The 131,052-nt window shown below is 47.3% G+C and overlaps 2 protein-coding genes across 2 annotated transcripts; both read right to left on the bottom strand.

Moving 5' to 3' along the window:
- Window positions 1-15,830: 15,830 nt before the first annotated feature.
- LOC126526929 (uncharacterized) lies at window positions 15,831-37,366 on the bottom strand. The gene is made up of 4 exons (XM_055068360.2): window positions 37,285-37,366; window positions 31,896-32,066; window positions 28,794-29,106; window positions 15,831-16,002 (listed from the first exon to the last, which is right to left on the bottom strand). The coding sequence occupies exons 2-4, from the start codon at window positions 31,963-31,965 to the stop codon at window positions 15,852-15,854; spliced, it is 534 nt and encodes a 177-aa protein (XP_054924335.1). The 5' UTR covers window positions 31,966-32,066; window positions 37,285-37,366; the 3' UTR covers window positions 15,831-15,851.
- Window positions 37,367-55,533: 18,167 nt separating this feature from the next.
- On the bottom strand, window positions 55,534-117,830 carry LOC126526930 (transforming growth factor-beta-induced protein ig-h3-like). Its single transcript, XM_050174636.3, has 11 exons — window positions 117,586-117,830; window positions 95,321-95,464; window positions 87,471-87,599; window positions 79,607-79,704; window positions 78,762-78,916; window positions 75,968-76,123; window positions 65,758-66,049; window positions 60,444-60,793; window positions 57,533-57,802; window positions 56,686-56,920; window positions 55,534-55,985 (listed from the first exon to the last, which is right to left on the bottom strand). The coding sequence occupies exons 1-11, from the start codon at window positions 117,813-117,815 to the stop codon at window positions 55,723-55,725; spliced, it is 2,322 nt and encodes a 773-aa protein (XP_050030593.1). The 5' UTR covers window positions 117,816-117,830; the 3' UTR covers window positions 55,534-55,722.
- Window positions 117,831-131,052: the final 13,222 nt, after the last annotated feature.

Raw genomic sequence — 131,052 nt, forward strand, 5'->3', positions numbered from 1 at the left:
CATATATGCCGCGAACGAGCGCTTTCGATGCACTTTATTTTTCGTCGGAAAAATGATATTTTCCTGGGCTATAGGCTTACCATTTCGCACTTTTTCGGGGAAAATTATTCTGTGCCTAATCGTTTATTTATCGCGTTAAACGGCATCAGCGCAAGCCCGGCGGCTTATATATGCCGAGAACGAGCGCTTTCGCTGCACTTTATTTTTCGTCGGAAAAATGATATTTTCCTGGGCTATAGGCTTACCATTTTTCCAATTTTTCGGGGAAAATTATTCCGCGCCTAATCGTTTATCTATCGCGTTAAACAGCATCAGCGCAAGCCCGGCGACTCATATATGCCGCGAACGAGCGCTTTCGCTGCACTTTATTTTTCGTCGGAAAAATGATATTTTCCTGGGCTATAGGCTTACCATTTTTCCAATTTTTCGGGGAAAATTATTCCGCGCCTAATCGTTTATCTATCGCGTCAACAGCATCAGCGCAAGCCCGGCGACTCATATATGCCGCGAACGAGCGCTTTCGCTGCACTTTATTTTTCGTCGGAAAAATGATATTTTCCTGGGCTATAGGCTTACCATTTTTCCAATTTTTCGGGGAAAATTATTCCGCGCCTAATCGTTTATCTATCGCGTTAAACAGCATCAGCGCAAGCCCGGCGACTCATATATGCCGCGAACGAGCGCTTTCGATGCACTTTATTTTTCGTCGGAAAAATGATATTTTCCTGGGCTATAGGCTTACCATTTTTCCAATTTTTCGGGGAAAATTATTCGGCGCCTAATCGTTTATCTATCGCGTTAAACAGCATCAGCGCAAGCCCGGCGACTCATATATGCCGCGAACGAGCGCTTTCGATGCACTTTATTTTTCGTCGGGAAAATGATATTTTCCTAGGCTATAGGCTTACCATTTTTCCAATTTTTCGGGGAAAATTATTCCGCGCCTAATCGTTTATCTATCGCGTTAAACAGCATCAGCGCAAGCACGGCGACTCATATATGCCGCGAACGAGCGCTTTCGATGCACTTTATTTTTCGTCGGAAAAATGATACTTTCCTGGGCTATAGGCTTACCATTTTTCCAATTTTTCGGGGAAAATTATTCCGCGCCTAATCGTTTATCTATCGCGTTAAACAGCATCAGCGCAAGCCCGGCGACTCATATATGCCGCGAACGAGCGCTTTCGCTGCACTTTATTTTTCGTCGGAAAAATGATATTTTCCTGGGCTATAGGCTAACCATTTTTCCAATTTTTCGGGGAAAATTATTCCGCGCCTAATCGTTTATCTATCGCGTTAAACAGCATCAGCGCAAGCCCGGCGACTCATATATGCCGCGAACGAGCGCTTTCGATGCACTTTATTTTTCGTCGGAAAAATGATATTTTCCTAGGCTATAGGCTTACCATTTTTCCAATTTTTCGGGGAAAATTATTCCGCGCCTAATCGTTTATCTATCGCGTTAAACAGCATCAGCGCAAGCCCGGCGACTCATATATGTCGCGAACGAGCGCTTTCGATGCACTTTATTTTTCGTCGGAAAAATGATATTTTCCTGGGCTATAGGCTTACCATTTCGCACTTTTTCGGGGAAAATTATTCTGTGCCTAATCGTTTATTTATCGCGTTAAACGGCATCAGCGCAAGCCCGGCGGCTTATATATGCCGAGAACGAGCGCTTTCGCTGCACTTTATTTTTCGTCGGAAAAATGATATTTTCCTAGGCTATAGGCTTACCATTTTTCCAATTTTTCGGGGAAAATTATTCCGCGCCTAATCGTTTATCTATCGCGTTAAACAGCATCAGCGCAAGCCCGGCGACTCATATATGCCGCGAACGAGCGCTTTCGATGCACTTTATTTTTCGTCGGAAAAATGATATTTTCCTGGGCTATAGGCTTACCATTTCGCACTTTTTCGGGGAAAATTATTCCGCGCCTAATCGTTTATCTATCGCGTTAAACAGCATCAGCGCAAGCCCGGCGACTCATATATGCCGCGAACGAGCGCTTTCGCTGCACTTTATTTTTCGTCGGAAAAATGATATTTTCCTGGGCTATAGGCTTACCATTTTTCCAATTTTTCGGGGAAAATTATTCCGCGCCTAATCGTTTATCTATCGCGTTAAACAGCATCAGCGCAAGCCCGGCGACTCATATATGCCGCGAACGAGCGCTTTCGATGCACTTTATTTTTCGTCGGAAAAATGATATTTTCCTGGGCTATAGGCTTACCATTTTTCCAATTTTTCGGGGAAAATTATTCCGCGCCTAATCGTTTATCTATCGCGTTAAACGGCATCAGTGCAAGCCCGGCGGCTTATATATGCCGAGAACGAGCGCTTTCGCTGCACTTTATTTTTCGTCGGAAAAATGATATTTTCCTGGGCTATAGGCTTACCATTTTTCCAATTTTTCGGGGAAAATTATTCCGCGCCTAATCGTTTATCTATCGCGTTAAACAGCATCAGCGCAAGCCCGGCGACTCATATATGCCGCGAACGAGCGCTTTCGCTGCACTTTATTTTTCGTCGGAAAAATGATATTTTCCTGGGCTATAGGCTTACCATTTCGCACTTTTTCGGGGAAAATTATTCCGCGCCTAATCGTTTATCTATCGCGTTAAACGGCATCAGCGCAAGCCCGGCGGCTTATATATGCCGAGAACGAGCGCTTTCGCTGCACTTTATTTTTCGTCGGAAAAATGATATTTTCCTGGGCTATAGGCTTACCATTTCGCACTTTTTCGGGGAAAATTATTCCGCGCCTAATCGTTTATCTATCGCGTTAAACGGCATCAGCGCAAGCCCGGCGGCTTATATATGCCGAGAACGAGCGCTTTCGCTGCACTTTATTTTTCGTCGGAAAAATGATATTTTCCTGGGCTATAGGCTTACCATTTCGCACTTTTTCGGGGAAAATTATTCCGCGCCTAATCGTTTATCTATCGCGTTAAACGGCATCAGCGCAAGCCCGGCGGCTTATATATGCCGAGAACGAGCGCTTTCGCTGCACTTTATTTTTCGTCGGAAAAATGATATTTTCCTGGGCTATAGGCTTACCATTTCGCACTTTTTCGGGGAAAATTATTCCGCGCCTAATCGTTTATCTATCGCGTTAAACGGCATCAGCGCAAGCCCGGCGGCTTATATATGCCGAGAACGAGCGCTTTCGATGCACTTTATTTTTCGTCGGAAAAATGATATTTTCCTGGGCTATATAGGCTTACCATTTTTCCAATTTTTCGGGGAAAATTATTCCGCGCCTAATCGTTTATCTATCGCGTTAAACGGCATCAGTGCAAGCCCGGCGGCTTATATATGCCGAGAACGAGCGCTTTCGCTGCACTTTATTTTTCGTCGGAAAAATGATATTTTCCTGGGCTATAGGCTTACCATTTCGCACTTTTTCGGGGAAAATTATTCCGCGCCTAATCGTTTATCTATCGCGTTAAACGGCATCAGCGCAAGCCCGGCGGCTTATATATGCCGAGAACGAGCGCTTTCGATGCACTTTATTTTTCGTCGGAAAAATGATATTTTCCTGGGCTATAGGCTTACCATTTTTCCAATTTTTCGGGGAAAATTATTCCGCGCCTAATCGTTTATCTATCGCGTTAAACGGCATCAGCGCAAGCCCGGCGACTCATATATGCCGCGAACGAGCGCTTTCGCTGCACTTTATTTTTCGTCGGAAAAATGATATTTTCCTGGGCTATAGGCTTACCATTTCGCACTTTTTCGGGGAAAATTATTCCGCGCCTAATCGTTTATCTATCGCGTTAAACGGCATCAGCGCAAGCCCGGCGGCTTATATATGCCGAGAACGAGCGCTTTCGCTGCACTTTATTTTTCGTCGTAAAAATGATATTTTCCTGGGCTATAGGCTTACCATTTTTCCAATTTTTCGGGGAAAATTATTCCGCGCCTAATCGTTTATCTATCGCGTTAAACAGCATCAGCGCAAGCCCGGCGACTCATATATGCCGCGAACGAGCGCTTTCGATGCACTTTATTTTTCGTCGGAAAAATGATATTTTCCTAGGCTATAGGCTTACCATTTTTCCAATTTTTCGGGGAAAATTATTCCGCGCCTAATCGTTTATCTATCGCGTTAAACAGCATCAGCGCAAGCCCGGCGACTCATATATGCCGCGAACGAGCGCTTTCGATGCACTTTATTTTTCGTCGGAAAAATGATATTTTCCTGGGCTATAGGCTTACCATTTCGCACTTTTTCGGGGAAAATTATTCTGTGCCTAATTGTTTATTTATCGCGTTAAACGGCATCAGCGCAAGCCCGGCGGCTTATATATGCCGAGAACGAGCGCTTTCGCTGCACTTTATTTTTCGTCGGAAAAATGATATTTTCCTGGGCTATAGGCTTACCATTTTTCCAATTTTTCGGGGAAAATTATTCCGCGCCTAATCGTTTATCTATCGCGTTAAACAGCATCAGCGCAAGCACGGCGACTCATATATGCCGCGAACGAGCGCTTTCGATGCACTTTATTTTTCGTCGGAAAAATGATATTTTCCTGGGCTATAGGCTTACCATTTTTCCAATTTTTCGGGGAAAATTATTCCGCGCCTAATCGTTTATCTATCGCGTTAAACAGCATCAGCGCAAGCCCGGCGACTCATATATGCCGCGAACGAGCGCTTTCGCTGCACTTTATTTTTCGTCGGAAAAATGATATTTTCCTGGGCTATAGGCTTACCATTTTTCCAATTTTTCGGGGAAAATTATTCCGCGCCTAATCGTTTATCTATCGCGTTAAACAGCATCAGCGCAAGCCCGGCGACTCATATATGCCGCGAACGAGCGCTTTCGATGCACTTTATTTTTCGTCGGAAAAATGATATTTTCCTAGGCTATAGGCTTACCATTTTTCCAATTTTTTGGGGAAAATTATTCCGCGCCTAATCGTTTATCTATCGCGTTAAACAGCATCAGCGCAAGCCCGGCGACTCATATATGCCGAGAACGAGCGCTTTCGCTGCACTTTATTTTTCGTCGGAAAAATGATATTTTCCTGGGCTATAGGCTTACCATTTCGCACTTTTTCGGGGAAAATTATTCTGTGCCTAATCGTTTATTTATCGCGTTAAACGGCATCAGCGCAAGCCCGGCGGCTTATATATGCCGCGAACGAGCGCTTTCGCTGCACTTTATTTTTCGTCGGAAAAATGATATTTTCCTAGGCTATAGGCTTACCATTTTTCCAATTTTTCGGGGAAAATTATTCCGCGCCTAATCGTTTATCTATCGCGTTAAACGGCATCAGCGCAAGCCCGGCGGCTTATATATGCCGAGAACGAGCGCTTTCGCTGCACTTTATTTTTCGTCGGAAAAATGATATTTTCCTGGGCTATAGGCTTACCATTTTTCCAATTTTTCGGGGAAAATTATTCCGCGCCTAATCGTTTATCTATCGCGTTAAACAGCATCAGCGCAAGCCCGGCGACTCATATATGCCGCGAACGAGCGCTTTCGATGCACTTTATTTTTCGTCGGAAAAATGATATTTTCCTGGGCTATAGGCTTACCATTTCGCACTTTTTCGGGGAAAATTATTCTGTGCCTAATCGTTTATCTATCGCGTTAAACGGCATCAGCGCAAGCCCGGCGACTCATATATGCTGCGAACGAGCGCTTTCGATGCACTTTATTTTTCGTCGGAAAAATGATATTTTCCTGGGCTATAGGCTTACCATTTTTCCAATTTTTCGGGGAAAATTTTTCCGCGCCTAATCGTTTATCTATCGCGTTAAACGGCATCAGCGCAAGCCCGGCGGCTTATATATGCCGAGAACGAGCGCTTTCGCTGCACTTTATTTTTCGTCGGAAAAATGATATTTTCCTGGGCTATAGGCTTACCATTTTTCCAATTTTTCGGGGAAAATTATTCCGCGCCTAATCGTTTATCTATCGCGTTAAACAGCATCAGCGCAAGCCCGGCGGCTTATATATGCCGCGAACGAGCGCTTTCGATGCACTTTATTTTTCGTCGGAAAAATGATATTTTCCTGGGCTATAGGCTTACCATTTTTCCAATTTTTCGGGGAAAATTATTCCGCGCCTAATCGTTTATCTATCGCGTTAAACAGCATCAGCGCAAGCCCGGCGACTCATATATGCCGAGAACGAGCGCTTTCGCTGCACTTTATTTTTCGTCGGAAAAATGATATTTTCCTGGGCTATAGGCTTACCATTTCGCACTTTTTCGGGGAAAATTATTCTGTGCCTAATCGTTTATCTATCGCGTTAAACGGCATCAGCGCAAGCCCGGCGGCTTATATATGCCGAGAACGAGCGCTTTCGATACACTTTATTTTTCGTCGGAAAAATGATATTTTCCTGGGCTATAGGCTTACCATTTTTTCACTTTTTCGGGGAAAATTTTTCCGCGCCTAATCGTTTATCTATCGCGTTAAACGGCATCAGCGCAAGCCCGGCGGCTTATATATGCCGAGAACGAGCGCTTTCGCTGCACTTTATTTTTCGTCGGAAAAATGATATTTTCCTGGGCTATAGGCTTACCATTTCGCACTTTTTCGGGGAAAATTATTCTGTGCCTAATCGTTTATCTATCGCGTTAAACGGCATCAGCGCAAGCCCGGCGACTCATATATGCCGCGAACGAGCGCTTTCGATGCACTTTATTTTTCGTCGGAAAAATGATATTTTCCTGGGCTATAGGCTTACCATTTTTTCACTTTTTCGGGGAAAATTATTCCGCACCTAATCGTTTATCTATCGCGTTAAACAGCATCAGCGCAAGCCCGGCGACTCATATATGCCGCGAACGAGCGCTTTCGATGCAGTTTATTTTTCGTCGGAAAAATGATGTTTTCCTGGGCTATAGGCTTACCATTTTTCCAATTTTTCGGGGAAAATTATTCCGCGCCTAATCGTTTATCTATCGCGTTAAACAGCATCAGCGCAAGCCCGGCGACTCATATATGCCGCGAACGAGCGCTTTCGATGCACTTTATTTTTCGTCGGAAAAATGATATTTTCCTGGGCTATAGGCTTACCATTTTTCCAATTTTTCGGGGAAAATTATTCCGCGCCTAATCGTTTATCTATCGCGTTAAACAGCATCAGCGCAAGCCCGGCGACTCATATATGCCGCGAACGAGCGCTTTCGATGCACTTTATTTTTCGTCGGAAAAATGATATTTTCCTGGGCTATAGGCTTACCATTTTTCCAATTTTTCGGGGAAAATTATTCCGCGCCTAATCGTTTATCTATCGCGTTAAACAGCATCAGCGCAAGCCCGGCGACTCATATATGCCGCGAACGAGCGCTTTCGATGCACTTTATTTTTCGTCGGAAAAATGATATTTTCCTGGGCTATAGGCTTACCATTTTTCCAATTTTTCGGGGAAAATTATTCCGCGCCTAATCGTTTATCTATCGCGTTAAACAGCATCAGCGCAAGCCCGGCGACTCATATATGCCGCGAACGAGCGCTTTCGATGCACTTTATTTTTCGTCGGAAAAATGATATTTTCCTGGGCTATAGGCTTACCATTTTTCCAATTTTTCGGGGAAAATTATTCCGCGCCTAATCATTTATCTATCGCGTTAAACAGCATCAGCGCAAGCCCGGCGACTCATATATGCCGCGAACGAGCGCTTTCGATGCACTTTATTTTTCGTCGGAAAAATGATATTTTCCTGGGCTATAGGCTTACCATTTTTCCAATTTTTCGGGGAAAATTATTCCGCGCCTAATCGTTTATCTATCGCGTTAAACAGCATCAGCGCAAGCCCGGCGACTCATATATGCCGCGAACGAGCGCTTTCGATGCACTTTATTTTTCGTCGGAAAAATGATATTTTCCTGGGCTATAGGCTTACCATTTTTCCACTTTTTCGGGGAAAATTATTCCGCGCCTAATCGTTTATCTATCGCGTTAAACAGCATCAGCGCAAGCCCGGCGACTCATATATGCCGCGAACGAGCGCTTTCGATGCACTTTATTTTTCGTCGGAAAAATGATATTTTCCTGGGCTATAGGCTTACCATTTTTCCAATTTTTCGGGGGAAATTATTCCGCGCCTAATCGTTTATCTATCGCGTTAAACAGCATCAGCGCAAGCCCGGCGACTCATATATGCCGCGAACGAGCGCTTTCGATGCAGTTTATTTTTCGTCGGAAAAATGATATTTTCCTGGGCTATAGGCTTACCATTTTTCCAATTTTTCGGGGAAAATTATTCCGCACCTAATCGTTTATCTATCGCGTTAAACAGCATCAGCGCAAGCCCGGCGACTCATATATGCCGCGAACGAGCGCTTTCGATGCAGTTTATTTTTCGTCGGAAAAATGATATTTTCCTGGGCTATAGGCTTACCATTTTTCCAATTTTTCGGGGAAAATTATTCCGCGCCTAATCGTTTATCTATCGCGTTAAACAGCATCAGCGCAAGCCCGGCGACTCATATATGCCGCGAACGAGCGCTTTCGATGCACTTTATTTTTCGTCTGAAAAATGATATTTTCCTGGGCTATAGGCTTACCATTTTTCCAATTTTTCGGGGAAAATTATTCCGCGCCTAATCGTTTATCTATCGCGTTAAACAGCATCAGCGCAAGCCCGGCGACTCATATATGCCGCGAACGAGCGCTTTCGATGCAGTTTATTTTTCGTCGGAAAAATGATATTTTCCTGGGCTATAGGCTTACCATTTTTCCAATTTTTCGGGGAAAATTATTCCGCACCTAATCGTTTATCTATCGCGTTAAACAGCATCAGCGCAAGCCCGGCGACTCATATATGCTGCGAACGAGCGCTTTCGATGCAGTTTATTTTTCGTCGGAAAAATGATATTTTCCTGGGCTATAGGCTTACCATTTTTCAAATTTTTCGGGGAAAATTATTCCGCGCCTAATCGTTTATCTATCGCGTTAAACAGCATCAGCGCAAGCCCGGCGACTCATATATGCCGCGAACGAGCGCTTTCGATGCACTTTATTTTTCGTCGGAAAAATGATATTTTCCTGGGCTATAGGCTTACCATTTTTCCAATTTTTCGGGGAAAATTATTCCGCGCCTAATCGTTTATCTATCGCGTTAAACAGCATCAGCGCAAGCCCGGCGACTCATATATGCCGCGAACGAGCGCTTTCGATGCACTTTATTTTTCGTCTGAAAAATGATATTTTCCTGGGCTATAGGCTTACCATTTTTCCAATTTTTCGGGGGAAATTATTCCGCGCCTAATCGTTTATCTATCGCGTTAAACAGCATCAGCGCAAGCCCGGCGACTCATATATGCCGCGAACGAGCGCTTTCGATGCAGTTTATTTTTCGTCGGAAAAATGATATTTTCCTGGGCTATAGGCTTACCATTTTTCCAATTTTTCGGGGAAAATTATTCCGCACCTAATCGTTTATCTATCGCGTTAAACAGCATCAGCGCAAGCCCGGCGACTCATATATGCCGCGAACGAGCGCTTTCGATGCAGTTTATTTTTCGTCGGAAAAATGATATTTTCCTGGGCTATAGGCTTACCATTTTTCCAATTTTTCGGGGAAAATTATTCCGCGCCTAATCGTTTATCTATCGCGTTAAACAGCATCAGCGCAAGCCCGGCGACTCATATATGCCGCGAACGAGCGCTTTCGATGCACTTTATTTTTCGTCTGAAAAATGATATTTTCCTGGGCTATAGGCTTACCATTTTTCCAATTTTTCGGGGAAAATTATTCCGCGCCTAATCGTTTATCTATCGCGTTAAACAGCATCAGCGCAAGCCCGGCGACTCATATATGCCGCGAACGAGCGCTTTCGATGCAGTTTATTTTTCGTCGGAAAAATGATATTTTCCTGGGCTATAGGCTTACCATTTTTCCAATTTTTCGGGGAAAATTATTCCGCACCTAATCGTTTATCTATCGCGTTAAACAGCATCAGCGCAAGCCCGGCGACTCATATATGCTGCGAACGAGCGCTTTCGATGCAGTTTATTTTTCGTCGGAAAAATGATATTTTCCTGGGCTATAGGCTTACCATTTTTCAAATTTTTCGGGGAAAATTATTCCGCGCCTAATCGTTTATCTATCGCGTTAAACAGCATCAGCGCAAGCCCGGCGACTCATATATGCCGCGAACGAGCGCTTTCGATGCACTTTATTTTTCGTCGGAAAAATGATATTTTCCTGGGCTATAGGCTTACCATTTTTCCAATTTTTCGGGGAAAATTATTCCGCGCCTAATCGTTTATCTATCGCGTTAAACAGCATCAGCGCAAGCCCGGCGACTCATATATGCCGCGAACGAGCGCTTTCGATGCACTTTATTTTTCGTCGGAAAAATGACATTTTCCTGGGCTATAGGCTTACCATTTTTCAAATTTTTCGGGGAAAATTATTCCGCGCCTAATCATTTATCTATCGCGTTAAACAGCATCAGCGCAAGCCCGGCGACTCATATATGCCGCGAACGAGCGCTTTCGATGCACTTTATTTTTCGTCGGAAAAATGATATTTTCCTGGGCTATAGGCTTACCATTTTTCCAATTTTTCGGGGAAAATTATTCCGCGCCTAATCGTTTATCTATCGCGTTAAACAGCATCAGCGCAAGCCCGGCGACTCATATATGCCGCGAACGAGCGCTTTCGATGCACTTTATTTTTCGTCGGAAAAATGATATTTTCCTGGGCTATAGGCTTACCATTTTTCCACTTTTTCGGGGAAAATTATTCCGCGCCTAATCGTTTATCTATCGCGTTAAACAGCATCAGCGCAAGCCCGGCGACTCATATATGCCGCGAACGAGCGCTTTCGATGCACTTTATTTTTCGTCGGAAAAATGATATTTTCCTGGGCTATAGGCTTACCATTTTTCCAATTTTTCGGGGAAAATTATTCCGCGCCTAATCGTTTATCTATCGCGTTAAACAGCATCAGCGCAAGCCCGGCGACTCATATATGCCGCGAACGAGCGCTTTCGATGCACTTTATTTTTCGTCGGAAAAATGATATTTTCCTGGGCTATAGGCTTACCATTTTTCCACTTTTTCGGGGAAAATTATTCCGCGCCTAATCGTTTATCTATCGCGTTAAACAGCATCAGCGCAAGCCCGGCGACTCATATATGCCGCGAACGAGCGCTTTCGATGCACTTTATTTTTCGTCGGAAAAATGATATTTTCCTGGGCTATAGGCTTACCATTTTTCCACTTTTTCGGGGAAAATTATTCCGCGCCTAATCGTTTATCTATCGCGTTAAACAGCATCAGCGCAAGCCCGGCGACTCATATATGCCGCGAACGAGCGCTTTCGATGCACTTTATTTTTCGTCGGAAAAATGATATTTTCCTGGGCTATAGGCTTACCATTTTTCCAATTTTTCGGGGAAAATTATTCCGCGCCTAATCGTTTATCTATCGCGTTAAACAGCATCAGCGCAAGCCCGGCGACTCATATATGCCGCGAACGAGCGCTTTCGATGCACTTTATTTTTCGTCGGAAAAATGATATTTTCCTGGGCTATAGGCTTACCATTTTTCCACTTTTTCGGGGAAAATTATTCCGCGCCTAATCGTTTATCTATCGCGTTAAACAGCATCAGCGCAAGCCCGGCGACTCATATATGCCGCGAACGAGCGCTTTCGATGCACTTTATTTTTCGTCGGAAAAATGATATTTTCCTGGGCTATAGGCTTACCATTTTTCCACTTTTTCGGGGAAAATTATTCCGCGCCTAATCGTTTATCTATCGCGTTAAACAGCATCAGCGCAAGCCCGGCGACTCATATATGCCGCGAACGAGCGCTTTCGATGCACTTTATTTTTCGTCGGAAAAATGATATTTTCCTGGGCTATAGGCTTACCATTTTTCAAATTTTTCGGGGAAAATCATTCTCCGCTCGGCAGGTGCTTAAGTTGCCCAGGATAAGGGAGAACTTGAAATTCCCGACCTGGGCAACGTGGCTACTGCACTACACTAGTGATCTAGATCACTCTTAACTCGGATATGCTCCCGAATGGAAGTTTTACTTCCTTTTTTCATAATACTCGATCCGCTGTGTGTGATTCACGTTGTGTGCCTCAGTCAAGTTTCCCGTCCTCCATTTATGCTGCCAACTCTCTGGTATGCCTCCGCACGGTTCACCGCGGTATCGACGTAGTTTTAACTCCGATCCAAGAAGTAGTCGATATCCTCACCCCAGGTCTCCCCCCGCATTGCCGAAGGTACAATCTGTCCTTCCACAGACCAAGCTGGAAGCTCATTACAGCCAGCTTCCTCGACGCCAGCCGAGCTACGTTCATGCAGCGCCTGGCACGAGGGTGCCTGCCGATGAGTCGCGTCACAGCCGCCCCGGTTCGTGGAGTGCGCCCTTATTGTGGCGGCCGTGAGGATTCGGTTCATATCTTTACGCAGTGTTTGCTCGCTTCCCGCGGATCTTCTCCAACGAATTGCTAGTATATTTAGTCTTCCAGGTGTTCCATATCAGACGTTTCTTGCACTCTTTGTCTGAGCAGACGATCAACGAGTTCGTAGTTCTTCTTGTCGAGTGCTCATACCAAGTCTGGTTAGCACGCTGTAATACGGTTTTTGGGGGGGCGGACACCGGGTCCTAACTAAATGCTTGCGAAAGCACGGTAGGAGGTTTGATTCCATCTCCCCCGGGAGTGGCATCAGTCAGCCGAAAAGAAGTTTCTCGAAGTGTGGGTTCACCCTGCCGTGATCTTTTACGAGTTAGGTGGAAAGCTCTCCATTAAGTTATGATGCCTGCTCCCTAAGGTCGCTCGACTTGGCCATGTGTGCCAGTCGAACCACGGGGTTTTGTTTGACTCAGTGGAACCCAGAGCCACAACCGGTCGCGGCGCACCCTTGTGTGGTCGCGCTGCGCCACGGATGGCTTTGCTGATCTTCATGGTTTGCTTGCCTTGCCCTTCTTATACAATGGTCTGTCAGGCTTAAGTCCTGTAAGGCCGACACGGCTGCTTGTGTGGTGAGCGCAGTAGCTCAGTTCGTGCTGCCCCACAGCAGCCCCCTTGTCCTCGAAGGACCGTTGGCCCGAACCAAAGCCCCCCGCAGAGTAAACCCTGGTAGAGGGGGTGTGCCGGGTTCAATGTACCGAATGATGCTGGGTTGATGAGCCCACGTAAGCCCTGGGACGCGGCAAATTCGGGTGCCAAGTCCTCTTCCCATCTGACAATGGCGCTTTTACACAGTGGTATGCCGACTGTTGGCGTCAGCGTTTTTTACCTTTATGTCGGCGCCTCTGTGGCACTGTACCGACGCCGAGCTCTCCACCTACCGTCCGTCGGCAGATTGTCACCGTCGATACTGTGCGACAGAGGCGCCGACACTAAGGTAAAAAACCCTGACTCCAACAGTCCGCAGACCGAAATCGGTGTCCGGTCGGCCTAGTGTGAGTGAGCTGCAATGCTATTGGATTAGCATGACGCGAAGCGACGTCGCAGTTGCCACAAAACTTAGTTCAAGGCGTTCATAAAGCAGAATAACAAGGGACAGCAAAGGCGCCAACGTGCGCTCCTCGCCCATCGGTAGACGCTTCTTAAGTCAAAATGGCGGTGGGGCACGACTGTAAACAAACGAAGCCGGTGCCGGGGCCCACGCGCTGCCTAATAGCAACGGGGCGTCAGCCTGGCGCGCGAGGAGGCGGCGGCATTCTTCAAAGCGTTTCGCTACTTTGCGATGTTTGAGGGACTTTACCGATGACGGCCGGAGTGACTGACGTACTGCAAGGACGGGGGATCGCGAAGCAAATTGCCAAAGCGATTACGGATCTGCGCAATGTTTCAAAGGAAGTGCAAATTGCCGTGTGCACGGTGTCAGAGGTTCAAAGGCAGGGGTATGCAATTGAAAGGTCTTGCTGTAAACAGCGAAATTTGGACGCCAGCTGAGGCAATGAATCTTACGGTCATTGCCATCGACCAAGAAAAGGAGACCGCAAAGGCGCTTTTGTGCGCGACGGGATACAGTTTGGCGATAGTGTAGCAACACCGGTTGGACGTCGATTCGGGGCACCTATTTGCGTGAGGCAATTCCGAAGGAAGATTTGAGAAGGTTGGCAGTGTTATCTGTTGTGTGGTGCGAGTGCTCCGAAGGCTTTTTTTTTATCGGTGGCAAAACCAGGCAGTCGAGCCGAGTTTACGGCGCCTCCAGGTCGCAACAGCACAGCCTCCATGATTTAGCGGATGCCTCCGAGACCTGTGGGGCGTCACCATTTATTCCAACCGGCAAGTGACGCGCTACGGGAATGTCCAAGAATAGTCAGAGCCAGTACAAGTCAGTACTGTAGCTCAATAATGGCAAGTATCAAGGAAAATAGTTACGAGAAAGATGTCATTTTCTCCGTCTAATGGCCGCACGCCCGATTTTCTGCGTAGATCTCGGCGATTGGGCCGGCAGGCTTGATCTGGCAGTCCCGTCTTGAGATTAGCCGGGTGCGCGTTTTATTGCGTTTTGCTGGACCCAATAAAAGTTTATTGACTCGCTCACTCACTCGGAAGAAACCTACGGCCATTATGCGAGTATATACAGAATTGTCCCATCCGTCCCCGTCTCCTTTCTTCCATGATGTTAACTGAGTTTTTTTTCCTTCTTTTCCTTGGTCTTTATGCTATTACTGTGCAATATTGATTTCTATTACCTGAATGTTTGTTACATTTCTTAGGATGCATTCCTATTTAACATTTGTATGCTCGTGCTATGTTGTTTGCTTTCAGCTAGAGCTCAACTTCCATTGCTACTTGTTCGTTATGCAATGTATATATATATATATATATATATATATATATATATATATATATATATATATATATATATATATATGTATATGTATGTATGTGTGTGTGTGTGTGTGCGCGCGCGCTTGTGTGTGCGCGTGTGTTATGTATAACGTGCCTTACATTATGTACGTGTTTCGTCAATTTTGGAACACTGCATCTCTGCCAGTAAAGGCAAGGCTCCGGCAAATTGTCATCTGACAGCTTTTTCTGTTGGGTATCCCGCATCATGTAAAGGCCATTTTGCAAGTTTCCCTCGGCGCAAATACTTACTGGAACTTCCGGTTTCCAACGTGCTCTTTGCCATTGGCCAACCATATTCGCTAGCAATGTGTACAGCACACCAGGCTATTTGTTCGTACAAATTTACCGTGAAGAGACTTCTGATGACACAAATTCCCAGAAAGGCGACAGCCGAAGACCAGGATAAGCGCCGGGTGGAGGAGCAAAGAGCGGACTTCCGACACATTCGTCACGCCTATTCCGTGCCGCGATCGCAGCCATGGCGGTATTTGTGTACACGCTCGTTAGGTAAAGGCGCGCGAAGTACATTTGTACCATCCGGTTAGGAGAAGTCGCTCACACCAACATAACATCTAAGAAGTTTCTAAAGATTAACGATCCATGAAAGAGCATATGCCCCTCGGGCGCGTTGTTATCGTGTTGCAGGATTCGAGCGGATGAAGAACAACTTGGTCCGCGTCAGTTCTCAAGTTGCCAGTAAGGTTGCAAGAAGGATGCGACCATTGTAGCAACAACCATACCGGAGTCGCATCCCACACCACGTCGTAACCACGTGTCTTCTGCTCGTCGCCCTTGGCTACACCTGTCACTCGAAGTCACCGCTGGTATACTGTGATTGCTTTATTCGTATTTATCATTGTGCGCTGCAGATTTGTCATCTATTACCAACTTGTCCTACCTTGATCAAGCACTTGCCAGTGCGGCAAAATAAGTAGTTGCTGCAGGTGGCAGGCAGCCAGTTGCATTCGCGCGCTTTGATACGACATGGCTGATAACCCCCTCGGTTGAGTACAGCACTCGCGTAGCAAGAGAGTTGCCAGCACATTTATTTCCTGACGTCGAAATACTCGTGCTCCAACTGGCCTCCTAAGCCATTTCCAGAAGGCTCCCGGTCGTCGCCGTCCTTGCCCGGTACGTGCATGATCGCGCCGTCCGAGCCCCCGGCGTCCATGCGATGGCGGCGCCGGCCTGCACGGCTGCAAGCAGCATTGGGAGGGTCAAAAAGTGTGTGTGAAGTGTGGGAAGCCGGCCACGCGGTATAATATATATATATATATATATATATATATATATATATATATATATATATATATATATATATATAAATTTATATATATTGAAATAAGTGGCAGTTTCGAGCGATAGACGAAGCATCGCTTGCGATAGCAAATTAGCACACAGCTAACTCAAGAAACGATCGATAGTAGTTTTATCGGCCGTATAAAGTTGTAAACATCCGCTTACTAACTAAATTACAAGCCACGTTGTCACGCACGCACAGGTAAATATGAACAAATCGCGCTCGATGACCGCGCAAACTCGCTGTCGAAACGCTGGAGTTAGGAAGTGCGGAAGCAGCAGCGAGCGAATTGGCCGCCGTGTTGTCTCTCGCTTCAACGCGAACTGAACGTCGAAAGCACAGCACATACGAAGCTACTGGCGTTAGGCGCACGCACCAAGGTCTATCTAAATAGGTCGCGAAGCTTACAACGAAAAGCGTGCCAAAACCCATCGCCAAAGATATCAGTTAGCGGTGCACGATTGAAGCGCGACTCCATGGCGACGGCTACGGCAGAAATGAGTTTGGGGTGTCCATATAATTGCTATCGCAATAAAAAGGAAGAACAAAAATATAATTTCGACATTTCGGCCGGGGCCCGGCCAGGCCAGGCCGTACGCCGTTCGGAACGTCGAAATTCTATGTTGGTTGTTTTTTCCATGCACCTGCACTTCTTTCAATTTATTAAATGCCGAATTCGGACAACCCCTTCCTTCATATTGTTACGTGTAGCTGATGTACAAGTCTATTTACAATATATTTACACGTAGACCAACGGTGGCAAAGATGGCGACGCTATATCAAGCGGGCACACACGTCGTCTTGTTCCTCCACAGTACAGCCACACTGTGGTGGCTGTTCCGTATCAATATATATATATATATATATATATATACTCTGACTGTACTCTGGCGAAGGCTGGTCCACCAGCCGAAAACGTTAAGTAAATAAGTCTTCCAAAAATTTCGTCGTCTCTTTCCTGCGTATGTTACGTCGGGTCCTGCGTGCTGAACTTTGAAAAAGAACCCTATATATATATATATGTATATATATATAGTAAGAAGCCTATGACATGACTACTAAAAATCGGCCCCTTCGGTTTACTTTCTTCTCTTCCATATATACAGGTTGTCCCACATAACTTGAGCCAAAGTTTACTGGAACCGTCCTCCAGCGCCGTTGACATCCCAGACGCATCTTTTTGTTCAAGACTACAATGTAACACATTACCGCTTAACATTTTTAAAAAATAACTGTCTGCACATTTTGGCTTTGTTACGACTTCTGCAGTATCTACGGGTCTTAAATGCAGATATAATAAACGAATTAGCTTTGAATAAATAATTAAGAATTGCACGTACTATTTTTAAGTGCTTGCCTAAACATGCGGACATTAAATCAAAGCACAAGGCAGTGGCAGTTACAGCTTGTGAAATTTCTGCCACTTGGTGCCTCGCGATTCTTTTCTTCCGTGTACGTCACTGCTCCCCACTGTGTGACATAGTAGACTGATAGCGAAAGCATCCCTCCTGCCTTTACCGGTGCTTAGCGATTACTGTAATATGCTAGTCAACACACCTGTGTTCACGAAAGGAAACATGGAACGCATAGGCTTTCGCTTAATCTTCACTTGTCTTTTTATCCGCTTTCACATTTTCCCTTTTAATTCAACCATATTCATGTAGATATAAAATTCGTGCAAATTCGACTTTATGCTTTTATGCTTGTCTGATTTCCTTTGAGTATTCCACGTACGGTGTCAGTTGGTTTCATCATTCATCATCATCAGCCTCTTTTTAAGTCCACGGCAGGATGAAGGCCCTTCCCTGCGATCTCCAATTACCCCTGTCCCGCGCCAACCGATCCCAACTTGCGCCTTCAAATTTCCTAATTTCATCACCACCTAGTTTTCTGCAGTCCTCGACTGCGCTTACCTTCTCCTGGCACCCATTCTGTAAATCTGATCCCGTTATCCATCCGACGCAATACATGGCCTGCCCAGCTCCAGTTTTTTTCTCTTCGTGTCAATTAGAATAACGGCTATCCCCGTCTGCTCTCTGATCCACACCGCTCTCTTCCTGGCACTTAACATTATGCCTAAAATTTTTCGTTCGATCGCCTTTTTGCGCGGTCATTAACTTGTTCTCGAGCTTCTTTGTCAGCCTCCAAGTTTCTGTCCCATATGTCAGCACCGGTAGGATGCAGTGACTGTACAACTTTCTTTTCAATGATAGTGGTAAGCTCCCAGTCAGGATCTGGCAATGCCTGTAATATGTAATCCAACCCATTTTTATACTTCTGGAAATTTCCTTCTCATGATCAGGGCCCCTGTGAGCAAATTATCTAGATAAACTTACTCCTTCACAGACTCTAGAGGCTGACTGGCGATCCTGAACGCTTGTTCCCTTGCCAGGCTATTAACATTATCTTTGTCTTCTGCATATTAATATTTAACCCCACTCTTACACTTTTTATGTAAGGTCCGTAATCATTTGTTGTAATTCGTCCCTAGTGTTGCTGAACAGGCCAATGTCATCTCCAAACCGAAGGTTGCCGAGATATTCGCCGTCGATCCTCATTTCTAAGCCTTCCCAGTTTAATAGCTTGCATACTTCTTCCAAGCATGCAGTGAATAGCATTGGAGAGATTGTGTCTTCTTGCCTGAGCCCTTTCTCGATACGTAACTTTCTACTTTTCTTGTGGAGAGCCAAGGTAGCTCTGGAATCTTAGATATTTCCCACGATATTCACGTGTTCCTTGATTCATATTCCTTATTCACGTGTTCCTCCTGTTCTCCTTGATTACGTAATGCCTCTATGACTGCTGGTATTTCTACTGAATCAAATGCCTTTTCATAATCTATGAAAGCCATATAGAGAGGTTGATTGAACTCTGCATATTTCTCGATTACCTTATTGATGACATGGATCTGATCCATTGTATAATATCCCTCCCTGAAGCCAGCCTGATCCCTTCGTTGAGACTGAAGTCTTGCCCTTATTCTATTAGAAGTTATCTTGGTGAATAATTTATGCAATACTGAAAGCAAGCTAATAGGCCTATAATTTTTCAATTCATTATTGTCTCCCTCCTTGAGGATTAGTATAATGTTGGCATTCTTACAGTTCTCTGGTACACGTGAGGAATTGCGTATAAAGGGCCGCAAGCTTTTCAAGCGCGCGATCTCCTTCATGTCTGATTAAATCTTCTGTTCATCCATCTTCTGCCGCTTTTCCCTGGGTCGTATCTTGCAAGGCCCGTCTAACTTTATTGTCAGTTATAGAAGTAACCTCTGTATCCTGTTCATTACTACTTCGAATGACGGTAGCATGGCTTCTCTGGGTACTGTACAGGTCAGTATAGAATTCTTCCACTGCTTTTACTATATTTTCTATATTGCTGATGATATCATCCTGCCTATTTTTCAGTGAATATATCTCGGCTTGTCCTATGCCAAGTTTTCTTTTCCCTGATTTAAAGCTTCGGCCATTTTTACTGCTGCCTCAGTCTTTCTCACGTTATAATTGCGAATATTATTTACTTTTTCCTTGTTTATCAGTTTTGACAGTTCCGCGAATTCTATTTGACATCTTTAGTTGGACACTTTCCTTCTTTGTTGTTTCCTTATCGTTTGCTAGGTCCTTTGCTACTTCGGAGAGCTTACCTACTGGTTGCTCCCCCCCCCCCCCCCCCCTTGGTGCCTTGACTCCCACTTCAATTGCTGCTGGTGAAACCAGCCTAGTTACGGTTTCATTCATTGTCTCTATGTCCTCTTCATCTGTCCGTTCTAAAGCTGCGTATTTGTTTGCAAGCACCAGCATAAACTGGTCTGCTTTTACACTTACTCGTCTAGATTGGCCTGTTTCTTCTTTACTAATGTTACTCTGTCTCTCTTCATATTAAGGGAAATCCTAGACCACTAACCTATGATCACTACACTCTACCCTACCTAACACTTCTACATCCTGCACTATGCTGGGATCGGCAGAGAGTATGAAATCTATTTCATTTCTTGTTTCTCCATTAGGGCTTTTCCACGTCCACTTGCTGTTGCTACGCTTCCTGAAGAAGGTATTCATTATTTGGACCTTATTCCTTTCCGCGAATTCTACGAACATCTCTCCTCCAATGTTCCTGCAATCGATTCCGTAGTTGCCAATTGCTTGTTCACCAGTCTGTTTTTTCCCCATTTTTGCATTGAAGTCGCCCATTACTACAGTACACTGAGCTTGCACTTTTCTCATCGCTAATTCAACATCTTCATACAACTGTTCTACTTCATCATTGTGACTGGAGGTTGGAGCGTAGGCTTGTACTACTTTTATTCTATATACTTCCTATTTAGCGTTATTACGACTACTGCTACCCTCTCATTAATGCTGTAGAATACGTCAATGTTGCCCGCTATGTCTTTATGGTTTAGGAATCCTACTCCAAACTGCTTCTTGTCTGGTAGTCCTCTATAGCAGAGGACGTGACTGTTATTCAATATCCTATGCAATGCCTGATAATTCCTAATAGTCCTGCTAAGCTAGCTTCGCTCAAGAGGGTTCGTGTGTTGAACGTTGGCAGGTTCAGTTTCTAGTGGAGGCCTGTCCAGATCCAGAGATTCTTAGGACCCTCTGCCGCGTCGCAAGTCTGACCACCGTCTTGGTCAGATACTCCGCAGCCACTGGGGACTGGGGGCCTTGGTTTAATTGTAGGGGTCATTACTGCACCAGGGAGGCCAATCCCTGATCTGGTGAGGGAGCTGGTTTACTTTAGGTTTACTGACAGTGCAAATTAGAAATAGAGGAAGGGATGTCACCCTGGGCCTAAAATGTGGAGAAAGATGTGAAATCGAAAAGCGGTCGTGGATGGGAAAGCCATGCTGCCAGAACCAATGTCTAGAACCGGCGTTAGAGCCCCGTTGACTGGCGAGAAGCACGAGAACTTTTATCCCCTCTCAGCGGTCCTGTAGGTCACCCACCGGCCGGAACCCCTCCTTTCTTTATTGCGTTAGCAACTATATGAACACCCCGGGCGCATTCCTGCCGTCGCCGTGATGTTCCGTACCAAGTCCAAGGGCGATAACATCGCACGTGCTAGTGAAAGCGCGCGAGGGTGAGCCATCGCTCGGTCTCGCGTGCGCACAGTGTGCTCTGCGCGCTCCGTTCGTCGACCATCAAACCACAAATCGACGATGCTTAATCTGATGGTCAGCAGGCCGTTCAAGTGATAACTGCCAGCGATCGCGATAAACTTGTGTAAGTAAGAAAACTGTCATGACTGCTTTCAATGGCATACTCCGATAACCAATCCTACATTCTACTCACTTTTTCCAGAACATCGGAAAATCATTCTTCAAATCTTCTAAATGCTTTCGTATGAATATCTGCCCAATTAGGAACAAAGAAACTGAACTCAGCATATTCTTAGATCAATTCCAAAATACATTTGATGTCGTTATGTTAGTTGAGATGTGGTCAACAGATGATGCATCAGTTTTTCGAATTCCTGCCTGCAACACATTTAAATCGACAAATTGTTCGTGACGGAGGTATTTGCATCCTAGTGAAGAATACATTTGAGTTTGAATTATTGCCACAGTTCTCTTTAATTACGAGTGATTACGAATATTTATAAGTTCAAGTGCAAAATACAGTGCTTGATGTTTGTTACCATCCTCCAAGTTCAGTTTTCCTGCCATATTTTTCCTACTTAGAAAGATTTCTTGTTTTCATCAAAATCAATAACCTTACTCTCATCTGTGGGTATGACGGTAACATAGATATGAACAGCGGTGACGTAAATAGGACAAAACGATGTTTTGTTCGGTTGTTATGATTGTGGTGATGTAATCAATCTTCCTACTATAGCGCCTGAAAGCTCATCAACTCTGACATCTTTCACAAACTTAAGCACTGATAAGGTTAAAAATTGCGTTTTCGCATTCGACATCAGTCATCATTTGCCTACATTTCTTTGTTCCAATGGCAATGTGCGACCAAAAACATGTGCTCAACTAATTTTATACATACCATCAAGGAACACAACATTTTCATTTTACCCGTCTTAGCGGCTACAATGTTGAGCTGCTATGCACGAGGTCACGGGATCAAATCCCGGCCGCGGCGGCCGTATTTCTATGGGGGCGAAATGCAAAAAGCGTCCACGTCCCGTACATTGGGGGCACATTAACGATCCCCTGGTGGTCAAAATTATTCCGGAGTCCCCCACTACGGCGCGCCTCATAATCAAATCGTGGTGTGGGCAGGCAAAACTGCAGAATTCATTCAACATTTCCATTTTTCATGACAACATTGGTGAAATCTCGTGGGGGGCATTATTTCACAACAAGGATGTAAATAATGCTTACAAAAAAGTTATTAGAATGCCAAAGCCGATTTACGAAGCTAGCTTTTCTTCTGCTTGCTCTAAACTAAACACGAAGACCATGGGCGACCTTTCAGCTCTCAGAAAGATTTAAACTTAAAAATAAGTTGTTGAGTGACTTCATCAAAAATACGGATCCAGACTTACTGAAAGCCTAAAGAACTTATAAAGGCTAAGATGTTAAAGGTGTTATAAAGGCTAAGCGAGATTACCTTTGGAATTTGCTTATTTCAGACACTGGCTCTGTGTCTGCCACAAATACACGAACTTATAATTAATAATTCAGAGTTTACAGGCAAGGCAATTGGGTATGTTTTTAATTTTATTTTATTTTATTTCTTATTAATGGTACCCTCAAGGCCCGAAGGCATTACAGAGGGGAGTGGGAAACGGGAAGTATAACAATAAAGTACGGAAAATAAACAATGCAGTGTGTTAGTAATTACTAATTATACAATACTATGTAATATCTTGCCCAATATTTGTAAGTACGACAGACAATGTAAACAAAGTAGCATCTTGATAATTCCTGTTATTACAATGTTAACCAGTGTCGTCCTTAGTCGTTTGTAAGTACGGCAAGTAAATGAAATAACATGTTAATAATTCCTGATTATACAATGTTAGCTAAAGCCTTACGAAACAGTTTGTTGTCGACAATAGATACAATTTCACAGGGAAGGTGGTTCCACTGCCGTGATGATCTGGGAAAGAAAGATTGACTGAAAGTGTTAGTGTTGCCTGTTTGAAGTCCGACCTTATGGTGATGATCGATGCGGCTCGATAGGTAATGAGGCTGAGAAATGAAGTTACTGTGAAGGGAGGAATGGTAATAAAATTTGTGAAACAGTGTCAAACGTGCTATTGTTCTACGAGATGCAAGTGATGGAAGAGATAGATTGTCCTTCATTGATGTTACGCTAGCGGTACGGTTATAATTTGAAAATATGAATCGGACTGAGTTATTTTGGACAAGCTCGAGTGAAGAAATAAGGTTTTCGTGGTATGGGTCCCACACAGCTTAGCTGCAGCGTATTCTAATTCTAATAGGCACTTTGTTTGCGTAAGTAGTAACGTTAAGTGTGGAAACCACATTAATAGCTTCCTTTTAAACTAGCATTCATTTCTTTTTAGTCCAGTATATGAAAATGACGTAAAGGGATCGTTTTTAAGCGTAAAAAACAGTTCCGCTAAGACATTGATGGTTTTCAAGTTAAAGCCATCAAAAGCTGCATACAATTTCTAGCTCCGTGTTTAGGTGACATCTCTAATTCGTCTCTTAATCCGGCTCTTTTCGTAAGTCAGATACAAATAGCCCGTGTAACTGTTCAGTACAAAAAATAGCAATGACGATAAAAGCGACCTGGAAAATTACGGACCGCTGCCTATAGTTTCCATAGTTGCAAAATCTCGAGAAAAAGTTGACAGTCACTTTCGCATACGGGACGAAGGCGAAAGCCTGCGCGCTCACGAGACATTCATGGTATTTGGCCTGCGACAAATGCGACGTTACTTCCTATTGTTTTCTGCCACCAAAGGTATCGAGCTCGAGTGCCTTAATTAACTCTACATTCACTGTGTCTTAATTAACCTCGTCATAATTAACGTCAAAGGTCGTAGGTTCAACTCCCAGCAAAGGTCGAGGGTTCAACTCCCAGCAAAGGTCGAGGGTTCAACTACCACAAAATGTCATGGGTTCGATTGCGTTAATCATAGCTTAATTAACTGTCCTTTGTTAACTTCGCCTGAATAACACCAAAGGTCGTGGGTCAATTCCGGCGGCAAGTGGTAATTTTTTTCTCTCATTCCCGGCCGTAGCTGTGGTGGACACCATCGCTGACCGAAACGGCTACTAGAATGGCTCACAACAGCTTACGCTGTGGAGCGGCCCGAGAATGCTACCCGGTGGTACACCGGACGTAAGCGGCGGCGGGGGCGGAGTAGTTACTATCTACGTTAATGATTTATTTATCTACGCGACTCCCGTCAATTTTGGTGCCCTAACTGGGCCTTAATTAACTTCGCCTTAATTGACACCAGAGGTCCTGGGTTCCACTCCCACCAATGGTCGTGGCTTCGACTCCCATCAATTTTGGTGTCATTAACTCTGCCTTAATAAATGTCGCCTTAACCAGCACCCAACATCATGGGTTGAACTGCGATGAATGGTCGTGGGTTCGACTCGCATCAATTTTGGTACCATTAACTGTGCCTTAATTAGCTTCACCTTAATCAACAACAAAGGTCGTGGGTGTGACTCCCACCCATAGTCGTCGGTTCGACTCCTATCAATATTGGTGCCATTGAATTTCGGTGCCATACCGCCCATCAATTTTGGTGCCATTAACTGTGCCATAACTTTGCCTTAATTAACAACAAAGGTCGTAGGTATGACTACCACCAATAGCCGTGAATTCGACTCCCATCAATTTTGGTGCCATAACGCCCATCCATTTTGGTGCCATTAACTGTGCCTTAATTAATTTCGCCTTAATCAGCACCCAAGGTCGTGGGTTGAACGCCCACCAATGGTCGTGCAATCGACTCCCATCAATTTTAGTGCCATTGAATTTTGGTGCCATAACGCCCATCAATTTTGGTGCCGTTAAGTGTGCCTTAACTTCGCCTTACTCAACAGAAAAGATCATGGGCTGGACTCCCACAATGGTCGTGGATTCGACTCCCATCAATTTTAGTGCGATTGAATTTCGGTGCCATGACGCCCATGAATTTTGCTGCCATTGAATTTTGGCGCCATACGCCGAACGGCCAATTTTTCGATAACGCCGGACAAATAACTTTTTGACCCATGAACCACTTAAGGCTTTCGCCCTAAGTGTTATTGCCAGAAGATTTGCGACTTTCGAAAAGAAACGCAGTATTTTGTCAGACTCACCTCTCGCGTACCGCCAAGGTCTTGTACGGAATATGCATTGCTTACATAAAAAACGCATTTTAACAAAACCTGAAGGCGGCAAATTACGAGGGACGTTCCGAAAGTAAACTTGGTAATTTATTTTCACACGTAAACTTTATCGAAAGAAACATACACCATGGCATCATGGACTGTACATCTTGCACTATTTGTCCACATAGTCGCCACCGACATTGAAACATTTGTCGTTGCGTGAAATCAGTTTGACGAAACCACTCTGGTAAAACTCGATGCCCTGCGACGCAAGAACTGTCGCACAGCCTGCTGAGCATGGTTTTGCGAGTCCCGAGAGCGCGGCCTTCGATGCAGGCGCCCGTTCGTGGCGGCCACGCACCGGCGACCACGTCGTCCGCACGCGCCTGCCTGCCGACGCGAATGCACTGCTCGCTCTTCTTCTGCGCATGCGTCGTTCCTCCTCCGCTGACGCTCCTTCGGTCGTTCAACCAGCAACGTGCGCGTATTCTTATGGCGAGTGTTTGTCTCACCCGGTGCACCATCTTCTCTTTCAAAAAAAAAAAAAAAGGTGACGAAACTTGCTTTCGGAATGTCCCTCGTAGTTCGGTATATTAATAGATTTTACGAAGGCATTTGACTGTCTTAAATATGACTTACTAATAAGCTAGAACATTACGGTTGTCGAGGAAGTGCTGCATCCCTAATCAAATTTAAAGTTCAGTACTGAACTCAAATCATTAACGTAGATAGCAACTACTCCGCCCCCGCCGCCGCTTACGTCCGGTGTACCACAGGGTAGCATTCTCCGGCCGCTCCACAGCGTAAGCTGTTGTGAGCCATTCTAATAGCCGTTTCGGTCAGAGATGGTGTCCACCACAGCTACGGCCGGGAATGAGAGAAAAAAATCACCACTTGCCGCCGGAATTGAACCTGGGCCCGCTGCGCTGGGTCAGCAACTCTACCACTGAGCCGCGCCAACGCTTGCTAGCTTGTAGCGCAAAAATTCACCCGCGATACTCGCTAATGCGAAATTCAAGCGCAGCTCTACACGTGTCTTCGTCGATGTATTGACTGGCGCGGACACTCGTGCGGCGCGTGTTCGCGGCTCGCAGCAGCCTCCGCCCGTGCAGCGCTTCGTTTTCAGCGTCGTCGGGCGCGCTCGCCGCATGCCATCGGTGAACAGATACGTGCACACTTTGCAGTTGCTCAAGTAGCGGTGCAAGGTAGATAGGGAAGTCTTGGGGAAGAAAAGGAAGATTAAGGATATGTGCAAAAAATTCTAGAATGAAAAACATGTACAGCATACCTTAATAAACAGATCTGGCTAGGTAACTGTTTGTCACCGCCCCGTTTCAAAGGGGATGCCAATAAATCATTATCACCGTTACCATCATCATTTGCATCGCATCGTGCCACTTGTCACGCGATGAGAGATGCGCGGCACGTAGCTTCTATACGTGCACATTGAGCATTGCAGTTGCATATGTTCACACCAGGTGGCGGTACTTACATTGTTTATACATTGCATTACATTACATTACATTATTTATAGGTAACGGTACAAGGTATAGATAGAGAAGGGGTTAGGAAGAATATTAAGGGGATGCATACAAACATGATGGAACCAAGAACAGCTTTAGCATTTAGCATACCTGCATAAATCAAGCAGGCTAGGTGGCTGTCACCGCCCCGCTTCGAAGGGGATGCCAATAAATCATCATCATCATGATTAGCATCATATCGTGTCACTTGTCACAACTTCACATGCGCGCCGCGTGGCGTCAATACGTGCAAACTTTGCCTTGTGCTTGCGTTGCATTGCACCAAGTTTCCCGACATGTAGCACTTGCATGTAGCTGGTCAACTCAAGCAGGCTAGGTGACTATTTGTCACCGCCTCACTTGAAAAGGGACGTAAATAAATTATCATCATCATCAACAGCATGGTATCGTACAACGGGTCAGTGGATGTGCGCCGCATAGCCTCGACGCCTGTGCTCATTCTTCGGCACGCGCCATGGCGCCTAACCACAAGGCCCCGCAGTGCGTGCTGCCGGAAGCACAGCTCCTGTGACTGCGCGGCGTGTGCCGCGCAGTCCTGCTACCCTTTACTCAATGTATGCATGTAAATGATCCACACATAAATCTGCTCAATTAATTGTATACGCTCATGATACCGGAATTCTTCCAACAGGAGAATCATCTAGTGAACTAATTAACGAGGCAGCCTGTCGCCAATGGCATTACGAGAATTGACTAACCAGAACTACTTAATAAATTTCTCCAACACCTCAGCAGTACTTTCTCACATTAAAAGCAAAGGTGTTACAATAACGAATTCTTTATCAATAGACGGATCTCTAGTGGAAATCATATACCAAGCTTTATAACATTGGGAATAATTTTTCAGCAAAATATTGACACGTGTACTTATTTATCTCTCCGGGTGACCGCTTTTCACCGTCTAACAAATGTTATCGCTCAGCGCAGGACGCGCGCCCGCGTGTTGGCAAGTTTCTGGAATGTTATCGATGGTTCTAGCTGCTTTCTGCTGCCACCAAAGCTTGTGTAATCTGATTTCATCGCGCGACGCGAATTGTGTACAACTTTCTGGAATACATGCGGCCACCGGCGATTACCCTGGAACCTTCGACGACGCCTGTACAAAGCCGACGCGCGTGACAGGCAGATAAGTTTTTCGGCGATCGCCGACTTCGTTCGCCGTCCTTTGAGTCTAACTGGCTTTTGTGGGCACAGATTCGCCCAGCAAGTGCAAGTTTCGTCGTTCACAGTTAACGGCTGCAGCTTACTGCGCGGCCAGGCGGGCGCCATGAACTTGAAAGCGAACTGCGACGTTTGCTGAGTGCGCGTAGTGCCTGTAGCTTCGTATGCGCTGTGCTTTCGACGTTTCGTTGGCGTCGAAGCGAGAGATGCACCAAGGTCAATTCGCTCGCAGCTACTGGCGCGAGTCCTCATTCCTGCATCTTGACTGCGAGTTTTCACGCTCATCGAGCAAGATGTCTTCATGGCTACCTGTGCTCGCGTGGCACCGCGCTTGTTAGTTTAGTTGAAGCACGTTGGCGGGCTAGTTGGTATTAATTCATGATAGAATGCGTAAGCGCGATTGAACGAGGACGCAGAAAGAAACGTACACACAGAGACAGCGCCGTCTCCGTGAGTCTCTTCCTTTCTACGTCCTCGTTTTGTCACGCTTACATATTCTTTCATTGTTAATTTAGTTAACGAGCGAATGTTTACAAGTTTATACGGCCAATAAAACTACTCTCCGTAATTGGTATAGCTATATACTAATTTGCTATCGCAATCGGTGCTTCGCCTTTCTATCTTTTTTGCCCACAGCAGTCGCTTGAAAACGCGTGCGCACAGGCACGCATGCGGTGAATCTGGAGAAGTAGACGGCACGAGCCGTGACCACTGACTCACTTCTTGTATCGCCTGCGCACGTTGTTGCGGCGTGGCGGCTCCTCCTCGTTCTCGTCGTCGGCCCCTCGGTTGCCCCTGACGGGCGGCGGAGGCGGAGCCGTGGTCTCTTCAGCCTCGTCGTCGTCGATTGCGGCCGGCTCCACGGGCGGCGGCTTCGCGACGGCGAAGCTCCGCTGCTTGAAGGCGCAGTAGTTTCCGCACCAGTCCTTGCAGCAGACGCGCGTGTCGCAGTCTTGATCCGTCTGGCACGGGCTCAGCAGACGGATGCTGGTGCACGTGTCGAACTTGACCGGCTTCGGCAGGCACACGAACGCTGCAGTGGCGCGTGCGAAAGCAGCACCGTCGCCGCGTCAGTGCGGATGGGCGGTCGGACGGCGCGCATTGGAATAATGCATACGCGTCGGCGTTCTGCTGTGAACAATTTGGCCCTATTTTCTGGTAATGAAACGCGCTGACTGCGGTGACCTGATCTTAAGTTGCCCTCCAATGCCACTTTCTTGCACGAAATGCGCACGTGTCCGTTTACTTTAAAGAAGCGCATTCAATAGGAGACTGGCACACACGCACACAGTCTCTATTTCGGCGCTTTCTCGGTGCTTTTTCCGATGTTTCGCTTGCGTTCCGCCTATTCTGTTTACGCCAGCTATTAATACCGCATCCCGTACGAATCTTGCACCGGTTTAAAAGAGTCTGTGTTCCTGTACAACGAAGGTAAAGTAGTAATTCAGTTAATGCACACTCTACAGCTCATTTTCTGTTTCTTTTCTCTTATTGGCTCTGAAGTGCCAACAGTTAATGCGTTCAATTAGGCAAGCAAGGTCACTGTGACAGTATGCTAGTATAGAGTCATCAGGTTGCTGCAGACTAGAGTATTTTTATCGCCCTTGCACTGTTACGCGCCCGACAGCGATGTGACAAAGTTGTAATTATTTAAGGAGCTAAAATCATGAGGTAGTTCTATTTAATAGCTTATAGTAGCCGCTGTCTTGCATCACACTAACAACACTACAACAAGAAGCGAAAGGAAATAATAATAGCCGCCTCTCAAGTCAGTGTCATGATGCCCTCCGTCTAGAGATTTCCGTCACACATGATCTTCGCCTATAATCCAGCATTCGAGGAAAGTTTGTCTACTCAGGCATGGAATGAGGGGAATCACGGTCACTCACTAAGTCGGATGAATTATCGGACGTTTGGGAACCGCGTACGAGTTCCTCGTTCACCGAGTTGGACAGGAACACTTACGTAGCCAGCACGTGACGTTAACGAGCGTACATAAATGGCAGGTATAGTCCCTGCTTTCTGGCATAGGGTTTTATACAATGATTACTAGAGTAATTAGAGGGCGCTAGTGGCGCTAGTGCCTACGGGAGCTGCAATCGGGACGGTTCAGCCAGCGTGGGAACGATGGGACATGCGTGGATTTGACTAAACTTCGTCCTTCTGGCTGCAAATGGCTCCGCGACTTCGCAAATTTGTCATTTTCAACATAGTACTGTGTATCAAATAATTAAATAGACATTAAAATCGTCAGACGGCAGCATTCGAGCACAGGATCTCTAGCACAAACGCCACGGACGCATGCATCGACAAGCAGCACAGAAGGCCCTTGTCAATTTCTTGCGGGCAAGCTAGCGTGTTAAGACACTTTGCGCGCTTCGATCTGGCTGCCTCGACAGATTGAGCAGCTGCAATTAGTAGCGATTGCGCGTGCTTGCAGAGTGTTCTCAACTTAGAAAAGTATGGATCGCTTTGAAATTTATGACAACGAATACAGACAAAGCGTAAATAAACAGAGCCACAAGAACGTCCGAATCCACAAGTACGAAGATCAGACAAATTCATGTGCTTCCCATTCTTCCCACAGTTGCTCAACGATCGCAGCGCCAGGATTCTCTCTAGTAATAATTGTTTGAAACTCTGTGCTGTCCCGTTCATATCGTAGCAGGCGTGCATTGAATAATTAGCGATTCTAGCAGCCACCGGGATGACATGTTCCTTTCTTTGGCGACAACAGTAGCATTGTCGCAGTCAATCTTGTGATTATGTTCTTGCGCATTTCGGCAATGGCGTTCGTCGTGTGACTGTTATTTCTCAGATCACGTGGTCCTTGATCCGTCTGGAGAACTTCCCTGTTTCGCCAATACATACTTGATGGCAATCGGTGCACGGTATCTGATACACGACTCCTGGGATTGATTCAATAGACAACCTGTGAATAGGCAACTACTCGTGATAGCGATGACAATGGTTATTTTGCCGGCAGCCGACGAAGAAAGCGTACAGCGCCGATCACGTGTGCGGAGCCAGTTCTGCCTGCGAAAACAACGTTCCGGCCCCACAGGCGAACTTCGTCTTGCGCGATCATTTTTTCGGGGATGCTTTGGCCCTATAAAGATCACGGAAGAAAGTTGGAGGCTTCGGTATACGCAAGTACAGGCACCTTTCATCCGTCAGAAGACGCTACAATGCTTTCGTTTGTCACGTCACCGGACGCGACGAAAACGAAACGACATACGCACCGAGCTCCGCAGACCTGAAGCTAAATAATGTTTACGCGTCTCGTCTAGATTGCAAACACATCATGCAGTCGTACTGAACATTCGCCCTAGGTTTGTTTGAGATTTCGGTCATTTTTGAATAGCGATTAACGAGTGGAGATGTCACCATCCCTCCCATCTTGTTTCAAATACAAGGGCTGTGCTGTCGCGGTGGAAAGTGCACGATCGGCTTTGCGAGGGAAACGTCTTCTGACCGCGGTCGCCGCGATAAAGGAACGTTCGTCTCGGCGATGCACTGCATGCAAACATGCACAATCTCTGCGATTCAACGACCAGTAGTCAGCGCAGAAGCGACCACAGAGATAACAGAAAAAAAATATGTATGCGCTCGTTGCCAGCAACGGCCATTCATCGATTCGATATTCCTACTCGGACAAATGAGTTTACTGGTGTGATCGAATGTGGTGCCAGGAATGCAAGCAAGGAAGCAAACACGTCCGTCCTTTCTCTGGCGTAGTGCTCAAGCTGTCTGCTTTTACCGGACTGCGTGGTCCCCGTTCCACCTCGCTTCGCCAGTTGCTAGCTGTCGCGGTACACTCACTGTTGTGCGCCGCGGCGGCGGCCGGAGCGACGGCCGCGCACAGCAGGAACCCGGCGCCCAGGAGCAGCATCCTTGCCGGCGACGGGCACAGCAGCTTCGTCGTCTCGGGAACGCACGCGCTACTGCTGCCGCGGCGGTTTCCTCTTCCTCGGCCAGGTTGCTGCCGCTGATCTGCGTGCCACAAGTATTTCGACATTCGATTCCGAATATTAAAGAAAGTGGCCGACAGATGGAGTAGCACACTGTGGTATACAAGTTACATAAACGAGGATGAAGTGCCTCACTAAGGCTAGCATACGTTTTGTAGGTGAACCTATTTCTTTTTTTTTTTTGTCAAATACGGAAAAGTATGCATTGTGGTAAACAATGAAAATATTCTCTCCTTTGGGGAGTCTACATTAGGTTTTAGCCACGGGAACGTATGCGTGGCCGAATGCGAATTCCTTTGTTACGCAAGGAGAATACCTGCGTTCCTTGCTAATTTATTAATTGATATTTCACAAAATTGAAAATTTGAAATTGAGCACCTTCCAATCAGCTGTCTCTGCATAAACCATACGCCTTCCTCTAAAGAAAAATAAATGTCTCTAAAATTAGTTGTCTATAATTTCTTGCAAATCTCTACTTTACCCTGATATACACTTCCTCAAGGGGAGTATGGTAGCGCGATTCAAAGACGGGACAAGAAAAGACACAAAGGGACACACAAAGCGCTGTGTATGCGGAGCTGTAAATGCATCCCGCATCGCAAAGGGCTGTTTGACAAGAGCGCGTGTCAGGCCAGAAGCGTGTTTATAAGTATATCTGAATCTTGCTTGCTCCCTGTATCATGACGCGTACCACTAGGGGTGGTTCTTCAAGAAGCCGGCGGGTAAGTGTATGGAGGACGTAAAACATGCGAGAGGAAGTGTATTTCACGAGGGTCGCAATGTGGGCTTGTTGGTAATGCATCTTCAAGGGGAGTATGGTAGAGCGATTCCAAGACGGTACAAGAGAAGACGCAAAGGGACACACACAGCGCTTTGTGTGTCCCTTTGCGTCTTCTCTTGTACCGTCTAAGCAAGATTCAGATATACTTATAAATACGCTTCTGGCCTGACACGCGCTCTTGTCAAACAGCTCTTTGTGATGCGGGATGCATTTACAGCTCCGCATCGGCGCTGTGGCTCATTGTCGGCGTTCTTGATGCCTTCTCAATATGGCACCACACAAACGGGAAATTTAATCTCCCAATAGGTTCCTTATCCTGTATAGTATCTCGTAGACCTCTGCATTGTTACCGCTATCATCACCACCGTTATCGGCCCATGCGTCAGACACGAGACTCCGTGAGGCCGTTATTAGGGTTCCACTGCGTTTTGTTTTTCTTATTATTTACAAATACTGCTGCCTCTGATTTGAGACATAGCTGGAGTGGGTAAGTACATCAAAACAACATACAATCAACATGCCACATGTAAACGAACTTCGTCTACAAAACGCTCATGTGGCAATTCTCGGAGATGAGTATGAAAGTTGTCCCACAATTGACTGGTAGATGGCAAGAAAGAAAATTTGAACTATCTAAGCGAGCTCGAAAGGGAACAATATTCAAAGGATTGGCTTTTCGGATTAGACGCGCCGAGGAGCTAACAAATGTCACAGGTACGTCGACAATGACAGAGGCATGTACAATTTCGTGCCACATTATAATCCTTTCACACGTGCGCCTATGTGCCAACGGATCAAGCGATCGCAGACCAGCATGCAGAGAAGGGCAGAAATTGCGATCGTATCGATTACAAATCAATCTAAAAGCTTTCTTCTGCACAGCCTCAAGCTTCGATACATCAGATACGCAGTGAGGTGACCCGACAACAGGTGCACGTTCTAGAGTGGGCCTCACGACAGATTTGTAAGCTGCTAGTTTGCATTCCTTGGTTGCTCTTTTTAGCGTTCTTTTTAAATATCCAAGTCGCTTTAGTAAATTATGGGGTTTTACGTGCCAAAACCACTTTCTGATTATGAGGCACGCCGTAGTGGGGGACTCCGGAAATTTCGACCACCTGGGGTTCTTTAACGTGCACCTAAATCTAAGTACACGGGTGTTTTCGCATTTCGCCCCCATCGAAATGCGGCCGCCGTGGCCGGGATTCGATCCCGCGACCTCGTGTTCAGCAGCCTAACACCATAGCCACTGAGCAACCACGGCGGGTAGAAGTCGCTTTAGTGCCCTGGAACAAATGAAGTCGACGTGTTTGTGCCATTTTAAGTTGGAAGAAAAGGTTTGACCAAGATATTTGAACTCGGTGACATAAGTCAAAATCTTCTCATCATTAATGTAGGCGACTTTCACGGGTTTCTTTTTGTTCGAGAAGGTCATAGATACCATTTTATCGAAGTTAATTTCCATTTGTCAGGTCTTGCTCCAGTTGCAGAAGGCATTGAACGTGTTACATATTCAGCATCTCCTGGGCAATGACACTGGTGATGTCAGAGTACAAGACACAGTCGTCTGCATACAAATGGAGCTTAACAGCAGTGTTAGTAACAACGCTCTCGACATCATAAATGTAAATAATGAATAAAAGTTGTCCTAATACGGAGCTCTGTGGAACCCCGGAGGAAATACCGAGTGAAGATGAGTGCTCCTGATTAAATGAGAAACTGGGGCCGCAGGGGCAGGTAGTTTCTTATCCAGCCAAGCAAGTGATTGCCGTGTATACATCTGAAGATAGTGTCAAGTTTCAGAAGTAACTTAGCATGACATACCTTATCAAACGCTTTGGAGTAGTCAACAAAAATGGCGTCAATCTGGCCGCGATTATTAAGTGTAGTGGCAATGTCGTGAGTGAATTCAATTAGTTGCGTAACCGTGGAGTAACCCGATCTAAAACCATGCTGATGATATGAAAGAATGCTGTTATCGTTTAGGTACTGTACAATATGCTTATGAAGTATGTGTTCTAGTAGTTTACAAGCAGATAACGAGATTTGTCTATCATTGAAAATTGTTTGCCTATTGCCAGATTTGTGTATTGGTACAACTTGAACAACCTTCCAGACACTGGGAACAGTTTGTGATTCGACAGATTTTTGAAACATGATAGTCAGACACCGCGCACAGTATTCCGAGTATCTCTTCAAAACAGGTTTGGAATGTTATCTGGTCCTGCACTTTTACTAGTATCAATATTTAACAAGAGGCTGTGAACTCCGCTGAACGTTATCGGAAGTTTTGGAAAACAAGCTGAAGCACTACGACAGTGAGAAGTAGGGATTGTGCCGTTGTCTTCAACAAAAATAGATTTGAAATATGTATTGAACGCTTCAGAGATCATGACAGCATTAGAACACGACTGTGCATTAACGACCATAGACGTTGAGTTGGACACAGGAGGAACAACTGTTTTCCAGAATTTGGATGGGTTATCTTTTAGGAATGTCGTCAGAGGGTTGTTATAGTAGTAGTCTCTAGGATGCTGCATTTTAGTCTTAAATTTTTTTCAAAGTGATGTTAGCATTTAGTTTTCTCGGACATTCGGTGTGCGAGAGCCACGGCGAAAGCGCTTTTATCCGGTGAATCAACTCTGTAATCTCTCTAGTATACCATGGGTGCTTCGGGTTTCACTTTACACACTTTTTGGTACGAAATTAGCTATGCACTCTTTGACAATATTGTGAAATATTTCTACTAACAAGTCAACACCTAAGGCACCACTCGAAAACATAAGCTCATCAAAGTGTAATGGTGTAATGCAAGCAAGGCGACGATAGAATTGTCGTCAGCTCGAGAAAAGTCATGGGCAGTACTATATTTGGTTTATTGGGCGCAAGAGCAGCATCTATATGGACAATTACCGCCTTGTAGTCGGAGATGCCCTCGACAACGTCACATTCGCCATACAGGAACCCATCACCCACGAAGACGAAATCCAATATAGCAGATTCTCGGGTGCACGAGCTAACGATCTGTGTTAAATCATATGACACAGCAAGATTGATTAGAGCGTCGCAGATGGCTGGGTCCCGTCCAGTAGAAGAAAGAGAACGCCAGTCAATGTAAGAGGCATCAAAATTGTCCCATATTATTAACTGGCCTTTTTGTAGCCTGTTCACTGCAATATAATCCACAACATTGTATATTGAAATAACATCATTTGGCGGTCGGTATATGGCGCCAACCACGATAGTAAAGCCACCAAAGTAAACCTTGCACCAAACCGATTCGCTGTCAAGAAGCTCCGGTAGCAAAACGTATTTAATGTCTTTAGAAATAAAGAGCGCTACGCCACCACCGCGACCAACAGTCCTGCCATTTCTCAATACTGAGTAACCAGGTGGCAAAAATTCTCTCAGAAATGGAGTCATTTAACCAAGTCTCAGTAACACATATTATTGATGGTTTGTGACATTCTACCACCAGTTGAAACAAACATATTTAGTAACCAAGTTGTGTGCATTAAAGTTCAGGAGTGTCAGTTTCTTTTTATGTGGAAGTCAGTTGGAATTCTTGGGAGCGATATTATCAGATTCCTTAACAACGCACTTTCTGACGTCGCTCCACTTGTACCGAACACTGTCGGCAATCAGGTGCTCTTGTTGCAACCGTACTTCCTTTGCGACTGTCCTTAATTCTGCTGAATTCTGCCATAGGGATCTGCGCACCTGCCGCACGCGTGCAGGAAAGCCTTCACCGATGTAAATGTTTGAACCTTTCAGTTTGCGTGCGTTACTTAAGATATCTAATTTAGTTCGAAAATGCAACAGTTTGATGATGACAGGTCTATCTTTACCTGTCCTTTTTAGCCCAAGTCTGTGATAACGCTCGATGTTACCACACGTGACGTCAAACTTTGACATCAGCATGCGAGCGCAGTACTAAAGTAAGAAATGCCCTCAGGTGTCTCGTTAGGTGTTTCAGATAATCCGTGAATAACCAAGTTATTCCGTCGCGACCGATTTTCAAGTTTGTCGTTCTTACGCTCCAGCTTTTGGAACATATCTGAGAGACCAGAAGCAATATTTTCTAGTTCCTTTACGTGCTCAACGAGATCCGTAGTGTTGGCGACAAGTGACTCTAGTTTGGATAGACGATCACCGAAAGGGGCAACTTCAGAGGTAAGTGCTGATATTTCATGCTTATATGAACAGCCTCATATGTGAGGCTAGCAGTATGTTCAAATAAATAAATAAATAAATATGAGCCTGTCCTGATAGCAATTCGGCCAACATTTTCTCGGTGGTGGGACCCGGATTGGTTTCTATGTCGCCAGAAAGAATCAACAGGCTTTTCAAAATGTGCACAAGAGAGGCAGCTCTTTTTAAGGAAAAAAATGGGAGGGGCCCGCAGCAGCAACAAGAAACGATCATCATTTCTATAGCATTTACAACCATACTGATTGCATACCTGTAATAAGAAGTAGGCAAATGTGTAGCCCATGTTCGCGATGCTGCCGCCAAACCCACTGAAGTGGAACCCCAGAGGCGTCCGTCCTTTATCCTGTTGCGAGCACGTAGATGTCGCTGAGGTGCCGGGACATGCGCAGCACCACCAGGTTAGCGCTGGCCCGCAGGGAAGGAAGCAGGCTGACACGTTTGCGTTCAGTGCCTTCGTTGGCGACGGACACCGGGAAGCGTCGACCGTCCGGTGGGGCAGACCGACCAGCGGGCGATCCGCAGGAGCACAACATTGAAGATAGTGGACACAAGTACTTGCAGCAATCTGTAAGAAGAAGTAGGCAAACTTGTAGCGCATCTTTGCAATGCTGCCCCCAGACCCGCTGGGATGCCCTCGACAACGTCAGGGCATGTTACAATCCATCTTACAACCCATTTCTTACAAAAATCGCCCTTTGTTTCCCTCGAACGAGAATCGACAGGTTGTTTCACGTGCTGCGATTGGAACTACGATCCAGACGCACGCGTCGCAATGCGATTTTCAGAGGGGCCTTTCACATGATTACGATTTCAACAATGTGACTGGTGCGACGCCCAGGGTTGCTTGCTGTGAGGTTTTGTGGCACACCCCGGATACTTCTTTTATTGCAATGAAGAAAACGCGTACATTATAATTTTGTTGACCTGTCTTTATTCGGAGCAAATAATATGCGTGTTTTGTGACTTCAAAAACGTTTTTAAGTTGAAGTTTCCTTTGGAGTGCGCAACGGCGGTTTCTGTAGTTCACTGCGCAGAGGCATGACGTACGAACAATAGTTGTTCGCAGCTAGTTGTATAGCGCTGTGTGTTGTCTCATGTGTCTTCTCCAAGTTGTTCTGGCTGCCATACAACAAATTACAAGATGACCAATCAACAAGCCCATATAGCTAACCTCACCGCATGTGAAGTATGTGGAAGTCGGTCGCAGCGAAGTCGTCGTGTCAGCGGCGCAAGATCCTCGCGCTGCCGGTGCGAGGATCTTGCGGGGACGTCGCCCACGTGCCAACTCTGCCGTGTTGGTCTTAAACTAGCTGAGGACTCGGAGATGTTGACTCGCGGGCATATTCGCCAGGATATGTGAAGCCCAACGTGCAATCTGAGGTAGTTCTTGATTCTAGTTTTATTTCCGATGTAGATGTAAGCTGACTTATCAGAAAGCTGGATGCCAAACAGGCTAAGAAAGTCCGCAACGTTGTCGAGAGCTTGTTAAATCATTCTTGATTCCTGTATAAGATAGCTTTCCCATAGACTGCGGTACTTCTCGTAGTATGTATGTGTTCAACAACACCTACATACTACGGGTGGGCCAAATGTGCCTCCAACTCTCACCTGGAATTTTATTTCTTTCAAAAGGTTATGGTTGAACTTGAGTGCTCTACCACAAATTTTCTTGCTCATTGTTCCTCCTAATAGAGTAGCATGCGGTAATGCATTAAATGCCTCTTCACTCTCTTTATTCTTTTATGAGCAATATTACGCAATGACCTCTAATAAAGTTTGTGCTCGTTACCCCCCACTCATGCCTTCCAGAAGGAACAACTCTTGAAAAAGGTTTTCTTTCTGCTGTGTGCGTGATATATTAGCATTCATGTCTTTCGGCATTTATGTATCTGTAGAATTAGCTACCTGATTGAGTACTTACTGTGTCTGATCATGCTTATGTGTGTAGTGCTGTGGAACAACGCATATTGACGCAATGAATGTTTTCCACAATCGAAATGTCGGAAAGATGCTTCGTTTACAAACGTGCCCTTTGCTTTCGGTTGGTATTGGTATTGCTAGTTAGATTTTGCATATAGATGCACTCCGTATGCAATGGCCTTTGGGTTCAATAAACGATGATGAACTAAATCTAGATGCAAGAGCTTTGACTCCTGTCGAAAGGTGACTGCCACGGCTGGAAATTCAACCACTCACCTTGTGTAAGTAGCAGAATGCCATAACCACTATGGCAGGTGAATGAATTGAAGAACAATTTTGTTGCCGAGATATTTGTGTTCATTTTCCTGCCTGTACCTTGGTAAAATATTGCAATAAATGTGTGCCATAACACAAATGCTGCTTGGGACCATTTATTGAATAAACTGCTATTATGTAAAGTTGAAATGCGGAAATTTCTTTTAAGATCCCAGGGTGAAATGGTCTTGCAAGTAACATGGTACTTTATTGCTTATAAAAGTAGTAATGACAGAGTATATGGTTAATAGTGAGTTTACACACCAATAAACGTGATCACAAACTTATTAAAAACTGTTATTAGACGCATGTTATGTGTGGATATTTCTGCACATTTGATTAGCTGTGGACGTGCGAGAACTGTTTGTACTTACAGGATGCAATTATTCACAGGAAGGAATGCAAGTGGCTGACTTCACTGCACAGTTTTGATTTCCCTTTGTTTCACCTACATAAGAAAAGGCTATTTGCTTGCTTTTCACAGTGTTGCACGAGTTTTACAAGACGTTGCGGGAGGGTGCCTTGTCACTGTTCCACTGCAGCAAGTCAATAATGTTATGTAACTGTTTAATTACCGTTCAATTTAAAGCAAGAGTTAATAGGTGTACCGTAAAGATACAAAGTCCGCAGCATTTTGAAGGCTTATGAGTTTCAGTGCAGGAAAAAGAACATCCATCACAGAAGAGATGCAACTTAACGTGCATGAAATATTCGAAAACAAATTGACGACGCTGTTTACTGAAGCCAGGGAACTAAATATGCTATCGTAGAAAATTCATTACGATAATCTGCATGTTTGGCAGGTCACATTTATTAAGCAAGTGGGGTAAGGTAACCTTTCAACATGCACTGGGAAATCTGCGCGTGAAAAATCCGACCGGAAAAGAATGGAACTAAACTTTCGCGCGTTCGGGTGCTTTGATGTCTTGTCATTTGCCCTTGCCGAGGTTGCAAATATAAACTGCTCCGTACGCACGATTTTTGTGTGCTGCTCAACGAAATAAAATTGCGACGACCCCGAAAGGCCCTGTCGTCTGGTGGGGATCGAACACCTTGTAGTATTGGCCACTCGCAAAGGTGTGCCTATAGCTTACGAAGCAAACGTGAAGAAGCATTTCGTTTGCTACGTAGTGTGTCAGCGAACGTATAGAAATCGGAGAATGGAATCGGTGGACAAGTTCTTTATTCTCCCTTCACGTAGGTACCGGATTCGGGAATCCACGTCTCCGCGCATTGCACTTGCTGAACGAGACGTCATTTCCCAAAACAAACCGCGAAATAGCTGTCGGCGCAACTTCGACGGAAAATCGCAGCGATCGCTGCGACGGTGCGGCGCTGCGCCCAATCGGTTGGTCGCGTCGAAAAGGGGCGAGGGGGTCGGCATTGCCACTGCGATTTCCGTCGCATTGCGACAGAAATCGCACCTCCAGTAAGACGAAAATCGCATCATGTTGAACATGTTTATGTCCTGCTCTCCTCAAATGTTGCCGTAAGTAACATCTCATACTCGCCGTGGTTGCTCAGTGGTGTTGGGCTGCTGAGCCCGAGTTCGCAGGATCGAATCCCGGCCACGGCGGCCGCATTTCGATGGGGGCGAAAACAACCGTGTGCTTAGATTTAGGTGCACGTTAAAGATCCCCAGGTGGTCGAAATTTCCGGAGTTCTCCACTACGGCGTGTCTCATAATCAGAAAGTGGTTTTGGCACGTAAAACCCCATAATTATTTCAAGTAACGTCTGATGTCAAGAAGCGCGCCTGCCTTCTTATTTATTTATTTATTTATTTATTTATTTATTTATTTATTTATTTATTTATTTATTTATTTATTTCAATACCTTCAAGGCCCAGCCGGACGTTGCAGAAACGAGTGGAAATAAAAGGGTCTAATCATAATACAGCAAAAAAGAAAACATTATGAAAAAACAGCAATAGAAAGCACAAGTTTACGCTAAACGCAAGGACACAACAGGTAACCATGCAGATTATTCAAATACATAGCTACACACGATTTCAACATTCTCAAATATCTATGCATCCCCACAAAGAAGGACGCAATGTGCTGCAACTCATGAGCCGGCCGTATTTTTTTAACCATCGGGTGGTCTTCTTTACGTTTCTCTCGGTTCGTTTTTTGGTAAACGCTCTTGCAGGTCCACCTCCACGAAGTGCATGACACCCAGAGCGCGAGTGGACACGGACTGATTTTTAAAAAAGGGGGACGCCACACGGCGCTGAGAACTGGAGTTTATTTGAAAAATTTGTCTAATATATAAAGCATAATGATCTTATCCCAGCTGCTTGGCATAATCAAAGACAACTATCTAGATAACTATACAGATAACCAGGTGGAACGAAGCTTTACCAACTCATCCGATTTTTCGTCCTACTGAATCTCCGTGAATTAGCCTTACTGAGTGTCTGCGTTCTAGTTGCTACGGTCGAATTTGATAACATCTTTCCAGACATGGCTAAACATTTTTCCTGCCGATATCTAAGTAGTCTTTCGAAGGACCATCTTGCACATCTTGAAATAAAGACTGCGCGGCCGATGAATTCTCGTACAAAAAATGAGTTGATTTACCATTGATGTATTGTTGGGTAATTGTTGAATCAACAGACTTTCAACAAAATTTTAAAAGTTGTACAGTTCCCTGATGCACAATGATATTACCATTGAGAGTTTCTCAATAAATAATCTATTGGGTAATTTGTGTTGAGTCTTGTAGTTGTGTTTTTGTTGTGTAGCAGTCGAGTCCAGCATATAGTAATTAGGATTCGCATATGAGCGCGACATTTGACATTTTTAATGCCAAGCATTCTTTGCCTCGTTCTTGTCACTTTGCGGTGGCGCTTTCATGAAAAGTAAGTTGTGTGAGCGAAGGTGGCATCGAACATCAGCGTCGCGCACAGCAGCCCGGCGCTTTCCAAAGCCAGGCCGCCCCGTGTCCCTTGCTTCGCGGCGCAGTGTTGCCAGACGGTGCCGCCGCCGGGCCCTCGTTCGTAGCGATTTACGCTGCGTAGAAACTGCGACGTTGAACCAGCTTCACGAGCGCCCGCGTTCGCAATGTGTTAACATTTGTTCGCCGGCCTACAAATGCCAGCGTCGTCTTTTGCACACACCAGATGGCATAGCTGTAAGTAGTATCCGAAATGTGCACGTCTCAAGGAGCAGGCGAATGCGGAATTCACTTGCAAGCACGGTGACCGAGCGAGTGTGGAGTTCCCCAAAAGGAGATGCAGCGCAACTGTAAGGCGCGCGCGGACACTGACTTTGAGCATCGGACGCGCTGTGGGAACCGTGGGATGCAAGAGCGCCCAGGCTGTAAACATACACCTGAGAGATCTTGGAATTTCCTACGCCTGTCTGGAAAGCAAGTGGTACTAGAGATCAAACAACAAACGCCCTTTCAGATCGCAGCGCGCAGCCGCTATGACCATTGACTTGAAAGAGCTCCGGTTTCAGCAACAGCCCAGAGTAAAAAATAGCCAAATGATCTCAAAATGTAGCCCAAAATAGCCAGAGCCAAACTTTTCGTGAGCGAAAAGTAGCCGAAAACATAGCCAACGTTTGGTTATGTTCTGCAGGTGTCTTGTAGATGGTGTCCAAATCTCGGCGCGTAATTCCGGCTCCAAAATTACTTCCGGCACATACAACCAGCCCAACAGGCCTCAAGATGTGCGTAAAGAATTCGAGCGAGAGCTGCCACTCAGACGTGGATTGGGACGCAACTTGTTGTCACAATGAGCCGAAAGATTTCCGATTTACTCATGACATTATTGGTATTTACAGCGCCACGTTCTGAGCTAACTTTAGTTAACGCTTTGCTTTACCCGAGACATTCTTCTATCAGAGTCGGGCAAAATATTGCCAGTTCCAAACTCAAGGTTCATCTTCGACTAGTCACGATCGAGCGTGGTCACCTTTTGCTTGATTAGTGTGGCCTTTCTCTTGACCACACTAATCAATTATTTGATTGATTAGTGTGGTCACCTTTTGCCAGGTTAACTGCGCCTCGATTTGCGTTGCGTCTAACGACGCGGTGAGGCGCAGCGTCGGCAACGAACACAGCCGCCCGTGAGCTCCCCTTATCACCTATCTCCGCCAAACCTACCGCAGTAGGCATCTTCATCAAACGTGACGCGTTGCCGTTGAAGGCGTACTGCACGCTTTTAGGAGGCTTCAACCAAAACGTGCTACCGTTCTCTGCTGCCTCTTTGAGCTAGATCTATCCGAATGAGCGTTGCTCGCAGAAGCGAGAGGAGTACTTCCCGGCGCGCCTCAAGCTAAGCACCGCATTCGAGCACCGTTTGTGCGGCGAGTAATAGCGCGTGCGCGAAGAAACAGCTCACTGCACAGACGGTAGAGCGCACAAGGACGTGTACGCGACGCGCTGCATATAAATCGCGCGAGACGATCGGAGCCACGCGGACAGCGGATGCTCAAAGAAGCGGTGCCAGTTCTCGCTCGCCGTACAAGCCCGTTCAGGCGCGCATCGCTCTCGGCGTCTGCCTTGCTGCTGGACCTCTGCCGAAAGATTCGGATTGCTGCTTGCTATCAGCTGTACGCTATAGCACGGTCTTTGGTTTTGCGAGAGAGCCAGGAATATATTTCACTACTGTCAAACAAACACTGTGCTTATATATCTCAGGTAACATCTACTGTAGCAACCCATTTCTTCCTTTTCGCGACGGCCCTCGTAAAGAAACGTAAATTTTTACAGGCCGGAATGCTGTTTACTACTATTTAATGCGTAGTTAGGTGCAGCGTGTGGCAGATTCTTAATCTCATTTTCTGTGCGCATTCCCCTCTCGCAGGTTACATGTGCAGCAAATGTCCAGGTGCTAACGTGTCGTACATCGAGAACAGCTTGGCGTCGTTTCTTGCGAAGAGACCTCAACTGACCCGCGGCTGATTCACCAGGAAGCTCACATCTCTGTTGCCACTCTCCGTCAAGTGGGATTTTTAACTATTTTTCGTGCTGCTCTGTGGTGTGACAGCTGCCACATGGACGTTATTTCCTTTTTCTTGTGAGAATGCTTGTCAGCCTAACCGAGTGATGCGTGCGTACTTAAAACAACAGCGCGAATAGATGAGGACGATGACATTCGTACGAACACACACAAGTCGCCGACTCAACTAGAAGTTTGTTCTTGAAGACGGAGGTATTAAACACATTGGCCAACTTGACAAAGATAAAAACCATGGATGCGTGGCAAAAATAGCCAGGTGCGATAAGAAAAAAAAAGAAACGGAAGAAAGCCATGTCATATGGAGTAAACGTGCGTCAAAAACGAAAACTGAAATATTTATTCTATAAGTGATACTACCTACAAGAAATGCTCTATGAAAAACAGCAACTCTTTTTCACTGAGAGCAACGGATGGCTTGCTCATGCATTTGTTTCGTTCGTGATCGATCAAATAATGCTTCCGCAATTCCTCTGGAGTTCTTGTCTTTGTGATAAAACGAAATTGCCTTTTCCGCTGTAAGGGGCAGAAATAACGATTGGTTCATCACAAAGATCAGAACACAAGAGGAATTATGGAATCATTATGCATGAGTCGTGAGAGTTGCTGCAGCATTACCCGTTACGTTGCATCGCTTATGCAACAAATCTTTCAGTTTTCATGTGTTTTTTGTTTGTTTTTGGCGCACGTTTATTCTACAGCACATGTGCTTCGTTGCTTTATTTCTTGTGCCACCGGGCTGTTTATAGGGCGCATGCATGGCTTTTTCTTTGTACAGTTGGATAGTGTATTTAAAATGTCTTTCTTCACGAATAAACTTCTAGTCGAGTAAGCGTTCGTGTGTACTCCTACCTTATTTCATCCTTGTCATCTCTGCGCGGGTAGTTTGTCAAGTATGTACGTACACCAAATTGCGCAAGTATCCATAGAATTGATACATGTAGTTGTTTGCATTGCTTATTTCTGCAAGAACACTATAGGTTCTCATCTTCCGTTTGTTTTTAGAATTGCTGTACATTTTTGTAGTTCAATTTCAAGAGTCCCTTGAAGCAGCCAATAAAAGGGACGATAACTTTATCTGTGTGTAAGATTTATCAATTTTATCCATGCAAGGTTTGACATGTCACATACCTGATTGTAGGTATGCAAGCGTTCATAGTTTTTCAACACACTAAGCTATACTTTTCGATTCACATGACGCTGCTTTGTACTGCGCTACATTCTCCAGGTGCAAAAAGCTTCTATATGCTGTAAGTGCAAGTGTTATTTTTGTGCATCCTGGACAAAAAATTGTCATAAGCTTAAATATGCACGTATATCGCTTTGGTTCTACTTTTCTCAACGCAGGTGCTGCAAGTCCCTTCCAGTTACAGCTTTGTCCGAAGCTTTAGGCAGCGAAATTCCGCTAACCTATTATTGATATTTTACCGTTGCAAGTGAGGTAAATGGTGTTTTGTATGTGCATTTATTTGCGTTTTTCCCTAGCTCACCAATCTGGCTGCCCAGTCATTACAACTTTTTCTCATGCTTAATAATCGATATTTCTGGGCTATTTGATGCTGCAAATGCTGGTGACCATTTATTCCGCTGTTGGAAATCATGTTAGTTGTGTGTTACTGTCAGTTTTCTGCGCTAGACAAGTATTTTTCTCTTACTTATATCATTGATAGCATTCTCTAGCCTTGCCTTAGCTCTTTATTCACAGAGGTACCACTTATTTGCTGGCTGTGGTGGAAAAGTCCAAAAGAAGTGCTTTGATTAGCTTTGTACAAGTCCAGAAAAATTAACTGGAAATGAGCTCACTAAATTAATGAAATGCCAACAATAGACTCTTCTACACCCCAAGTTATTATAAGAAATTAAATGCTGTGGAGTTAGTTCTTGACTTGTGGCAGGGAGATAAGCTGCATTCAGTATATAAAAGCTTTAAAAGTTTACTTCTGAAGAAAGCAAGTCTGGATCCTCAGAAACGCGTGATTCAGGTGTTCCTCACCATGCCCAACAACTTTCTTAATGACGTCTCGTCAAATATTAACTAAGTTGAGTTATGTTACTTTATAGAATAATTGGGCAACATGAAAAAATATATATTTCGAAGGTAAAAATCTAAAAGCAGCAGATGAGTCTGCTCTGGTACTTCATTAGATTTGTGACAGAAAGCGTATGCTAAAGCTTGTATATATTTGAGTGAAGTCATTTGTTTCCAGTCTACTTATTTTATGTTCTCACAGGCAGCCGTAAATTATCCTGTGATGCGTCGGTGTGTGAAACATTTTAATGTAAGGTATTCAGAGGTCTTTTGTGTGTTCACACATGCAAGCCAACTTCAAGAGTTCATGTGTTCAAAGTTAGTTACTAGGATTCATTATGCAAAAAAGAAGTGAGGCGTGCAGACAGGACACAAGAGTAGAGAAGTGGACAACACGAACGCCGACTATCAACTGAAGGGAGCACTGAGGCGAAAAAAAGAAAGAAGACACAAAACTCATCTGCGCATGCTCAAGAATGGTAACACCACGTGTCAGTCGGGTACACGTGCCGGTCTAAGTGAGCGATAACTGTTAAGGCACTTAATCTCTTCCTTATGTAAAGTAATCGAAGGCTGACTCACGCACGCACTTCCACCATTATAGATTTGCCATGCCTCTACCATAAGACGCGTATCTTCATTCTTATGCCTGTACAATATCGCGCATTCATCTAACTCTGGCGTGCAGTTACAATCTCGGCAATGTAGCGAAAGATTAGAAGGCGATCCACCGGTTAACGACCTTTTATGTTCCATTAGCCTCTGATTGATACACCGTCCCGTTTGCCCTACGTAGAACTGGCCACAGCTAAGGGGAATTTTATAAACCACACCCATACGACAGTCAGTAAAACTGATGTTCTTATTGTGCTTCACTGGATGTCCCAAGATTATCCCATACGGATATTTTCCCCACACGCATGAATATCTGTCGCCTAATTGAGGCTTTGGCTTTATGTTTTCTCACATGTTCGAATTACAATCCCACGCTATCACGTCTGCAGCTCATGTGTACGTCATATTTTACGAATTTTCTGAAGCGACTTGCTTTGAAAAGTTCAGAGAGCGATAGAGAGAGATAGCAAAGAGAGGAAAGGCAGGGAGGACAACCAGACGAGTGTCCGGTTTGCTACCCTACACTGAGGATGAGGGAAAGGAGGAACAGAAAGAGGAAAGCGCGATAGAGGGAACACTGTGTGTGCTCGTAGCAAAGCGCCTGGAAATCAGTCAAGTCCAAGCAAAGTGCTCCGCCGATACGTTAGACCGCCGTCATTATGCTGTCTGCAGCTAACCTTGGTGCTTTCCCGTAGCTGGTGATGCACGTTGAAGTCATCAGGGAAGACCAAGGAGCCGGTGGGCGTCAGCAGTACGTTGCAGTGCGTGGCAGTATATTGTATATTGTATATTGGCAATATATTGAGGACGCAATTAGTTCAAAATTTTGAAGGACGCTTAGGCTTCGCCTTTAAGAGTGGAACGCGATAGCATTCACAGATCCGTGACTCCTTCTCACGCTTCCCGGAAACTTCAGCTTATGTAGCCGTAATGTTTACCTGGAAACGCTGGCGGCAACGCTATGCACAAAGGCGAGCTTTCAGGTAGAAACGCGGCCTCTTGCGTGGGCCGATCCCGGAAATAAGACGCGCCAAAAAATGACATTTTCAGGTTTCTGTTATTTTTTCGCCCTTTTAATATTCTCCAATTCTGCGAAGATTTAACATAAGAGGCATGCGCTGTCGATGTTTTGTTTCATGACATTTGTTTGTGGGCTGTCATTCTCAAAATTTTGAGGAATAACTTTGTCAAGAATGTAAGACAAAGTATGAGCAACTTTAGTGATGTAATGGTGTGGCAATATAAGCCGCATCCATATACCGTATGTCATGTAGCAAGGCGCGGCGTATACATATACCTAAACATTGCCGCAAATTTTCGCTCACCGGATTTCCTGCGGCGCCTTTCATTCGGCGCGCTCACCGTCGGCTGCGCCCGCACACTCCGCGTCGCGCCATGTGTGCTGCAATAGCAGAAGGATGCAATCGTGCGGTGTTGGCATAGCGTAAACGCTCGCGCAGGCTACGAACATTTTATTAGCCAATCGTATTTACATAATTTACTGGACGCGACAACCGTGTAAAATGCTGTTAGACTTTCTAGCGCCCAGTCTGTGACAATGCGCGCTGCTCCGCCTCGGAGGGATCCACGCACGCGAGTCGCATGTGCGCCACGGCTTCTCAACGAAGGAGAGGCAGTTTCTTTCTGCCAGCACCAAAACGCTGACGAGGAAGAACCGAAACTCGACAAGGTATTACATCTCACGCCTGTACGTGTACCCTTACGCTGCTTGAGCGCACGTGCAAATTTTATAGTTTTATTCGCTTCCTCATTTTGCGTGCGCTAGGTGCCTGTCCCAGCAATGCAACCCTATTACGCAAGAAACGTGTTCTGACAATAAGTCTTGTTCAATAAGTCTGTGTCTCCTGCAGCAGCCAATGAACGCAATTTAAATCTAGTGACTTTCGCAGGAACCTTGTCGGAACTTGCGACTGCCACAGACTACTGCTGCAGCCTGATTGCATATAGTCTTCCCACTCATCGCCATCGTCCACAGACTGTTCCGCAAGTAAATTGCCTCCAGAGTTCAGGCTATAATGTATGCCCCACCACTTTAACATGAGGGTAGCCTCTCAGTATGTGCGGAGAGCAATCGCAGATCTGCCGAGATTATCACACAGGCCAAAGGAAAAAAATATATATTCTCTTCGTATAAACGCCTTCGACGACGGGGCCAGTTGACGAAACCACAAGTATGGACTTGAGCAAGGTAGGCAGCCCGCACCTGCATGGTGGCTGGAGTTCACCGTGGAGCAAACCCAGCGAGGATGAGCCAGTTCCATGCGGCCTTCGCTCGCTTCCTTCCCAAAGCTGCACATTTCCAAGAAACAAGTGTAGCGGTTCTCGTGGCTACCCTACGACAGCAAAAGCGAAGTAGTGCTTTGTCACGCGTGCGCTTCATTGCCAAGTGAAAGGCTTGCAGGCCTGGAGCAGCAGAACCAGCTTTTGCGGGGACTGGTTTTAATGACTAGAAGAAAACTATATAGAGGTTCCGACAGCACGAAAACGTCAGTTCCACTTAGATTCTATAAACCCCAACTTGTCGAGACGGATGGATATTCGCATAGCACAGCTCCTAACACAGCAGTGTAGCAAACAGCACGAGGCAGCCAGGACGACATACGTGTCATTGTAAGCTCCGTCCGCTACCTGTGTCGCACGGGCCAAGCTCTGATTGGGCGCACTAAATGCGATGGATATCCACTCGATTTGCTTGATTAAAGGTTACGGCATGTTCCAGCATTGAGTGAATTGGAGGCAAAAAGAGACAAGTCGATAAGCAGTGACGTGCAAAACGAGTTCATTGACATTATGGCGCCCACGATCCAGCGGTAACTCGTTAAAGGGAAGCTGAAGTGGTTTTCAATTTCCATGAATTGCTGGGGTTGGGAAGAACAGACCTATTCATTTACGGTTCTGAAATTTTTTCTTTGTTTTGTTAATATAAGGGGCAGAAATAGCTTTCTAAATCCCCCCCGCGGACACGCCCCCGTCGCTTCCCGGAGCGCCGGGTGAGGTGGTTGCCAGAGGAGAGAACCGGCGAGAGTGACGTCACTCGCGGGGACCGTACTGCCGGACAGGCGTGCTGGCATGTGCTGGCATGTTTCTTCCCGTCCTGCGCTTTACTAAACGACGCTACAAGAGATATGCCGCCGCTGACGTTTGTTTTCTTTTGCGATTTTCGTGAACTGTGCTTCCTTTCTGTGCTGCGTGAGTGCCTACAGCCAAGGGCGCCTAACCTGCCCTCGTTCTGTGCACATTCGGCTGTGCGAACACAGGCGGCAGAGACGATGTGGTGTTTCGCATGTTCCCAAAGGACAAGAAACTTGCAGCGCAGTGGGTCCGTGCGGTACGTGAGGAGAGAAAATTTCTTGCCGACGAAATCAACTGTGCTGTGTTCGGACCATTTCCGCGACAGTGATTATCATCGGAGCTTGACAATGATGCGGCAATCGGTATTCGAATTAAATCGGCGCGACTGAAGCCCGGCGTTGTTCCGTCTATATTCTCCCACAAGACAAACACCTCGTCACCTCCAAGAGCGGCCTTCGCCAAGAGGAGAAAGGGTGAGGTAAGGGTTTCAATGTGCACACGGGCAATGTTTTAAACAGATGATCACCTGAGTGTCGAACAAAGGGCCTTACAGCGGCCTTTGACGAAGCGAGGTGGAGGCACAGCCGGGAATATGCACATGCGTGCAAACAGCTTGCCGTTTTCATCCTGTTTTTCCCCTCCGCTGTGTCACGGAATACTGTACTACGGCTGTTTGTTCGGTGCTGTTTTGATACGGTGAAATAACTGACCGGGGGTACGCTTGTGCATTACGTGATATTTGCTATTCGTCATACCACGCGGTGCCCGCAGGTTTAGCTGTTCAGCATTCGTGTTCAAATCGCACGACATGAGGTGTTACGGTAATATTTTCATGCTCGCGATACAGTAGTTGAACTCGGCGTGTAAAAACTTCGTTCCGTAGATTTCGCACTCACAGCTTGCTACCAGCAGCGAAATGCCGCAAAAACGAGCGTCGGGACAGCCGCGCCCGTGGCTAGGCGAACGGGCTCAAATAATGAAGTAACGTTGTGAGGTATTGAACTTGTCAGCGTTCGACGTCGTCTAGCCCAATACAGGTATCGCTGCTGCACAATAAATGTTTCTTGCCTTTGTACCTAGAGAACTAGCTATGTATCAGGCATGACAAAATTATTATTTGAAAGTAATTATATTACATTACTCATTACTTTCTTACTACAATCATCAATTTGAATTACATTACCGATTACCGTTTTCAAAAATGGTATTACTTTACGATTGCTTCCAAAAAGTTTTCATGCATACAAGAAGCAAAAAGCAAAGTTTAAAGGGACGCCATCCTTTCTTCAAGGTAACATACACTTGCCAACATTTCATGCCCTCCCCCCCCATGTTCCTCCACGACACTACCAACGTTCTGGCACCGTACACAACTTACTGGTGCATATTTAACGCAATTAATAAATTACTTCAGCCATGAAATTACAGACACCAAATAATTCATATTGCTAAATCACTAGACAACTAATCCATCCCATAAATTACTGAAAAAGTATTTCAATTACTGGAAGTAATCCAACTGTTGTCAGGTTTGCAGATATGCATGATATGCTGAAATTCATGACATCCATGCCTTGCACTCTTTCAGGTTCTAGCAGAGCACCTAGAGAACTGATCCCCTGATGAACCTGTTCCACTACAATCACCAATCGAAGAGTTTGAAGCAGCCAGTGTGACACAGGCAGATAATGTTGAAGAGCTTGAAGTAGCCAAACACGGCACTTATGTTCGCGATCGTGTATCAACAGGCAAAAAACCACGGAACTTTAGACAAGCAGCGGCATGGTGCTTGACATCGCGTAATTGCACCCGTGTTTACAATCTAATGAGAAGTTAGTGCTTCGGCACTCTTCGAGCAGCAAGTTCCCAGTGACACTTTAGCGTATTTTTTCTCCCGTCATTGAAACGTGCAGCTACATGAAAAAAGAAAACATACGTACCAGCTAAGATTTCCAACGCGCGAGAAGGTGCACACATCGATCGCTCTCGCTGTTGGCACACTCAACATCGTCGTTGCCACCATCGTTTTCCGTATCGGCTGTCGGTTCGAACATGTACGGCGAAAACACAAGCTGTCCGAGACAGCGAGAACGTTCCATAATGCTTACAACTCAGCCATAGAATAAAGAACAACTTTGACTCAGCTATGAAGCCAGAACAGAACAGCATGCTACGCTCTGAAACGGCGGCGCCGACCGGTGACTGCCGCGAATGACGTCACAGCGGCCCCGACCAATCATGGGCAACAGCGGCGTTCGCGCGATTCCCTGAGGCGCTGGTGCGCGTTTTCTTGGAAAAACAGCCGCTTGCGTTTGTTTCTGCCCTTTTTGAACCAGATATTCGTGTTCAGGGGACTCAAAACTGAAGAACGCCGCAGAGAACTCATTTTTTTTTCGAAAAGTGTTTCAGCTTCCCTTTAAAGACGCGATTTCTAGCCCGGCATAATAGCTGACGAAACAACTGATGTGACAGTTTGCCACTTGCGTGCGTTGGGCTGACAGGGAACGTCCACGAATACTGTTGGCCTCTACAACGCGCCAGGCTGACACGCTTTACGTTGCCGTCAACTGTAGGATTTTGCACCTTGATTTTCACAACATTCGTGGCCACTGCTTTGACGGGCCATGTCCGGCATGTTTAGCAGGAGTTCAAGATTAGCGATTCTCAGCCGATATCTCTGTATGCACATTGTAGTAACGACTGCCTAGATCTTTTACTGCAGAAAACTATTAAGAGGTGCGATATTGTTGACGGTGCCTTGAGTACCGTAAAATATCTTTCTAAAGTCATTCTTGAATAAAAAAACACAAACGTGTTTATTAGTCTATTGTACTTCCCTCAGTAGGGGACGCCAGAGTCCAAGTAACACTCAGTGAGATCCTTCAAGGAGCAGGCTCGATGGCAAAGAGCAAAGCCATCTTAAATTAATATCAAACACTCCTGGAAAAGCTTGAAACGTTGTTGAGAACAAAAATTTCCATAGCTCTGTTTGGCTAATGTGAAGAACTAGCGAGTGTCCTCTAACGCTCAAGGTTTCGTACTGCTGGTGTGCAAGAAGCTGCAGAGACCCTGTGCGAGGCAATGTACCGCGTGCATTCTGAAACCGCGTTTCAGGAGTGGTGGGACAGCACGAGCGCTGTGGCAGCTCAGCTGAAGCAGCCTCGCGCAGTGGAAGGCCTACAGAGCCGTCGAGGAGGTTTGTGTCCAGCACGCCTCTCCCACCACTTGCACTCGATCCAAAAGCCCCACTGTGCAAAGAATACTTTGAGGCGATCGAGCGTATTACGAGGGACAAGCAGCGGCGCTTTGATCAGCCTGGCAAGGAGCAGCTAGTGTAATTAGAAGGGCACGTTGATTGACGCCGCAAGAGTAAGACAATTCTCGGCCTAAAAGCGAAGGCGTGCACGCAGCTGGTCTTGATCTAAGCCATATTAACATTTACTCCCAAACTTCACCAAATACTTGACCGTTCTTCTCTTGCCGATTGCATCTCTAGATTTTCAAAAGCCTTTGACAAAGTGTGTCAAACTTTTACTTTATAAACTAAGCAAACTAAACTTCTATCGTAACGTTCTAAAATAGATTGAGTCCTTTCTCGTTAACCGTTCTCAGTTCGTAACAGCTAATGGCCATGACTCACCTCATAGGGACGTTCAGTCCGGTGTTCCACAAGGCTCCGTCCTGGGACCTCTATTATTCCTTATCTATATTAATGACTTACCTTCAGCAATAACTTCTGGCGTACATTTATTTGCAGACGACTGTGTAAAGGCCCTGAGGGTAAATAAATAAATAAATATGTCGGCCCAGCTTTTTTTCCTTCTAGTTTGTCCAATGTCGAGTCTTTATCAATTGAAAGCGTTTCGAAGTCTCTGCAGGCAAAACCTGAACAAGCTGTAGCTTCGGCAACGCGCTCGTGCAACGCTTTACGCCGAATGAAAACTGATTTGCGGAACCGCATCTTCTCGCTTTGCACGTTCACAAAGAAAGGACTGCCACGCTCAACTTAGAATACGTGATCCAAGAATTTGTCACGAGGACTGCTGAGCGAATGGCCATTTTCGGTCTTTGAGGCGATGAGTAAGGTGCGCATCTGTCACCGTACCTTTGAAATATGGAACTGGCTGCGTGCACTAAGTATGCGTGCAGCCATCTCTCTCTGCTCGTTACCTCTGCCTCGAATTATAAGACGCGAGTCCATAAGCGGGCCGTTTAGAACCGTGTGGTGAAGCAACACAGCCTTGAATAAGCTTGAGCGCATAAAGAATCATTCCCTTGCGAGCAATGCATACCACGCTTCGAGCACTGTTTCACAGAGGCGATCGGATTGCGGGTTGTCAGCACACTCTCAAGCAGAAAATAGATTTTCATCGAGCTTCGCGTCAAAAGGAGGACTGATAACCCAAAGTTTCCGCTTGTAAGCCGATGCGCTGCTTCATCATTACTTGTATACAGGGTGTTTCACGTAACTTGAACCAAGGATTTTAAACAAGTTGTTAACCGCAGCCAGGTGAAATCAACATATGGTTTGTCGTCGTGAAGCACTTCTCAAAATTTTTTTTTCATATTCCGCTTAATTAGGTAACAAACAGAGATCAATCCAATTTTTTTAAAAATTCGCTCTAGGGTCGAGTGCGTTTCCTTACATTGTAGAGGGGGCTCAGGAACGACCGATCCAATTCTTTGTGACAACTTACATGCTGCGTGGCGATTCTTTTTCGGAGTTGAAAGAAAGTCCGCGAAACACGAAATAAAAGCGCGCTCATAGGCTGTCGCATATTGCAGCGCCCTCAACCGTGCTCCGAGCGAAGTTCGCCTATCAAAGGCGGCGAGCCGTCTTTTGCGCATGCCGCCGTGGAAGGTGCGCTGCGAAGCCGACGCCTAGAGCCGCGTCCGCTCACTGGGCACATATACCCCGTTTCAGTGATACGAAATGGGGTGAATCAGGTTCATTGAAGAGCCGCACATAAGCTCTGGCACATGTATCGACAGTGACAAGTTGATGCGATGAATGGTTTAACTTTAGTTGATGGGCGCATATCCAATCGCACATACCCGTGACCCAAGTTGGCCCGACGATTGGTTTCGAATGCAGCTCCCTCATCACAGCAGCCCGATCTGCTCTCGCCTTTAGACCACGGACTACCGAAAGACACGAGATCGCGGGAAAACGGTTAGAGAAAGACCCCAATAGACGGACGGGCAGCTCACCAATGGTAATCGCATTAAAATACTTCGACATGCGTGATGTCATAGAGACGAGCCAGCACTGCGGTTTCGGCGCGAAGTGTGCCGGCTCTGCTGTGTGCCCGTAGTGGAACGCTGGCCTTCGGAAGCATCGGTGGGATCGCGAAATTATGCGCAAAGCTGTGTCTAATTAGATTCCCCCGCGTGCGCGTGTAGACCGGGCATGGTGCGAGTTCATACAAGGTTCCAGACTAGAGCGACGCCCTGACGCCCAGACTCGAGTAAGTACGTCGTCTAAACGCGGTACTGCTACCACAGTGCAGTCTTCCAGAATACCTGCAGAGGTAGAGAAAACAAAGTAAACCGTGTGTATGACAACAGTAACAAAAAAGGACGTTTATTCATAGAAGAAAAAAAAGCTACACTCGGTGGGAACCTCACACTGAGACCAGAAGATAAATAATGTGCGACCGCGCACGCGACAGTGCGCGCCGTCACACGGAGATTATCTGCGCTGCCAGCGCCCAGATTATCGAGCCACACAACTCCGTCCATCCACGCCTAGAGCGAGCGGAAGAACGGGTGCAAGTCGAAGCCAAAGTTGAAGCCGGCGTCCTCGTCGGCGGTGCGCATGCTCAGCACGCGCTCGACGTGGTGCACGAGGCCGTTGCGAGCGGCGCGGTCGGCGCGCGACACGCGGGCGCCGCCGAAGTAGACGTTGCCGCGCAGGCTGCGCTGGGTGGGCACCGCGGTGCCGTCCAGGTTGCGGTACTCGAGCCGGCTCAGGAACCCGCTGTGGCCGACGCCGCTCGTGCACGCCATCTCTGCGGGGACGCGGTTGGTCAAGCTCTTATCGTTTAGTTGCGGGCGGTCGCGATGCGCAATGTGCCGGCAAGTAGCCATCCGACTGTGTGCAGCAGCCGTCAATTCGTGTACAGATGTGTCCGTGCCGTGCAGATGACTGACATCAAAGCTCCGATATACACCCGTACCGGTATACACGTGTCGAGCATGGATTCGACTTTCTGGTGTTTGTGTAGAGGACACACTTTATGCCGTCCTTGGTCTTTAGTTTCGTCTGTTCATCAACATAACTTTAATCTGCGTGTAGGTTATCATGTTCGCAATCTTTAAGGTCAGTCTTAGAAACTGCTTCTCCTCTACAGTCCCTCCCCGAGTCTCCATTACTGGGGAAACCCTCCCCGTGTGTGGTCGTCGTCGTCGTACTTGCGCCCACAACCAACCCATCCACTTCTTCCTCATGCGCTTGTTTCATGGAATTTCTTCTGTCCGCTGTACTTAGTTTTAGCTAAGATTATATAACCATTAACAAACTCTGTTGGGGAAAACCTAATGTACTCGCGATGAAATAGTAATGTCAGCTTACGTAATGTAATCTTTTTATGGGTACTTCTGTTCCTACACATATCGGTTCCTAATGTGCCTACGACAACCAAACTGATAGGCCTCAGATATATTAATGTGCGTGCAACAAGTGTGAGTATCCGAGGCCGCATATCTCACCGGGCAGGACGTGCTGCTTGACTAAGGCCTGGACCTGTTCGGGCTGCAGAGAATCCAGGGTTCCCCGGGGCAGCCGGGCGAATGCACTGTCCGTCGGCGCCAACACCGTGAAGGGACCAGCGTTGGACCGGAGCTGCTCGGACAGGCCGGACTCGCGGACAAGCCGCGCGAATGTGCTCAGCTCACGGTCAGACTCGATCACCTCCAGCACGTTGCCGGCGGGCGGAGTCAACACCTGAGGTCGGCACAGATGAGGAAAGCGAGGAGGTCAGAATTATTTGATGACGTCACCGAAAGAATGTGCTTTACTGTTGCGCGACCGCATCGCGTGGCTGTGATGGCGTGTGAATTGCGTCGATGCATTGTTCGTGACATTTCGGCTGAAGTAGATGAGTGCCGATCGTGCGGGTACAACGAGCAAAAAAAATATTGGTTGTGAGAATTGTCGCTTCGGCGCCCTGCTATGCAGACGCATCTCGAAGATGGAAAAGAGAGAAGGGGCTGTCACAAGTGCCAACTCATACGCGTGCGCACAAAAGCGGAAATGGGAAGAGAGAGAAGAACGGGGAATGGCAGGGAGGTTAACCAGATGGGAAATCCTGTTTGCTACCCTACGCTGGGGAGAGAGGCCGCAACCGGGCGCCAATTTGGTGCCGACGAAAAGGTTTCTTCCGCAAGTTCTAAGCGGCGTAAGAGCAACTCAGTTTCACTTGTTTCAATTTTAAACACTTTAAGGCACTTGAATATGCACACGTCGCCCAACCCTTGGTCGAACGTGCGCAGTCTCCCAAAGGAAACCGCAGCCAGAACCAACGGTCGAGGCAGAATGCACTAAGCGCCAGCAGACCTTGTCGATGACGTAGACGGCTCCCCCGCAGACGGGGCTCGAGGCGCTGAGCAAGCGGGCGCACTGCGCCGTCACGGTGGGCCGCTCGAAGGAGAAGAGGCGCGGGAAGATGTTGACGCGGATGGGCCGCTCTTCGCCCAGCGCAGTGGCCACGAGCAGGTTGTTGAAGAAGCCCCGAGGAGACAGCATCTGGCCCGGCACGGTGTGGTAGCGAAGAGTCTCGGCCAGCCGCTCGCTCTTCTTCAGGTCCTCCCACTCGGACAGCGAGATCTGCAGCACGGCAACGTTTGGCTCGGCACGGTAAGCAAGGGCCGTCGCTCGAGGCGCGCGTCGCATTCACTGCACCCCCACGGACTGGTTGCATAGCACCAAAGCAGAGTTTGAACGCTCCACGTAAAGAAAAAATGTTGCGCCTAACCAAGGGACAGGCAAATGACACATCATTTCATTTGCTCTCGACGAGTACATTTACCCATCCTGCATGCGCTCATTACTCAGTTTACCACTTGGAATCATTTTTTATTTTTCTCTTAGCCTATGCGTCTGAGCATTTCTTTCAGTTAAGACCTTCCTTTTCGTTTCTCGCCTGCCTGCTGTAGAAATACACCCGATTCCGCCCTAATGCGGTGTAATGAATGGTTCCGTCAAGACCGTTTAGCAGTTTGCATTCCTATATTATCGTAACCTGGAAGCTCCAGACATGATAATCATCATCATCAGCCTGGATACGCCCACTGCAGGACAAAGGCCTCTCCCATACTTCTCCAACTACCACGGTCATGTGCTAATTGTGGCCGTGTTATCCCTGCAAGCTTCTTAATCTCATCCGCCCACCTAACTTTGTGCCGCCCCTTGCTACGCTTCCCAGCTCTTGGAATCCAGTCCGTAACCCTTAATGACCCTCTGTTATATTCCCTCCTCATTACATGCCCTGCCCATGCCCATTTCTTTTTCTTCACTTCAACCAAGATGTCATTAACTAGCGTTTGTTCCCTAACCCAATCTGATCTCTTCTTATCCCCTTAACGTTACACCAATCATTATTTTTCCATAGCTCGTTGCGTCGTCCTCAATTTAAGCAGAACCCTTTTCGTAAGCAGTCAGGTTTCTGCCCCGTACGTGAGTACTGGTAAGACACAGCTGTTATACACTTTTCTCTTGAGGGATAATGGCAACTTGCTGTTGATCATCTAAGAATGCCTGCCAAACGCACCCCAGCCCATTCTTATTCTTCTGATTATTTCAGTCTCATGATCCGGATCCGCGGTCGCTACCTGCCCTAAGCAGATGGGACCCTTACCACTTCTAGTGCCTCGCTACCTATTGTAAATTGCTGTTCTCTTCAGAGACTGTTAAAGATTACTTTAGTTTTCTGGATTTTAATTTTTAGACCCACCCTTCTGCTTACCCTGTCCAGGTCAGTGAGCATTCCAATTTGTCCCCTGAGTTACTAAGCAAGGCAATATCATCGACGAATCGCAAGTTACTAAGGTATTCTCCATTAACTCTTATCCCTAATTGTTCCCAATCCAGGTCTCTGAATATCTCCTGTAAACACGCTGTGAACAGCATTGAAGAGATCGCATCTCCCTGCCTGACGCCCTTCTTTATTGGGATTTTGTTGCTTTCTTTATGGGGGACTACGGTGGATGTGGAGCCGCTATAGATATCTTCCAGTATTTTTACATACGGCTCGTCTACACCCTGATTCCGCAATGCCTCCATGATTGTTGAGGTTTCGACTGAATCAAACGCTTTCTCGTAATCAATGAAAGCTATATATAAAGGTTGGTTATATTCCGCACATTTCTCTATCACCTGATTGATAGTGTGAATATGGTCTATTGTTGAGTAGCCTTTACGGAATCCTGCCTGGTCCTTTGCTTGACAGAAGTCTAAGGTGTTCCTGATACTATTTGCGATTACCTTAGTAAATACTTTGTAGGCAACGGACAGTAAGCTGATCGGTCTATAATTTTTCAAGTCTTTGGCGTCCCCTTTCTTATGGATTAGGATTATATTAGCGTTTTTCCGAGATTCCGGTACGCTCGAAGTCCTGAGGCATTGCGTATACAGGGTGGCCAGTTTCTCTAGAACAATCTGCCCACCATCCTTCAACAAATCTGCTGTTACCTGATCCTCCCCAGCTGCCTTCCCCCTTTGCATAGCTCCCAAGGCTTTCTTTACTTCTTCCTGCGTTTACTTCTGGGATGTGAAATTCCTCTAGACTATTCTCTCTTCCATTATCGTCGTGGGTGCCACTGGTACTCTATATATCTCTATAGAACTCCTCAGCCACTTGAACTATCTCATCCATATTGGTAGTGATATTGCCGGCTTTGTCTCTTAACGCATACATCTGATTCTTGCCTATTCCTAGTTTCTTCACTGCATTTAGGCTTCCTCCGTTCCTGGGAGCATGCTCAATTCTATCCATATTGTACTTGCTTATGTCAACTATCTTAGGCTTGTTGATTAACTTGTAAAGTTCTGTCAGTTATATTCTAGCTGTAGGGTTAGAGGCTTTCAAAATCACAGGCACACATTTATAGTTAAGACATATTATAGTGACAGGCACACATTTATAGTTAAGAAGTGTTACGGAATATAACTTTTCAGGTCTACACCATTCCATCTCATGACAGCAATAGTCCAACAGTAGCACAAGTGGACTGTGCTAAAGCTGAAGAAAAAGAAGATCATCGGAAGAACAACGGATGGCGGGGGTGGGGAGATGGAAGAGAAAAATAAACAAGTTCGTAACAGCGACATGGCGCTTGCTTCATCTATTAGCCCGATTCTTGGCCTTTCCCCGTTAGCGCGTACGAGCCTTAAATGAGGAACATCCATGATTATCACCATTTATTATGCGCGGGCATGTTGCATATTTCGACACAGCCGACCTGCTTACCTCCTTCAGGGCCTCCTCAGATGGCGCGAAGAAGGTGAAGTTATCGAGCGCCTCGAACGACTCGGTCAGGTTGGCCGCCTCGATGAGGTGGACGAGGTCACTCATCTTGGCGTCTCGCAGCGTCTGCACGAGCGGCTTGCTGTCCTGAGACATGAGGATGTGGTCAAGCACGTGCAGCACTCCATTGGTGGCCATCAGGTCGCGCGCGGACAGCGGGCTGCCGTCGGCCAGCAGGCGGTCGCCGTCGCGGGTCAGCGTCACCGGGTCGCCGTTCGCGTTGCGCACCCGCGCCGATGCGGGCACGGCTGTGGTGCAGATCACGTGGTTCAGCAAGTGGCCTCGAAGCAGCTCTGCGGGCATCGGTTGAGATGGCAACGCGAGCAAGGTTAATGGCGTACAATGTGATCGTAATGCGAGAAACTGCTAACAAATTACTGAGCGCAGGATGTATCGGAACCTTGCCTGACAAAACTATACTGGTCAACGAAGAAAGAATACTTCACGCCCCCCTACGTCTTCACATCTACACTTTACGTCTCCCACTATGGCGTGCCTCATAATCGGGGGAGTATGGTAGCGCGATTCAAAGACAGGACAAGAGAAGACACAAAGGGACGCACACAGCGCTTCACCGTCTTTGAATCGCGCTACCATACTCCCCTTGAAGATGCATTACCAACAAGCCCACATTGCAACCCTCATAATCGGATCGTGGTTTTGGCACGAAAAACCGCGGAACTGAATACCGAACTGCGTTCAATTCTTCGTGCCGTGCACTCAACAAGTTAGTGACAGCACCGAGAATCCAAAATTGGAGGACGCATAGGTTTCACCTTTACGAGTATAAAGCGATGCCATTCAAAGATCCCAGAGTGTTTCTCGCGCTGGCCGGCAACTGCAGCTTATGTGACCCTAAAGTTGCCGGGAAACCTTGGCGGCGAACGCTATGCACGAAGGCGTGGCAGTTTGGGCGAGTTGGTATGTCATGACTTTTTAGGCTTGTAGCGCAGCTCGGAACGAGCAAGAAAGGAAGGGGCAATGAATAGGAACGGAGAACAATGTGAGCGCTAACTTCCATCTGATAGTTTATTTCGCGACTCAGAAGGCTATACTTATACACTCAGCGAATCATGTGAGTGTATAAGTATAGCCTTCTGAGTCACGAAATAAACCATCAGTTGGAAGTTAACGCTCACCCTGTCCTCCGTTCCTATTTATTACGCCTTCCACCTTCTTTTTCTCGTTTTGAGCTGCGCTACAAGCCTAAAAAATGCTATGCACGAAGGCGAACTTTCTGGTAGAAACGCCGCTTCTAGCGTGGGCCGCGATAGATGGATGGATGTTAGGAGCATCCCCTTTGGAACGGGGCGGTGAGTCACGTCACCAAGCTCTTGTTAATCTACTGCCGACTGTCCCACTTATGTCAAAAAAGAAAAAAAAAAAGGAAGAAAGAAAAGTAAACAAAAAACCACACTGACTTCCCATGACCAGAGTTTCCGCCTCCGTTGTTAGTCGTTTCCCTACTTTTCATTCACCAATCTTCCAGTCGCCTCTTACTAATCTCTATTGCTGACATGTTTACTTTCCCCTGCCTCTCGCTGAACCTAAGGGCTTCAATGAGGCCAGTGGTGCCTAAATCGACCGCTGGGCAGATATCTTCACATTCTAATAAAACATTATCCATCGTTTCCCTAGCTTTACCGCAGCAAGCACACGCTTCTTCCTTCTCATATCTCGCTTTATAAGTGCGTGTTCTACAGCATCCCGATCTCGCTTCTAAGAGCAATGAGCTTCCCTTTCAGTTATCAGAATTTCTTTTCTTTCCTGATTTCGTTTCTTCCTCTTGAGTAGTTAGTTACTCATGGCAGGTTTCTTTTCTATTGCCGCCACCCATGAGATTATTTCAGCCTCTCTGACTTTCCGCTTGACGTTTTTGTTGCTGTGTTGCCCACCCTACAGACCGCATACTTGCTGGTAAGCTTCTAAGTTCTTTTCCTCCACTGTGAATCAATGTCTTTCCTGTTCATATACCTCAACACTCTTCCAGCCCATTTACTTTCTTCCACATTCCTCAGTCGTTCCTCATAATCAATTTTATTGTGAGCTTCCCTCCCTTCAAAACTTGTCAAGTCCACATCACCCCGCACAGCTTCATTTGTAGCCTTCCCGCGGGCGCCCAATGGAAGGCGACCCATTGACCTTTGGTTCACATCGATTCCTGATTGTACCCCTGATTTAAAGCAAACAACCGCATTTCCAAAAGTAAGTCCTGGAACGATTACACCTTTCCACATACCCCGGAGCACCTCGTACTTATTGTATCCCCAAGGCGCTCTGTGTTTCATTATGGCCGCCATTTCTCTTCCACTGCACTGTTATTGTTTTTTCTTGTGTTTCCATATATCTATTGCGTTCGTTTATCCATATACCAAGGTATCTATATTCTTTTACCCGAGGTATTTCCTGGCCCTGTATTGCCACTCTCTGTTCACTGTTTTCATTGAATACCATAACACCTGATGTTTAACGCTAAATTTCAAACCTACATCCTCGCCTCCCTGTCCACAGACATTGTTCACAAAAAACCAGAAGTTGTAAATCACTTTGCTTTTTAGTTAGCAACACAATTTCGTCCCCATACACTAAACTTGGAAGCTGCTGCTCTACTACTGTACCCGCCTGTTTCTATGAGAGATTAAACCCGATATTACTTCCTTCCAGCGCCCTCTCCATCCTCACCATGTACATCATAAACACAACAGTGGGGATAAAGGGCACCCCTTCCTCAGTCCCTTGTTGATATTAACTTTCTCCTCGCCTTTCATCCCCTCCCATTCAACGCAAACGGTATTTTCTAGGTAAATCTCTCTCAAAAGCTGTGGACAATCGTCACCTAAGCCTTTCCCTTCCGGAATAACCCACAGAACGTTGCGGTCTACGTTTTCATACACCCCTGTAATGTCTAAAAAGGCCAAATATAACGGTCTGCTTCCTACTCTGGATATTTCAATACACTGAGTAGGAACAAATAAGTTATCATCCAGACGCCTGCCTATTCTGAAGTTCTTCCAAAATGCCATTATACTCTGCCCATGCTTGCAGCTTTAATTTGATTGCCTGCATTGCTGGCCTGTATATTACCGATGGTCAACGGTCTATACGAGTGAATTCTATCTTTTTCCCCCTTACCTTTATAAATTAAATTCATTATACTTTGTCGCCAACTGTCTGGTATTCGTCTATCTTTTAAAGTTTTTACTACTGTTTTCTCCAGAGCTTCCTTACTTTTCGGTCTTAGTTCAATAATCAGCCAAACGGGAACCTCGTCTAGCCCTGAGGTTGTGCGCTTAGGAATTTTCTCTTCGGCTTTCTTCCAGTTGAAATTTGCCAGCACGAGCTCCTTTTCCATCTCGTTCTCTTGCATGCTCTTTTGTTCTTCAAATACAACCTCGTCATTGGTTTAGAAAGATTCGGCTGTTATTTTTCGAATGCAATTTAATGCCGCTTTCCCTTTCAATTTGTTTCCATCTTCGTCTAAGATATGTTGTTGTATTGTTGTTGACTTCCTGCCTAATAATTTGATGTGGTTTCAAGATACTCTAGGTGCGGCCTTCTTTTTCTCACGTATTTTTGACAACCAACGTTCACTTTCACCTTTTATCTTTGCTTGCATCAGTATTTGAACCACATACTTTTTCTGCCGGTATATTTTCCATTTACTGGCTACTTCATCCTGCAGCAACTGCGCCTTCTTAGCCTACCTGTGCTCTCGGTATGCTTTCTGTCGTTCGGCGATCACTTCTCGTATCTCCCTGTTCCACAAGCTTTTCTGTTTCTTTTTTTCTTTTCCAACGAACACGTTTCTCTTTCAGTATTTCTGTCGTTATTACACTTAGACGCTCACTATATTCCCACTTTTTATTTGGCCATTTGCCAAGTTCTTGCTCGACTCTAGTGACTACATTAGCTATTTGTTCAGCGTTCAAATTTGGACTGGCCATTTTGCGCTCCTTGCTCTCTTTCCCAACTACATATCCCATTTTCAAAATGATGCGTTTATGGTCACTCCCTATGCTGCTACACCCTTCCTCATCCATGACCATTTCTCTCAACTTATCATGAATTCCTTCTGTCATCAGACAGTAATCAATGGTCGATTGCCGGTTTCCCACTTCCCACGTGATCTGCCCTTCACACTTAGGCCCTGTGTTCACGATAACGACGTTATACAAAGGTCTAGCATTGACTTCCCGTTGTTGTCGGTATAGCCATCTAGATCCTGTATGTGGACATTCATGTCACCTAATAGGATAATTTCGGCATCATTTCCAAAACGCTTAATACCAGCACTTAGGCATTCCACTCTCTGAATTCTTCTCTGTACAATTATTTCCGACAAATACGTTACGCCCAGCCAAGTTTTCTTTCCACTCATTGTACTTGATAACCTAAGAGGCTCTCGACATATTGAATTTATTCTTTTCCATTTGGCTTCCTAATGGATGAGCATTCCGACTCCCCCTCCCTTTCTTTCCGACTTAGTTCTGTTGCACCGGTCCCAAACATAACTTTCAATCACTGGCGGCTTCTCCTAGTCTCCAAGGTGCGTTTCTGTAACCGCATACACCCCTGTTTGTTCTTTATTTAACTGCTCCACAATGCGGCGTAGGCGATGCGGCGGAGACGAGCGCCATGTGGAAGTGTTGCAAGGGACCGGGCGCACCTCTTTAGGGCCTTTGAGATTTGCGCGCACCGACACGAGCAAATCTCAGAGGCCATGGCCACTCTAAGAATTTTAGAAACGCTGGAAGGTACGTTTGTGCTTGAGTTTCCGCGTAACAGAATCACGTTTTCTCGTATATTCAAATTACAATCCAACTCTATCATGTCTGTAGGATGTGTGCACGTCGTACTTTGCGATTTGTCTGACGTATTTTACTTTGAGAAATTCAATTAGGCGGGTAACTCCTTTGCGCGACATGGAGGGCCTGCATGGCTGGGTATGCGCGGTTCGGAATGATTTGTCGCCGAAACGACCAGCAGAGTAACAGGGGCAGCAGTCGCAGTGAGCCTGCGACTGTTTTGCGGTAAGTCTGCGAACCTTACGAGGTCACAGCACCGATGCAAGCGTGCGCACCTGGGTGCACGCACAGGCCGGGACTAATGCTCTGAATATCGACGACGACAGCCGACAACACTGTCGAATGGCGGGGGATGGCATAACAGTCACCGAAAATTGCGCGCGACTGGAGCGCGTACACTGATCGTCTTTGGTCAATGGAGCAGACGGACGAAGGTGTCGAGAAGTACTCACTGCCGATGCAGGCGTCGCCACTCTTCCACTTGGCGAGCGTGTCCTTGTGCACTCTGGCGAAGGCTTCGTCGCTGGGTGCCAACAGGGTGTAGTGGCCGTGCGCGTCCTTCAGAGCCTCCTCGAGATCGGCCATGGGCAGCAGTGAGCGCAGCGTGCTGAAGCGAGGGTCCTCGGCCACCACCTGGTAGAGGGTCCGGTTGGGCGAGGGCAGCGTCTCGTCCACCACGTGCACCACGCCGTTGGTCGCCGCGTTGTTGGCCGACACGATGGGCACGCAGTTGGCCGTCAGCAGCTGCGCAGTGCGTCAAAAGCCCGATGAATCACGCAGCTAAACCTGAAGGCTGTAGTCACGGTTACTAAGCGCGTTTCTCGATGCTGTATGTATATCAGCCCCGTGCACAACAAGAAGTTTCGTAAAGCGCGAAGAGAAATACCTCGAGCGTTTCTTGTCACAAGCATGCTAAGTCTGCAAATAAGGGGTGCATCCTTGTACGACTATAGCGTGCATGCTCAAGGCACCAAGTATTTGAGATTTTTCATTGTTTCGACATTGTGAAAACTTGTGGGCACATGTGACAAGACCGGGCAGAAAGTAAAACGGTTCTTTGATGTACAGCGCAGCATGTGACATTTATCTACCAGTAACATCTTAATGTTTTATCTGCCAGTAACAAAAATGGCGCCTGCCAATTTCGAGAACGCCGGAATGCCACGCTGAAATATAGCGCATATTTCTGAAGACAATCACATCGACGAGCGCGCTACAAAACACTTCCACCGACTGGCTACAGCGCAAACTAAAGATGTCCTCAGGGCTGCAGCAGCCCACACGCTGGCAGACAGCTTATGCATGAAAGACGCTTGGCATATTTCTACACCAAAGACGCATAAGGCCCGCGGGCGTTCGATCAGTAGAAAAAATGCGGCACAACCCATCTCATGATTAATGTCGACGATAATGTGTTTAGCATTGAACCAATATAGCAACAGCGTATTGCCACCATCGAAGCGAGTCACGTAGGAGGCGTGTACTCCAGCAGGATTTCGTGCTTCCACAATGCTGATTATTACCTGTGGCTTCCCTTTGAAACGGGGCGGCGAGAAATACTCACCTAGCCTGCTTGGGTTGCTCAGGTATGCTATACATGTTTTTCAGTGTAGCATGTTAGTATACATGCTCTTTAATCTTTTTTCTTTTCTTCCTCAAAACTGCTCTATCTACCTTGTACCGCTACATATGCCTGTAACAGATCCGATTGTATCAACCTCTTCCCTGCTTTTTTTTTTTCACCAATCCTCAAACGTCTTGCGCTTATCTCTTCTACTGCCCGTTTTATGCTTCCGTCCACTTTAAATCCAAGCGCTTCTGGAAAGTGCACGTTAGCTACGGGCCTCACTGGGTGAATCCCTTCGCATTCCATAAGGAGGTGCCGAGTGGTCTCCGGATGTTTGCTGCAGCATACACATGCCTCATCTTGTTGCGAATATTTGCTCCGATACGGATTTGTCCTTAGACAAGCAGCTCGATCCTCACATAGCAAGGCATTGCTCTTTGTGTTATCATACGAATATTTTTCTTCTAATTTCTTTGTCCATTCCTGTAGTTCTCCACGGTATATTTTTTTTTTTCATTCTTCCCATCCACTTAACTGTCTCCGTTTCTCTCATTTCTTTTTGATGACTCCTGGCTTTCAATTCACACGTTCAATAAAGTGGAAAGTTGGGCTAGTTGGTGATGCCTGTAACAGATGATATGAGGTATGATGTAACAGCAAGGTATGATGATCACACGTTCAAGTACCCTGTACTTTGTTGACAACTTTATTGACCTCTTCCTCCGTTCTGTGTCCGCACCTTTGAGGTAGATATTTATGAAGTTTAGTCGCCTATTTACTTCGATCCTTGCTCCTGGGTCTTTTTTTCGAAACTAATTTTCCTCTGCGCTCCTCTGACTTCATAACCCATGTCACATTGCACTGCCTAATTTGTGGTTTTTCCGTGGGAAGCCAACCGACCAACCGATCTTTGGTTAACTGACAACCCCGGCAAAATATCCGATTTTAAGCCCAAAATGGTATTTGCGAGCGTTAGCGTTGGCACCGTTAATCTTTTCCAGATTCCACGCACCACCTCAACTTTAATGTGGCTCCAAAGTACTCTATGTTTAATTATTGCTGCACTCCGCTTCCCCTTTATTTTAAGATAATATTGATGGGTTGTTGAGTTATTTTTTCCTTCGTTTATGTATACGCCGAGGTATTTAAATTGCTTGATTATGGATATGAATGGCTGTTGAAATAACACCATGTAATTACTCGTCTCTCCATAATTCCGATCATAATTGCAGATTTATCTGTGCTAAACTTAAGACCTAGATTTGTCGATGCGTTGCCACACCTATTCGCAAGTCTCTGTTGCATTGTCCGCTAGTAGCACTCTGTCGTCCGCATACATCAGTGCATGCACCTTCTGTTGCACGATTTGTCCATTACACATGCATGACAAATCAAACCCTAATTTACTGTTTTCCAGTCGTCTTTCTATGCCCTTAACATAAAGCATGACCAACAATGGAGACAGAGACATCCTTGCTTCAATTCTTGGTGAACTTTCGTTCCATTTTCGGCCTTCCCGTACAAATTGTGCATGGTCGTCTCTATATATCTCCCTCAGCAGCTCCACGAGATCGTCATCTATGCCTTCGTGCTTGAGAATATCCCGTAATAATTCCCTGTCTACGTTGTCGTGGACTCCTTTAATATTCAGAAACGCTATTCATGAGGTCTATTCTGACCTACCCAAATCTATATGCCTCGAGTTAACACAAACGTACCATTTAACCGTCTATTTGGTCTGAACGCGTTCTGTACTTCCCCCAGTACATTTTTCTCCTTCCACTTCAACAGTTGAAATTTTGTGGCCTACATTGGCATTTTATATATCACCGACATTACCGTAACTGGCCTGTACGAGCTCGTCCTATCCTTATCGCCTTTGTAGATGAGGCTCACCTTACTCTCACGTCATCCAACCGCATTTTTCTTCGTTTTAATCACTTGCTCAACGGCATTAGTGAACAGTGCCTCGCTATTTAGACCGAGGTTTTTGATTCGCTGTACTAGGAATTCCACGGGGTCCTGCGGCCGTGTGTTTAAGGACTTTTAATTTCTCCGGCTTCTCTGTTGTTGCTGCATCTGTGTGAGCCTGAACGACGATTTCTTTGGTGCCGAAGTTATCCCTAATAACCTCTCTGATGTACCGCAGTGCATCGTCTGCATATTGCAATTTCTTGCATATTTCAGTTGGACTTCACCTTTTACTTTCGCGATTTTTCTTATTTCTTGTGTAACTGTGCTGTATCTTATTTAATTCAGCAATAAGTGCCGTTTTATAGCATGTGTTGCTTATCTTTAGAAAAGCCACTTGTGCCAACTATATTTAGTCTTTAACTTAAAGATTGTATTTTATCAAACGTTTATGCACTCGCGTTTCAAACTTGGTTCAGCCCTCAAACATTAATATAGGGTCCTACAAACTGTGCTTCAATATTTTTTTAATGTGCCCGGCAAAAATTTCGGTTGATCAATTAATCTATTAAAAACCCTGGCTCGAAAGTGTTTATTCGCTTAAATACTAAAATGATCAACGATTAATCGTTAGTCGAATAAAGAAATTAATCGCCCATCCCTACATAGTTTTTTTCGACGACGATACCGTCTTCATCCCTTATAGCCATTCTCGTATTTTTAGTTTGACCTCCAAGTGCTCTTATATGGTTCCAGAATCTCTTTGGTGCGCTTTTATCTCTTTTGCATATATGTCATGCACCCAACGTTCACTTGCGCATTTAATTTTCTCTTGCACGAGCTCACTAGCCGGCCTTTCGTTTTCTCGGTATTTGTTCCATCTAAGGAGCACCTCTTCTTCGTGTAATCCCAACTTTTTAGCTTCCCGATGATCCCTAGACGCCTGCTTACGCTCTTCCATAACGGGATTTAGTTCCTTGTTCCACCACTTGCGTGGTTTCCTCTTTCCAATCCAAAAACCTGTACCAACAACCTGTGCTCTGTGTTCTGCTTCGTTCTTTGATATTTGTAGTCTCTCTTTCTTCCCGCTTTCCTCTCCTCCTTCCTATCTTCCACTTCCATTTCTGTGTTTTTGTCCCCTCCTTTCTGAAGAGTAGGCAGGCGTTGTACACCTTACGGTGGCAGTTGCCAGCCTGTTCCTCGCTTTCTCTTTATTGTCACATGTGTATATGTTTTCAAAACAAATAATAATACAATTTTTTGGGCATGTCTGTCTTATCTCGTACTTCGTAACGTCTACCAGTTACTTGTATTCGCCGACTGCTGTAGGAAACTCCTCCATTTTCTTCTGTGTACATGCGATCTCTGTTATTTGCTTTTCATTCATCTTTAGAAATTCCCATACTATTGTTTCGTGTTTTGCGTTAGTATATCTTCCAAATTTTAAGGTTAAACGTTTTGATCGCTACTCGGGCTATCTTTTCCATGTCCATCTATCATCATTTGGTCGGGTCGTTCGTAGACCGTTTCTGACACTAAGACGTAATTGGCACGTGATGATCTATTTCCACATTGCCATGTTATCTATCCATGACGATGAGCAAAACGTGAACAAGTTGAATGCAGGAGCCAACGTTTCGACAAGTGGACTTGTCTTCTTCAAGGCGACGTACGCTTTCCTCGCCACAGTATATATAGGCGGGGTTCTTCTAAAGGGGAGAGGGTGCAAGGCGGGAGGGTGCGGAAACGAGGGAAGGTGTCTTAGCGTGTCGAATTGAGAGTAAAGGAACGTGAAGTAATAAAACGAAGGACATCGACCGACAGAAGTGCTAAAGACGTTGCGGCTTCGCTACGGAAGCCTTGTTCACAATGGGATGACGGAAGGTTCACGGAAGCTTATGTATACTTCAGAACATGACGTAAGCAGCGCGTGTATGACGGGGGGAGGGTTCCCTCAGTTCCCTCAAAAGACTCCCTTTTTTAGACGCACTTGTCACCAGACGCGATGGACGGCTCTCGTTCAGCGTATACCGTAAGGACACACACACTGGCCGCTACCTGAACTTTCAATCGGTTCATCCAGACGCTCACAAAAGGTCGGTTGCTGCCTCACTGCTCAACCGTACGAACCGCATTTGCACCACAGCAGAAAGTCGTTCCACTGACTTGGACCACGTGCGAGGTGATCTCTCGGCAAGCAGCTATCCCACATCCTTTTTGAGTGGTGTGGAACGCCGTCTGTACAATCCATCTCGTCCGGCTAATCCCCGACCAAGAAAGCGTGCTGCCATACCTTACGTTCCAGGGATAAGCGAAACCTTGTCTCGCATTCTACGCAGGTATGACGTTGAGGTGGCGCACGTGCCCGTGTGTAAGCTGAGGCAAGCACTCGTTGGCGGTAAGGACAGGCTTCCGAGAGAAGCCTGTCCTGTATTATTCCTGTATTATTCCGAGAGAAGCCTGTATTATAAATATGTCATCAATGTAACGAAGATAGGTGTGGGGTTTTAAAGTGTAGGATTTCAGCAGGTCTGCTTCAAGCTGTCCCATGAAAATGTTCGCATACGTGGGAGCGAATGGAAATTTGATGGATAGTGACCCATGCTAGTGCCGAAAATTTGCAGGTAGTGTATTGAATCGAATTCGAAATAGTTGAGCGTAAGAACTAACCTAAGGAACGATAAGTAAACTTCAGAAGCGTGCGCTTGGGGATTGATTGCGAGGGATCTAGAAACGACTTCAATTCCTTCAGTCATGGGAATGTTGGTGTAAAGGTCAGAAACATCCAAAGTCACTAGAATAGCTCGGTCGAAAATGATTTGGTTGGCGTTCATGTCGTCGATAATTCGAAGGAAGTGCGGCGTGTCTTGAACGAAAGATGGGAGGGTGGTGGATATGTTTGACAGGTGGTGATTTAAGAATTTAGATAGTGACTCGGTAGGTGTGTTATTGGACACAATAGGCCGACCTGGGACCTGAGAATAAGTGTCATGGCTCTATCCATGACACTTATTCTCTCTCTTAACTACTATAGGGTACTATGAAGTTCTTTTCGTCGCACAGATCCAGCACTACAGAACCATTGTGATCCGTATGTACGTCTGAATCCTCCGTGTGCGCATTCATATCTCCTAATATCACGTGGCCCGGTTTCTTGAACTCACTAATATCGCTTCTAATGCAATCAACGAATTCTTTTTTTAGAAGGCAGCTCCTAGGCGCAGCTGAGCGAACGAGCGCAGCGAAGGATGAAAAAGTGAACGCGCTGCGGGCGACGAAAGACGTCTGCGCATCGGCGGCGCCTGCCGAGCGGGGGAACGTTAAAAAAGAAGAACCAGAAAGCTCGCCTTCTCACATAGCGTTCGCCGTTAAAGATTAATAAGTTTCCAAATGTTCTTACACTGATATCCGCCCATTCACCACATATTGCTCGTGTGACAGAAACATGGTTGCATGATAACATATATGACTGCGAAATAACACCTCCAGGTTTTAGTTGTTAAAACTTATAGACGTGATGGAAGAGGAGGTGGCGTTGCATTATTTTTGCAGTCTGACCTTAATCTGACCTTAAATTTTCGGTACTCCCCAGCCCACCTCATGCCGAATCAGTTTGGTGTAAGGTTGTTTTCGGAAGCATTTCTGTAGTATTCGGCGTTACCTACCGCCTGCCGTCATCGAACATAGCTTAGCTGCTCGCTTTAACGACATTCATGCACGAGCGTATCTCGTCTTCTTCAAGAGTGATCTGTCTTGGCGATTTTAACGCCCGCAGTATTTTGTGGCCATCTTTATCGCTCACTGGCTATGATGTGCAAATAAGCAAAGCGCTGTTAAATTTTTCACTATAATTTGGTTTAAAGCAAATTGTTGAAGAGAACACAAGACGTGCTGCAGTTTTAGATTTAGTTTTTTTTAGTCCCCGCCTTTTATATAATGCTTTCGAATGTGAAGTTACAGATGGTATTACAGACCACGAGGCCGTTCTTGTATCTGTTTCCGTTCCGGTTCGTAACAATCCTTTTGTTTATTCTACTTTCCCCGATTTTTCACACGTCAACGACGCGCCTATCATTGATCTCCTAAGTGATTGTTCTGATGATTTCGAACGCCTCAGCGAGTCTAATGGTGTGAATTTTTCGGTGGCTTCGTTTGAAAAGATTCTGGCAAGCTGCATCCAGCGCTTCGTCCCTCTGAAAGCAAAAAAGAAAAATCCTAATATTCCCAGGGTTTCGCGTGACATACTTCACCTGTCGCGCCGCGTTACTAGGTTCAGGCGCTTAAAACGAAACGGTGACTACCTTAAAGTAGCCGAAACTAACGTAGCCAAGACGGAACTTCGCCTGAAAATTAATTCATCAAAGGACTTGTACTACAGGGTTACGCTAAAAGATCTAATTAAAAGTTTCAATCGGTAGTGACAACTGATAACTCAGACTTACCTACCTCCATTCATGACTCACATTATTCAATTGGCGATATTACCATGTCTCTTGAAGGTGTTCTGAATTTAATTTTGCGCTTAGCAAATAAAAAAAATCATGTGGCCCTGATGGCATTAGCAACGCTTTTCTTGTTAGATATTATGCTTGGACTAGTCGGTATCTGATTAATTTTTCAAAAGTATCTACCTCTAGAGTTCCTTTAGTTTGGAAATGGGCAAAAATTCTCACGCATAAATCCGGCAACAAGCAGTGACCATTACACTATCGTCCGATTTCATTAACGTCTCAATCATGTGAACTTCTTGAACATATAATTTTTAAGCTTATTATGGAGTTTCTTGAAAATAATAACATTTTGAGTGATGCCCAGCTTAGTCTTCGTTGCGGGTTTAGTACAATAACTCAGCTCGTAGAATTCTCGCATGACATTTCACACGCCCTCGACACTGGAAATCAAATTCAGGACATTTTCATAGATTTTTCCAAGGCATTGTTACATACTCAAAAGCTTCTCCATAAATATACTTATCAACTCTTCCTGGATCGCTAGCTTCTTGCATAACCGTTCCCAGTATGTTTCGCATGGTTCCCCAAACTCGTCGGTAGTAAACGAGCCGTCCGGAGTGGCCCGGCTTGAAGTGCTGGGGCCACTTTGTTCTCATTGCATAGAAATTATTTTCCGAACCATGTATCCGCAAAAATCCCCCTTTGTGCAGACGATTGATTGTGTGCTGTATAACGTAACACGAATGTTGACCACCTTTCACTTAACAATAATTTGCATTATTTTGCAGGTGGTGCGACAAATCGCAAATGAATATAAACTTTGTAAGAACAGTCATTTTGTCTTTCAGTAAGCGCATTTCCATTTCTTTGTTTAATTACTCGTTTAATGGCTCTTCCCTTGAATGGGCGTCCGAATACAAGAACGTTGGCCTCAGCTCCACGCCTAACATGTCGAGGTCAAGGCATATTGAGCACACATGCAATAAAGCACTAAAGAAAATAGGATATCTAAATCGAGCATTGCGAAAAGCTCCAGGTGAAACAAAATTGTCAACATGTAAATCGCTCATCCGACCCATTCTCGAACCCTTATGAAGTATGTGACATTAACGCCCTCGAATCAGTTCAAAAGAAAGCAATCCGTTTCATATACCGCCGTTATGACTGGAACTTCTCACCCTCACCTCGCCTTGTTGCACTGGGTTCTACAACCTCTGTGCGAGCGGCGCGATCGTGAATGCCTTAAATTGTTGCATAATCTCATTAACACCCCACGCTACTGATTAAAGAACAGCTTTCTGTCTCCTGATAAATTGAAACCTACTAGGAATAGCCACAAATTCAACCTCGCACAATTTCAACCGCGTACTAACACATTTAAGTATAGCTTCTTTCCTTGTATAGTTGAAAAATGGAACCTACTATCAGGTGAAACTAGGTCGTTGCCTTTAGAGGAATTTTCGTATAAGTTAACTTGATTCATGCTGTGTATTATTAGTCGTATCTTATTTTGAAGAAAAAAAATCACGATTCCTACGGTGTAGAAGTTGATTTGTGCGGGAGAAATGTTTTGATGTCCTTTAGCCAGTGCACAAAACCCCCTCCTGCGATAGCCCAACTTAACGCCCCTCCATCCACGCGCCACCGCCGCTTTTTTAAGTAGCGACAACCTTTGTTGTGCGCCGCCTTTTCCCCTCACACCAAATCCGGTTCCGGCATTTCCGGTTTCAAAATTTCCGGTTCCGGCGTTTCCGCTTCCTGGAGTTGCGCTGCGGGAATTTTCGCTTTGACTGCCGATGGTGAGACGCCCGCGCGTGCTTAGCAGAACTGTGGCAGTCACCATGAGGAGAATGAAAAGGCGACAAGCTGTATGGAGGGGCTTTAGCCCAACTGGGCTGCAGCATGTACAAACGAATAAATTACGGTTGGAGTTAAGCTGCAGTTGCCGGGAAGCGGCAACTGTGTGACCGGGCTAGACAGTACAGCGCCGGTGCGAAGCCTCAATATATCGCGAAATGAAAACAGTTATAGAGCTGCGATCAAATTTCGCATTAGGAAGTATCGTAATCGCCGATTATTTTTTTTATGTCTTATCACTGCCTGTCCATAGGTAAGCTACTCCAAGCCAGGTCTTATTGCCTTGCTATGTGCCGCTAATTCATAAATGCTCCTTACATGCCTATGTTTACCTTTTGCCACTTCACACCTCGCCCAATTAGCGCGCCTTTTCCTTGACCCTGAAGAGCACACGGTGCCATCTATCGCCCCCGCCACGAAGCCTGCTCGCGGCTCCGAACTGCATGGCGAGCCGGTGCGTGCCAACGCTGAGAAAGGCGTCACGCGGACTCCTCTCTCGCACTTCTTTCCGGACACGCTGCGCCATCTGGTGGCGCTGCCGAGTAGTCCGCGCGCGGCCTCCGAGTACGAGAAGCGCGGTGCGTCGGTTCCTTCGAACGCTGAGAATTGTTTCCTCGCTTGCTGCACATTCAGCGGCACATACTCGGCGACCCAAATTGGTCCAGCCGCTGCTTTCGAGCCTGTTGCTTCAGAACAGCAGCGCGATGCGCTACCTAATCACGGACTACACTATGACCCCGTGTAGGCGGGAAAACGGTTTACACACATAGAGAGAAAGGGACAAAGAGACAGACCCCGGAAAGTGCGTGAAGTACTCTAAGAATGCTAAAGCATTGACGCATATCCACAGCAGCCACGCATAAGCAATGTGCGCACCTTGGCCGGGTTGTAGAACTCGTTGACGCGAATGCTCGATCGCCCGTCGACGGTCTGCAGAACCATTTCGTCGGTGAGGTCTCCCGTGCGCAGTACACCTTCCACAGTGTGAGCCCGAATGGCAGCCTGCCCATCGTGGGGACTGGACACCTCGTTCTGCAAAGAGAAGAGCGCCGTCAATCTTTCCGCAGTCGCCCGCCTGTAAATCTTGACTTTCCCTCAATTTGTGCGTTGCAGTAGACACGACCCGAGAGGAGCGCATAGTCTTGACACCACAAAATTTAGAAGGTATACAGCCACGACAGAAGCATTCGTATGCTTGAAAATCAAGCCACGGCTACGAAAAGACGCCGCTAGCCGTGGAAGACTAATTTATACCACTCAAGACTTAGTTTGCACCGAAATATGAATGCACTTTCGCGTTTACATTGTCAACATTGCGGTGATTGAGGCGTGAGCCGACGCCATTACGAGGGCATTCAGCTGTTCTTTCGTGCCTACGCCACTCCCCTCCAGTCGCGACGGTTGCCGGCGGTGGCGCTCCACTCGCGATTGCTCCCCATCCCGATATCTGTGGGCAGGAAGGCAAGCATCTAGGTATGAAATTTAGTGTCAGAAAATCAGGTGTTATGGTATTCAATGAAAACAGTGAACAGACAGTGGCAATACAGGGCCAGGAAATACCTGGGGTGAAATAAGATAGATACCTTGGTATATGGATAAACGAAGGCAATCGATATATGGAAACACAGGAAAAAACAATAATAAAGGGGAAGAGAAATTCAGCCATAATGAAGCACAGAGCGCTGTGGGTATACAATAGGTACGAGGTGCTCCGGGGTATGGGGAAAGGTCTAATGGTTCCAGGACTTACTTTTGGAAATGCGGTTGTTCGCTTTAAATCATGGGTACAATCAGGACTCGATAGCAACCAAAGGCCAGTGGTACTCCTCGCATTGGGCGCTCACGGGAAGACTACAAATGAAGTTGTACAGGGTGACATCGGCTGGACTAGTTTTGAAGTGAGGGAAGCTCGCAGTAAAATTGATTATGAAGAACGACTGAGAATATGGAAGAAAGTAAATGGGCTGGGGAGAGTGTTGATGTATCTGTACAGGAAAAACATTGATTCGCAGTGGAGGAAAAAAACTAGGAAGCTTACCAGCAAGTACGCGGCCTGTAGGATGAACAACACAGCAACAAAGAACGTAAAGCGGAAAGTCAGAGAGGCTGAAATAATCTCATGGGTGGCGGCAATGGAAAATCAACCTGACACGAGTAATTAAGAGGAAAAAACGAAATCAGGAAAGAAACCATTTATGATAACTCAAAGGGAAGCTCATTACTTTTCTAAGCGAGATCGGTATGCCTTAGAACACGCACCTATAAAGCGAGATATAAGAAGGAAGAAGCATGTGCTTGCTGCGGTAAAGCTAGGGAAACGATGGAGCATGTTTTATTAGAATGTGAAGACGTCTGCCCACCGGTCGATTTAGGCACCACTGGACTCCGTGAAACCCTTGGGTTCAGCGAGAGCAGTGGGAAAGTAAACATGTCCGCAACAGGGATTAGTAAGAGGCGATTGGAGGATTGGTGGGAAAAAAAGTAGGGAAACGACAAAAGAACGGAGACGTACAAAAGTAAAGTTCGTAATAGGGGGTCAGATAATTTGGTTGCGGGAGTTCATACGTTTATTTTATGCTTTTTTAACCTAGGTATATTAACAAGTATAGTAAGCAAGAGCTTGGCGGCGCAACCCACCGCCCCGTTCCAAAGGGGACGCTCGTAACATCCCTCCATCGCTTCAAGACTGCTCCGCGGTGGCTGCGTTCGCGGCGCCGCCGCGTTCGGCTGGCCACGGCGGAGCGCGGCTTCTCCGGGACGCATTTCTGCGATTGCTAGCAAGTGCAGCGGGCCGTGGCACTGGGTACGCGCATGCTTCTCGTCCGCCGACACCTTTGTGACTGGGCTTGAGCTTGCGCCTTTGCCCGTTCGGGGAGCGCGTACTTGGTGCTGATCCTTTCCGGACACCGAGCCGAAGAACGGGTGCCTATAGTGCTCGCGCGAAGTCGTACCACGCCGAGCCGAAAAAGATTGCCCGAGCTCTCGCGAGTTGGCCCACTGGTCATCGCGAAAGCAAGTAGCATAGCCGCCGGGGCTTTTCCTAGCGTCCCAGCTTGAGCCTGTGCTATCGCTGCGATAGGCGCCCGCCTGTATTTTCGCCCTCGGTGTGAGACACCTTTGGTTCCCGCGCCGCCCTGGGACCGGGCGTTTGTGCAGTGTTGGGTGCCGCCAGAGATGCCTCCGTCAACTCGGGGCAATACTGTTTCTCTTGCGTGCGTAGCAGCGTTCGGCAGCCCCTTGCGACACGACCACACGCGCAGCGGCGCGCTAGAGGCGACGGCTGACGCGGCCTTGTGGCTCGCTAAGTTCGAACCCGCGGTGGTCGGTACTCCTACGAGACGCCACAACATACGTCCGAAGAAGTATGTGTTCCCTGGGCAGCGAGCTATACATGAGCGCCGTACAACTGCGTACGTCGGAATCCGTTAATACTTTCGAGTTTGACTCGATTAAATTTAGTGCAAAAATGTGGAAATGATTCTAGTAAAAGGTGAGAGTTTCTGCATCGGTAAGCGTAAGAAAGGGCAAGTTGTAGTCATGACCCCTTTAGGGCAACAGTCTCCCTTCTGTTGTCGCGGCGGTCAGAGTGCATTGACGACACGCACGCTTTCTGCATATTCGGCGGTGGGACTTTATCCCTACGTCAGATCGCTCTAGTCGAAGCACTCACAGTGTGTTCGAAGTCCTTGACAGCGATGTTGGTGGGCACGAATACAGTGATGTTGGCCTTGTTCAGCTCATCGGTCATCTTAGACTCCTCGACAAGGTCAACAAACTTCGAGGCGCCGAGGTCCTTCATTGTCGTCACCAGGTCCTTGAGATTCACTGCGGCAAAAAAGTTGCAACGTCATAACACGTATGCATCACCACTATGATGTATTCGTCAGCTGCACTAAACGTTTCTGCTCGTACTACCACTATAGGCTACATTAATCAAAAGCATTTCTGCGGCTTTATTTCCGGTGTTCAGTGTCTTTTCGTGGTACAATACATTGTGCATCTTTGACAAGGTTGGTTGTGAATTACTCAGCTTTTCACAAGCGAAAACCGGCTACAGAGGAGATAGTGGACGATCAAAAAGATGCATCCAGGGCCTCGACCGCGCAGTTTCGTGTACGTCTTGGTGGTGACACCGATAACCATGGAGGAAGGAAAAAGTTAGGAGAGAGCATTACGTCACGCACATAGACGTCACGCAGCCAGCCTACGCTAGCGAACGCTCCGTGAAGCCCATACACTTATTCAGTGGTGGCCCAACACGTGACCTCTTGCATCATGATCACGAAGCAAGAATAGAGATTTTCTGAGACGTTTGGCTCCCGGTAGCTATGCCAGTAGTTTTATTCGGTGCGCGCTTATTCAGCTGCCCTGCCGTTGATCATCTGCGTGCGGGGCGGGAGCCAACCGCGCACTTTGACGTGCGGTCACGTGCTGGGCCACCAGGTTCAGTCGCGTTGCTCCCTCCGTGCCGAGAACAGCGGCGTCGCAAGATTCGTGGAAACGGACAGCGCGCACCTTGGATGCAGCCAGCGCGTCCATTGCGGCCCCGAGCGAACCCGTGGCAGCAAACGTATTTGTCCGTGATTGTCTTGCTCTCGTTCATCGTTCGAATCCTGCAGGGAAAAAAGAAAAAAAGGCACTCAGCTTAAGTGAACAACTGCGAGTGATTTATTGCGATGACATGGGAAATGTCGCGTCACAGGCTTCTCCGCAAACAACACATTCTTCAACGAGCAAAGGATGATAACATGAGGTGATATGAACGCACAAACAACCCGGCAATAAAGTACATTGCGTAAACATGCCTAAACAACAGTCAATATACAAAAAAACAGAACGAAAATCAATGTGTAACCTACATAGTATGCTGCGACAGAACAATAACGCACAAGGACATATAAAAGCGTTAATACATTGACACAATGTCAGTTTCAGTAAACGGAAGGTTATTAAAGCTTTAAAAGCCAAACGCTGTAATTATGAGATATCCCATGGCCCAAGCAACTTTTCTGCGTTCAAAAGACGATTATCGAGGGTCGTCAACGTTGCCTTCAACATCGTTGCTGTTCAATCGTAAAACAGCACCATAGAACATGTTCTGCACTCTCCCACGAAAGGCCACACGTGCGACAAGGCATAGCTGTGTATACGATTCAAAAAGCTATACACCTGCACTGTGTGTGTGCGCCACTCATGGCCAGCCAGCAGAGATCGGAAACAACTCCACATACGTATTACTGAAAGGCCTTTACGTGTACTAGCACATTTGAGACTGCTGTACTAGCACATGACGGGAATGGGGCGTTGACGAAATTTATTCTTCAACGTTTTTTCATTCTGCTGCCATCACTTTGTTTTTTTAGCGTTTTCAGGATACCGCGCTAGAGGGCGCAGACGGCAGCCTGCGATCGCGGTCACTGAGTGCGATCCACCGATCGCGACTGTCCGGATCTTGCAAGATCGCGATGGCAAATGACTGTGTAGCAACACTCGATCTCGATCAATCTCAATCCGGATCGGCCCCAATCGCGATCAGAAGTGTACGTGTGACACCGGCATTACACTGTTACATACTTACACTACCCGCCGTCGTGGCGTAGTTGGCTTTGGCGTTGCGCTGCTATACACAAAGGTCGTGGGATCAAGTCCCTGCCACGGCGGCCGCACTTCGATGGGGCGAAGAAGTGCAGACAACGCCCGCGCATTGGGTGCACGTTAAATAACCCCAGGTGGCCAAAATCCCACTACGGTATGCCTGATAATCATATCATGGTTTTATATTTTTTCACTTATATTTGGTGGGCCTTATACTGGAGTTGGTGGACCGGGCCAGGGTGGCAGTGAGAGACCACGGATTCCTGGAATGAGGAAGCCGCCTAACGGAGGGCAATGACAAATCTCTCTCTCTATGGCTAGTTCATAAATAAACGTTCATCTCTCTCTCATGCCGTCCATATAAGGCGGTGAAAGCTGTGTCAGTGTGCCTTCGTTGACACGAACAATCAAGGACATGTCGTCGCATGTCCATAATTGTTTTTCCTTTTACTGATTGTACTTGCAGTATATTTTGACGTCGACACGAAAAGAAAAATATTAGCTGTTGGCCATCGCCATGTTCGTCATCGTCCTGTCTTTAACGGTGTGGCCGTCAATTTCCGATATGTACCAACAGGCACAATTCAACACACCACTGCGGCTCCTACACTCTTGAACAAATGTACATCCCTTGGGGTGTATATTTGCCACACAATGATAATCGTCATCTGTCTTACTTGCGTTTCCTTTCTTGAAAACGCTGTGTTCGCTACGTTCCTGTCCAGAATGCTCTGTCGCGCTGATAGCGCGCATGCCGTTCGTGACTTGAAAGTATGCATACCGGGCTCGCAGCGTTAAAGAAAGGAAATGCGGACGAGACTGATGACGATTATTGTGTGGCAAGATACGGCCCAAAGGGTGTAATTTTGCCGAAGAGTGTAGCCATATACTGAAACTTCGCTTGTGGAAGCCGCCACCTGGTTATAGACGCACTTAAATTCGCCGGGAACAAGTATGTACCGTTTTTTTTTTCTCCCCGGTGAGCTCGTGGCAACGCGTTTGTGTACGTGGTTGCGGCGTCTTTCGTCAACCTGCACTGGAGCCGGAAAAGTAGTCGCAGAGAAATGGCACGCCCGTCGTGCGTACGACACACGTAGAAGGCAATGCACGCCCACAGATACGGCGTATAAAATGAACAATGGTGTAAATTACTTCCCCGGGCACAGAAGAGCCGTTTGTTACCGCACGGGGCAAGAATTGCATCTTCAGCGGAATTTTTCGAGCTATGCCGTCTCCAAATTTCAGCTTCGTTTCGCAAGAAGCTTGCCGGCTGTTCACAACGCAAGTTGCAATATTGGGCTATTTTCGAATGTAGAAGAGCAAGAAAGTAAGAAATCTAACATTCTTGAGCTACGTCTAGGAAACAAATAAGTATATACTAAACTTACAGCGCAAGTGAAAATGCTGTAAGTGGGATATGTTTTTCATATTATGGTCGTAACCGAAACCCACGTTTGTAAAAACCGTGCATCTTTAGCTTCTTAATGGGAAATTATTTTTTTAAGTTCACATATTCATTAGTATGTAACATATATATTTAGAATCTTCAAGAACTAAGCTTTTCAGTGATGTATGCGGCGAAGCAATAAGCAAGAGAGCCGCCGCTCAAAAAAGTGCTGACGCCACCTGAAACGTGCCTCGCCACGAAACAGCGTGTCCGGCGAGCTCATTCATCGCCGATCGAATTGAAAATTTCTGAAAAGTGGAGTGCATATCGCTCCGCTGTTTAGAAATGCGATGACAGACTGGCGAGAGAAATTATTGAGGCTGGCCAGATATACGCACCATCTGCCACGTGCGTCCCGTCAGTTGCTTTGACGGATAAAGAAATCGGGTATTAGCATTTTTCACAATTTTTGCACGAGCTCTGCCTTCTCGCTGCGCGTGTGCAGCCCTCCGCTCCATGGAGAAACTTTCCTAAAACTGCGCAGTAGTGAGTGAGCGTCTGTCCCGTCCACTGTGTTTCTTCCCGCCCGTATTTACGCTCAACGACACTGCGTGGTGCACCAACTGGCCCAACAGTGTACGCTTCTAAACCCTACTACTATACGACAGCGGTTGCGGGCAAACTGCACAAGCCTAAGTTCAAGGTACGGTAGAGTACGTTGCTGCTATATCTGAAAAATAAACACCATACAAATATGTCAAGCGGACAACTTACACAGGGCGTGCAGAAGCAGAGCGCATTAATTAAAGCGCACCGCAGGGTCCAGGCGACACCACGGAAGCGGTCGACCGTCAAATCAACACCTCTGTGTCCGCCACGATAACTTTGCGGATATATATGGCTTTGCTAGAGGTCGCCGATTTGATCCCGACAGCGGCAGCCGCATTTCGAAGGGGGCATAATAGAAAACGCACGTGCACTTAGATTTTGGGGCACGTTGAAGAACATCACGGTGTCAAAATTAATCCGGAGTCCGCCACTACGGCGTGTGAGAAGAGGTTTATTGGCGGCTCGTAAGGCAAAAGCGCAGCGACCGGGAACGGCGAGACAGCCCGAAGCACTGTCCAAAAAAGGCGACAGAAATCAACAGCGCGAGCGGAGCCGAGCCGCGCGTTGGCGATGTGTCTGTGCCGCGCGGCGCGTCTTCTTCTTCACAATCTCCCCCCCGGACAAAAAGAGCCATCCTGGCGCCTTAAGAATCGGGAGGCAGAGGGTCGTGGTAGGGCTTCAGACGCGAGACGTGGACAATGTCACGTCCACGCCGGCGCAAGTCTTCAGGTGGTGACAGTGGCTCAACTAGAAAATTCACCGGAGATGTTTGCTCCAAGACTCGGTAAGGCCCTTCGAATTTCGGGACGAGTTTCGAGGAAAGCCCCGGAGCCTGGAAAGGCACAGACAACCACACAAGAACGCCTGGAGCGTAGGTGGTGTTCGGAAGCGTGTCGGTGCGGTTTTCTTTCTGGCGCTGCTGTTGCTCGGTCGTAAAGGAGCGCGCTAGCTGGCGGCATTCTTCGGCCTGTCGGGCGATGTCGGACACAGGTAGACACTCGGAGGCGTCAGAACGGTATGGAAGGAGCGTGTCGATGGTATGCGTAGGCTGGCATAATAATCACTCATAATCCGAGTGTGGTTTTGGCACGTACAGCCCCATAATCCAATTCAAGTTTATTACTTCTGCCACAATGCGATGTGCCATGCGAGTCAACGACAATGCTCAACCCTCTCAGAGATTATGAAATATGGCGCACAGCAACGCCTCAAGCAACACCTCTCTCCGAGTGTTCTGTGTACTATGCAGACAAACAGCAGTGGTGCACGTAACGTAACGTTTAACATCAACTCACCACTCTCGTGTTAGCCGTTAGCCGTCAACATCACGGCTAATTATCATCAATCAAAGCATACAGCACGGAAAGCTTCCCTTACATCAATTCCCACAGTGCGTGGGATCTGCATTTGTCTTTTTGTGCGTTTGCTTCTGATGTTTGGCCTAGCGTTTTAAGCTGTGCTTTCGGCAAGTACCCAAGTGCGGCCGTCGTGTCAAGTCTTGTACGCTCCACAGGTAACTGCCAAAGCTGGCATGCCCTTGTCTAACGGATGACAGCACTTGTTTTCCGGTCGAAGAGCGAGTTTTCCTGGATCTCGTTTCAGTCGGCGATTGCATATTGATGAGCATGCTCATTAGGCCTCTTCGGGCTGCAGAACTAACAAGCGCTTAGGAGAAAGTGTTTCTGGCAGGGAGGTTTGCAGAACGCTTCGAGTGCTAAGAAAAAAAGAGTCTTCGTACGGAATATTCGCCACAACAGAGTTGCCAAAGATCTTTCTTTGATGACGACACCGTGTCTGCGTAAAGTGGCTGACATGAAGTGAACGACATATAACGTGGCGGTTCAATATAATGGAACATTTAATTTATATTTTAACAAAGATTGCTGCAGGACTAGTTCGCTGACTGCAAATTTTCCTTCATAAATAATATTTGCCAGCTCTCTTGAGGCTCGAAGTAAATGCGTCGCGCACTTTCTCGATTTCAGCACTACAAAAAACGGCACTTGATCACCTTCGGCGGGCATCTACAGGTTTCCAATTGACATTAGTCCTCCCTGCGCGTTAACGGAAGATATCGGAACGTGTCTCCTTGCAGTTTGCAAAGTCGATTGGAGCGATCACCGTCGAGCACCAAGCAGCGATTGTCTGCGATCGAACCGAGGTGAAGTCTGAAAAACATCGGCGCGGAAATCGTCCCCTCCACCACGCGCTGCGCTGCCGCCAGAATGCAGTCACGAGCGGCGAGTCTTCCCGAACGCCGTCCGCATGGCAGTCCGGAAGCCCCACGAGGGCTTCCAGAATTCGCCAGATGCGTTCACGGACAACGTGTCGTGCAAATTTTGAAAACGCATTCAACTCGCAACACTCTGGCTTCATCAAGGCGGGACATGATCGTTACGCGCACTATGGTCGGGTAGGGGCCATAGGTCGCGGCATTTACTCCTCCGAGGCGGATGCACGCGAGCCTCCACCAATGGGCGCGCACTCTGGTGTCACGAGCCGGACCGGCCGGTGACCCCGCCGATGGCGAAGATGGCTTCGAACTGGGCCGAGCTGCGCCAGTCTTGTGAGTCTGCCCCTCGCCAGAGTGAACTCGCAAACCGTTTGCGGTGGTCTACCATGCCTGGATATTATTGCGCTCTTACGATGAACCACTCGTGCCGCGTGCGTTTATTCTGAGCCGTGATCCGGCGACGAAGGATGGCAGCGAGCATCGCTGACGCTACGGGACCTGGCAAGACTGCAGTCTTGCAAAAAAAAAAAAAAAAAACTCAGATTCTTGAATATAAGTGTGAAAGCACAAAACCAAAAAGATATAACTCTTATACTATTTAAAACCAAGAGTATTTATTCAAAACGATGAATGAAGCATTCTTTTTTAACTTTCCTGCCTCGATCGTCATCTCGCCCCAGCAGGTTTGCAAGGCTTTCGATAAATGCATAGTTTTTTTTAAGTACTTGTTAAATAGCAACTGACTCATTTTAAGCTCGGGAAACGAGTATTAAATGTGCCGTGTACATGCAAACCAGCGCAAAAGCCGTGCAGAACTCCTCGTTTTTTGTCCCTTGCAATGAAGCTAAAAAGTCAGACAACGCGCAGCGTGCATTGTAGAATGCACGGTTGTTCCTTTTATTTTTATTTTTTTCGCGATCCGGCATGTGCTGTTGCATTCCAATCACGAGAGATCTACAAAACCAGCCATCAAAATACAAAAGTATTTAGTTATACCGAGTATTACGCGTTTTAGAAGCACGGTTTTTTGAGCGGGACTATTTTAGCCGCGAAGGCAATGGGCTGTCGCGCTTCGGTCATCTGGGCGGGCCCTCTCCTTTTTTTCTAAAGTTGTACCCGACTAGCCGAAAACCTGGGCACGTTTATTGCGCCTCGGCGACAGTCAGGTGTGTTCGGGCATCGACGCGCGAAAAGAGTCCTCGACTGATGCGCCCCAGGTATCCGCAAGGACTCGCCCGAACGCGCATCTGAGCTGCGACTGTTCAACTTTTCTGTCGTCGATTGCACCGACGCTCGGGCCGTGCTCAGTCAGAACAGTTGCCGGCCAAGCACGCCAGGTCGCGCCCACCCGTGGCACATCTTAGGTTACGATACAGGCTGTGTTAATAAACGCAGATCAACAGAAATTGTTGCCGCGTTTGGGACTTTGATATGGCGACCAAATGTCTTGCTCGGGTAAAGTCGGATAACTTGTTCCAGTGTTTTCTTTCGGCACGACTTCCACTCGACGACGTTGGCCGTATATGAGCACGGTGTGTCTTGCATATCGCAGGCAGCGCACTTGTCGCGAGCACACGTTCGCTGAGCTCCGCTATAGCTACCGACGACGTTCGATAACTGCAGCGTACAATTTTCTCTGGGATCTCCCAGGCGGCATTGGATATATGCGCTTGTATGACGGTGGCGCAACGTCTTGCCTGCTCGTGCAGTTCAATATGCACGCGTGCATCGAGAGATCTCGCGCCGCACGTTGCCATGAAAAATATGCGCATACGCAATGTGTCTAAAAGTGTGGCTCTCATGCGGAGCTCGCAGCCTGAATGTCTCGGAGGGCGGACCATCCTGGGAGCCTTCGCGAAGCAAGACACCCAAGAAGGAAGCACCTGCGTGCGTTACGGTTGAGGTCCTAGTTAGAAGAGAAAGAAAAGGTACGTCGCTGCACGTATACTCATCGAGTGCAGTGGAGCGCCTTTTCGCGAACAGTTTCGACGACGCCACCGCGCAGCGGTCAAACACGTGGACGAGCTCGCAGTGGCACGTACGGTATGGCCAATGGAGAGCACAAAGTCAACCCGCCTATCGGTCTGAGAACCACTAAGCAGAGCTCAAAACTACGACGCATTGCGTGGGCGCATATGGGGAGGAACAGTGAAGCAGCGCCTTGCTGGTTTACTTTTCGTACCAGCGGCAAGGACAGTACGCATCGGGACGACTTTGTTTTGTACGGACGCATGTTTCATTTCAATCTGCCAGCAATAAACTGAACGTGTAGACAACGTCGCTCACAGTACAGAGGACGCACTTTGTTCTTCGCTAAATTGTGTCGGCATCGCAGCCAACGTTTTCGAGTAATCGCGCAGAATACAAAATACTTACTGAAGCCACGTGCCACGGCTCAGTTGTACAGAAAGAAAACAGCTGCGATATATATAGCATCGCTGAACGCGCGTCATTTCAAATAGCTACTCGCCGTATACAGCGGAGCACTCAAAACAAACACGAAATTCGTGCGAAGAAATGAGTTTGCTAACATCTCCTGAGGCGGGAACACTCACTTGGTGGTGCAGATGAAGGCGTCCTCGGTGTCCTGGCACTGCTTGGATTGGAAGTTGAAGGCGAACGGAACCGTGGCATTACTGTCCTTGGAGTCGTCCACCTCCTGTCGGAAGTTGCACACGTTCGGTCTGCACAGGGAGAGAGACCGCCATGGTCAATGGTCCCGGGGTTATAGGACCGAGCGTCCAACAACGTGATCGGGAATGAGCACAAATTAAGATACGTTGGCACTGAGTCACTTTGTTTGGAAACGAGAGCACGTTGTAGAGGCGAGGCACCAAACGCACGAGAATAATTGTGAAGGGTGGTTAGTAGCCAAAACAGCATCCGGCAGTCAAACGAGATGGTCGGAATAGAGACGTCGCCGCCAGCATCGTTTGTGCAGGCCTCTCCCGGCAGCAGTGGCTGGCGTCAGCTGCCTCCATCACATGTCTGCAAACCTTCCTGCGCTCTTATCTGCAAAAATGCGAAGGAGAGCGCAACTGCCATGACGTCACATAAAGACATCTGTGGAATGTCGAACAGCGTGCCAGAAAGCTCCCATCGGGCAAGTATAGTTGTGAAATTCCTGCTCATCGAGCACCGGACTCGAAAGCCGACCCCTAACACCAAATGATAGAGCCCGGATGCCCGCGTTATTTTTGTCACCTTCTCAGTAAAACGCTAAGACGAACCGGTGGTCATCTTATTCGCCGACACAGTATACCGCCATTTGACCATCAGTTGTCTCTAGTTATCACAGCGCATTCCTGAAACTGAAGAAGGCAACAAAAATTAAGAAGGGACACACATTTGATGCTGCGACACGATAGAAAAAAAATACAGAACGCAATATAATTGCGCAATGCACGCATACCATGCTCCAGCAACTATACAAGCGGCATTATAGGCACCGAGCTGCACTCAGTGAATGGAGTTGCAAACTATTGGCGAGCACGGGGAATAGTTTAGCACCTATCCAATTGTGCTGCAAGCGCTCAGCGCCACCGAAAAGTGGCCGCGGGGGCTGCCAGTCTGCCACAGGCACGCGCCGAGAGGACGGAGCACGCACGCAAAGCAATTCGCAGCGGCCGTTCTTCGCGGCACCGACGAGGGGCCGCTGGCACGCGTGCTTCTTCGGCGTGGCTTCATTCGAAAATGCACCGTTTGAACTTGACGCCGGGTCGGCGAGGCCGGTTCAGCTGCAGACACCACGGTGTCTCCTCCTGGTGCTTCGGGTTAGGCGACGGGCAATTAGTTGCTAACCGCGTAATGAAGTGACCCGACAAGAGAGCCGACAGAATGTATTGCTGCAACACCGCGTTGCACCGACAGAGTTGGGAAGCACGTGCAACGTCACTCTTCGGATTCGTCTACACTGTACGACACCACCTCATTTATATTCCGATCGCCTACGTTAGTACTAAAGGCCGACAAAAATAAATAGTCTCCGTCAAAAGTGTCGTCTGCCCAAACAGCAGACGAAATCGACCGTGTATACAGCATTCGAGTTTGCAATGGATGTATACTCCAACTATGAACTGAAAATATACTATCCGCCATATTCCAGCACAATGCTTCGACGAAAGACCCGTGGGGATTTTTTGGAAAGAGCGGAAACTTGGGCTCATTGGTGGATGTTCCGACTTGAGGTATACTGTTATATCGCTAACACCGACGAGGAAGAAAAGGGGTGTTGTGAACGCGCTCGCGTTGGTAACCTTTTTTCTTTCGATATTACCGCTATAGTTGTATACGTCAAGTAGGAACCGCGCATTTGAGGTAAAATTCTTCGCAATGCGTGAAGCACTGAAACCACCGTAAAGCATGTAATGATTTTTTTTTCTATCCATGCCGTCTGCTTTCATCTTACCGATTTACACGGGTCTCTTCGCTAAGCTCTAACAAGTTCGCAGATTTCCGCGTAATTGTTTCGGTTCAGCTCGTACCAATTTATACGGACACAACTTTCCATGCAGTGTGGCAAATGTGCCGACCAGCGATCGCCTAACGGAGCTTGTGCGCACGTCCTAGCAGGTGGAGTCGCAATAAGCGCGTGCTCGCTACGCGCTGCGACGAGTTATCGGACAGCTTCCACTAGGCTGTAGGCAAGACATCGTTGACTGCTCGGAGTCCCGCTCACGAGCTGGTCATTTGCCGCGGGACGTGTCCGTTCGAGAAAAGGAGCCGGTTTACAGCGGCAGCCCGTGGTTGAACGGTTCAACTGTTGGGGCATCCACAATGGCCGGACTCGCGCGCCCCTTTGTTGCCAAGGTCGCGTCTGACCCGCGCGCGTTGGTCCCACCGGACATCCGCGTTAAAGCCGCGACAGCCATGAAAGGCCGGCGCGTCAGCCTGGCTCCCTTTGACGCCGGGACAGCGTGCATGCTGTCGCTCTATACATGGCGGACACGGAAGGCGAAATTAATGCCCAACAATCACGCACGCGCATGATGGGAAATAGTAACGTCACTTGGAACGCGACGGAACTAAAACAAAGCACCGCCATTTCTTCCAGAACGGGCCCAACAATCTACCCAACAAAGCTGAGAACCTAAATATATAATATTCAACTATCGCAAAACGCCACACACATTCAATATTCTATCAGACTAAGATAACACTTTTTTATTGCGATAGCAGCTATATGCACACTCCAGGCGCATTTCTGCCGCGAGGTTCCGTATGAAGTCCAAGGGCGATAAAATCGTCGCCGAGCGCCGTATGCTCTATGTGCGAGTGAACGCGTGCAAGGGTGAGCCAGCGATCGCGGCTCAATATCGCGCACGCAAGCAAAGATAACAGGCAGGAAGCGCGCCGTCTTCCGTCGCGCGCAAGGCTCCGGGGGCAGGGTAAGCATGAGGGGGGGGGGGGGGTTTACTCCGGGCCGCTGTATATTGAAAGCCATCTGCGACGGGGACAGAGTCTGCCCGCACGCTGTGTTTTCGCAGCTTCGCTCGCGTTGATGCGAGACGCAGCACGAAGGTCAATTCGCTCGCTGCTGCTGCCGCGCTTCCCAACTCCAGCGTTTTGACAGCGACTGTCCGCGGTCATCGAGCGAGATGTGTACATGTTTGCTTGTGCGCGCGTGACACCATGTTTTTTAATGTAGTTAGTACTACTATGTTTACAAGTTTACACGGCCGATAAAACTGCTATCCTTTCTTCGTATACACCGTTTTTTCATAGGCGCCGCCATATTGTGAACGCAGTGGCGCCGCCTATGAGCAGCGCCACCTGGCTTGGGTGAAAGGTGCTTTGCATGGCAGGTATACGCTCGGCGGTAGGTTCTGGCATTTGTTTTCGCGGTCGTGCGGTCTGTTTAGTATGACGTGCGTCTTCTACGGGGTAAACGGTTCTGCGAGACGTGCTAGAGTGATTTAAGGAGTCATGGACGGAGTTTCTGCTGGCGTTGAGGTGGACGGAACGCGCAGCGCGATGTGTGCGCGCATATTTGAGCCTACAATCAGCCTCGGAGATCAACTGTGTTTCGGAGATCAGCTGAATGTTCCATTCACTAATGTGACCTTATTGTAGTATCACCCTTTATTTCTAAGCTGCGGTTTAGGAGCCATGAAACATACGCGACGATCGTAACAGCGCGGGTACCGTTCTGCTACGATAGGAGCTGTGATGTTATGCTTTGACAAGCGTTCAAACTGTTCGCTGCAGGTTACATTGCGTGACTACTTGGTTCGATGGATGAGGTTTCCGCCCGTGAATAAAATAGTTTTGGCAAGTAATAGCAACATACCTTACAGTCTGAATTAAGCTTGTCCTGAAAAGGGACTGTTTACGAACTGCGCGAGCGCCCTAAGGAGTGGTAGGTGCTGGATTACAGATATCTGTTCTATATACCACATGGTCCAAGCATACGGCATCAGCGTTTATAGATCTGTAAACGTTGTGCGGCGTGACTATGTGAGGTCGTATTGCGGCCTTAACCCGTTTTCTCTTGCTTTTTCGAGAAAAAGGATGATAACCGAATTTTTTTTTTTTTTCGGTTGTGTTCGTTCCGTTCTCTACGATGCACTCACACGTATTACGGAAATTTTGTCCTCAAAAATAGCCATCGCATTCTTTTTACGCGATCCCTCTCATATGTTATGGCTGTATACAGGCCAAAAAGGCAATGCCGGAGCGAATGCCGAAGCGCACAGCTTACATTTGTATCGTGCTGGTTCACCAACCGTAGTGATCGCTGTGTTGAGCAGCGCCATCGGCCTCATGCAGGAAGGCTAGCGTAGACATATAGTAATTTCAAGCCTACTAGACTTGAGATGCGCGAAAACGATGCCGGTGCATCAAATATTTGATAGCGCCTGCCGCTTATATGTATCGTGGTTGCCTTGGGTTGGCCGTGCATGAGCATGCGCTCTTATGCTTTGTTTAACTCCCTACGCGAAGCGATCTGACAGTGAGCTGATTTATCATTTAATGCTGGTAATACAAAGACACCGGTTTTCTTTGTTGAGTTAAAACGGATATAAGCAAAATTGTTCACAACACGTACACACACCGCGACTGATAATGCGCGTACACCGCGGCTGATTATGCGCGTCAAATTTTGCGCCCCCAAGACATATTTCCGCCTGTAGTTACCGATACACCGAAAGGCTTCCCTGACGACCTTGTATACGAAAGGACATGGCGTAAATTTCACAAAGTACGATTTAAAACATCTCGAAATCGTTCCACAGCACGCGGCAGCAATACTTTCAAGCAGCGCCGCGCCGGATCGCCCAAGCCAGAGAGGAGGAAAGGCTCTCCGCGCGCCCTATCCTCCTCGCCCGATGAAAAGGTCTATAGCTGTCCACTAACTTGCTATGGCAATCAATCCTCCCGCTTTCGGGCGAATCCGACCTTTTTTCTGAAAGATTCAAAGCAAAGATAGACATAATTCGCGGGATCATTAATATATTTAATGGTGTTATGACCGACCTGTCAAGTGTGAGAAACATTCAGGCGTGAGTTCTCATGACGAGATGATTTGCGTCGTCCCAGAAAAGGCTGTTAGGATAAGCCTGGACTTCGACCTGTCAAGCGTGGGAAAGATTCCAGCGGGCGTTCCCATGGCGACACAATTATCCGATTCTCCGGTTCTCCTCTCCCTCGAAAAAGCGTCACCTCTTTAGGCCCTGAGCAGACACAAAGGGAAGGACGAAAAGGAGAAGACACGAAGGAGAAGAGCTCGTCGACTTCAAAACCTGACAAAGGCACTGACACTTCCACAAGTTCGCCCAGTTTTTCAAGAAGACATCGACGACCACAACACCGCGAGGGGTTATATAAGGCCGTCCTGGCCCCCGTGCTAATCAGAACCGCTCGAGACTCGGATATAATCGCTACCATGTGCCAATGAAGTGAATACATTCTTTTCACCATCGCGATGACTGCCGTCGTTTCCCGACTCTTGCGGTGAAGGCCCACCTCCACCGGTCGTATCAATGGCCATACGCTAAACAGCACTGCCTTAAAATAGGGGTGGGCTAATACTCAGAGTTTCGAATACACTAAGTAATCGTGCTCGAAAAGTAACAATTCGGTATTTTCGAATATTCGCAAAGAACCAAATGTTTCGCAACAACCGAATAAGTCTGGTTACTGTTCTTCGCCTTCTAAATCGCGAATTATTGCAAGTCAGGCACCGACAAAACCACAAACAACAAAGTGGGCAGTGTTCTCGGTCTACACGACAAAATCTGACTTTGGCTTGTAACGTGTCTTCAGTTTACCTTATCAGTTTTATCTTTTTAAGATACAACCTGCACCGTTTTCATCGCAATAGGCTATTTCATATTTAATTTCATTTCCATTTTATTACCTTAAAGACCCTATTCGGGGTATTACATAAGGGGCGGTTAACATGTGGACACAAGAAAAGGCAAGTGTTACACTGAAATACAAGTTTGAACAGTATCTAGAAATCGTGAATGACATGTGAGATCGTTCCAATCTTTGGCAGGTCGAGGAAAAAAATGGAGCTCGAAAAGTGACAGCTCGAGGACGAGAAACTTGAAGTTGATCGCTGGTGCGCTGCTGCATGTGACATGCGTGAAGATGTCGGCGTGACGCAAGGTGGGCGGCATAGCGAGTTGTAAAAAAAAATTTTTTGATAAAGCAAAACGAAACGAAAAGCAAAAGATGTCAAGCTATAGATTCTGCCTTTAAGAGTGAAATGCTGATGTTACATAAATATGAAGAACAGGTGAATCTAATCGCACGATTCTGAATCGACTTCAATGCATTGATGATATATGTTTCATGAGGGTTCCAGATTCCAGTTGTCTGACAAATGATTTGTATGCGAGTAGTTTGACGTGCTGTGGAGCATGACGAAGGTGACGCCTCATGAACCCTAGGATCTTGTTCGCTGAAGAAATTATGTTAGTCGCATGCGCATTCCAGGAAAGATCGTGGGACAGGGTTACGCCTAAGTACTTATAGGCTAGAACTGATTCCACTGGGACGTTCGCAATTGTGTAAGTAGAGAGACAGGATTACGACGGCGGGAAAACGAAATAAATTTGCACTTGTTAGGGTTCAAGGCCATTCGCCAATGGTTGCACCAGTCCTGCACGTTATTAAGGTCATTCTGGAGAGATGCTTGGCCAGAGATGTTAGTCACAGTACGATAAAACACACAGTCGTCAGCGAACTTGCGAATAGGACAAGATACATGCAGCGGAAGATCGTTAATGTATATTAGAAAAAGAAGCGGTCCTAACGCTGAGCCTTGAGGGACACCTGAAATGACAGGGAGGCGTTCGGAGAAGAAGTTATTGACAAGGACGAACTGGGAACGATTAGTAAGGAATTATTTTATCCATTATACTACGTGAGGATCCAAGTTCAATCTGGATAATCTAATTAGCAAGCGGTTACGAGGCACTGTGTCGAAAGCTTTAGAGTAGTCTAAAAAGATGGCATCGGTTTGAACGTTATCAAGATTAGCGTGCAGATCATTAAGGAAGATAGCTAGTTGCGTTTAACATGAAAGCCCTTTAGGAAAACCATGTTGAGGAGGATGAAAGAAGTTTACCAAGTCTAAAAAGCTCGTGATATGCCAGTATATGAAATGTTCCATGATTTTGCTAGGAACACTAGTGAATGAAATGGGGCGGTAGTTTAAGGGGGAGTCTTTGTTACTTGCTTTGAATACTGGAACAACTTTTCCCACTTTCCAATCATCGGGTAAGGCACCTGTAGACAATGATTGCAAGAACAACAGAGTGAAACATGTGCCTATGGCACACAAAGTCCTTCGACAGCATTTTTTTTTCTGCTTTTACGAATGTTTGCCTTTTTTTTTCTTTGGCATCCATTTTTTTTTAACCCAAAAGACGAGCATTCACTTTTTGTTGAAAAGCTTGTCCGCAACCACACTCTAAAGTTGTAGAGAGGATATTCGAGTTTTTTTTAATAACAATTACTGATGTGTTTGAAACCGATGCTTTGACCCGGATAGTTTTTCTTTTTTTGCCCTAGTCAGTATACAGGCATACCTAATTATACCGTAATAAATATTTCTGCTGTAAACATACGCGCCTGCGTTCCATATTTGGATTCGATTCGTATTCGCAAGTATATATTTGCCACCCCTTACTGGGAGATAAATTTTGAGGTCTACGCCGTATTTGCGGAATTGAAGCAGGTTTTCCGAAGTCCTCCAGCGCTGTGAATCTTGGATAGTAGACCTTTAGTTTGCCTCAAATCCCCTTTCTCTAATAACCGATGACAATCGCCTTCGAAATAACCCGAATCGATACAAAGTAGTATATAGGATGTCAACAACCCTGCAGTTGAGTTATAGAAGCACAGTTAATTCCGCACAGAATGATTACGCTTCCTTCGGCAAAGCACTGCTCACCCTTTCCACCAGGGCTGTCGTGCGGGAAAGCCGAAGAAGCCGTCATCCCTCCAAGGCCGAGTCTCCACGATCACGGCGGTGGGAGTCTCTTCGGCGCTCCCGCTGCTGCTGCTGTCTGCAGCCGCCGGTGCTCCCTGCCCAATCCTGCACAGTGATGAAAAAAAAATGTCGAGCAATTTATTCAACAGCAGCAATCGCAAAATCAGGCAGCAACTTGCTTGTAAAAACCATCCGCTGAAAGCAAGAAGTTGGGCCTCGCACATCGCAGCAGACAGCCGCAATAACGCTGCTGCTGTTATTGAAGTCCACCGGACTGAATTCAGTCTGCGTGCTTCTCCCTGAACGTGCATTCTGCTCGCCCCGCCCATGACCCAAGCAATTCTTTCTTATACATACATATATACATATACATATATATTCTAAAGGTGTTTATTTGGAAGAGCTCGGAGCAGCGCAACGTCTACGGGCGGGGTAGTCGCAGCTTCCAAGCACAAGAGCCGTTGCTGAGCAGGAGCGCTCGACCCACTAACGTCTCTCTTCGCTACTGCTATACACACACACACACACACACACACACACACACACAGACATTATATATATATATATATATATATATATATATAGTCCCACGTCCCACGTCGGGACCGGCAAGTCTAGCCCACCGGCCCGGTCGCGGGCACGCCGGACGGCCAGGATTTGCTTTTCTAGAGCGGGGCTACGCAGAAGCGAGTCCCACTCCTCCTTGATGAACTTGGGGTATGTCGACCCGCACTCCCAAAGCATGTGAGGTAGAGTGGAGGTCTGGCCGCAGGACGGGCAGGCGTCGTCGCGATACACGTCGGGGTAAGGCTCGTGGAGAGCGGACAGACACGGATATGTGCTGGTCTGTAGAAGCCTAAGCGAAACGGCTTGCGCCCTATTCAACTTGGGGTGAGGGGGTGGAAAGACCGTTCTGGACATGTAGAAATATTTAATAATCTCGTGAGTAGCGGGAGCGTCCCTGTGACCGTAGAGAGGAGGGGAGTCAGTGCTCCTTATAGAGGAAGCGCGGTCGGTGAGGTCACGCGCAGCCTCGTGGGCAGACTCATTGAGGTTCGTGGGAGCACCCTCGACCCATCCTACGTGAGCGGGAAACCAGTGAATTGAATGGTTTGTAAGAGCATGTGGACTCGAGCCGCTAAGAAGACGAACAGCTTCCTTGGCGATGCATCCCTTCTGAAAAGCCCTAACTGCCGTTTTGGAATCACTATAGATTTCGGAGCCACGACCGTCTAGCATGGCGAGGGCGATGGCGACTTGCTCGGCGACACCGGGGTCTGAAGTGCGAATCGAGGCGCTATTGGAAATGTTTCCGCTCGAGTCGACCACAACGACGGCAAAGGTCTTCCCGTCACTGTACTCCGCAGCGTCGACGAAGCTTGCGCTAATGTCGTGTCGCTTGATCTGTTTGAGGATGGCTGCTGCTCTGGCCTTGCGTCTGCCCTCGTAGTGGACAGGATGGACGTTTCGGGGCACAGGGGCCACTACGAACTTGTCTCGAATGCACCTAGGGATCGGGGTACTGACCATCGAGAATTCCACAGGGTGGTAACCCAGCTCTTCGAGGATGCGTTTACCTGCCGCTGTGGCGGCCAGGCGACTGAGTTGCGCGCGTTCTTGGGCTTCGGCAATCTCCTCGGCGGTGTTATGTACCCCCAGCTTCAAGAGATCCTCGGTATGGGTCCTGATGGGCAGCCCAAGAGCCCTCTTGACTATTTTGCGGATAAGAACGTTGAGCTTGTCTCGCTCCGCTCTGAGCCAGTTGTGCATAGAAATCGTGTACGTGAGGTGGCAGAGTACGAAGGCATTGATCAGCCTGAGAAGATTGTTTTCCTTCATGCCTCGATGCCGGTTTGCGATTCTGCGAACGAGGCGGAAAGCGTTGTCCGTCTTTACGATGATCTTGCAGAGAGCAGTTCCGTTCCCGCCGTTGAATTCGACAAACATGCCCAGGACCCGAATAACGTCGACCCTGGGTATCACCCCGCCGTCACAAGTGCGAAGTCTGATGCTGCTTTCGGAGACTGGCTTCCAATCTTTGGGTCTGCCTCCCTTCTCTTTTCTGTAAAGTAGGAGCTCCGACTTGGCGGGGGAGCATCGAAGTCCGGTGGGGCGGAGATACTCCTCGATCACCTCTATCGCCTCCTGCATGGCTTCTTCGACTCTGCCCTCGCAGCCGCGGGAGCACCATATGGTGATGTCATCGGCGTAGATGGTGTGCTTGACGTCCTCGACGCGCGCCAACCTCTCGGAAAGACCAATCATACAGATGTTAAACAGTGTTGGGGAGATGACGGCGCCCTGAGGACTGCCCCGCCCTCCGAGGGGCACATCTTCGGAGCGGAAGTCTCCAATGCGAAGCTTGGCCTTCCTGTCAGTTAGAAAAGAGCTGACGTAGCTGTGGAATCTGGAACCGAGACCCAGGTCTGAAATGGTCTTGGCGATGAAGGTGTGGAGCACGTTGAAAGCCTTCTCGAGGTCCAGACCGAGCAGAGCCTTGACGTCTCTGGAACGGCCATCCAAAATCTGATGCTTGATTAGTTTCATGGCATCCTGCGTTGAGAGCCCGGCGCGGAAGCCGATCATGTTGTACGTGTAAACCTCGTTGTCTTCAAGGTACCCGTTAAGCCTGTTGAGGACGACGCGCTCCATGACCTTGCCGACGCAGGAGGTCAGAGAAATCGGCCTCAAGTTTTCGATGTTCGGGGCCTTGCCGGGCTTGGGAATGAGCACCGTGCAGGCAGTCTTCCATTCTGCAGGTACGATGCCGCTCTTCCGGGACTCGTTTATCTTGTCGGTCAGAAAGACAATCGACGTGTCGTCGAGGTTTCTCAGCATTCTGTTGGTGACTCCGTCCGGACCTGGCGCAGACTTGCGGTTGAGCGCGAAGATGGCCTGTCTGACCTCGGCAATGGAGAAGTCTTCGTCCAGCTCGGGGCGTGGAGCGCCTCGGTAGTCCGGGAGTTGGGTCGACGGATCTCCGTCGCGACGGACAGGCAGGTACTTCTGTACGAGTTTTGCGACGAGTTCATCGACCGTGTCAGACCTGGTGGCTTCCTGAAGGGCCCGGGCCAACGTATGCCTCTGATTTGACTTCGAGCCACTTTCGTCGAGAAGGTGCTTCAGCATACCCCAGGATTTGCCGTTGCGCATCTGTCCGTCGATGGATTCGCAGAGCTCGTCCCACTGCTGCTAGCATAGCGCCTTGGAGTGGCCATCGATGACCTTGTTGAGCTCCGAAATCTCTCAATCGCAGACTCCGAAAGAAGATGACCTTGTTGAGCTCCGAAATCTTCTTTCGGAGTCTGCGATTGAGCCTTTGACCCTTCCATCGGCGGAGCACGGCGGTTTTGGCCTCGATCAGGTGGGTGAGTCTGCTGTCCATCCGCTCGACGTCGAGATCTGTTTCCACTTTCTTGGTGGACGCGGAAGCGTCGTTCCGGATGCCTTCACACCATTATTCGAGAGTGGCGGGTGCCCTGGCTCTCCCGGTTTCTTCGCGAATCTTGCGAAAATGGTCCCAATCGATGAACGTGAATTCCCTGACCCTACTCCGAGACACCTTGAAATTGGTCTCGAGAATGTAGTGGTCGCTGCCGAACTCCATAGCGGTGTTCTCCCAACCCACGTCCTCGACGTTCCTCACGAAGGCGAGGTCGGGTGTCGAGTCCCGGGTGACGGAGTTGCCGATGCGCGTAGGGAAATTCTTGTCAGTGACCAGAGTGAGGTCCATCTCGTTGGCGTCTTGCCACAAGTTGCGCCCCTTGGTAGTGTCATAGACGTAGCCCCAGATGCCATATGGTGCGTTGAAGTCGCCGACGACGACCAAGGGTCGAGGGCCGGCCAAGTCGGTCGCCTTGAGCGAACCGGTCACTCGGTCTTTGTTAAGACTGCGCGCGCATGGCGAACTAGGGCGCAAACTACGAAAACAGCACACCTATGAAAGACAAGGAAGACGGTAATCGGAAACCATCCAGTACACTTGTCTACACAGTGCAAGCTTGTTCTGCAAATTTTTACACTGCAGATGAAGAGTGACGTGGATGATGGACGCTTTTTCTCCTCTGCCTCATTTCCTTCCCCATAACTTGTCTTTCTCTGGAAGTATATATATATGAAGGATATGATGTAGTGGAACTCCATCGGAGGAGCTAACTCCTCCATAATTAAATGCGCGCTCCTTTTGCGAACTGCAGGTTTTCATTAGCGTCAGTACAATTGGCAACAAGTGTGAAATGAGCGGCCGATTTAACCAGAGTACGCTAGAGCATAATTACACTACAAAACACCTATATAAATTTAGAAAAGAGAAACTACACCTTCCACAGTGCAACGGAAATAAGAGTAGCGGTGGCGTTGTGAACTAAAGCATGCGACCGAGAGATGGCGCTTACAAAATCAAAACTAATATCATCATCATTACGTAGTGAGCAATATGCCCGATGCGGTAGCGGCTGGTGGGGCTCGTCGCGCTAATCGCTCGCTGGTTTTGGACGTTTTATCACCGCTTTCAGGGCGGTAATCGTGGGTACGGTAAAGTGATTACAAATATTATTATGTCGCCAGGTGACCGAGAGGCTTCAACTGGCAAAAAAAAAGAACACACTTCAAACAAGTAAGCTTACATTGTTTATTGTCAATGGTGAATGAAGCAGCACATGCTCACCGCTTTCGTACAAGCCAGGTGGACTTAATGCTGGCAGCCACTGCGCTTACAATATACGGAAACGCAGATAGTCATACATTTAATGGAATGGACGCTGAAATCAGGCGAAGTTTCCTCATTGTGCTCGGCGCACCGCCAAAGTAGGGAGAGCGAAGCTTTAGAGAACGATACTTGTGCTGAGCTACCCTCGTACTTGAAGTTGCGTGCAGTGTAGCTTGACGTGTTTCATACTATACGTATATTATCTGCGCTCGACGATTTCCGCTAGATTAAAAAGAAACATAAAAAGTGCTCCGCAAAGATGTACTGTCAGCAAGATAGGCTGGAGCTGCGATGTCCCATTGCTCTCACAATACGTAGGCGAAAGGCACGTAGCGTAGGGGAAAAAACGTTATGCTAAGTTTTGCAGCATGTATTGCCTGCTCTTCTGCTGCACATTTAGCGTTCAGGTGGGGCAATAAAGGCTTTGACAGAAGTGATGTGCTCGAAGGAAAGCAAGGAACATTACGGAGACAACAATGCTTACAAGGGCTTCTGCAAATATTGTGTCAATAAACAAGGACACTAAATAAACATTTAAGTAAGCCCAATTTATGCTCACGAATCCTTGGAATATGCAATTTATGGTTTCATGTTGAAAAAACATCTTGTTTTGTGTATTCAAACAAGGCAAAGAGGTTGCAAGGAGATGAACACTTCAGCTCAGCAACAGGGATGAGCAAGGGAAGCCTCAGCCTGGATCCAACGTTTCAACAAGCAAACATATTTGTGAGGGCCCTGATGAAAACAGGTTCCCACACTGAGGCTTCCCTTGCTCGTCCACTGTACGTTGGCTGAATGTTAAATCAAACTTACTCCGAGCACATTTCAAAAACTTTTTGGGAAAACACTGCGTTCGGGTTTGTCATCTGCTGTTTGAAGAGAAATTGTTTTTAGTGATTTGTCTGCTTTAGAAGCGTGGAATAGGCCGAGTGCGTGAACATACCTTTTGTAGCAATCTCTTACGGTGCAGGGCTAGCCTAGCTATTGATCTTATGCAAGCTGTACATGAACCATTTGCAATTAACAAATTAAAATAATGCGCGTATTCATATAATTCTAATCCTAGCACTTGCCATCTCAACAACATTCCCTCAGATTTCATCATGTCATGTAAATATCTTGCTATACACATTACCGATAACTTGAAGTGGGTCATTTATATAAAGCGCGTCATTAATAATGCTAATCATAAGCTCCGTTACATACGGCGCAACTTTTCCAAAGCCCCATCTACGTCAAAAGTACTGCTTTACAAGACTAATACGTTCGAAACTTTAATATGCATCTGCAATATGGGATCCCAGTCGCGTTAATCTTACCTCACTAGAACTAGTAAAAGATAACTCTACTCGTTTCATTCTCTCTAATTATAGCCGCACTGCAAGTCTAAAATCGAACCTAGCACTTATTCCACTAGCTAACCGCCGTAAAGTCGCCCGTCCATCCCTATTTCTTTAAAATTTTCCATCACGCCACACTTCATGACGACTCCATACTGTAGCCTCAGTACACTCCAAACCGTGCCGATCATTACATTTACGTAGGAATTGATTCGTGTTACACGAAGTGTTTCTTTCCATCTTCCATTCCCCGTGGATCTAAGGAATGGGGCTACCCTCCCTCAAGTATCGTAGCCATCACCGATAACAAACTTTATTGCAAAACATTAGCTAACATTGTATAATCAGGGTAATTATATTAACAGAACTCATTGCACTTGTTTGTTTGCTTAACTCTACTACTTTGTAACCACTTCCGTCTTTAATTCTATATGACCCTGAGGGTATTTTAAATCAACTACTTCCTGGGATAGTTCGCCGTGCTGCTAATTACGCGCTCCACGCTCTACCGGTGAAACCGTGATGACGTGCAGCTGTACTTGGCGTGTCTGGGTGGAGCGCGTAATTAGCCGCACGGCGAACTAGCCCTGGAGGTATTTTAAATAAAAAAGATAAAATTATAAAATGAAGAGTGACCGCCACAGTTGCATTACCAATATTGCATTGAGCGCGTTTGATCGTTCCAAAATTCTTTGCATTTTCATCTAACAAATTATTCAACAATAATTATTCAATAACAATTTATTCAATTATTCCATTCATTGTTATGAGGGAGCATGTGGTACCTGGCGGTAATGCCCATCTGATTTGCAAAGAGCAGATGACAGTTTCTGCATTAGCAAGCCTGCTACATTGTTTCTGTTCTGGTCGTCATGGCTACAATGACTAGAAAGGAAACAACTCGGGACTCAACATGTTACTTCTCTGTTTGTCATAAAACGTGCTTAAATGCAAGTAAGCTCGTGTGTAAAATTTTAGCGTTTCCGCTCGGTATGATACAAAACTGTAGACTTGCTTTCCTGATAGGGCTCATACCCGTCTATCTGATAAACTTGCAAACATTTCATAGTGAAACACATAGTTCAAGAGAAATTGTTGTCATTATGGTGACCGTTGAGCTTCTTGTGGCTTGGCGTGGGCAGCTTGCAGACAAATAATCTCTCTTTTATCCGTCTTCCTGAAAAGAGAAATGATGAAGCCATGACGAACATGCAAACAAAAAATGGTAAAACAAAAGTTACTCCAATAAATGAACACATCACGGTTCTAGTTGGTGTTCAGAAACATACCTTGCGAGTATTTTGGTCCTTGATGTTACTGCGACTGATGACACATTCACTGTTGACTTGTACGCCCAGAGACAATAGAGTCCAAATAAGTGTGAGCAGCGTTTTGGAGGCTGGAGTCGAAAGAAAAATGACCCTCAGTTACTATGGTGGAAGCGTGAGCGAGCTTGTGATCCATGTATGGCTAAAAACAGTACACAAAACGCTCCATTTCTTTCAATGGTGCCTTTGTGTGGACTGTGCTAAATGAAGCCTCGATTAGATTAGTTTTTTCTGCCAGATACTAGGTAATAAACAGTCATTTTACTATGTCTTAAGTGCAATTAATCTAACTGTATCACCGGAAGTACATTTGCCACTAATGTGCAGTGAACTTATCGCTGTGTATAATTTATGCAGAAACAGCCAAACTATTTATTATTTATACTGTGCACCATGTTGGGAACTTTAGCAACGTGACGAAATAATAAGAGCCTCGTTCGAATTGCCTCTGAAGAGCAATAACTTTTTATTTTCTACTTTTAAGAAATGACTACAGGAATCTGTTTTATCGGCCTCGCACGCATAGAAATTCGAAGTTGAGAATGCGAAGCAATGAATTTCTACTCACCGGTACACACACCCAGAGGCTGCAAGGTTAATCCGCTTTGGCGGGTAGTCTCCAAGCAGGCTGTGCTTGGTTCCAGCGATGAATTTTCGCGCTAGCTAGCACGTTCTTTTCTTTTTTAAGCAACACGTAATTACGCGGTCAGACGCGGAAGATCACTAATGACGGAAGCCGTGCAGCCGCTATATCAGTGAAACGCCACAGCTGATAAATTCACCGTCTATAGACCGTTTCATCGGGCGAGGAGGAAAGGGCGCGCGGAGAGCCTTTCCTCCTCTCTGGCTTGGGCGATCCGGCGCGGCGCTGCTTGAAAGTATTGCTGTCGCGTGCTGCGGAACGATTTCCAGATGTTTTAGATCTTACTTTGTGAAATTTACGCCATGTTCGTTGATACAAGGTCGTCAGGGAAGCCTTTCGGTGCATCGGTAACTACTGTAGGCAGAAATATGTCTTGGGGGCGCAAAAATGTGACACGCATAATCAGCCGCGGTGTACGAGCATTATCAGTCGCGGTGCGTGTATGTGTTGTGAAATATTTTGCTTATATCGATTTTAATTCAACAAAGAAAACCGGCGTCTCTGTATTACCAACATTAAATGGTAAATCAGCTCACTGTCTGATGGATTGGCGTAGGCAGTAAAACATAAAACATAAGAGCGCATGCTCGTGCACGGCCAACCTAAGGCAACCACGAAACATCTGAGCGGCAGGCGCTATCAAATATTTTTGATACACTGGCATCGTTCTCACGCATTTCAAGTCTAGTATGCTTGAAATTACCATATGTCTACGCTAGCCTTGCTGCATGAGGCCCATGGCGCTGCTCAACACAGCGACCACTGCAGTTGGTGAGCCAGCACGATACACATATAAGCTGTGTGCTTCGGCATTGCCTTTTTGGCCTGTATACAGCCATAATATATGAGAGAGTTCGCATAAAAAGAATGCCATGGCTATTTTTGAGCGCAAGATTTCCGTAATACGTGTGAGTGCGTAGTAGAGAACTGAACGAACACAACCGAAAAAAAAAAATTCGGTTATCATCCTCTTTCTCTACAAAGCAAGAGAAAACTGGCTAACGCCGCACAACGTTTGTAAATATATAACCGCTGATGCCGCATGCTTGGACCATGCGCTATACAGAACAAAGATATCTGTAATCCAGCACCTACTACTGCTTAGGACGCTCGCGCAGTTCGTAAACGGTCGCTTTGCTGCACAAGCTTAATTCAGACTGTAAGGTATGCTGCTATTACTAGCCAAAACTATTTTATTAATGGGTGGAAACCTCATCCATTTAACCAAGTAGTCACGCAATGTAACCTGCAGTGAACAGTTTGAACGCTTGTCAAAGTATAACAGCACAGCTCCTATCGTAGCAGTACGCTACCCACGCTGTTACGATCGACGCGTATGTTTCATGGCTCCTAAACCGCAGCTTAGAAATAGAGGATAATACTGCAATAAGGTCACATTAGTGATTGGAACATTTAGAAATACACAATTGATCTCCGAGGCTGATTGTAGGCTCAAATATGCGAGCACACCATCGCGCTGCGTGTTCCGTACACCTCAACGCCAGCAGAAATTCCGGCCATGACGCCTTTAACCACTTTAGCACGCCTCACAGAACCGTTTACCACGTAGAAGACGCACGTCATACTAAACAGACCGCACGACCGCGAAAACAAACGCCAGAACCTGCCGCCGAGCGTATACCTGCCATGCAAAAGACCGCTTTCACCCAAGCCAGTATGGCGCTGCTCATAGGCGGCGCCACTGCGTTCACAATATGGCGGCGCCTACGAAAAAACGGTCTATAAACACGTTCGATTGGTGGCGGCTATCGAATGTTGGACGAATAAACAGGCTGAGATATTATTGTTATCTAATTAAAACGAACTTTCATGATGCCGCTAAAAGGAAACTTTCACCCCGTTCGCAAATATTACCGCCGTACAATTCGAACCGATAAACGCCACGGACTGCAATCGATACCACTGGGCTGCTGCGCATCACACGTCAGTGAGGTCTCAAAACCTTTATTCAAGTAATAAAAGCACGTATGTTAATAACCTACGTCCAATAAAACAATGATCTGCTTATTCTGAAAAACAATCACAAGTGAAATATGTTTGTCGCTTATTATATGTACATTTACAGACCAAATATTATAGGATGGATCAATGTTATGAGCGTCCCCTTTGGAACGGGGAAGTGGGTTGCGCCACCAAGCCCTTTTCATTATATTGCCTAATGTCCTACCTATATTATAGAAGAGAAAAAAAGAAAATGCCCACGATGAATTCCCAGAAGCAAACGTTGTGAGCCCCTATTGTGAAGTATGTTTTTGTACGCCTCCGTTGTTTGTCGTTTCCCTACTTTTCTTGCACCAATCTTCCAATCGCCTCTTACTAATCTCTATTGCGGACATGTTTACCTTCGCCCTGCTCTAGCTGAATCCAAGGGCTTCAAGGAGGCCAATGATTCCTAAATCGACAGCTTAGCAGATATCTTCACATGCTAATACAACATGCTCCATCGTTTCCCTGGCTTTACCGCAGCAAGCACATGCTTCTTCCTGTATTTCGCTTTATAAGCGTGCGTTCTAAGGCATGCCGGTCTCGCTTCGAAAAGTAATGAGCATCTCTTTGAGTTATCGTATGTTGTTTCTTTCCCGATTTCGTTTTTCTTTTTCCTCGCGGCACGTTTCTTTTCCACTGCCACCACCCATGACGTCATGCTACTCTGGCGCTACCTCGTAGCGGTCGCCGCCGCAGAGCGGCACTTCGCTTCGCACGCTTTCGCCTACCTTCCGCCTCCGCTGCACCCTCCTCCTCCGCTTTTCCCCTCACGCTCCCTTCGCTGCGCTCCGCGTTCGCTTTTTCCTCCTTCGCTGTGCTCGTTCGCTCGCTTCCGACGCGAAACGCAGGAAGCTTCGCTCTAAAGTTTTGCACCCTTTGGGGCGTATCTCGTCCACAGCAACAATCGTCATCTCTCTTAGTAGGATCTTGATGAGGGCTAGTTGGTTCATATTTATAACTGAGGTTAAACAGCGCGAATAAAACAAGGACACGAGGAAACATCTGTCTGTTTTTTTTTTTTTTCTTGGAAACTGTGCTCGCTACTTCCTTGTCGAGAATGCTAAGTCGCGCTGTTAACGCGCATGCTGTTCATGACCTGGAAGTACCGGGCTCGCAGCGTGCTAACGAAAGGAAATGCGGGCAAGAGAACGATTTAATGTTGTGGGACAAGCCCCAAATGATGCAAACCTTTTTGAAGAGTGTATTTAAGGGCGTTTTTCGCAATGTGTTGGAACGGAAAGAACAAAAACCGAAAAATAAAAAGAAACTATTTTCGCCCGGAACGAGACCGTAACCGAAATGTTATTTTGTTTCAGAGTGAAGTCAAAATAATTTTTATCAGTTTTCGGTTCTAGGGGAAAGTAGGCGACCCAAAACAACCGACGTCAGGCAACGTCAGCATTAGCGCGTATCTCAGGCGGGGATAGCGCGAGCGATAGCCGATCGAGCGCTACACTCCTGCAGCTCGGTTGCACTAGCAAGGTAGCAAAACCAAGTGTTCGCGCGCAGAAGAGCGTATCGTTTCGTTGTCTACGGGTACAACGCTCTGTTACCAAAGTTACATGGTTCGTTTACGTTCGTTTAAGTTGGTTTTATCCGAACAGCGGTCTCGCATTATACTCGGTCTCGCAGTATATTCGATGACGTGCTGGTTCTTGCAGCACGTCATCGATCACGCTCGTTGCCTAGATTCAAGACACTGAGCACGATCTCATAATTCACTTATTGAGAAAAAGATAATACTATGTTTTTATTATTACTTTGCTTCGAAAGCTTTTGTATGCAAACAAAAACCGCTAGAAGCCGTTCGGGATCATTTTTCTTTTCTTTTTTCGTTCCGGAGCAGAACCGGAACGAAACAAACAACGAAAAACATTTCATTCCGACGCCCTGGTGTAAGGCCAATTTGCACCACCCTTGTTCCCCTGCAAGTGCGTAAATATCTTGCAGTGCTCGAGGAACCGAAAGCGACATCCCGACCTAAAGGAAGCGGCAATCAGGCGCTTCCCGGACTGCAACGACGGCGGGGCGATAGTTTGCGACGCCCCCTCCGGTGCACGAGGGCCTGGTGAACAGCGCACGCGTTCGCTGCTTTGGACTCGCGTGCGAACAGTTGGGAGCCAATTTGCCTCGCCCGCCTGGAGAAGTGGCTCATCTGCGGTGTCGCCATTTTGGCGCGCTTGTCGGGTCGATGCCAATAAGCGACGCCTGAATTGCCAACGTGGACACGAAAGCGGGAAGTTATACAAGGGTTGGCTTGAGCTAGCGAGTGAGTGCTGTCTCGCCGATCAACTGCAAACGACGACTGCATGAACTGCATGGTAGAGTACGTGCGTTGTCGCTCTCATTTCAAATTCATTAATCTCAAACCCCACTTTTATCTGAATTCTGTACCGCCAGCAGTACTCACCGCGCCTTTACAGGCTCACAGAGGTGAAAGAGCCAGTGCAGCGTTCAAATCATGGATTGCGCGAATGTAAACATAAATGCAAGCAGTTATTCCGCCTGTCCTACGCACACTATAGTCGAACTCGTACCAGGCAGGAGTGCTCGTCGACAGATAAGAGGCCTGACCCAAAGGTTGGGAAACCAATTGGCACAGCAGAGCGCAAATGTGCATGCGCGACATCGCCAACCACGTAACGTCGGCCGCACGTCAAGTCACGAGGTACGTAAGCAGCGCAATAGAGACTGGCGACAGCAGCGGTCGTCGTCAGCCCCTTTCGCAGATCATTGTTTCAGGGCCCTGCGCAATACGGTGTTGAAAGTTTGCAGCTCTCAGCTGAGAATAGAAGTGCTCTCAAGAAAAAAGAAAGGAATGCCAACTCGACGCCGGTGGTCGCGGAACGAACACGGCACTCGCACATGCAAAACCGCGCCTGCTTTTTTTATGTCTGTACTGACGAACTTCATTCGTTGCTTTACTTAGGTCTTTGTGGCCTGACATCTAGCTGCTGCTTTGCTCTTACTGTCCCCTCCTTCCTGAAGAGGAAGCAATGACTGAAAGTTGCCCGTCTGCTCCAACACCTATGTCCAGTCTACAGGCGTGATTTCACATCGATGGGTTCCACTGGACAAGCAGCGTGATGGCCGGATGCCCGCCACCGGTACACGCCGCTACACAGCCTTGCGCGCTGACGAACAGGCATTGCGCTATATACCTTACCTGTCAGCCTTGCGCGTGCTTGACGATGGCGCTGATTAGGTATTGTACTAGAATACTGGTATTGGCCTCGAGGATATACCGTGGCACCATCTGTTGAAATCTCCGTGACGTAGAAAGCGGCATCACATGATAAGTGTTCTGCATCTCCATCGGTTCAAGTAAGGTTACTTCCGAGTGTTTGCATACCTTAAGCATTGCATGTGTGGTGTCTTGGCTGCAAAACAACCTTCTCTTCAATTCCCTATCCTTTCATTTGTTATTTCAGAGGCTTAACGCTGTGGCCAAAAGTAGAACCACGGTAAATATACGTGGTAGCGCAGCTACAGTGTACTAGAATAGGGTGCACTAGAATAGAACTCTAGTACACTGTAAGCGAAGCTTCCATAGAAGCCCATACGTTCAAAACATGGTGGTTCATCGGCGGTTCATGGAGCTTAGAGCCATCTGTGTGATGAGGGAACACTTCCGGCGGAAAAAAAAATAATGTGACGTCATATCCGTTAAGATACACAAGTGACGTCATGTTCTCGAAGGCGTGAAATTTGTTTTGGTGGCCTGCCATTAGAGCTGTATATTCAAATGCCCCGCCATTCGACTGGAGCGTTTCGAGCTTTCAGCGCGGGAACGATGCAGGAAAAGGCCAGCCAAATGGGTTGTCGAAATCGCCCCCCTACACATGAGACTCTTTTGAGGCCGACGAAAGCTTTAGGTGTAGAGTGCTGGTCCTATCGTCGGATGCCCGTCGGCCAGCGCAGTCGCACAAAAACAACTAAAGTAAACAATTATCCGGCGGTCCTAACACTACTTTGGACTGAACAGATTAAGAAGCAATGATGCTACCCGTGTCACCAGATGCAGACAAACGTGGACAAGAGCGCAACGTGTTATCGGGGGCGTATTTCAACAGGTGAACTTTACGAGCGCGCCTCTGTGCACACTTCAAAAGAGCGGCATTGCACTGCAAGTGATAGCGGCGTCCACGCCCCCTCTTACTATGGGCGCTGAAAAATATGTATTTATTGATAATAATAAAATAAACTTGTATTTACTTGTCACGCATATATAAAATTAACCAGGAATTTCATTTTTTCGTTGAATGAATCTAACTGCATCTCGCTTTAATTTTTTTAAAACGCGTTCTTAATTTCCCAGTCTTTGTTCCCTCCAAACATAGTCGCGCTTCAATCGCTGCTCCCATAACCACCCTTGCTGATGTCGGTGACAATTTGTTCTGAACCGCCTTTCGCCCGAAGCTTCGCGACCTATTTGGATCGACCGTGGCAGAACTGCATACAAGTGTGCATGTTATTAAGCCTGGCAAGCGAATTGCGAACACGAGCTCTTTCCACCGTCTTGCCAATCGCCACAGTAGAAAGCGGCGGTTGAGTCATGCTCAGGCTTGTCTCTATGGAAGCTTGCTGGCCATCATCTGTTTTTCCAGCAAGACATGTCTCTCAGCCACCACTCTTGACTAGTCGGGAAGAACAAGCCCAAAAACAAGTCATCGGTCAAACGCGCGAGACAAAGACCTGCGACTTCCGGTGCCTGCGCCGCCGTCGTCTTTGGAGCGCTGCCCGGCAGCAGACGTCAACTAGTCAACAGCGGCGGCAGCTGAGAGGCGTGTCTTGCTAGAAAAACACATGATGGCGTCACCTAACCAGCAAGCTTCCATAGTTTGCTGGTCAGGTGTTCGGTCAAGCCCAGGCAGCCGCCGGAAGCCAACTAATTCCGGCCGACGGCTAGGGGGGAGGTAGCCGGTGAAAGGGGGAGCTGCGTCTCACCCCGATCACCCATACTCCCTGACGGGTGCAAATAAAGTGATTTCTCTCTCTCTGTCTTGCGCGTTTGAACGACCTGCCACAGAGTGCGCAAGCCTTAGGCACCGTTGCACTTAGCCAGTGTTAGGATCGGCCTGCAGGGGTAGTGCTCTGCAAAACTGCAAAGTTAATCTTATTGAAGAAGACTGCCCACTAACAGTTACCTGTGTGCTTTACAGGCTGTTTGCAGGAGAGAGAAAGAGAGAGAGAGAGATGCAAATGAGAGAAAGACGGAGGTTGTTTGCAGGAATCTTAAATGAGTGGATAAGCAGGTGGGCAGAGGCAAAGCACTTGCTTACGGAAATGCAGAATGGTTTCCGTCCAGGTCGACGACTGGAGGACAATTTGTGCTTAGTGCGTGTGTGGCCATTGCCAAGACAGAGCAGCGCTCCCTCCTATGCTGCTTTCTAGATGTAGAAAAGGCATATGAGAATGTACCACACACTGCACTTTTTGACTGCTTCTGCAATGGAAATCCCGGCTATATTACTATCCATAGTGCAGCGCCTGTACATTGTCATTGCTCACTTTGGGGGTGTACTATTCGCATCTCCCAAGGTTACGAGGGGACTACTAGACGGATGCCCTTTATCCCCACTGTTATATATTCTGTATGTGGCCAACCTCGAGCGCAAACTTCTCAGTAGTGGTCTCGGTTTCCAGCTGAAGCTCAGTACAAAGGGCGTGGATGAGAGGTGCGGATTACGTGGTCTCGCCTTTGTTGACAATACGGTGTTGATGGCAGAGTGCCCTCAGGACCTACAGGCTCTCATTAACATCTGTCGGGCAGATATAACTCGTCTTGAGCTGCGCTTTAACTGCAAAAAAAAAAATCTGCAATAATCCCCCTCGAGGGCCCAGGCATGGATGCGGAGCGATATAAGGCTAGGACACGAGATTCTGACGGTGTGCTCGGCATACAGCTCCTTGGGAGTACAAATATTATGTGAACCGGAGCCACCAAAAGGACATCCTCCGCCAGAAGGCACTTCGGGCGCAGTGCCTCCTTCGTCGCGTATGGCTGTGGGGATGCAACCGGTTTGTGAAGGTTCGCGACCTATGGAAAATCGTCCACGCATACCGGCGCTGACGTTCACAAACGCTGTGCACTGCCTCTCGGCGCCCACGCGGGAGTGGCTGGAGCAGCGCCAGCGAGAGGTTGGTCGGAGAGCTCTCGGCTGCCATGGTGCGGTGGCCAACGAGGCTATACAGGGCGACCTAGGCTGGTCGAGCTTCGAGGCTCGGGAGGCGGTCAGCAAAATCGCATACCGTGGCCGCCTGCTCGACATGCCTGGGGAGCGGTGGGCGCGGCGTGTATTTGATTACTTGACAGCGACATGCATGCGCACACCGTGGGTGAGGCGCTTACACCGCATAGAAAGTAAATACGGCCTGTTTCGCTCCCCTATCGGTGCGAACTCACCTACGGATTGGGTAAAACGGGCGCGGGAACGAGCGCGGGATGAAGACGTACGTTGGATGAGAAATATGGCAGCGACGTCGACGTTGGCTGTGTACCGTTGTCGTAAGAACACTATTGGCATGGTGCACCAATATGACAATTCCCTTGGGAGTAGGTTGCTCTTTGAAGCAAGAGCCAGTGCACTCCGTACACTTGTGTGCCTTCGAAGCATAAACAATGACGCGAGTGATGTGTGGTGTCGGGCGTGTGGAAAGGAGGGCGAAAACACTGAACATGTGGTACTACGGTGCGAGGGCATTGGGCCATCTGTCGCGCAGGGTTTACCCCTGGAGGCTGCCCTTGGCTTCGATCAGACTAGTGAAGAGGACGGTGCATGAGGTGTAGGCAGAGCCGCAGTCGCAGAGTCGAAGAAGCGCCTCGAATGCTGGCGAGCGGCACTTGCGGACGGGCACCGATGACTGCCCATCAGTGTTCTCCCTTTTTCTTTCTTTTTTTCCTTTTGTTGTTCTCTTTCCTTTTTCCTACTTGCGCTTGCTTTGCTCTAACAGGTAGGCAGTAGAACGTCATCCTGGCTTAGGCGTGGTTGCCACGTCCACCCGACACAAAGGATTGGCCACAACATCATCATCATCAAGCGCGCTCCTTCGTACTTTTCCCGGCGCGTGATTCTCTTCACCTCCAGGCGCCTTCCTCCATCGCTTCCTTCGCGGCTTCAAACATATATTCGCCGGCCTGAAGAGGTGGCCAGTTCAGCTTGCGCGCAATAAAATGGAAATAAAGCAAGGTCACTGTAAATAGCACTTCAGCACACTAACGACAAACGCGAGGAACAAGAAGGACAGACGACAAACATCAAGGAACTCGAACAGGAGCGTGCAGCTCGAGTTCCAGCAAGACGATCCGGGCCGCATCGCAGCCGCCTATGTATCGCGTACGGTAGCGCTCAAACAGACAGCGCCACGTGCAGGCTGTCTACGCCGTCCAGTCACGAAGTACTGGCACACGGAGGTCGTGCAACCAGTTCATTCTGCCTTTCTCTTTTCTATCTGCGTGCTTTATACAGCCGACAAGGCTTCCCTCGCTATAGCGCAAGTCACTGTACAACCGTCACGGCAACGCGGGTCTGACAGGACGCGACCCATTTTCGTTCGCCGACTGCCGTCAAAGTTCGAAACGACTGCATCTGAGCAACGTACAATTCGTAGACAAAGCAGCGAAGGTTGGGAGAGGACCGAGATGACTTGCCCAACTAACATGAACTGCGACTACAGCTATAGCACTAAGAATGTAATGACGATCGGTACTGGCCACGGTGAGTCAGTCAGGTCGCAAGGCAGATTTCAACACCATGCACGAAGCCAAGGTTACTGCGGGGCATAGTGGGAGAAGCTTACATCGTGTTCAGTCACGTTGTATACACTTTCGTACACGACTTGTGTTTCTTTGTTCTGTCCAATGGTGGCAAGAAAACTAATTGCAGACATTAAACTTTTAGAATGCGCACAAAGCGTCACCCTACAGTCTTGCATTTCTCTTCGAAAAAGTGTACAGCTCCGAGATAAAGTTACGTAGCTTTGACCCGTTCATCGGCAGTCTATCGTAATTCGTTAGTGATGTGCACAGAATAAGAACGGCGCTTCAGGACACCCTGCTATAAGCGCCTTCTGACGAACTTGTTTCTCGAAATTTTTCCGGCCGGACAAGGTTTCTTGCCGTGGCAGAGCCAGCCGTATGGTGCTGTTCATCTCGCAGCAGCACAAACAAGCTGCAATGCTTGCGCGAGCACACAGGCCGCCTCTTAACAGAATCAGCGTACAACTTCAAACGCCGCTGGCCTACAGACTAACTTCCCCATACAACGAACGGAAAGAAAGGTCGGCATCTCCGGCTACGCGCATGCGACATTTTCGGCGCATAATTACCCCGCCCATCTAAGTGTATAGGATGGCTAAGCTTTCTCGGCTTCTGTGCCGAGCGCCTCACGCCTACACAGCACGCGTGGTGAGGTTGCAACGCGCGTCAACATTTGCGCGCTGTGAAAGAAGCCCTTGAACAGAAACGCACGTCTACCCATCTGGCTTTTTTTCATCGCACAAAGAAAGAAAGAAAAACTCAAGGGCGTACGAGCCGTCCCATGGCACCACCACTTGAGCTAGCCTCAACGCGTCGCATGCGAGAGATGGATGTTTTAAATGCAGGCTGCTCACTGCGCGTGCTCGATGATAGTACCGTGCAGCATAGCTGTGTGCCGGTGCACTGACTCGCAGCGCATACATTTTTCCGAGGCCGCGTCGTCTGCTCTCGACGTGACAGCAAAGTGCTTCGATGGGCAAATGCTTCCAACAGGAAGAAATGCCGTGCAGTAAGGGCAGCGCCGTACAAACGCGATACCGCTTTATTCCCCAAGCTATACGGTCGGCGTCAGCATGCCTTCGAGCTTCCACGCGTTTGCACCGATTTCACGCCGAGACACGACGACTAAACCACGCGAAGGCTCCACCCCTCCTACATGCAAGATACATCGTGCTGCCATCTCTATGTGTAGCACTGGAGCTGCATTTAATTTTTATTTCTCGAAGCCAAAACCACCTTTCTCTGTTACAAGTCATGCCTGTCCTTGGAAGCGCGAGAGTCTTCTCTGGGTGCGCCGAAACTTTGACAGCGCAGTTCATGGCCACGCAAATTTGCCCACTCATATGTACACGCAGATCACACTGATATGCTACCAGCTTCCTCTAACACACCGCCCGGTTAGTGCGTAAACACACAGAAGTGAACATCTCTGTAGCGCAAGCCCAGGGATATCTCCACCTGAACACTACTAACCCATCCAGATCTTGGCAATGAATGAGACGTGTGCTCAGACACGTCGTGCTAGAAGGTTGCGAACCGTCATTTATTTTCACAGCGCACTTGTAGGTATCTCATTCCCATATAAACTCTCGCGCGAAAACAACTTGATCGTCCCCTGTTCTGTTAATGGCGGAGAAAGAAAGGAGGGGGTACACCAAAAGACTTCCGAGGCGTGGCACCAGCAAGGAGCTTCTCGGAATTCCTCGTGATCTATGAAGGGGCGCGGGAAGAAGAATTAAACGATGTTGCGCAAGTTTGGAAACGTTTCTGTAAACCTTCAATTCCTTTGCGAGAAAGAAGAAACAATGCGTGCAGAACTGCAATGCTGGCAGGAGCGCGTGCAGGCACACTAGCTGTCACCTGTAGAAGCCTCGCGTGACCAATCCTGTTTGGTCGCCTGTGTGCATATACTGGTGGCGTTATGTTTGGAGTTAAGGTTTTCAAAGGTAAGATTAACGTTACGAAATGCGTCCATGGTAGCTATGTCTTCCCGTATGCTTGTCAAGCTGAAAGCTGCGTTTGCACGTAGCGCATTGCAGCTGAAAAAGCGGGCACAAAAGAAGGTCAGCGCCGTGCTGTCCGGCCGCCGCCACACGAAAATCAGGCGAGCGGCAAGCAAGCACGTCGCCAAGTGCAGGGTCACGCGACCTGCCGCGGGACGTGAACGTTCTCTGCAGATACCGCGGAAAACACTGGAGCATTCTGGCTATTGCGTTTATTTCGCTTTTAAGACCATCACAGAAGGAGTGGAATAAAATGGTGTAGATCCAGCTGCCCTGGAAACGACGCTGTCCTTGTCATTGAAGAACGTGTCCTGCAGGACCGACGTGAAATGCCGAGATGATTTCTCGGCACTGAAAAATCGGGCAGCACCTTGCCGCTCCATTGGGCTCCTGACGTGCGCAACGTGTGGCGCGAAATGGCGCACCCGAAACGCACAACTACAGCACTGCGGCAATTCGGCCGCGGTATCTTAGAAGCGACACCACGGTCTTGCCGTCGGTGACCTCGAAAGACCTGCCCGGTCTGCAGCGAGGTCAAGACAGAAGCCGGGCATCAGAGGTAGAAACTATGCAGAGCCCGAAACGTGAAAATAAGCGACACCTCGCACCGACAGCTCAGTTGGCGAGAAGGACAGTCCTGCCAGAACAACGGTGCCGCGCTTCCCTATTCGAGAGCACCACGAATGCTCCGTTACTCGCCTGGCGCAAACTGAGACACCCATAAACACGGCAATACGCTCGATTTACTCGTCGGCCGAAACCTAGAACATGAACGCACATGCGCCCGGGACCGCATAGCCATAGGCTTCGTATGGCGTAAAACGGGCTCCCCTGCAGGTACCGACTTGACATAACAATGCGTGAGCTCAGCTGTGTTGGTTTCTTGCTTATCCGACAAGCTCAGGTCGCGCATCGCGTTGTAACCTCGGTGCTAAATGTGCCGTTCGTGCCATATACACACTAAAATAAATTACACCCTTACAAGTGAGTGGAAATCTGTCTGCAACTCACACCCTTTAATACACCCGTGTAATGAAGGGGGCAAATTACTTCACAGTGTAGCAAGCAACGCGCAAGTAACTACATTTCTCCAACTCGCCCACGTTGCAGCATTTCGCCGGCACATGCTCTAGAAACACAGCGGCAAAGAACAAAATGCTACAGGAATTCGGAACATCGTCTACTAATGCGTAAGCATTCTTCGGCTCGGCTGCTATACTTCGCTTTTGCTTACTCATTTAGCTAGCCTATGCCTGTCTACTCATCGCTACCAATAACCTAACATTATAACTACTACCTTTTATAACGGTTATGTGTGTTAATTTGACCAATTATGCATTTATTTTGCAGATATAAGGCGTCACGGGCGGACAAATTTTGCTGGGGTACTCGCCAAAGAATGTTTGCGCTTTAAAAAGCGTAACTTGGCTCCTAAAGAGCGCCACGCAGATACTACTAGAACAGCGAATATATTTGTTTTCGCTCCTGCCTAGTCTCACGTATGCAAACTTCCACGCTCAGCGAGTGAAAGAAGCGCATGCTTGCCACAAAGAACGGGCGGACGGGAATGCTTCTGTGAAAGGGGCGTTCCACGAACAGCGTCGCACGCACGGAAGCCACGCCGGTCCTCGTTGGATTCACCAACATCCGGGAGACCACCCGGTAACGCCGCCGATGACTCGTATTCTGTGGTGCAACAGTTTGAGCGGCACTGCCGTGACCACCAAACAGAACAATGACTCGGGAGATGGCCTGGTGCTCTCGCATAACGGCCGAGCTGAAGATTGCCCGGGAGACCTACGGATTCAGCCTACGTAACTTGCATTCAGCTGGTGCCAGCAAAGCAGCACAGAAAGACGTGAATGCGGCGCGCGTTTTCTAGCATCCCGTGTTGCAGTTCAGTGCAGTAAACGGCACAAAAAAATTGTTCACCGGCTCCTGATGCGTTTACGGACACGTAGTTGACGCTCGCAGACCACTTGACTTGACTTGACTTGAGTGCACTGGACTACGTATATACTCCGGACGTCTGAATATCATGAGCGCCCACATCAAAAGTAGGACGCATTTTGCGAGAGGATTACATTTTTGTCTCCGCGGTTTCTTTTCAGGGCAATAAAGATGCCCTGTGCGCATCCGCTGTGGGACATTCCTATTTGGGCGCTATGTGGACCACCAGCGCAATTAAGCAAATCGTCACGGTCGCGCGAACCTTTCATCAAACTCGGACTCCGTCGTTGTTAGCGCTGCAAGGTGGGTAGCTGGTCTTATTTATAGGCCGCGCGACTAACGTTAGCTGTGTGGTGTCCAAGTACAAATAGGAACACACTCCTTTAAGCGCGAAGTTAGCGCGATCTGCGTCATTTTTATACGTCAATTTCTTCTAGCAAACGCCCGTTGATGATTCTGCGCCTTCCGCGCTGTGCTTCTGCTCTTACCTGGGTTGCAGGTAAGGCGTCCAGAAGGCGTTGAAGAATCGTCCTCCCCTCTCCCTGCTGGAACTGTGCTCCTTTTCAGACTCACGCTCGGAAGAGTCTCCCTCTCTCTCGAAAGCTCGCGATGTGTGCGCTGTGCACAGAAGGAAAATGCACCCGGCCAAAAGCCACGCTGCTTGGTTCCGGCAACGAGTCATGTTCGCGATCCGGACGACGCGGCGACGATCTCTCATCTGGCGCGCCGCCGACCGAGCGGCCGCTTTTCAACTGCCGAGGGGGAGAGGGTGTCGCTAGCCAAGGTCGCGCGCGCGAAACTTCCAGAAGCGGCGGCGTTGGCGCGGTTCTTCCAACGCACGCTCTCCTCGTGATCTTCGCTCGCCGCATCATCGTCGTCGTGGCTGCCGGCCAGAGGCCAATGACGCGGCCCGGACGTCTCAGGAAGTCGGGCTGTCAGTCAGTCGAGGGCTTCCGCCCACGTACGAAGCGATTACAGGACTTGAGGTCACGCCTGAACGGTGGCCCTGTTGTGTAAACTAGTGCGCATGACGTCATCTTCGGCTGCAGTAACGTGCCACGTCACGGCGGACATGCAGTGCGTTCTCGTGGAACGGCACCCGCAGGCGAAGGCGCGTCTGCGTGGTCAGGCTGCTGTTCGAATGGGCTCTCGTGAATGCCGTATCGGATGACACCTCGATTCCGCCGCACTTTCTTTTTTTATGCGCGCATTAACCCTGGTTTAACCCTCATTAACCCCCATTTTAACCCTCGTGAGGATTAATGCCTCTTGAATTTATTGATAGGAAAGACAGAGAGGTCGACCTGAGCTAGTGCGCTCTAGTCTGCTACTCTGCAGTGGGGAAGGGGAGTGAAAGTATTGGGATGGATGATGATGATAAGAGAAGTGGTGAGTGCTTATGTACATGAGACAGTTGTCTTGCTAGAGCCGCCTCAGGGCATACAGAGGTATGGAATGCGGGCGAATAAGGATCTAATAAGGAGAAATAAGGAATAAGGAGAAATTAATGAAAAAAGATTTGCGGGTCTAATAAAGTGCAGGAGGGATCGATAATGTGATCCCTGCGTCCGAGCAGTATACTATATACGTTGTCACCAACGTGCTGCAGGAATTCTTGACGTGCGGCCTGCAACCTAAAGACAATAGTATTACGATATCATCGAGCGACGCTGAAGGGACGAGCCGCCGCGAGAACGACGACGAAGTGGGTCTGTGCCCTTGGCGCGAGCGAGTGTCGGCCTGGCGGTCTGGCTCGAGTGTAAATAGCCTGTATATAGCCTCTTTCATCTGTGTCTTTTCACACGTAACAATGTCATTGCTGAATTCGTACGCGCAATTGCAGCTATGGGAAGAGTTAACTTTAGTGTTTGCTTTGTTTAACGTTTGATAGACGCCAAAAATCTAGATAACACTTGTGGTGTGCGCGCGCTCCAGAAGGATGTACACACATATGGGACATTCGTTTTCTGCTACTCTAGTCATCTGTATTTAGACACACGAAAACAATATGAACAAGGCGCGACTCCTTTAGCCTCAAGCAAAACTAAATGAATTGTGGGCATTTACGTGCCAAAACCACGCCATGGCTATGAGGCACGCCGCAGTGGGGGGACTCCGGGTTAATTTTGACTATCTGGACTTCTTTAACGTGCACGTACATAAATCTAAAGGGACGAGCATTCTTTTTTCACTTTGCCCCCATCGAAATGGGGCCGGCATCGAACCCGGGACCTACAGCTGAGAAGCTCAACGCCACAGCCACTCATCTACCGCGGCGGGTGGCCAAGCTCACGCAACTGCAAGAACGGAAGCAAGCTACTTCTTTAACCCATCTGAATTTAAATCATGCATGGTCTTGCGAATCCCAACATTCGTTTCTCGTGGTGTTTCGAAAGCTGAGTTCACTAAACAGAAGTTGCGAGCCGCAGTGGCAGTATCTGTGATAAGCAACTCCAGCATGGGCGACAGCTCGTGCGACCAATAAATTTCCACCTTCCGGCCTGCGCAGAGACACCGAAATGTTTCAAACCGCTGACGAAACGAGGGCACGACTGTCGACTCCGGATGCGTCAAGCCGGCGCTCCATCGCGTGTCCCTGGCCACCGCCGTTCTTCAAGAGGCAGCTGGCAGCATGTGCCGCCTGCGAGTCGGATCGGCGGCAGCTGAACGCGCACAAGCGAATCCGGGACCTGCTCGTGGTTTTCGGTACGCGCGAAAGGCAGGTCGCCACGTGCTGGACAGCCGTTGCCATCGCATCGTTCACGCCAAGTGTGCGAAGGCCCCGGATGACAAACCGGTGTCGCCGACGGTGACTCTGTAACTCTTTAAAAAAATGCCGTATAGTAGTTGCTACCAAGTGTCACGCCATTTGCTACCTTATCATAGCTGCAGTTACTAGCGATAGAGTTAGAAACATTACTAATTAATAAAGTAGTCACTGCTACCAATGTGTCTCGGTTATCAACTCCAAACGCATTTAGCCCCACCTGGTACAAATATTCTCGCCTGCTGCACATATCGGACCAGCTGTGGCGTATTCCACATTCGGCTCAATATATGCGTAATAGAATGGAAACTTTCAACCCGGTGGTGCTAACTGCGTTCGAAAGTGGTAGCCGAGACCCATTAGTGATAGTGACTATAGCCTGTTTATGATTGAAAAAACTGCAGTTATAACAAGGTAGCAAATCTTGTTACATATAGGTAGCAAATACTGCGGCTTCGTTTTTTTTTTTTTAAGAGTTTACAAAAGACTACGCGATGGTAGAACCGCCGTAGCAAAGGAAACGCCAGCCTTCATCAGTAGACAAAACAAGGAGGCAAGGACACCGCTGCCCCGGCCAGACTCTTATCGCCCTCTCCTGGGTTGGAGGCTTTCCAGCGATCAGCCTGACGAATATTCTCGAAACGGAGCTGGTGCAATGCGATGCCCGGAACCTTTTCTCCCGAATGAATCGCGTCCAAAGACCGCGCTGTGCGAGAAAACCATGCGGCGAGACGCGAGAACCAGCGGGATCGCCAATCGCATAGACTGCTTCTTTTTTTGCCCAGGTCCCTGTTGTAAATGGCCTAGTTGAGCCAAAGACAGCGGTCCTCGTGTTTGGCGGTGTCGTCAGGGTGAAATTAAATACCAGAGTTGCTGCACGTATCGTCACACGGCGTCGAATCGGCGGCGTCACCTTAAAATAAAATGGCGTCATTCTGACGGCTTGAAGATGGCGCTGCCAAAATAATTACCGCATCTAGTGCAACTTTTTCTTACGGTGTAGCGCTGTGGTGATAAGTGGACAGTAAGAATCTAATAGAATTGTTTTGAAACATTCCGAGTGAATGAATTGAATTGCTTGCATAGATCTCGTGTTGATTCAGCGTACTCCATATAGTTCAGTCCTGACTAGCGCTTTATAAGTATAGATGGAGGGCAGATACACTTGGTTGCATGAAAAAAGTTACGTGCAGTGCACCCGAACATGCGGTTGTAAATGAGGTGTTGAACATGTGAGCATGCCAAAAGATTTTGGATGCAATGTGAACCCTAAAATATTTATATTTCACGCTATGCGTATTATGCATACAGAGGAAGATGCTAGCTGGCTTCCCTGGACACACATAAATTTAAACTTATGGAGATTCCATTAGCCATGTTTTACTCCAAGAGGAAAAGGATCATATTGAAGGATACTTACGTCATCATCGAAAACCATTTCAATAACAGGCCAAGTTCAACTGAATATGGTGCAAACACTTACAGTCCCGCCTTGTATATATATGGCCACTCGGTAATGGTAAATCATATTTTCGGGTCGATAATGCGAACGGGTCGCAACCTTGCACCGCATCACACCAGATGGCACGACGAGAGCGCCACGTTTATGAGAATGGGGGAAACAGCTAGGAGCCGTTGAATTGGCTGCAAAGGACGGAAACAACAAACAGACGGCAAGCAGAAATCGGGAAAGAAAATGTGCACGATAACACAAAGCGTCTCGCTATTTCATGCTCCCTGAGAACAAAAACATAGGAGCAATTGGATGAGTAATGCGGCAGCAAAAGTTCAGAGACGAATCAGCACATCTTAATGCAATGCCATACAGCTCGGACCGAAGGGAACGTCCACCTTCCACATGCGCTGGGACTCAAATCTCGAGGGATCGTCAACTGGTCAGCGATGGAAGAGACGTACTGGTGGAAAAGAAGAGATCCGAGGTCGTTGCATGTAATTTTACACTATCGAGATAGACAGACGTAATAGTGAAGAGAGAGGATATAATATAGATACTGGACTGCAATAAACAGATGTAGCGAGAGCTGATTATAGCTCGAGCAGTCTACTATTTGTCGCCACCTCGTTTAATAGACGAAACCATCAGACATGACGGCACTGCGTCAGAGAGAGACTGCAGCTGCGATAAGTGGCCAGCAGTGCGGCTCTGCGGCATCAGAGTTGCGCGCCATGGATTCCATTCCGGAAAGCGGAAGTGCCCGGCCATTCCACTCGCCGGAATGGCGGACCTCTCTGCCGCTAAATGCTTTCTCGAAAATCGTCTACTACGCGCGCCGCTCACGTGCCTCGTAATAAAAAAAAACATATTTTTTTAATCCTTAACGCTACAAATAATATTAAGTGCTATGTTTTCGCGTAAGTACTATATTTTGTCACTTTGAAACGCGAAACGCATATTTGTGTTCTGCATGACGATCTTTCATGTTTCATATTTACTACAATGTTTTATTCGGAATCATTTATTTTTCTAGCAAATCTCCGTGACTGTCTGTTGTCGCGCTTCCTGAATACAAGACAGTGGACGAAAAAAAAGAAAGAACATGGCGCGTGTTGCGAATAACCATAATCTGGCGCAGGGTAAAACCAATTGCTATACAGTATTTTTGGCCTCCATCCTCGTGTCGTAAACCAAGCATGAACTTGCTGAATCGAATAATTTATGACAACTAAGAGTTGCTGTCTTCAAATGCACTAAAACTTGTTAACGCGGGAAGGTTTCCAGATCTTCAAAGTCAGTGATTTATTCTGATGACATTAAAAATGGTCCCCGGCTTCTCCACAAACGATAGATTCTTTAATGAGCAAAGAATGGCGACATGTGAAGTTATATGAAAGAACAAACGGTCCGACAATACAGCACGTTTCGTAAACATGTTTAAACAAAAGCAGTCAATATAGAAAAGAAAACTGCACATTAATCAATATATAACCCAAACTTAACGCGGCGGCATAATAATACACAAAGGCCATACAAAGTTTTAATAAACAGATACAACGTCACTTTCAGTAGAGAAGCTTATTAAAGCTTTCGGAGCTGATCGTTGTATTGATACCTTACATTCCATGGCCCAAGCAACGTTTCTATGCTGAAAGGACGATTATCAAGGGTCATCTACGTTGCCCTCAAAGCACATCTTTGCTGTTCAAACGTAGCGCGGCTCAATGGAATGTGTTCTACGTGCAACAAGACATATCTGAACGACATATACTGTGTACAAAAAGCTGCCTGTTGTACACGCCGCTTCTAACCTGATACGATGAACGCGAGAGTCTGTGTCATAGCCCGCAGCAGTATAGATCGTAAGCTGTAGATGGGGGTCGAATCTATGCAGAAGACTATTAAGAAGTGTATAATGTGAAGGATACTCCTTTGCTTGTAATTACCCCGGCAGAGACGGCCACCTCAAAAAGCCAGTAGAGTCAGTAAAAACTGAGAAATGTAAGAAATTGACCAAGTCTATAGTTTAAGGTAACTGGCATATATATATTGACACGTGTGCTTGTTTATCGTTCTCCGGTGACCGTGCTGTTCACCGGCTAACAAATGGCAAACGTTGTCGCTCAGCGCAAGACGCGCCTGCATGATTTGGAACTGAGGCGAATGTTCATTCTATATGTTCTGTATGTCCTCGTCGAACTTTCTATTATCGGATTGCAGGCGCGACACGAGATGTGCAGTAGTTTCTAGAGACTACGACCGGCACGCGTAGTGAAGAGACGCGCGGCCGCGCCGTACGCAGCCGCTGGCCAGAGAGCGTGGACGGCTGATGACCGCAACCTCATCGCCGCACCTGGCATCGCCACCTGCAGTAGTTTGCTTTGTCATCAATTCAGCTTGCGTCGCCGTCCGTAGCAGTGCACTGGTCGGATCAAGTTTCCTAACATTGACACCGGGCTGCGTGGAGAGGAGCACGCTTGCACATTGCCTGTGCGTACTTAGGCAACTCCCGGAGTAGTTCCTGTGTGAACATCCACTTTCATTTTAATTTAGTGATAATTTCTGTAATTCAATTTAGAACTGCAGACTATGTTGTCCTCGGTGTTACGTTTGCAGGCTTCTTATATATATATATATATATATATATATATATATATATATATATATATATATATATATATACTCCCAGGGTTGTACTAGGACGCATAAATACCCAAGAAAGTGGATGGGGAAACAGCGCCGCGGTAGCTCAATTGGTAGAGCATCGCACGCGAAATGCGAAGGTTGTGGGTTCGGTTCTCACCTGCGGTAAGTAGTTTTTTCATCCACTTTAATTTCCATTAATTTATCGTTTCTTTATTTCATTTATTAAGCCCAAGTAATTTTCCCCTATGTTGTCCTTGGTGTCAATGTTTGTTGGCTTCTCATGATGTGACTAATAAAATTCGGGCCCCTCTGCTAAACCCACTTTCTTCTCGTTTATATATATATATATATAGATATATATATATATATATATACGCACACATATATATATATATATATATATATATATATATATGTGTGTGCGTGTGTGTGTAACAAATTTTGCACGCCGCGATTTCGACGAGGAAAGTGCGAAGATCCGTGGCGCAAGGACCTGCTACGGGAAGGTCAAAGTGGCGGCTCCACATGTCTACGGTTTCTCGTTTCCCTCTTTTCCGATTTTCTGGGTCCTCACGACGCCTGCGCTAACGGCGAGGTTAACCTGTTCGCTATATATTCCAGAAGCGTGCAATCAATGCCACCCCTAGCTCTATTTAATATTCCTCTCCGATGCCCCTTTGAGAATGTTTCGTTTCTGAAACCCAGAGCCAACGCAGGCGTGACTCATGCAGCCAGGAATGAAATCACACCGGGAAGCGGAACATTCACGGCGCCCGATGAGCGGCGCAGCTACTCGAGCGGGTAAGAATGTCGCCAACAGCACTTTCCTGTGACGTCACGCAATCCGAGAGTTGCTCTCTAGTACGTTTCCATGTACAATGGTGCACTCGCAACAAAATACCGCTTTGTCTCCCGCCTAGGTAAGAAAGGTATCCGTGCAGAGTGCCGCCGGCAATTGAATCGTTTCCATTCAATCGGCGATCCGCTTACGACACCGGCTTTGTCTTATTCTGTTTTATGCGCTCTTCTTTCTTGTTCTTCCGTCGCTGGTTTGCTATGCTAGCGCAAATCCTTGACTGCATGAACGTTTACTTTCTCTCGAAAAACTTACGCAAACCATTGTAGGCCAGATATGCCTAAACAAACATCGTTTTTCTAAAGCAATGATTGGTTAATTTGACAAGTCAGCGTTTCATCGCACTATATAGGATGCATCATGCAGTTACGAGTATAATTTATGACCATACAGAAAGACATTTCAATAGCATAAAACGCCAAAAATAACAGAACCACTAAAAAAAAAGCTTCATACATAACTTTAAAGAATGCAGTGTATTTCTCGCAGCACCACATAGCACAAATTTCCTTTAAATTTGATGACGTCAACCGCGATTTAATAATTGATAGCTCGAATACATAGTCCGGATAATTTAAACATCTTGACATTATATCTTTCTTTTTTTGCTTTTCATGCTTTGCGGGAACTTTAGGAAGGCCGAAAGAAAGATTCCTTTTCCTCAGAGCGTTATTTGTTGCTGTTGTTGCTATTAGCTCTTGAAACACGACAGGCCAGATGCTACTCTCATCGTAAACACTTCTCGCCTCTTCATTTTCTGGCCTGTTCATCAATAATAGTTCTAAGATAGAGTATATTCTGTGCCAACATTATGGTTTGCAACCAAATTTGTTGCAACCTTTACTGCATGATTTCTCGTATACCCCACAGATACTGGTGAACACGCTCGATCCCGAACGTGAGGGCCTTCCTCGTCCAGCTGGCTGGAAGGTTTCTCTGCAGCATGAAGGCAACAAGAAGCAGACGACACGGGCTGGCCATCCTCGTCCCGGTACGCCACTCCCACACCGTACGGCGACGCATCTACGGTAAGGACGACAGGCTTGGCCGGATCGAAGTGTGTACCAGCACTGGAGCCTTGGTGATTGGCTACTTCGTGCGCTGGAAAGCGCACGAAGTAGCCATCTGCTCCTTCTTCCAGGCCCACTGCTGACCATCTCGAAGCAGAAGATGGAACGGCTGTAGATGCACCGACAGGTTCGGCAGGAAACTTCTGTAGAAGTTTATGAGGCCGAGGTAGCTCTGAAGATCTATCTGGTTCTGAGGTTTAGGCGCCTTGAGCACAGCATCAACTTTGCAGTGGGCCGGGGTCAGGCCGGCCTGGGTAATGGCATGTCCCAGGTACTCAACACTGGGGGCCAGGAAAACGGACTTTTCCAGCTCGAGCTTAAGACCGGCGTCCTCATTCGTGCCAGGACGTTGTGCAGGTTCTGCAGGTGGTCCCCGTCGTTGGTTCCGGTATCCAGGGTGTTGTCGAAGCACACCGCCACGTGCCTCATGCCCCTGAAGAGGTTGCCCATCTCCCACATTAGTGGTTGGACTGCGCAACATTTTGACGAGACACACAGAAGAGAAACACACACCACAGAGCTGTTCTTTGGGTTCTTTATTTGTTTTTTGTCGCTACACCCCCCCCCCCCCCCACCCTGAGTATCTTCCTGTATTTATTCCATTGACAAGGGAATAAAACGATAGTTGCAAGCGCCCTGTGGTTTGTGTTCTGTGTGTCTCGTCAAAATGTTGCGCAGTCCAACCTCTAATATGCTATACCAACACGCCCAGTCGTCAACTTTGGCAAGTTCCATCTCCCACGCCGGGGAAAGAACGCTTGAAGAGTTTCCCAGCCATTACTGACACGCTGACCCCTGTGTCCAGCTCCATGGAAATGGGGTGCCCGCATATTTCGACGGTCAGCATGTACGGCGGCACAGACGACGGTACAAAGCCTGTGTGCCACATTGTCGAAAATCGGCGGGTCCTCGGTCACGACGTGGAGCCTGGCCGCGGAAGAACTCGAGTCTGCTGCCGCACGGCCCCGCCGCGTACCCTTACGACCACTACCCTGGCCGCGGGCTTGTGTGGAACCTGGGCTGAATTCTGGTTGCAGCTGCTGTCCGCTGTGCGCCCAGTTTTCCCGCACGTGAAGAATTGTGCTTGGGAGAACTGGCACTGTGCGGGGGAGTGGGCACCCTCCGTCAGAGTGACGCTTCGCAGAGTGGTGAACGATGACTGACTGCGAGCAGCTGTGCTCGTCTGTGTTTATTTGGCGCGGTGATCAATATTGCCCACCTATCCTGACGGGCCAACGAAGATTATGCCCGAAGGGGCGTCACATGCTCGTCACGCTTCAGTGTCGCCTATAGACCCTGCGGTGCACTTTAATTAATGTAGCTCTGCTTCTGCACGCCCTGCGTAACTTGTCCGCTTGACATATTTGCCTGGTGTTTATTTTTCAGAAATAGCAGAAACGTACCGTCATGTACCTTGAACTGAACTATATCCAGTTTTCCCGCAACCGCTGTCGCGTCTATGGCAGTAGTCTTTCCTTACCTTCTAAATTCACCTTTTCCCGATCTCCACCCTGTTTAGAAACTGCGAGAGTGGCAAGGCTGTTCACTCGTTTCGCGACTGCGCCGGTGCTACCCATTCTCTGCCCCCTCTCCCATTCTATATTCCTCGGGAGTCGCACGTTAGTAGAAAGGTAAGCGCTGCAATTTCTGTAATGCTTTTATGGAGGGTCAGGGATAATTACAGCTATCAAGAGGCTAATGTGGCGACGCCCAGGAAACTCCAGAGGGCATGGTGCACGTGCAACGCAATGGAAAGGTCTAAACGAGTTTCTCGCGTCGCCTTTCCTCTCTGCCATGCTTATGCCATATACGCTCCGACGCGGCGTGTCAGACAGCCACAGCAGCAGCAGTGCGAAAGTCGAAGAAAGAGGCAAAGAGTGGTTTGCTTTAAAAGGTGACAGCATATGTTACTAGATGCACGCATACACACTGTTTTCTTTGCAGAAGGAGGGAAGTATGAAACCACAACGCCGCACATCGTTTTCGAAAAACGCAAACCTTTGGTGATCGAGAACGGCTAAATAACAAGTCGTAACAACTCCCTGTGTATCGGCCGCCTGAAAGCGATCAATTCCTATGCATAGTACTCGGAAGTACCGAGTCCGGCCTCCGCTCGGCTGGAACCGGTGCCCAGGCCTGCGCGCAACTACTGCGGATAGTATGCAGGGTGTCTCTTTCTTACCGACTTTATATACACAATACAGATTTTTTTTTTATAAATAGAATATAATGGCATTTTGCAGACGAGTTGCTAGGCGAGGTGAACATACTTCGCCGCTAATAACATGTAGTTCAGAAGACTAATTGTAAATAATTTATTAACATTTTATTAGTGCCTTCAGGGCAGTTGTGTAAATGGCGAATCTGAAGGTAGCGGCATTTCTTTCTGCTTGAAAGTCGCACCTAATTCGAGATACTTATCAGCGGCCATCCCAGGCAACATCGATGCCCAACGCCGCGGGAGCGCTGTCGTATCTTTCATTGCTGCCATCGCCAAAGTGCCGCAGATCGCTGAGAGCAGTCGTTGATCATCTAGAAGTTGGAAACCGCCTCTGCCAGTCGCGGCAGCCACCGATACGCCACACGCGTGCCCGCGGCAAGCACGTGCGCCTGCGTGTCGGGTCGCCGGCTACAGGCGATTTTCAAGATGTTTAAAGTGCGCGTGTCACTGCCTCCAAATATGCCATGCAGACAAGGGTCCCCGATGCACTAATAAAAGAAGTTAATACGTTTTTGTTAGTGTTCTGAAGCTCACGTTATTAGCGCCAATGTACATCGGCCTCTCCTCAGAACTTGTCTTCAAGAACGCCACGTTCGCTGCACTCATTACATATTTATTTAAAAATCTGCATTGTCTAAAACAAAACACTTTGTGTATCCTGTAGAAAAATCATATTCGGAACAGTCCTCGCTTCCATCGCGTTCTCTTTTGAAATTCCAGTGCGCGCTTTTATCCCTTATATACACTGGAAAGAAACAAATATTCGACAAGTTCGCATATAGTGATTCTCGAGTCGAATCGAACAGCAAGAACTATTCGATGCGTATTTGATATTTCTAATATTCGCACATCCCCTACTTATAATATTTCTACTCATCTCGCAAAGGTGAAACAAGAGGAAAATGTAAGGTCTCTTTCTCTCGCCCCAACAAAATTCATTTTAACACGTTTACTTCAACAACCCTCCAAGACAGGTTTATCTCTTTCGTTACATTCGGTTCACATTTAAGCCCCAAAGCTTTGTCAATACCTGTGTAATCACACAGCGTCACCAGAGGGCGCTGGCAGATGGCCATCGCGTACAGCCACTCCAGCCGTCGTTTTAACACCGAGGCACAAAGCGCGCCGTGTGTCCCCGGCGAAGCGAGCGCGCTGGCCGCGGCGCTGCTGCCTCGGCCCGCCGGTGGACGGCTACTCGAGACGGCGGCCGGTCGATGGGGCCGTGACCTCTCGGGGGGTCACCGGGTCACTGCCGGTCGACCACTTCCGGCTGCAAATTCTGCCGGCGGGGGGGACCCATGCGCCCGCTACTGTCTAGTGTAACTCCGCTGCAATGCGCTGCAAACGTGGGAGGGGAAAAAAACCGGGATACCGTATGTGCTCGAGTCTAACAACTCGAGGCGCACGCCTTAATTCGAAGAGACGACGGAGAAAAGACAAACGCTATCGTGTTTCATTGCACCTTGCATGCACAAACGTTTTCTGCGCTGTTGCAGCCTGTGGCAGCGTGACAAGTGAACCTTTGCGTCACTCGGCTGACAGCTCGAAACCGGACTCGCCGTGCGCGCCCGCGGCGTCGTCATCGTGCACGGCATGACATAGCACTTTGCACCATAGCATGATAATTCAGCACATAGTGCATGCTAATTCAACGGATTGATTCTCTAAACGAATTGAATTCTGAGGTCTTACGCGCCAAAACCAAGATTTGAATATTTACGAGGCACACCGTAGTGGGGGATTCTGGATTAATTTTGACCACCAGGGGATCTGTAACGTGCCTCCAATGCACGGGACACGGCCGTAAAAAAGAGCATGAGAGAGAGCCACATGGGCTGGCGCCGACGAATTTCAGCCGAAGAGAAAATCCCTAAGCGCACAGGGCTAGACGAGGTTCCCGTTAGGCTGATTAATTAACTGGGACCAAACAGTAAGGAAGCTCTGCAGTAGAAAAACCTTGAAGAGATAGACGAATACCAGACAGTTGGTGACAAAGTAGAATGAATTTAATTTATAAAGGCAAGGGGGAAAAATATAGAATTCACTCGTATAGACCATTGACCGTTACATCGGTAATATACAGACTAGCAATGCAGGCAATAAAATTAAAACTGCAAGCATGGGCAGAGAATAATGGCATTTTGGGAGAGCTTCAGAATGGCTTCAGAATAGGTAGTCGTTTGGACGATAACTTATTTGTTCTTAATCAGTGTATTGAAATAACAAAAGTAGAAAGCAGACCATTATATGTGGCCTTTTTAGACATTACAGGAGCCTATGACAACGTAGACCGCAAGATTTTCTGGGATATTCAGGAAGGGGAAGGCTTACGCGACGATTGCCTACAGCTTTTGAGAGAGATTTACCAAAAAGATACCGTTTACATTGAATGGGAAGGGATGCGGAGCGAGGAGAAACAAGGGACTGAGGCTGGGCTGCCCTTTATCCCCGCTGCTGTTTATGATGTACATGGCGAGGATGGAGAGGGCGCTAGAAGGAAGTATTATCCGGTTTAATCTCTCATACAAACAGGTGGGTACAGTAGTAGAGCAGCAGCTTCTAGGTTTATTTTATGCGGATGACATTGTGTTGCTAGCTATCAAGCAAAGTGATTTGCAACGTCTGGCTAATATCTGTGGACAGGAAGGCAACAATTTAGGTTTGAAATTTAGAGTTAGAAAATCAGGTGTTATGGTATTCAATGAAAACAGTGAACATACAGTGTTAATACAGGGCCAGCAAATATCTCGAGAGGAATATAAATGCTTTCGTATTTGGAGAAACGAAGGCAATAGATATATGGAAACACAGGAAAAAACAACAGTAAAGGGAAAGAGAAACGCAGCCGTAATGAAGCACAGAGCGCTGTGGGGATACAATAGGTACGAGGTGCTCCGGGGTATGTGGAAATGTGCAATGGTTCCAGGACTTAATTTTGG

The sequence above is a fragment of the Dermacentor andersoni genome, chromosome 9, assembly GCF_023375885.2.
Source record: "Dermacentor andersoni chromosome 9, qqDerAnde1_hic_scaffold, whole genome shotgun sequence".
Classification (NCBI taxonomy): domain Eukaryota; kingdom Metazoa; phylum Arthropoda; class Arachnida; order Ixodida; family Ixodidae; genus Dermacentor; species Dermacentor andersoni.

Coding starts and splice junctions, on each gene's coding strand:
- LOC126526929 (XM_055068360.2), bottom strand. CDS start 31,965: ATGCTGCTCCTGGGCGCCGGGTTCCTGCTGTGCGCGGCCGTCGCTCCG. Junction 29,107..31,895: donor CGCCGCCGCGGCGCACAACA/GTGAGTGTACCG, acceptor GCGCCACTGCAG/CGTTCGTGTGCCTGCCGAAG. Junction 16,003..28,793: donor GTGCGCAGGCGATACAAGAA/GTGAGTCAGTGG, acceptor TGCTGCTTGCAG/CCGTGCAGGCCGGCGCCGCC.
- LOC126526930 (XM_050174636.3), bottom strand. CDS start 117,815: ATGAGAGATCGTCGCCGCGTCGTCCGGATCGCGAACATGACTCGTTGC. Junction 60,794..65,757: donor TGGCGACGCCTGCATCGGCA/GTGAGTACTTCT, acceptor CGATGCCCGCAG/AGCTGCTTCGAGGCCACTTG. Junction 55,986..56,685: donor CAAGCAGCACGTCCTGCCCG/GTGAGATATGCG, acceptor GCGTCCCCGCAG/AGATGGCGTGCACGAGCGGC.